This window comes from Meriones unguiculatus, chromosome 17, assembly GCF_030254825.1.
Source record: "Meriones unguiculatus strain TT.TT164.6M chromosome 17, Bangor_MerUng_6.1, whole genome shotgun sequence".
NCBI lineage: Eukaryota > Metazoa > Chordata > Mammalia > Rodentia > Muridae > Meriones > Meriones unguiculatus.
In genome coordinates, this window is record NC_083364.1 from 6,379,335 (window position 1) to 6,523,513 (window position 144,179).

Here is a 144,179-nt window from a genome sequence, read left to right on the forward strand (position 1 = left end):
CAAGGACCTTTGCTCAACCATGTTTGTAGCAACTTTATTCATAATAGCCAGAACCTGGAAACAACCCAGATGTCCCTGAGTGGAGGAATGGATACAGAAATTGTGGTACTTTTATACAGTGGAATACTACTCAGCAATTAAAAGCAAGGAAATCATGAAATTTGCAGGTAAATGTTAAGATCCTGAGTGAGGTATCCCCGAAGCACAGGGTATTAACTCACTCATAAGTGGATACTAGAGATATAATATAAGATAAACATACTAAAATCTGTACACCTAAAGAAGATAAACAAGAAAGAAGACCCTGGAGTAAGATAATCAATCTTCTCTTAGAAAGACAAATGAGATGGACATTGAAAGTAGGAGAAAACAAGAAACAGGACAGGAGCCTACCACAGAAGGCCTCTGAAAGACTCTACCTAGCAGTGTATCAAAGCAGATGCTGAGACTCATAACCAAACCTTGGGCAGAGTATAGGGAACCATATGAAAGAAGGGGGAGTTAGTATGACCTGGAGAGGACAGGAGCTCCACAAGGACCAAATATATCTGGGAACAGGGGCCTTTTCTGAGACTGTTTCTCCAACCAAGGACTATGCATTGATATAACCTAGAACCTCTGCTCGGATGGAGCCCATGGCAGCTCAGTATCCAAATGGGTTCCCTAGTAAAAGGAACAGGGACTGTTTCTGACATGAACTTATTGGCTGGCTCTTTGACCTCCACCTCCTTCCCCCAAGGGAGAAGCAGCCTTGTTAGGCCACAGAAGAAGGCATTGCAGCCAGTCCTGAAAAGATCTGATAAGCTAGGGTTAGATGGAAGGGGAGGAGGTCCTCCCCTATCAGGGGACTTAGAGAGGGGCAGGGAGGAGAGGACTGAGGGAAGGTGGGGTTGGGAGGGAGGGGACCACAGCTGGGATACAAATTAATTAAATTGTAACTAATATGAAAAAAAATTTAATTAAAAAAAAATGAAGTAAGGTAGTTAACTCACTGCCAAATACCAGTCCTTCTTATAACACCTTCAATAGACCATCTCTCCAGCTCCATCTTAAACACTAAAGGACTCATGTCTCCCCATAGCAGCCTATTTCATTGCCTTCAAATTTCTGGTGCATAGTCCAAACTGGGACATCTGCAAAGCTCTAGATAAAGACAAAATCTAGATACCCTCAAGAAAATAGATGTGAGATTAATTTCTAATGGATGGAATGACAGATGGGAGACTCAGAAATATTAGTCAGAACTCCTTTCAAGAAGTGTCTCATCTTCCTGATCACCATAGCTCTACTTCTAGCACCAGACCGCACATGCTTCAATGATATGACATTCTTCAAGTGAATCACAGCGAATCACATTAGAATGCCAAGTGCTGTTAAGAATGGCATCCAGGAAGAAGCCGGATGGGAAGGTGACCACAATATTTGGGTGAGCAGGAGTGAAACTGCGCTACAAAAGGTGTATTTTTATTCTTCATGCTTCATGTTACATACTTCTGAGTCAATAATAAGCACCTATATTGCAATGAGAATGGGGAGATATTAACCAAATACTGATGCGGTTCACCTCAGATGGCGAGCACAGCAGGGTTGCTCATGTTAATCTGCTTTTATTTTTACGCTTTCCAACAAAGTACATGCCTTAGCATCACAAAACAAGAATTTTATTTATAATGACAAAAAGTGCTAAAAGAATGCTTTCTCTTAGCTGTTTCTTTTAGGTAGGAAAGAGATAAGCAAAGTGTAATTACACTCATATGCGTGGAATACTTTTATCATCACAATCCTGCCATTGCTTATTCAGTGGCCGGTCAAATGGAGAAGTATTTGGCTCTGCAGATAACTGTGAGAGTCCTGATTTGAGGCTGGCACATCCATGCAGGTTTCATCTTAAGCCGCTGTGCCGGATAGGGAGAAAAGCCCTGTCCCCAGACACACAGAGGCCCTCTGTTCTGCCTCAGCTCCCTGGCGCTGTTCTCCCTCCCGAGGACTGCCCAGGGCTAGCACACACAATCCGTGCATCATGTTAGCTTCCAGTTGTGTGTTATGTGTCTTCGTTGGCTTCAGAACTCCAGGCCAGACGCTGTTGAGATGTTCTGCATCTCTGCATACCGGCCACTCCTCATTCCAACTCTCGTTATTTGCTATAGTTGTGCAATTGGACCCAACTGTAAATGTCAAACGCATTCATTATCTCTGGTAGCACAGTGAACCCAGCGCGCCAGCTGGAAGTTCTGCCCTGGCTGCCAGAGGGACTGCATGAAATAAGGTCAAACCTGCAAACCCCTGATGTGTTTGGCAAGCACATGCTCTTCCAGGAATAACTTACTGTCACTGATACCGGCCACAGCATTGACACCCCAAGTTTGGCTATGTTTGGGTGATATTTAAGCTTCAGCTAGATGGACATGAATGAAGACTATAGTCATCTTACTATATAACTTACTCAGTTCGCTGACAGTGCCCCTATCCCTCTCTGCACACTGGTATATCCAAAGGGATGTGTTTTCAATAGACTGTGTCGTCCAAGTCATTTACCAAACCAAAAGAAAGCAAAATGCCGAATATCCGAGATGAATACAAAATTGCTCTAAAGATAATCATAGACATCACAGGAGCACAATGTAGCTAAACCAAGATGCATGTATCATAAACATAGAAAGTAAATGTTTTAACACTCTCCTTTAATATATATATGACTTGAATCTTAACGAGTCTAAGAAAGGTATCTGTGCATATTGCATTTTTAAAAAATTTTTATAAAACCCAGACCTTGAGAACACTCAGCTGTTATGCCATCAAGAAGTCCACTGAACAAACAGACTTAAAGACCAAACAGACAAACAACAAACTGTTCAGCTGTTACCTACTAGACTAGATTTATTGGCACTTTGGTTTGCTGAGAAGTTTTTATACTAATTAATTTTGATCAGGGTTTAAATTTCCTTTTGCCCATTGACACAGGGACGATGTGAGATGACGAAGACTGTCAGACAGGAGGTACTGAGGAGGGTATGCAAGAACAGCATCTTTAAGGAAGAAGTGATACAGTTGTGTGCTCCTGAGGTCCAGGCGAAAAGGGCTCCATTAGAACACCTGTAGAGAATTCAGCCTCCAAAGCACACACAAGCAGGATTAACGCAATGACTTGCCCCCTTCAGGTGCAGATGGCTGCTGAGCCAGAAGCTGCTGACTTTTCCTCGTGGAAGAGGTAATTGTGATGTTATTAAAATTATTTTGGTGGTGTTTAGGAAGTACTGATACCATCTGAGCTGCACAATTTTTAGCTTTTTAAAATAATTAATTTTTAGAAGTGTCAGCTTTGAGAATGTACTGTCAAACGCAGAAGGCTGAAGACAGTTGAAGCTGGGCAGTGATGCTTTCTGCAGCCTCTAAACTTTTGGGTACATCATCCTTCAACTTAGGTGTCACCATGCCTCTCATGGGGTCTGTGTGGAAATCAGGCTAATCTGAGCTTCTCCTTCTACCTAGGCATTTTCTGCCATTCTTCATCTTCTTTCTTGACACTTCTATGCACGCACGCGCACACACACACACACACACTTAGTGAGCACATTCCAAATGAAAGAACATCTATGCCTTTGTCTCTGAAGGCTTTAAAAATCATTTTAAAGGCTATTTGTTGGACTATGTGAATTATAAAAGCAAAAATACTGATTTCAAATGTGGTTTCCCCTTCATTTCATGTGGGTCTTGAAATAGAATCCACAGACCATGGCTCTCAGAGTCACCCGTCAGTGTTGTCCACAGGCACTCATCAAGGACTCTTGCCACCATTTGGCAAACCTCCTCCTTTTTGAGGAATGGTACTAGAGGAATATTTTCTAACAAATCAAAAGTCAATATTTTCTTAATCCTAATTGCTTGAAATAGTACTGAAAATGAAAGCCTTTCAGGAATAATTTGAAGCTTTTATTTTACTTCTGTGAAATTCAAACACTCACATTCTCCCAAAATTACATTTTTTTTCTGAATCTTTTGCCCACATCTCATGAATGAACAGCCTTTAACCTTTGCCCCCGAACTTGCTCTTTATACGTCTCATTTCTCATATCAAAGCCATTTCTTAGGAGATACTGATTAAACATGGCATTTAAACTTCTGTCTACTGTCCTGTATGTTTCCTCCACCAGGTGCCAAGGGGCTTATGTTAAAATACAGCCTCAAGTGCAGGAATTAGTGCTGAAGGACATGGATTCTTTTTCTTTCTGAGGGAGAGTTGACTGAGATCTAAGACAACTATGAAGTTGTGCCTCCTTTCTCCGTCACTTTTGAACCTGCTTCATGTGAAGGGCTCTGAAAGGAGGTGGCTCAGAACCTCTTTTATAAAACAGAAGCCCTGGGTTGCACGGTCCTGAAAAACTGATGATCTTAATTCAGGCTGACGTTGTGCTTGCTTGGATGGACTGAGCATGCCGTACAGTGGGTTCGAGGTTATACCGCTTCCTAAAGACTGTACAGCGAGACAGAGATCGTTTAGTGTGACTGATCTGAGGGTAAGGAGACGGAAACTTAGAAAGGTTAGGGGGCAGGTGTAGGTCACGTGGACTTTTGGGTAAAGTAGAACGTCTATCCATGTCACTTCATGAGCTGTACTCAGAGTACCTGATATCCCCATCTTGAAATTTGATTATGGATTTGAACAAAAAAAGTAGCAGAGACTTAGACTGCTCAGATAAATTGTCCACAGAAGACTTCTCCATCAGCAGCTAGGAGATGCTCCCCTGCGGAAGACCCCTAGATTGGAAGCTTAATGTGAGGCTGCAGCTCCTGGCTCAGCGTGGAGTTCCCTCTGGCCGCTCACAGACACTGCTGGTCCCAGGTCTCCTTGCACTGCAGCCAAGATGAAGGTGGAGATGGATGAACAGCAACAATTGCAGTAGAGAGACAGGAGCATCAGTTATGGAAGCCACAGGGTCCTGGTAAGCGTATTTAGGTATGGGACAAGGAGAATTGCATCTCTGGGGTCTGGTTCTGAACCCTGCATTTTAGCATTAAGTAAGACTGTCCAAACTGAAAAGCCCAGAAGTAGTGGGGAACGGGGAACATGTGGTGGGCCCGAGCTTCAAAGCTGTCACCTTGGTTCGTCTGTCACCTTGGATGGTCACAGGCTGCCACTTTCTTACAAATTTGTTGGACATAATATTTTGGGGGTTTGTGCACCAAACTGCACAGGGATCTCTGCAGAACAGTAGCATGTGTTCATGTGGGCACGGAGCACTGAGGAATGTGGTAGCTGTTTCTGGTACCCGCCGAGCCATCACTGACCTTCAGCTATAACTTTACTTTATCTGTTTGCCATGCCTTTTAACTCTCAGCTCCTTCTATCCCATGAACCCTTAGGTTTGTTTACCTGCCGCGTCCCAGAGTTCTTGGATATTTGGTCATGTTTGTTTACCTTTTCCTGTAGTATCTCTGAACAGTGTTCCTCAGACTTTTCTTTGCTTGCTGGTATTTATTCTTCTGCTTGATCTAGTCTATTGAAGATGTGTGTGTGTGTGCTTCCTCAATCAGTATTCAGTTTCTGCTAGAGAGATGAGGCTGGATGCGAAGTACTCTGACAGGCCCTCGGTATTCTCAGCCCTGCTGTCAGAGACCTTCATGGCAGAAAGACCATCACAGGCAGATCTCAGACTTGAGGCTGCCACAGGACCTCAGGTGATAGCCTCGTACGCCTGGACCTGCTGGAGTGTGTCAGGACATTGTGTGTCTGAGAAGTCACAGTTTCAGCAGAATCCCCGGGGGGATTTGAGGCTAGCGAGAAGTGTGAGTTTGCTCTGCAGGTGGGTCTACTGGCCTCTTCTGACCAGGGTTGCGAGCTTGGCTCTGAAGTGACACTTCCGCTCCCGGGAGCTTTGTGCTGCATGCTCCTTGTCATACCTGTCTGTTCTCTTCAGTCCTCATCTGCCCTGCCATCATCTACTCCATGCCCTTCCGGTGCCCTCCTCTTCTTCATGGGGCTGCAGTCCACTGTTTTCCTAGTCTTCTGACTTTTTGAAGTCATCATACCACACGAAGGCAGCTTCTATGTCATCTGCCACTTCCTCTATTTCTTTTTTTTAAGTTATTATTATTATTTGATACTTTATTTAATTTATTTAATACTTATTTATTATGTATACAGGCCAGAAGAGGGCACCAGATCTCATTATAGATGGTTGTGAGCCACCATGTGGTTGCTGGGAATTGAACTCAGGACCTCTGGAAGAGCAACCAGTGCTCTTATCCTCTCAGCCATCTCTCTAGCCCTGTCTATTTCTTAAGATTATTGTTAAAGGTTCTTCCATGAGAATGAAGCCCAAAATGTAATTTACCTTTATCTTTCTGTTGTTGTTGTTAGTTTGATGAGACAAGGTCTAGCTGTATATACCAGACTGGCCTTGAACTCATTAGGTAGCACAGGATGAATTCTAACTCACTTCTGACTCAGTGTTTGCTGAGCGCTGGGATTGGCCATTTAATGCTGGTGGACGCTTATTGGACAAATTCCCTAAATGCCCGCACCTTTTCTATACATGATGAAGAACCCAGTGACGAGAGAGGGGAAGAGGGATAGGAACAGAGGAAGAGGAGGATAGAGTGAGAAAGGGAGAGGGAGAGAGAGATGCTGTTGTGGAAAAACCATCAAGAACTTGTGGCAGAAGATGGTCAGTTCTTTCCTGGGAAGGGAGGAGGGGGAGCCATAATCAGGAGGCTGTTTGCTAAGTATGGACCCAGCAAGGTAATAGGGAGATGTAGGATCTAGGGTAAGTAAACAATGACGACCTTCCTTCTCTTGAGACAAACACTAGTGTTTCCTTCTGAGCAATGCTAGGGAAGCTGTGAGAAATATGTTAACTAAGCTCCTGTCTAACAGAGCGCCAAACCAGATAGCGCCGGTACTGCCCCCTACTGGTCAGTCTCAGAGCTGCAGGCAGAAGAGCAGACATGGACCATCCACACGGCAATTGGGGGTGAAAAGAAGGGAAGTAGAAACGTGGAGTATGACGAACTCAGGAAAGCCGGAAGTTTACTATCTGCACAAGAGACCAAACTAACAAGTGCACGAAACCCAAGTCTTCCTGAACGCAAGGGTCCTGCACACAGTCTCATCCAGTTGCTGGAGGAGATGGGAAGCAACGGCCTTACGAGCTGGTTTTTACCAGTATCGTGCTATCATTAGCAGTTAAAGGAGCAATTATCACATTTAATAAAACCGCATTTAAACATATAACAGATAGGAAAGCACAGGGGGAGAAGTTTAATGGGCCGTGTTTCCCGCCAGGTCCTATGTTGGGTGCTACATTATTTATAGGACGATTCTAGGGAAGCGAACGTCTGAACTGGTAAGGAGCAAATCTGAGCATGTGCTTCTTTGAAACTCCGTGGTTCCACATGATTCTAGTCAATTCTCCCTGCTAGGAAACACGTTGTCCTGCCTGTCCGAGCATGAGTGCCTTCCTAAACAGCTCGCTGCGCAGCTCTGTTTTCCACCCCTTGCGTGGCGTGGGCGGTAAGCTCCCGTGCTGACGGCCTCTCCTTGCCTCTACTCTGCCGTCTGCGCATGGATGCGCACGAGCCTCGGTCCTGCCAGGAATCGGCTGCCGGCTCTGACTCACCTTTGCCCTCTTTTGCTTGTACCAATTCTGTTCTCCTGTGCCGAGGAATCCAAGCGGCTCTGTGATTCTTACTTGCGTTGTAAAGTTGAGGTTAAACCAGATGAAAGGCTCAGATTGGAAGTCCTGTTTGCTTACAAGGTGGGTGACATTTAACAGCCTCTCCGAGCTCCGGGCCCCCGACAGGAAACAAGCCTAACAGTATCTGCCGAGGCGTGAGGACTTACTCATCAGCCGCGGCAGATCGGAAGCCACGCCAGGGTCTGAGGAGGCTTGGCCGGCATCGGGAGGTGCGGAGGGGGAGTCCTCCTAGGTAGGAAGCCGGGGATGGGCACACTCCGCCCGACGCTCATTCCCTTGCCCCGCACCCTTCTAGAATTTTAGACGGTTACGGTTCGAGAATTTGGGACGTGCATATAATACAGCTAGATCAAATCCACCCGGATTCCGTCCTTCTCCCCCCCCCCCCTTCCCTCTCAACGTCCACTTAGTGCTGCTGGAGATGTCCGCTAATGTATGCGCACAGGCTCTGGCCTGGGTGGCCCCGCAGGGCCCTGCAGACCACTCAGCCAGGGCTGAGACTTTGCGGCCCCCTCCCCCACCCACTCTGACATGTATTGGTGGTTTGATCTTACATGTCTTGTGCACATAGCCACAGCCGCTGTGAGCTCATGTGTGCATGGCCCTGTCATGTCCAACAAACCTTCTCCAACGGTGGGGTTCCGCTGGAGAGCCCAGGCGAGCCTCTAGCTCAGCGCCACTGTTGTCAGCTTCCTCACCTTGGCTCAGCTCTTTCCACCACGCCCAGCCCGAGTCTCCGTTTCCGAGGTAAATACTCTCGGGGGCGACTGCCAGCTTGGGTTACAGCTGTGGTTTTCGTCTTTAAAGGACTTTCCAAACTCTTTCCCAGCGTCTGTAGTTTTCTATTCCGGTCACATTTGCATAACTCGTCAGCGACTACCGACACCGTTTTAACATTTAAGTGCAGAATAGAAAACTACTCCCTTCACATTCTTTCTCCTTCCCTGTTTATGTCGCGCACTCACAATCACACCTGTAATGGAGTGTTATAACATTTGCTTCAGGTGTCCGACAGGATTTGGAATCTAAATTTTAGATGAAGAGAAAAGTTTATATTCTTCCTTTACTTCCGCTTGCCGTCTTCTGTTGTATCACTTACCTTCTTGGCTGTATCAAATGCTTTTTGAATTATTTGTTTTCCTCCTTAGAGGGCACTCATTAGCTGCTCTTTGCAGGCCAGCTGGAAACAAACTCTTAAATTTCTTTCATCTGAGATGTCTTGATTTCTCCATTCCTGAATTTTCCTGAGAGAAAACCTATATATATATTTTTTTCTGGGAATAGGATTTGAGGTTGACCAAAAAAAGCTACTTCCTGCAGATCTCCATGGTTTTTGATGAGAAGCCTGCAGTCATTTGAATTGCTTCTCCCCACAGGAGATGTCATTTTCCCTGGCAGCTATATAAAATTTAGTTTTTGTTTTTTGTTTTTGTTTGTTTTGTCTTCTTTTCAATTCTTCCCAAATTGGGGAGGTGTCTTATGATTTCTTCACGTGGTATTCTCTTCTCCCACAAGACTCCAACGACAGAAACCATAGACCTTTCACTTCTCATCCACTGTGCCTGGTGCTCTGGGATTTCTGTTGATTGACTGATTTCCCTTTTAAGATTTCTGTTTATTCCCATCCATTACACTTTCTAATTTGTTATATTTTTCCTGTTTTAAGACTTTCATGTGGCTCCTCTTTACAAATTTCAGGTTCTTTTGAAACTGCTGTTAGAATTTCAAAACCAGTCCTGGTTATGAGTGTGGTCCCCTTAAATTCTTTTATTTTAAAACTCAGCATTCATCAGCAGGATGTTTCTCTGCTGTGGACATGCACTCAGCATGTTTACCAGTGATGCCAGACAACAAAGAAGAAGACAATTGGTGTTCAACAATTTCTATAAAGCTTTAAACTAGTAGCCATAACTAAGCCCTTACTGTATACTCAGTGCAATTCATGGAGCTTCTTGCATGGATGTGCATCTTTGGGTCTTTTAATTCTCTGGGAACCCACCATTCCTATCACCTTGGATTGTCAATGTTATTCGTATGCCTAGAATTTATGGGTGGATGGATGGATGGATGGACTAATGGATCAATGTCATTGGTAGAAGAATGTATTTGCTTACATTTGTCAAAAGCAGGAGGTGGACATATGACCATGCCAACTGGATTAGGGGAAGCAGAAATGGGAGTGAAGAAAAAGCCTCAGTGAGAGCGTTTGTCAGGGTTTGGACTAATACATAAGCCTTTGAAGGTGCATTCAAGACTCCAAAACATTAGGAGATACAGAAAATAATGACCATGATTAATACAAATGAAGACAGTGGAGCTTGTAGTGGCTAAGGGACAGACCTTTGGTGGCACAGGGCGGACATGATCTGGACATGAGCCAGTTCCAACTATTTGCGAAGCTCCTGAGAGATTTTGGCTATAGGTCTGTCCTCTGAGTGTGGCCCTGAAGCCACCATGATCTCAGACCCAGGGGCTGAATACAAAAACCATTCTTTTAAAGAGAAAGGGCAAAAATAAGAACAATACCCATTCAAACACGACACTGAGAAACAAAGCTAACAAAGTGGGCATCCTTTGTGTGGAGGGCAGGGGAATGAGGCTCAGGTCCTGCTTGCGACACAGTGACATGCTGGTCTGTGAACAGTAGAGGCTTATATCTGTCTTCACTTGAAGGACTTAGGGCAGAAATAAGAAGGTTCCTGAGAGAGTGTGATGCAGCAATGAGCTGCCCATGAAGATGCGCTTTTCCCAGCCCTCCACCACCTGGTCCTACTCCCTGCCTTCCCTTCTCATTGTTAGGGAGCCAGGGCAGACTGGCCAGGCCTCACATCTTCTGGGCCCACTCTTTTATGTTTTCCCACCTTAAACAGAGTCATTAGGGGTTTGCTTTGACTCCATCACCCTTCAGCACGACAAATAGCATGATTCATTTCACATCACAAACCATGTTTCACATAGCTAAGTATCAATGCGGTAAGAGATTGTGATCAGCTGTGGAGTGAGAGGCTGGTTTTGGAGCTGTCTAGACCTAGATTGCCCATGTGGCAATAGAAGTTTACTTATTTCTAAAATACTTAAAATTTCTTATCTTCAATGTGATGAGTATAGAAAAAAAAAAGCATTCAATATGCATGACCACAACAAATGGAGGACTCCTCTCTGTATCTGTTTGAAGTCTGGGTGGCTCGGGTCCACTAAGCCAAGCAGCAGAAGTAGGAGCTGCTGTGTAGCCTAAAGCAAAGGACATACTGCCCTCCTCTCTCTGGCTCGTAAAACCCCACTGTTTAGAAAGATTCAGGGCTGCAAGAGGGTTCAGTGGCTAATGGCGCTGGACCCACTGGACCTGCATGGTAGAAGGACAGATCTGACTTCTACAGGTTGTCCTCTGACTGCCACACATGCTCTGTGACATGCATATGCACACACGCAATGACTAAATAAATGTCATTCTGTTTCTTTAAAGATGCAGAACTATTATTTCTGCCTTCTAACTCCCAAAGACCATCTTTCACTGTCCTAGAATACTCTCAAGTCAGAATTTCAAAACCAACAGTTAGGAAGGGAGGCTATCATTGAGCACCTTTGTCTTTGGCCTTAAACCTTAAACCCACTGAGTCCAACATAGTTTCTTATTTTAATGAAGGGATACAAGAATACATTGGGATCAAAACACAAATCGCTCTCTCAACAAACTGTAATGCCCTGACTCTCAGAAATTCTAGGTTGTATATTCTACACAAAGAAGGTGCCCCAAACCTATTCTTTGTGAGACCTCCACCTAAAATTGCCATCTGCCAGCCTCCTGACGCCTCCTATAAAGAGCTTTGTAACTACTACAGACCAGCTGGTCACTTCTCTCATTATTCAATGCAAAGATGCTCTAGGAAGAGAGCACAACATGAAATAACATTTCAAAATATAATGCTGCATCAGAAAAAAAGAAGTCTAAATGTCGACAGAATGCGTTTTTTGGCCATGGGACTAAAAACAGCTTGTTGGAACTCATTCTGTTTGTTATAACTAAGCCATTCTGGAATGATTTCCTCTTTTCCAGTGTGTAATGGTTCATTTCATGCATGGAACAACTGTAATGAAAACAGCTCTTTGCTAAGACTTTGCCTTTTGGCTTTAAATTGCAATTAAAATAACATTACTCAGATCTCAGCTACCCCCATCTCACTACCTCTGGTGCTTAGGTTCTGGTATTTGTCTAAAATTCTTTACCTAATTCATAATCAATTTTAATGAAAGAATGGATGAGAGAGAAACAGATAGCAGTCCAAAAACTCAAGAGCTGCACAAAGCTTTTAAAGAACAGACACAAACAGCATGAAATGAATGGATGCGAATGAAAGGCTTGGGAGGTGGCCAGGACGTATAGTTGTAGGCAACTGAGCAAAAGGTGTTAATAAATTTTCATCCTATTATGGGGACAGTCAAGGTTATATGTCATGGCCAAACAGGAAGTGCTTAAAAATGAAACAGACAGCTTTCCTGCTGTTGAAAATGGGCTTTGGTGAGCAGTTCTGTTTTGTAGATTCTGGGACCACACAGAAGTATACAGGAGGCAGCAGCTAATCTACCATTCTTCAAATGAACCAACATCTGGGACTGTCTCCCTTCCCGAAGCCCAGCCATGGATGCCAAGGGTTTTTAGCAAGTCCAGAAACCAGGTCAGCAGCTTCAGAGGTCAGGCGAGACCTGTCCTCTGCTACCATTGTTAGGGAACCTGGTCCTCAGAGCAATACTTTCTTAATGTTTTCTTCCCTTTGCCACTGTCATCTCCACACTCTGTCCTGGAAACAGATCCAATCTCTCCTCTCCATGTCCTGCTGTCCAACATTCCAAAAGCATCTCCATCTAAAATGCAAACATGAGCATCACGGTACCTTTTATGTCTCCTGGTTGCTATGGAAGGAGATCCAGGCAACTCAGTGTGTACTTCCTGGTGTGGTTTGCTTTGTTTTCATTGCTGGTCTCGTTAAACGCGTCGGTCTCCATCTTTTGTTGGGAGATTTACTCATGTGTGCTCTCCCTTCAAGAGTCTTCCAAAACCTCTTTTTCTTTTTGTGTCACTCTAAGCCCTTTTCCATTTCCTGCTGGCAGGGAATTTGAGCTGCCGAGACAGGCCTTTTCACGGTATGTTTTTCTCTTCAGTTTCATTTCTCACCTCTGCCAGTTGTTTGTGTTTAGCCCTGTCTTGTCCCATGGAGATCCCTAATTAGCTCTTTTCTCCTCAGGTGCTCTTTGCTCCTTCTGTCTCGCAGTGCACCCTCCTCCAGGCTTTGGGGCTGTGTCCTCTCCCTCAGGAAGCTTGTGCTGTCATTGGACAGTAGGGCGCCTTCTCATCATGGTTTTACTTTTGTTTCATTGACATTCCAGTCACCTGCTGACCGCGTTTGAGTGGTCCTTCAGCTGTAAATTCCACCATGATGCAGGATCTTTTTCTTAAGATTGTTTCTCAAGGTGGAAGACAGGAGAACTGGTAATTATTTTTTAGTAAGAGGACTATCAAGTTAATTTGGCTGCAGGTGAGGGGCAACCAGACAGTCTTGAATATTTGTGCTGGGTTCTTCCACATTAAGCTGTCCACATGTCACCCTCATAATCTCTGGCTGCTGGAAATGAGCACCATGCTTGAGATTATTTTCGAATTTTAAAACCTGCATTCAATAAAAAAATTAGTTATTTTAAAAATCTATGCCACTCCTGTAAGCAAAGACAGTTGTCATGAATATCCGTACAGTGGTACAAATTAAAAGCAGCAGATATGAAGAACTGTGGCAGTAAACGAGTACTAGCATCGGACGATCTGCGGATACTTTGGGTAAGTACCTTCCTAAACACATGCCACATCGCGGGACCAAACTTTCACCCTTTTAGAATCACTTGCAGCCAAATGTTGAGCTCATCTTTTTCCTACATTCTTCACAGTGTTGTTGAGGTAAACAGGGCGCAAACATAAGCGCCCTGTTTATGGAAGAAGAACCGTGGGTTGCTGAATTGGTGTTTGTGTTGGGAAGGTTGAGGGTCATCAGGTGAAAGGGTAAGGCCAGGGGGAATCTAGGGGAGAGTCCTGCTCTGAGGAGCTGAGTTAACTCACAGGCTTTAAAGTTCAGGGCTAAAGCTATTTCAAGAAGTTGTTTTTCACATCATTTATTCATTATTAAAGTCTCATTGGACTGAAGAGCTGAGAATGTTTCTATATCAATGAAATCACAACTTCAGTCTCAGACTGTATATGAACTAGAGACACGTGCTGTTAGTACCTTAAACTCCACCATCCATAGGAAATGCGTATTTAAAAGCAGAACATGTTTGCTCATCAAAGAGAGGCTCAGAGAAGACCTCCGCATCCCTTAGCACGCCTCCACACTTTGGAAGCTTTCATTCCCACCTCATTTGAGTTTGGGACATGGGCATCAGTGTGGATATCTCGGGTTTTTCCTTTCATTAACATACAAAGTAACAGATTTTCTTACAGAATTTTCATACACATTTTGTTTGGTTGATGCCCCCACCTCTGGTTTAGCTTTAAGTCTCTCATTTTAATACTGTGATGAATGCTAAAAGTTGTATGTCCCAGACACAGGACTGGACGTCAGCAAAGACTCACCCCCATCTGCCTATGTGCTGCCAATAACCCCTTCCTTTACTCCTTTAGAGCCACTGGCCATCTTGAATTCCCTGAGTAGCTTTCCTTTGCTTTCTGTCATAGTATCATGGTGTGTTCACGTACAAGCAAACACAAGTGTGTCGTGCTGGTGGTAGTGTGTGGAGGGATGTGTGTGTGGTGTGTGTGTGTGTGTGTAGGGATATGTTGTGTGTGTGTGTGTGTGTGTGTGTGTGTGTGGAGGGATATGTTATGTGTGGTGTGTGTGTGTGTGTGTATGTGTGTGCATGTGTGGTGTGCGTGTGGTGTGTGTGTGTGTGTAGGGATATGGTGTGTGTGTGGTGTGTGTGTGGAGGGATATGTTGTGTGTGTGTGTGTGTGGAGGGATATGTTGTGTGCTGTGTGTGTGGAGGGATATGTTGTGTGTGTGGTGTGTGTGTGTGTGGAGGGATATGTTGTGTGTGTGGTGTGTGGGGGGGGGGATATGGTGTGTGTGTGCGCGTGTGTGTGGTATGAGCATGTAAATAAAGCAGTATATAGCTTTGTTTTGAAAACAATGTTTAAAAAGAGCATGGAGCTCTAAGCCCTCTTCTGTGTGCATTAGTAGTCGTCGCAGTGAATTATTGTCCTTCCTAGTGTGTGAGAATGCAGGGGTGCGTGCCTGCCTGTGTTAGTTAATGCAAATTCTCTGCTGTTCTGTGGTTGACAGTTTCTAATTTCTGACAATCCTGAAGGGAAAAAGGCAGCAGCCTCGGAATCTTTCTAACAGCAGCAAGCCCTCCATGCCTGTGTGTTTACCTTCCACTGGAGTCTCCACCTGTGAAGCAAGCAGAGGTCTCTTATGATGTGTGATGTCTACGGCAGGGGAGAAAGGAGGGTGCCGTGTAGGCTAGCCTCCCAAAGAAAACACAATGGATACGGCATTTTATTTGTACAATCTTCACCAGAAAATCTATTCAAACACAACCTCCACTCATTTGATTTTGAAAATAGTTTCCCTCCATACAAAGGCTGAAAAATTATTTAAGAGGGAAAAAAATCTCTTAAACTCTGTTACAGCTTAGCCACACTTGAGGTGGGGGTGAGATTTTGAAAGATTGATGTCCACAGCAGTCTTCAGGTCAGTGAAATCAGGCTGGTTCCCACTGTCCCTGAGTTTATAGGTCCTCAGAGATCGCATACATGGCCAAGCCAGCTCTCTAAGCCCCATGTTGTAACAAACTGTTAATCGCTTCTAATTCAAATGAGTCTATGCGGGCTGGATACTTTGAGCCTTGGAGATAAAAACAGTATCAAATAAATATTTAAAAAACAGCAGTAAATAAAGACTTAAAAATCTGCAGCCAATTAAAAAGGACCATAAGCCAAGTGGCTTATTTAAAACCAAATAAATCCCAAATCACCTTTGTTTTTTTGAGGGAAAAACAACTGATTGTTCTTGAAAACTATCTTCTCCAGCTCTCTCTGCTTTTGCCTTTCCCTCCCTGTCTTCTGTCTGTCTACACAACCTTATTTGGCCAACTCTAGAAAGCTCTAGAAAATGAGTGCCCTCTAGCATCTGGGTTTGCTGTTCAACATCTGAATTTGCCTCATCTTTCATCTCCTTGCCTTATTTTGTTGTTCCATTCTGCCATGTCCTGACTAGTCTGGGTCTTCTGCCTCTGACTAAAGCATGTGTTTGCTCTTCTGTCAACCAAGCTTAGTGCCCAAGAGCTGACTGCTCAGAGTTTATTCAGCCAGAGCCTGTGGAGCCAGCACCCCATGCTCTGTCTTCTGCACAAGAAAACTGAACAAAAATGAATAGAAAACTTCCCTGGTATTCAGAGGCTGAGGTTGTGACACAGTCTAGAAGACCGGATAGAAAAAGCAGAAAAGGACAACACCAAAGCATGTGGCATACCAAGCTGTGTGCACGATCACGGCACAGCCCGGACCCCAAATACAATCACTTCCTAAAGGACTGACTTCTTTCCTTTAGAAACAATGCTACATTTACATAATTTAAAAACCAAACGCCCAAAAGGAAGAAGTCTCCTACCCACTCTTGTCCATAGAAACTGTCCTTCATCTCTTGGTCCTTTCAGGAGCTGTCCCATAGCTACACATTTTTTATTGGCTTTCTTTTCACAGATGTTAGGTTATTTCACCATCATATACACACACACACACACACAGGTGTTAATGACTTTCACATCATGTCTTTGAGACTATCATGTCTTTGAGACTATCCTATAGCAGCAAATAAAAATAATAATTTTTATTTGAAACAGTTACATCTTTACTGTCCTGGTATTCTATCATTAATCTTCCCAACCTAGAGACATTTAAATTTCTGTCTTTTCTATGATGAACAGGGCTTTATGCATAGGCCATTGCATCAGCATTTGCATGTAAATCCAGGATGTATTCCCAGGGCTGGGATGAATAAACTTGATGAGCTTGAGCTGGACAGCTATTGACCAGCTGTGGCGCACTGAAGGCGGCCATTTCTGATGTCTGCCAGCACCTGAGGAGCCCATGTCCTCTCTTCACATAGTATGTACCTCAAAATTTCCATATTTTAGTGACTAGGTGGGTAGAAAATGATATGGCATTCATGTGCTTAACTCTCAGTACGAACGAAATTACATGCTAATTTATAATGCCAATGTTATGTAAGTGGGGTAAAGGCTGTGTTTGAACTGAATACAGCAGAAATGATAGAAAATACTACACCCTTGAAACAGAAACTCAAGGCAAACAAACCCAAGAGGCCTCAGTTGTTTGCACTAGACTTTCTGTCAAAATGCTGCATCAACCCAGCAGGGATCAAACTGTGAGCCCCGACTTGGTTTTGTCCTTTGCTGCTTTTTCTATTTGTCCTTTTAGAATGTGTCACAACCTCAGCTTTTAGATTGCCAGCAAGGGTTTCCGTAAGTTTGGTTTTTGCTCAGTTTCCCTGAGTTTGTGCCCATTACCTTTTAGTCATGTTGATGTTTTCATTATTGTCTCCTTTCCTTATTCTATTTTCTAAGGTTATAATATGCTTTATATATTTAAGTTTCATAATGGTCACTTTAAACAAAACCTACTTTCGGATACATTTCTAAATTTGCAAAGCGCCTGAAGGTTTAGAATCTCATTTGAAGCCCTCAAAAAATCTTATCAGTTACTCTTGAGACACTAGCTCTCTCTCACCACAGAAAACTTGAATGACACACTTCTAGTCTCACAGGTAAGCTTACCTAGCTAGGCTGGAAGCCGCTCAAGGATTCTAACTCCAAAACCAGTGCATTTGACAACTGGATTTGAAACTATCAGCTGTGATCAGGAGACCTTTGAGTGACAGACATTTCCCTGTACTTCAGACTCCTGTATCCTTAGAGATGTTTTTTAATCTGTTTATGTGTGAACCAAGATGCTAACTCACTCTCATCTTGATTCCTCTCCCTAGACCTCACTTGAGTGAGTTTTCACTGAGGTGTCAGTGCACACATTCCCGTTAGAGTACCTTGAGAGACAGCCTTCGTGGCTAAGTTGGTCAACAACAGGTTGGGAGAGTTTTGTGCAGCCTTTTCCTGGCATGATCTTTATCTCAGGTTTATCACCATGACCAGTAGTTTTGAATGGCTTACCTTGTCTGTTGGCATGGCTCTTCTTTGCTCTAAATTAAATTAATACAACACTGAAAGAAATCTTTTGTCCCTTCAGTATCCCTCACCTCCCCCTTTTAAGTGTTTATAAATTATTTTTGTTTTTATTAATTACAGTTTATTCACTTTGTATACCCCCGTACCTCCATCCCTCCTCGCCTCCCAATCCCACCCTCCCTCTTCCCCACCTGTGTTCCTCTCTAAGTCCACTGAAAAGGGAGGTCCTCCTCCCCTTCCCTCTGATCCTAGTCTATCAGGTCTCATCAGGACTGGCTGCATTGTCTTCTTCTGTGGCCTGCTAAGGCTGCTCCCCCCTCAGGGGGAGGTGAACAAAGAGCAGGATAATCAGTTCATGTCAAAGATAGTCCCTGTCCCCATTACTACGGAGGCCACTTGGATACTGAACTGCCATAGACTACCTCTGTGCAGGGGTTCCAGGCCATCTCCATGAGTGGTCCTTGGCTGGACTATCAGTTTCAGAAAAGACCCCTGTGCTCAGACTTTTAGGATCTGTCACTGTCCTTGTGGAGCTCCTGACCTCTCCAGGTCTTACTATCTCACACTTCTTTCATAAGAGTCCCTGAACTCTGCCCAAAGTTTGGCTATGAGTCTCAGCATCTGCCTCAATATCCTGCAGGGTAGAGCCTTTCAGAGGCACTCTGTGGTAGGTTCCTGTCCTGTTGCCTGTTTTCTCCCTCCTCTGATGTCCATCCTCTTTGCCTTTCTGAATGGGGATTGAACATCTTAGCCAGAACTGTCCTTCCTGATTAGCTTCCTTAGATGTACAGATTTTAGTATGTTTATCCTATATTGTATGTCTAGTACCCACTTATGAGTGAGTATATACCCTGTGTGTCTTTGTGCTTCTGGGATAGCTCACTCAGGATGATCTTTTCTAGATCCCACCGTTTACCTGCAAATTTCATGATTTCCTTGTTTTATCACTGAGTAATATTCCATTGTGTAGATGTACCACAATTTCTGTATCTGTTCCTCAACTGAGGGGGAATCTGGGCTGTTTCCAGCTTCTGGCTTTTACAAAGAAAGCTGCTACAAACATGGTTGAGCAGATGTCCTTGTTGTGTACTTGAGCATCTTTTGGATATATGCCTAGGAGTGGTGTGGCTGGATCTTGAGGAAGCACTCTTCCTAATTGTCTGAGAAAGCACCAGATTGATTTCCAAAGTGGTTATATAAGTTTACATTCCCACTAGCAGTGGAGGACGGTTCCCCTTTATCCACATCCTCTCCAGCATGTGTTGTCACTTGAGTTTTTCATCTTAGCCATTCTGATGGGTGTCAGGTGAAATCTCAGGGTCATTTTGATTTGCATTTCCCTGATGAGTAAGGACCTTGAACATTTCTTTAAGTGTTTCTCTGCCATTTGATATTCCTCTACAAAGAATTCTCTGTTTAGCTCTGTACCTGATTTTTTAATTGGATTACTTGATTTGTTGCTGTTTAGCTTCTTGAGTTCTTTATATATACTGGATACTAGCCTTCTGTCAGATATAGGGTTGGTGAAGATTCTTTCCCAATCTGTAGGCAGTCATTTTGTTTTGATGACAGTGTCCTTTGCTTTACAGAAGCTTTTCAGTTTCATAAGGTCCCATTTATTGATTGTTGCTCTTAGAGCCTGTGCTGTTGGTGTTCTGTTCAGGAAGTTGTCTCCTGTGCCAATAAGTTCAAGGCTCTTCCCCACTTTTTCTTCTAACAGATTTAATATGTCTGGTTTTCGATTTACTTGGACTTTAGTTTTGTGCAGGGTGATAAATATGGATCTATTAGCATTTTTCTACATGTAGACATCCAGTTAGACCAGCACCATTTGTTGAAGATGCTATCTTTTTTTCCATTGTATGGTTTTGGCATCTTTGTCAAAAATCAGGTGTCCATAAGTGTGTGGGTTTATTTCCGGGTCTTCTATTCTGTTCCATTGATCCACCATTCTATTTCTATGCCAGTACCATGCAGTTTTTATTACTGTTGCTCTATAGTACAACTTAAGATCAGGGCTGGAGATACCTCCAGTAGATCTTTTATTGTACAGGATTATTTTAGCAATTCTGGGTTTCTTGTTATTCCATATGAAGTTGAGAATTTTTCTTTCCAGTTCTGTAAAGAATTGTGTTGGTAAGTTGATGGGAATTGCATTAAATCTGTAGATTGCTTTTGGTAAGATGACCATTTTTACTATGTTAATCCTGACAAGCCATGGGCATTGGAGATCTTTCCATCCTCTCATATATATATTTTTTTAAATAAAGGAATAATTGAATCAAACCATTTCATGAAGCTGTCAGGCTGAGTCCTTAGAGTGCTGACCTAAACATCCCATACACAAGAACTGGACCTGACCATCTTCCTCTCCCCCAGTGTTAATGCTGTGTGCTTCCTGCTTTAAACAAGGCTTCCCCCTTTTATCTTGGCCTCAGCATCACATTAAGTGATAATTTCAAAGGATAGAAAAGAAGGGATGTGGACCACACTGCACAAGGCAGGAAGTAAGGGTCCCTCTCCTTTGTCTTCTTGGCTTGGGTACTTTTCCTGGCAGCAGTGTTTGGTGACTGGAAATGAACTCACCGGCACATTTTTCTGTGGATGTTTGAGAACCGAATCTGGCTGAGCAGCAAGGCCTGCCTCCAGATGACCCGGCAGCCCTCTAGAAAAGAAAACCAAGAAAGTGCCGACTTGCTCTGGCTTCAGACTTAGCAGGCAAAGGCAATAAAGATACATAATGACTTTGCAGAAACTTTACAGGGAGATGAAGTTGGACAAGTATAGTAAATTGAGGTCTTCCCTCTCATTTAGTAATAAACCCTGTTTTTTACTGTGTCGAGCGTAACTGTTTTACATTCTCTTTATCCCACAAGCGCATTTATTCACTGTCCCCTGCCACTGTTTCTCCTTCCACTAATTTTTATTCTTTTTATGCTTCCCATCTTTCTGTTTCTGCCATCTTGGTTTTTCTCTTGTAGCAGTTAAGATTATCCACACCTCTCACCTGGAAACAGAAAGAAGGAAGGCCTTTTGCAGTGCCCCACAGCCATCACCCCCCACACCTCAGTCCCTCTCAGCGCAGCCTCCTGAAGTGTCTGCTGTGTGTTCACTCCTTTTCTCACCTCTCTGTTTTCCTGCCCTGCCCTGCAAGGAGCCTAGGAGCTGGTTCCCAGGCTGGATGTCCTCTGTCAGTAGCCTTTTACACTTATCCTCCCAACATTCCTCCCTGGCCCTAACCCCGGGGGCTTTCCTGTGTGTCTCCACCCCTCTGGAAGCTTTGAGGCCCTTTTCTGTGGCTGTTTCCCTTTGTCCGGTCTCTTGGCATAGCTCCTCAGGGACTCTCCGCATTCTCACTCTGGTAGTCAGCGGGTCTTATTGTCCCCACCTCTTTGTTCTTCCTACCAGGCTTGTTAAAGATGGGAAACAGGGTAATACTGAACCTCTGCCTCCAGATCCCTTCCAGCCAGCACTTCAGGCACCAAGTGGTTGGTATTATGTTGTGCAGGCAATTCAATGGCCTGCCCTTAGGGACCTTTAGGGTCCTGGCAACGTCCTATGTCAGTACCTGCATCCTGTGACATCATCTGGGCCAGGTACTTAATGGCCAGTCTCTCTCTCTCTAGCTCTTGCTCTCTGTCTCTCTTACTCTCCTCTCTGCTCTTCCCCCTTCTGTCATGGTGCCCCCTCCCCCACCACCCCACTGTCTGTCTGTCTCTCCTAACCTCTCTCTCTCCATCTCCATCCAATAAATATGTTTCATACAAGATCTGTCATATGCATGGCATATTTTTAAATATATCCCAATAGTTAGCACTGATATCTCTTTCCCAGAACTCCACTATGATGGAAGGAATGGCGTGATTACCACTCTATTTTCCAGCTGAAACCAGAAAGATTGGCACCATCCCCATTTCTTTCATCCCCTCTCCTGTAAAAATCACAAAAATCCTTCAGTAAAACTTTTCAAGTTATTTCTTTAATTCTTGAGATTACGATTATGTCGTTGTTTTCTGTTACAAGTATGTGCAACAACACCTAAACATTTCAAACATTTTTTTCTTCCCGTCTTCAATGGCTCACCAGTCACCTTCCACCTTTGTTGCTAAGAATCTCCAGCTACCCAGTTCACTGTCACTCTTGTGCTCGCAGGTCTGAGGTCACTCTTGAAGGCTTTCGGCCCACATCCAAGGAGTGTGAGCGGAGTCCAGAGCATGCTGAGCACATCTTTCTCCACATGGAGCTCTTCCGTGCTTCCTCTCGGCTGCCACTGTTGTGCTCTCTGTGCTTCAGAAACGGTCTCATGTCCCAGCCTGAGACTACCCTTTTACACGCCGTTCTCACTTGCCAGGGTTCACACTTTGCCTTCTTCTGCAGCATACGACTCTCGATGTTTTAGTGTCTTCATCCTTTTGATCATGAATTCTCTAAAGCAAGGTTCTTGTTTTCCTTCCTCACTTCCTTATTTACCTTCCTTACTTCCTCCGGAGGTATGTGTTGACATGTACTAAGTATCCATTTGATATTTATGAGATGAAAAGATGAATATGTCCTAATTATTTGGCGTGGCTACACAATTATGACAATTTGGATGATGGAGAGGTGGGAGAGAGGGACCAGCAGTCAACACTTGCTGTTCTTGCTGAGGACTCTAGTTTGATCCTCAGCACACCACAACTATCCTAAACTCCACTTCCGAGGAGTCTGGTGCCACCACCTGGCGCCCAGAGCGCCAGTCATGAACCTGTTGCTCATATATACATGCAGGGAGACACAAATATTTTTCCAAAAAATACAGTAATGTGTGTGAATAAAGTCAAGTAAACAAACCTCTAATATGTGGTATTTCTTTTTCATTCCTCATTTGGTTCATAGATTTTTTTTTTTCTTTACTTGGAGAATGGAATGCATTATCTAGTCTTAGAGTGATTTCAACTTTTGTACTAAACCCCACTGTTATTTAAAGCCAAGAAAAACATGGAACTTGCAGCTGCGATTTTTTTGACAATAGTTCAGTGCCCGTGAAAGGACTGGAGTCAGACTCTGGAATAAATTGAAGTCTGCTGGGAATGAGCAGAATGTGCTAGTCACCGAGTCACTGGTCCACACAGTGACACTTGGATTGAGTCTTGACATTCCCAGTTGGAAATCCAGTCAGTTATCAGTTGATTTCACAAAAGAAAATAATGAGGATTCTTATTAGCAACGGTAAAAGTATCTCATGGGTGCTTTCATGGTTTTGCTAAACAGATGAGTGCATTTGGAAAATCATTTCAATCAGCATTTACTGGGAACCAGAGACCCCATGTCAGATGTCATGCCCATATAAACCATAGCTAAATGATATTCTAAATAGTATTTTTGTCCTGTTTTTCTACTTTAATGCCTTAAAATGTCAGTAAAAATGATGTATGTCTCATGAAAAAGTTGTTTAAATAAGCCTTTGTTGTTGTTGTTACCTTGTTTCAGAGAGACACAGAGAGGGAACAAATACTTTTGAGGATCCCAAGGCCACTCACGTATTTTTCTATCCAGTTCTCCTCTGAGGGACTGGCTAGACTACCTCCATGTCTTTCCTTTCCATGCCACCAGGCTGTACACAGCCTTCTAAGCAAGCATGTTGCCAACATAGCCACTGTTGAGTGAAAGAAATGAAGAGCACCAAACTATTTTGTGGGGAAAGAGTGGACATTTACACTTTGAGCAGCAAGACCAGCCTTGTTATGCTCCTTACCGGAAGGACGGTAATAAGGCTGTGGTGGCGCCTTCACTGCCATCCCTGGCAAGAAACAAGTGTTTCCGCCAAGACACTGAACATTCTCAAAGAAAAGCTCTGCTGAAGCTGGAGTCTAGCCAGTGAGCCCTCCCACCAGCTCCCTGATCAGCCTGGAGTGAAACCTAACATTCTGCTTTCCTGGGGAGAGTTTTCCAGTCAGCTTTACAGAGCAGAAATGAATGACACTGGTACAAAGGAAAGGCAACTGAAAACTCTCAGGAAGCTTTAAGCTGTGTGAATGGAATGTAACCAGATATTTTTTTAAACTTTTATTAATTACACTTTATTCATTTTGTATCCCCCCCATAAGCCCCTCCCTCCTCCCCTCTCGGTCCCTCCCCCTTTCTGCATGCATGCCTTTCCCCAAGTCCACTGATTGGGGAAGTCCTCCTCTCCTTCTTTCTGATCTTAGTCTATCAGTTCTCATCAGAAGTGGCTGCATTGTCAGGGTTCTAGGTTATCTCCATGTATAGTCCTTGGTTGGAGTATGAGTCTCTGGGAAGTTCCCTGTATTCAAATTTTCTTGTTCTGTTGCTCTCCTTGTGGAGTTCCTGTCCTCTCCAGCTCTTACTATTTCCCACTTCTTACATAAAATACCATTCACTCTGCCTGTCAGTTGGCCATCAGGCTCAGCATCTGCTTTCACAGTCTGCATGGCAGAGGCTTTCAGAGGCCCTCTGTGACAGGTTCCTAGGTTGTTTCCTGTTTTCTTCTTCTGGCTTTCAGAGGCCCTCTGTAGCAGTTTCCTAGGTTGTTTCCTATTTTCTTCTTCTGATGTTCATCCTCTTTGCCTTTCAGGATGGGGATTGAACATTTTAGTTAGGGTCCTCTATTTTGCTTAGTATGTTTAGATGTACAGATTTTAGTGGGTTTATGCTATGTTGTATGTTTATATGAGTGAGTATATACTGTGTGTGTCTTTTTGCTTCTGGGACAACTCACTCAGGATGATCCTTTCCAGGTCACACCATTTACCTGCAAATTTCATGATTTCCTTATTTTTCATTGCTGAGTAATATTCCATTGTATAGATGTACCACAGTTTCTGCATCCATTCTTCAGTTGCGGGGCATCTGGGCTGTTTCCAGCTTCTGGCTATTACAAATAAAGCTGCCACAAACATGGTTGAGCAAATGTCCTTTTTGTGTACTTGAGCCTCTTTTGGGTGTATGCCTAGGAATGGTATGGCTGTATCTTGAGGAAGCGCTATTCCTAGTTTTCTGAGAAAGCGCCAGATTGACTTCCAGAGTTGTAACCAGATTTTTAAAGTGCTAGAACCATACTAAGAAAGCTCAGTAAAGGTTTTAGAATAACTACACAACAAAGTGCAATTAGTTGTTGCCAATTTCCTGAACCTCCATGAAAAATTTATATTTTCTTTCCTTCCTTCCTTCCTTCCTTCCTTCCTTCCTTCCTTCCTTCCTTCCTTCCTTTCTTCCTTCCTTCTTTTTAAGTTTTTTCCTATGTGAGGGTTTTTGTTTTTTATTTTTTCTTCTTTCATACAATAAATCCTGACCACAGTTTCCCATCCCTCTATTTCTCTCAGCTGCCTCCCACATCTGCCCCCTTCTCCCCAAATCTACTGTTCCTCCATTTTCCCTCAGGAAAAAAACAAAAAACAAAACAAAAACAAACAGTAGTTCCCCTCCCCCACCCACCCAGAGATCTCAACTGAGAGAAACAAGTTAACTTTAACCGTCTCTTTATGAATTTTGTACCCCATGTTAAACTAAGTTCTCTCGGTACTTTTCCATAAAGCAGAAGGACGCAGACAAAAAAAACATCAGATGAATTGAGATAAGACCCACCCCATTGTAAAAAAACTAGGCCAGTAGTTGGGAGATATCGATGCCCATCAATTGCTCCCAAGGTCTCCTCCCTGTTGCAAAGGAACATCCAGGCCAGGAGTAAGATAGGGTTTCCTGGCAACCGGCCCAGAAGGTTACAACTCCCTCACCCAGATAGCCCTTTACTCCGCTTTTCAGAGAAGCCGCAGGATGTGATGGTTACTCCCCCTCCCCAACTAAGACTGAATCTGCACGTCATAGGACATTCTGGGTGTAACAGATGTCCAGCACAGGACTGACTGAACTTGGATGCCTGAAATGAACCAATCATTCTAAAGTCAACCACCCCCTAGCCCCTACACCCAATCCTCTACTAAAAAGCTTGCAACCCCATGCCTCCCATGCTTTTTCCTTTAAAAACCCAAGGCTTTTGTTCCCCATGGCTGTTCCTTGCTGACTTGCAGGGTGGCACCTTGTGCGATGACCTGAATAAGCCTCTTGCATTTACATCCATCTGACTCTGAGTTTCCTTTAATTGTCTTCCTGGCAACTGGGCTCTCCTGGGCCTAACACAAACTAACAGGGTACAAGGTACAATAAGACTAGGCACAGACCCTCATATCAGGGCTGGGCGAGGCAACTCAGTAAGAGGAAAAGGGCCCCAGCAGCAGGCAAAAGAGTCAGAGGCACCCGGTTCCCACCGTAAGAAGTTCCACCAGAACACAGGGCTACACAACCATAACGTACAGACACAGACCTGGTGCAGATCTGGGCAGGCTCCGTGGTTGTAAGTTCCATCTCTGTGAGCCCCTGTGGGCCCTGCTTAGTTGATTCTGTGGGCTAGGGTGTTATCCATCCCTCAGGCTTCCTCCCCCTCTTCTGTGGGGTTCCCTGAGCTCCAAGGGGAAGGACCAGATGGAGATTTCCAATTTGTTCTCTCTCCACCTAATGTTTGGCCATGGGTCGCTGAACATGCTATTCTTTTAAAAGAAAATGAACCGGTTGTATGTAAAGAGTTGGACTAAGAAGGCCTTTTAGATGGCTCAGTATGTGATGGTGTCTGTAGTAGGCCAAGCCAGACACTGAGGTCCTGAGACCCGGATGTGCAGGAGGAAAATCAACTCCCCACACTATCCTCTGACTTTCATATGTGCTCTCTGTGTCCCATAGGCCTGTGCCCTTTTCACTCAAATACATAAATATGAAAAAGAAACTTTTAAAGGCTTAGAATAAGAATGGATTTAAGGTATGGCTGTATAGATGCCTGTTATCTCAACACCCAGGAGGTAGAGGCAAAGGAAAGAAAGTTCAAGGTCTGCATACACCACGCAGCCTGACCCAGCAGGAGGGACCCACTCATGAGGAAATAATTTCCAAACTAGAAAACTGTATTCAGCTTAACTATCAGCCTGGTATGAAGAAAGAATAAAGATGTTTTCAGAAAAAAAAAATTACAGCTGTGACTAAAAGTAATCACAGAATGTAATCTAAGAATCTTTATTAAGGAAAATGTCAAACATGCAGAACATTAGAAAAATAACACATAATGGCCCAACCTCAGTCACTATCAACCTCCTGAAAGGTATTGTTCCTTGGAGTGGGGTGGGGAAACACATTTATATTATTCCAGTCCCCAAGTCCACAAAGTCTCTGTCTTTCTGTGTCTTTCTCTGTCTCTGTCTCTCTCACACTCTTCCCTTCCTCCCTCTTTCCTTCCCTTCTTCCCTTTCCCTTCCCCCTTCTTCTCCCTCTTCCACTCGCCCTTGTTCTTTCCACCTCTCTTCCTCCCCTTTCCATCTCCCTCCCTCTTTTTTTCCTCAGCAGCCTGAGAATCTACTGCCTTGGGTAGACTAGGCAAGCAAGCCCTACAGTCTCAGCCTTACCATAATTTCTTGACCCATTGTCACTCATTCAGTGCATATGTTTCTCCACCCTCTGAAGATTTTTTTTGCTTTTTCTATATTTAAAAGTGAGATTTTAAACAATAACTATTTAAATGCAGTCATTTACATATTTTTTTAATTCTGTAGGCTTACCCTCAGTTTCATTTGTGCTGTTTTTATTTATTTGAACATATTTTTATAGAAGACAGAATATATTTTTTCTGTCAAATTTCTGAGTTTAATTTTTTTTCCCTTGTACCCCATGGCATTATGGAATGTAGCTCAAACCACTAGATATATTTAACTCTGCGTTAATAATGATACCAAGGGTACTCTGTTGATTAAAGGGAAAACAACCTAACACATTAAATTGAAAGTTGTAAACATGGGAAATTAATTAGCAATTATAACAAGAAAGACAAGTTAAAGTCTTAGAATAATTATACAACAAAGTGCAATTAACTGTTGCTTAATTGTATAAATAAGAAATTATGAGTTTTGCATTTAAACTATGCTGTAGAAAAAGAGTAATTGGTGGGGATAAGTTTATTGATTCAAATATATCTGAGGTAAGAAATTGTGGAATTATATCATTACTCTGCAAAGTTTTGTGACTAGGTACACCATTGATCATCATTGTTTGGTAACATCAAATCTGAGGGACATTTGTCATCCACAGTCACTGTTTCAAATAAGATAAGCACAAATCTGACTGAGCCTTAAAAATCCATTCTGAATAGCAGGTTACTGTGCAAAGTGTCCATGAGAGAATAGAATCTTTAACTTAGTCAACAACTGCACTAAAATCACACCTGGAGGGAGGAGGAGGCACAGGAAATGACCAAAAGTTCTCAGATGCTCTGATTAAAAACAAGTGATATCAGACTAGCCATATACTAGTAAGAAACTAGTATATAACTACTATTTGTATGGAGAAAATACTACCCACTAAACAAGTTTAAAAGTATGGTCCCTGGTGACTAGATAAAACAAGAAAAGGTCGGAATGTCATGGAGTGTTTCTTTTAGCTTTGGTGTTTTACAATATTATTTGACTTTCAAGTACTTATTACTTTGAAAAACTAATTTAAAACAAGTAAAAGAACAGAAAGATAGGTGTGACTATTTGATACCGTATCAAAACAGAGCCAAGAGCTATTAGTTAGTGCCTATTACACATGGATTTTGCACACAGCATTAAAATCTAGTGGTGGTACTTTGTATGTCTGAGGGTTGTGTGCTCATTCTTAGCCTGTAAGGAAGTCAGTCTTTGCTCTCTTTGTCCATACACAGGCTGTGCACTAGGGTGTTCTAACTGGGTGATGGTGGCACACGCCTTTAACAGCAGCACTTGGGAAGCAGAGGCAGGCGGATCTCTGTGAGTTTGAGGCCAGCCTATCTACAGAATGAATTCCAGGACAGCCAGAGCTACTACATAAAGAAACCCTGTCTCAAAAACAAACAAACAAACAAACAAAGAAAAAACTGTTCTGTATTTTACAAAGAATTTTAGATCCACTCTAGAAACATTTTAAAACTTATTTTAAGATAAATTATACATATATCTGTATATACACATATATATGTGTGTTTGTACACACACACACACACACACACTGGAACCTGGCTCGACCCCTCCAGCTCCTGTCGTTTCAGAACATAACTGAGAAGGAGCTCTCAGCAGGAGTCACCTGTGCTTTCACCAGTCTCGCAAGCCAAGCTGATTGGTGGGAAGTGGAGGTTGGAAAGGTTCCTCCAGACAAAGTTGTGCTTCATACCTGACCTTTGTAGCGTAGCAGAAAAGCAAGGTAGCCGGGGGGGTCAATTATGTTTTCAGTTTTCCTTATTCCCTCCTGCTGAGGGTTTTCTCTCTAATTTGTAGAAATCTTAGGTTATCAAGTTACTATTTCACTCGAGTTCCTTCTTGCTTGACTTAGAAAATCTGTGATTACAATGGCCAGTCTGCCTCAGAAAGCCAAAATGACCACTCAGTGTCTCAGCCACTGCCAAATCCTGTCAATGTCCCACTTTCTTTTTGAGCTATTTAGGTAATGAACATGCCCTTTTACTTCTCAAAGAAATATAGTGCTACCACCCTATGAAACAAGATTATGTATGCAGATTTTCTGAAATTCTGCATGCTGTAAAAATAGCTACTCTTTTTTTTTAATTTCTTTTCAATCACAGTAGAAGAATAGGCAAAGTTTTAATGGTTTGTTGCTATTAATCTTGTATTACTTGTGTCAAATCTGTATAGATGCCATATTAAAAAAGCCAGTAGAAAATGACTATTGCCAAAATGGGAAAAGAGGTACGTGTCAGTCACAAGAGACATCATAATTAACGAGGTGGCCGGTAGAGCGCACCGCTCCATTGGCAGCACATGTGTCGGGTTATTTCCACGTCCGTGGCTCCTGATTACCAATCACAGAGCTGGGCCTTAATTATCCCTCAAACTAAATGTGAAGTTTATTCTTGTAAATTCTGCCTTGGCAGTCTGATTCCTTTTTAAGTTTAAAAAAATGCTCTTGTTTTAGTTGAAGGGCATTTGCAGAACTTCTCCATTGCTCTGAAAATGTAACCCCGTTCCTGTCACTTGGCTTAATGTTTCACACATGTTTCCTCGCTTAAACTTTGCCTCATTTGGCTGTGGTTTCTTTCTGTAGCCTTTGAAACCATTTCTAATGGAAAAATGCAGCTGTGAGCAATATTTCCTAAAATGTACATGGAATTAATTTTCCAGGCATTTGTGCAAGGGCCCCGTGTATTTGAGGGAGAGGCTTTGCCAAGAGGCATTTTCATATAACCAAACGAAAGCGAGAGATGGCGGGACGGTCGTTTAAGGGACTGAGCAAAGCTGTGATGCAGAGAAGAGAGGCCAGGAGGAAGAGACAGAAGGAGAAAAGACGCAAGTGTGGAAAATGAAACAGGAGCAAGAAGGGAAAAAGGGAATTTCCTGTGGGAAGGAAGGAGAGAAAGGACAGAAAGAGAAAAGTAAGAGTTCCTGGAAGGGTGGGAAGGGCAGACCTTAAAAGAGAAACTGCTCTCTGGAATTGTCATTGTCTTTTAAATTGTTTTTAAAATCTCCTACATGTACATGCTTTCTATCCTTCTTGTCCTTTCTCATCCATTTTTCTCCTTGATAAATCACCCTCCTGTTCTCATGTATGTTTCCTTGTTCTGTTTGTTTCTGATCCACTGCATTTAGTTAGAGGTGCTTTCATGAACACAGATGGAGTTCTTTACTGGCGCACCTCACAACAGTGATTACACCCAGGAAGAAAATTACTCTGCGTCCCTAGGAGCCATCCGCCCCATCCCCGCTGCCGATAGCCCTGCGTCCAAACCATCAGCCTCCACTCTGTGTCTTCAAAAGCTTTGTTTCCTATGAAATCAATGAAACATACAGTCTATGAGATCAAAATAAGTTAGTTTCATTTAAAAGGTCACTTAAAAAATAGCATCTAAAAATTGAGGGAGGGAGCTTCAATTGTGATATATAATGAATAAATTGTAAAAAAAAATTTTTTTTAAGATTGTTTTTATCAACAGCCTTCTCTGGCCACATACTGCTTTTATAGACACTGAAAGGCTGGAACACCACGCCGGAGCTTCCCAAGGCACATGCGCAGGAAGCTGAAAACCCAGGCATGAGTGGACAGCTTTACATGGTGAAGGATTCCCTGTGTCTGCTCGCTCTGCCTGTGTCTTCTCTCTCTTTCTACCTCTTACTTAGTAAATAATTCACTAAGTTGGTGACCAAAATCCAAAACAAAAAAGAAAAAAAATGTATTCTTTCTATGAATATGGAATTTTGGTGGAACTGTTTTCACTTACAATTGCTCTTTTGAAAAGCATAAACCTCAAATACATGAGTATTATAAGCTCAGTGTTATTAATATTTCACATGTTAACATATTTACTTTAATAGTAACATTAGATTAATAATTTGTGACAATGGGGGATGACAGGTTTTATTGCTACATGTCTGTGATAATTTTACACATACGGATAGAGAAATCTTAGGTTATCAAGAGATGGTTTTACAGTTGAGTAAATTGGCATACTTCTTTGGCCCAGCACCATTGAAAAATTTCCTTATGAGCATGCAGGCTATGCAAATATTTAAATATGATTACTTAAATATCGGAGGGTTCCTCAAACAAACAGAGAACAAAGTGAAGACCATCCTGTAAGTGGTTTAAGTGAAATAAACACAAGTGATTATGTTTGCAAAATAGTCCAATCTGTTTTTTAACAGTATCATCAAAACCTGAAGCAGAGAGAAACCTTTGCAATAGAGCTGAACTCCTTTGATGGACTACTGCCACGTATCGAAAGGTGGTTCTTATGACCACACCACAGGTCAGGGCACCCTCAATAATTCTAGGGCAATTATAGCACCATACACCATAATAACTCACAGCCGCTCCTGACTTGAAAATACATATAGGTTCTGAAATAGTTTAAAATGATTTCACGGAGAAGCAAAATTAGGCTGAAAAACATTATCCATAATTTCTGCCTGCCTGTTAACCATGTTCTCGAAATCTGACTCATTGTAGCCATTTTATCTTATACTTCTGTTTGGGGTTTTGCTTTCATTTTGCTAGTATTTTGGCTTATTTTATTGTTTGACACAAGTTTTTCTACAGGCAAGGAATTTATATAATTTGATCATACTGAGCGGTATTCACAGAAAGGACCGAGTCTCCTGCAGAATAATAGCTTATCCTGGAGGAAGAGTTTGTGCTGGAGCCATAGGAAACCCTGAGTGCCGAACTCCGTACATCACGAAGCCCTTTTAAAACTGGGCTATGGTGGTGGAGGGGGTGAAAGAGAGTGCAGACGTAGTACGGGGACAGCTGTTTAAGGGTCTTGTATTCACAGAGTGAATTTTTCTGATGTTCCATGGAGCTTAAGACGATGTAAAAGAAAGGAAAGGATCTGGGGCTTAAAGAGCAGCCCGGGAGCTTTTACCTTCTTCCTTCCTTTTCCTGGGGAGACGGAAACAACCATCTGTTCACTCAAACGTTGGTTCATATAATGGACCAGAGAAAGCACCACGCCCGGCTTAGTAAATCGGTGAATCTCTTGAGATTAAGTCCAGGAGCGCAGGTGACTCGGTCACGAGCCTGCGCCAGCATGGACAACGACCCCCTGAGGCTGCATCCTTGGAGCCCAAACCCAGTCAATCCTCTACAGCTGATGTCTGCTAGAAGCAGACCGTGTACCTCCTGGGCAGGATTGCTTGCAGCCAGGGAGAGGAGGGCAAGAGGAGGCACCTGGACTCTTAAGTTGATAAGCCTCCTCCTTCCTTTAACAGTGCTGGTCTCCTGAGGGTTTGTGCAGGTAATCCCGAGTACACCCGTTTCCAGAGGGCCACAGTCACCTCCCTCCCGGAGGACCTAGCTCCACATATTGGCTGCCTCTCTGGCCCAGGCGGGGGAGAGGCTTTCACAGAGTGTTTTTCTCCCTAGTAGGTGTCTTCCTGGGGTCTGTCACTATGTCGCCAGTAGGCTGTAGGAGAACCTACCCTGGTTCCCAAATTAATACTGCTGCGGCATTACTGCTCCCACTCCACCCAATCCCTCCACCTCCGTCACCCTCACAGCTTCTGCAGCTATACAGTTTGCCATTGTCATAGTTTAATTGCTCTCCCTTCCACTTCCAAACTCAACCAAAATCAGAATCTTTGCCCGCTTTGTTCTTGGATACAAGTGCTTGGGATAACATCTGGCCCATAGAAATCTCTCAAATATTTGTGGAATGATTGAATTTAGCAAATCGGTACTGTCTGCTATGTCCCAAGATTTGTGCTTAGCACTGGGAATAAAAACGACACCACAGCACAGTCTCCAACCCACAAAAGTTTACATGGCTCAGTTCCCAGGACACACACCACAGTTTCTGACTCAGTAGACTTTGGGTGGAGTCTGGAGATTTCCTAGTCTGCTCACACACCAGAGTTTTCTCTTGCTTCCCCACTGTCCTCTGTGCCGGCTGATAAACTGTTTTAGCATAGAAACTGACAGAACAAACCTGAAACACATCTGCCATTGGAAAACCCCTCCCTCAGTGGTGAGGGACCATGTTCATAAACAACAAATTTGTGCTCAGCCATCCCTCATGTCTTCCCGGAAGCCCTTCCACCATGATAGAAACAAAGGCCCCAGCACAGTTTAGCTAAGTAGGTGCATGTGAAAAGTAGAGATCATTCCTTGGGGACATTCTTGGAAGATCCCCATCTCAACAGCCATATATTTTCATTATTTTTTTATTTTTATTAATTAGTTTATTCACTTTGCATGCCCTCCATCCCTCCATCCCTCCTCCCTTCCCAATTCCACCCTCCCTCTTACCCACCTGGGACCCTCCCCCAGTCCACTGAAAAGGGTGGTCCTCCTCCTTTTTCCTCTGATCCTAGTCTATCAGGTCTCATCAGGAGTGGCTGGCTGCATTGTCTTCTTCTGTGGCCTGCTAAGGCTGCTCCCCCCTCAGGGGGAGGTGATCAAAGAGCAAGCCAATCAGTTCATGTTATAGACAGTCCAAGTCCCCATTACTATGGAGGCCACTTGGATACTGAACTGCCATAGGCTACCTCTGTGCAAGGGTTTCAGGCCATCTCTATGAGTGATCCTTGGCTGGACTATCAGTTTCAGAATAGACCCCTGTGCCCAGACTTTTAGGATCTGTCACTGTCCTTGTGGAGCTCCTGACCTCTCCAGGTCTTACTATCTCATACTTCTTTCATAAGATTCCCTGAACTCTGCCCAAAGTTTGGCTATGAGTCTCAGCATCTGCCTCAATATCCTGCAGGGTAGAGCCTTTCAAAGGCCCTCTGTGGTAGGTTTCTGTCCTGTTCGCTGTTTTCTCCCTCCTCTGATGTCCATCCTCTTTGCCTTTCTGAATGGAGATTGAGCATCTTAGCTAGAGCCGTCCTTCCTTAGGTGTACTGATTTTAGTATGTTTATCCTATATTGTATGTCTAGTATCCACTTATGAGTGAGTATATACCCTGTGTGTCTTTCTGCTTCTGGGATACCTCACTCAGTATTATGTTTTCTAGATTTCACCATTTACCTGCAAATTTCATGATTTCCTTTTTTTGTTTGTTTGTTTGTTTTAATCACTGAGTAATATTCCATTGTGTAGATGTACCACAATTTCTGTATCCATTCCTCAACTGAGGAGGAATCTGGGCTGTTTCCAGCTTCTGGCTTTTACAAAGAAAGCTGCTACAAACATGGTTGAGCAGATGTCCTTGTTGTATACTTGAGCCTCTTTTGGATATATGCCTAGGAGTGGTATGGCTGGACTTACATCTTTCTGCTTGCAGATGTCTACATGTCACCAATTCACATTCAACATTAAGTGTTTTTTTTTTTTTTTAGATTTCCATTTGATTCTTGGGCCAGAAATTGTGTTGATTGGTGCCAAAGGGACAAAGAATAGGAATGGAAAGTTTTCATGTGTGGTGATCAAGTAGCACTAGGGCACACTTGCCTTGGGATGGAATTTAAAACAAAGCCCATCTTTACCATTTGAAACAACACAGTAGCCTTATTATTTCACACAGATTCATGCAGAGCTGAGGCCCTCAACCTTCCTAATGCTGAGACCCTTTAATACAGTTCCTCATGTGTGGTGAACCACAACAATAACTTATTTCATTGCTACCTCATAACTGTAATTTTGCTACTGCTATGAATCATAAAGTAAAATATGATATGCAGTATAGCTGAAATGTGACCCCCAAAGGGGTCATGACCCACAGGTTGAGAACCACAAACGTAGAACATGGTTGAGGAGCCATGTTCCATGAGTGTGCTACCCTGAACCCGAGACTCCACAGGAATAAGGTTAAATCTGTATCTGTGGCATACAGCTATTCTTGGGTACAAAATTAAAACAAGTAAAGCTCATTTTCCATAATCTCAGGACCCATTTCATATTCACTTAAAGTTTCTTTTTATTCTTGATTCTTCTCTGATATATTACATCCTGACCATAGTTTCCCCTCCCTCCTCTTCTCCCAGTCTCCCCCATCTCCCTTCTCTCCCAGATCCAGATCCTTAAAAAACAAGCAAAAACATTTCTAATAGTTGCTTGAGAGTCTCGAATTATGTGCGTATTGTCAGATGACAGGCCCTCCACAACTCCACCCAGATCCACCCACCCTGCCCAACCTTACTTGGTGTCACAGTCTTAAAAAAATAAAAATAAAAAAGCTTTGGGACGAGTTATGCTGTCCCAAATATTCTTGGCTGTGTGGTCTTCCCCCAGAGCATGGCTGACTTATCAGAGGTTGCACACTTAGAGACTGTCCAGCAGCTAACAATGGCCAGCTGCCCCATGGCTAGGGGATAGACTTCGTCTTTGTCTCTCTTCTCCATGGTGGCTTGGGCTCGCACAAGGTTTTTCACACTGCTGTGCCTGCTGTGGGTTCTTGTGTGTAGTTGTCCTGCTATTTCCAGATGTTCAGTCCGTACTGCTGGCTCTTAAGCTGCCTCTTCGCCCTAGTGACCTCGAGCCTTGCAAGGAGACGTGGGGTATATGTGTTCCTCTCAGCGCTGAGCTCTCTGCAATCTGTTACTGTTCTGTACCTTGGCTATTCCATATCTGTTTTTCCCAGTCCATCATTTTCCTCCTTTGGATCTAGCACTTTAATTTTCCTCTTGCTTTCTTTAAACAGCCATATTTTCCAGAAATAGAGTTGTACCGATAAATTATGTGCTACCATGCATCTGTCAATTGTCTGTGTAATCCAAGCATAATCTATCCCACATATATTTATTTGACTGGTGGGATTTTTTCTGGTTGTGAACCAGAGTGTATTTACCAAGTGACATGATTTCCAAAAGCAGGTGATACAAACTATGCATGTTTTGAAAAACACACAGAAAGTGGTCACTAAACACTTGCTTTGTGACAGGCAAGACATTGGACATTCAGTATGCAGCTTCCAGTCCAGTCATCAGGAAGGTCCTCTGTAGTAGGTGATATTGTGGTGGATGATATCAACTTTCTAACGGTGAGAAAACCAAGGCTCAGTGAGGATAGTTTACTTCAGGGACTATCAAGCTCAGGACTTTCCCTCTCCCCATCAGCCACAGGGACACAAAGATGTTTCAGCTATTATGCATGGGGCCTGGTTAAGACCAAGAACTGAGGAGGGTGTGTCTGGAGAGATGGCTCAGAAGTTAAGAGTGTTTGTGCTTCCAGCAGACCTGGGTTCAGTTCCCAGCCCCCACATGAAGGCTAACAACATTTAACTCCAGTTCCAGAGGATCTGACACCCTCTTCTGGCCTGTCTGAGCCCTGGACATATGTGGTACATAGACATGCATGCAGACAAAACACCTACACATAAAATAAAAAGTAAATCTTAAAAAAAAAAAAGAATTGAAGAGGAGGAGTAAAATGAGAAACCCATTGACTGGATACACTGTTATCTAAAATCGTGAAGCCAAAGTCACCAGGTCATTTGGAAATCTTTCCTCTCTGTGGCATTGTCAACTGGTAGAACACGAACATTGACACATATCAAAGAGCTGAGCTTGTTAATTAATTTTTAAAAACTTTCTAATTCTAGTAACAAGAATTACATTATCATCTCTATTTTGCTCTTCAAATCACTGATTCTATCTTCATCCATACCCAATCTCCATCCACTTATTGAACCATCACATCTACGATAACCTGCAATGTCACTCTGCTCCTTTTTATAATGCTGGCTTTGTTCACATTGCTATATCTTCTTTTATGTCTTGAGTTATTTTGAGTCACCTTGTTCCAATACTTGGGCTGTAGTGGCATGCACCACTGAGCTACAGGATCATTTCAGGTAGTTTTATTCCCAATGTGTAGATTCCTTAGCTATGAGTGTGTACTGTTAGCTCTCCTCTGCTCTGGAAACCTCCTGGGGGCTGGGGAAAAAGGTCCACAGGCATAGGTTCTTGGGTAAAAGTCTCAGCTACTAAAGGTGAGGGACTACCTGGGAATGAGAAACAACTGTGATTATATGAATTGAAGCCAGGTGCAGAGAGCTCTTGAAGGGCGGGGTGAACTGTTCTGAGAAACAACCAGCTGTAAACAATAGAGCAAAAGTGATCTGATTTTCAGGTATAAAAACAATGTGCTTTGCATGTTCTGGGTCGTTTCCTGTCTTTGAAGGGTGACCCTATCATGAATAAACCTCTTGCTTTTACATCGAGTTGTGGTCTGTGAGAGTTCCTGGGAAGGGCGCTATCATGAGCTTCTGAGCAGTGAGATGCCAGGTCTTACATTTTTGGTGCGTTGGCTGGGAAACAGCGTGCCCCTTCCCCAACCCTCATCAGACTGGGCTCGGAGGTCGAGCTTGGAACAGGTTAGTCTGATTTCTGGTTGTATCTGTTTAGGTGCCTATCTGGACCTTTTTGGTCATCTGATCAGTCATTGCAATAGACAGACATATCAGAATATCGCTTGACTGGGAACTGGAGGATGCTCCAGATTTCATCTGGGGATGCTAGGTCTGTGATGGTCCTCCTCCCATTTGTAGGAGACAGTCGCTGTGAGGCAGCCTCTACATCTGGGGAGGCCAGGTCCGTGATGGTCCTCCTCCCATCTGTAGGAGATGGGCCGCCGTGAGGCAGCCTCTCAATCAGAATTCTGTGGACCCGTAAGGGCGTCCTTATCTGAATTGCCTGTCGTGTTCTCTTTGTCTCTGTCATTGTTGTTTCTTTGACTTTCTTGACGGACGACTTTATTATGGGACAGACTGTGACTTCTTTTTGACCTTCCACCTCTTTATCCACCAGCTTTTCTCCCACTAATCCCCCAGGAGGTCTGCAGCAGGGTGCCACCAGTCCCTTGGCACTGGCAGATTCTGAAAGCGAGAGTGCTGCTAGCAGTCCCTCCGCTCCACTGCAGTCGCCACCAGATTCCAAAAGTGAACCCCCCTTTTCTGAAAATCCCCGAGCTCTAGCTGATTTGTTTGAATCTGTCCTATTCTCACACCAGCCCACTTGGGATGATTGCCAGCAACTCTTGCAGGCCCTCCTGACTACCGAGGAATGGGGACGGGTCCTCCTTGAGGTGAGAAAGAATGTGCCGGGAACAGATGGGAGGCCTCCATCCTCCCTAATGAGATTGATGATGGCTTTCCCCTCACCCGCCCCAACTAGGATTACAACACACCTGGAGGTAGGGAGCGCCTGAAGGTCTACTGCAAGACTCTAATGGCGGGTCTCCGTGGGGCTGCTCAAAAGCCCACCAATTTGACAGAGGTAAGAGAGATGGTTCAGGGGCCAGATGAATCCCCCACAGCCTTTCTTGAATGGCTGATGGAGGCTTTCCTCTGGTTTACACCCTATGACCCTACCTCAGATGAGCATAGGGCAATGATGACTATAACCTTTATAGGCCAGTCAGCCAGAGATATTCATAGAAAACTCCAGAAAATAGAGTGTTTACAGGACAAGTCGTTGAAGGATTTAGTGCAGGTAGCAGAAAAGGTTTTCTACAGCTGAGAGATGGAAGAAGAGAAAGAGGAAAGAAAGCAGAAAGAGCAGGAAGCTTGAGAAAGAGAAAGGGATAAGAGGCAAGACAGAAAGTTGACTAAGACCCTGGCCACCGTAGTGCAGGAGAGTCGTAATGATAGGGAGAGAGTTCCTGGCAATTGGAGGGGCCCTCTGTCTAAGGATCAGTGTGCCTATTGCGAGGAGAAAGGACACTGGATGAAGGATTGTCCAAAAGGAAGAAACAGCCGGTCCACTTCTTGGTGGACACTGGCGCCCAGCATTCTGTTCTAAGACTTAGAAGCTAAAAAAGAGAAAAAATCGTGGGTCCAAGGAGCCACTGGATGTAAACAATATTCATGGACTACCTGAAGAACAGTGGACCTTGCAGTGGGCCAGGTATCCCACTCATTCTTAGTTGTCCCCGAGTGCCCGTACCCGTTGTTAGGGCAAGATATTCTAACTAAGATAGGGGCCCATATTCATTTTAGACCGGATGGCCCACAGGTGACAGATAAAGGGGATCCCATTTACGTGCTGATGATTCAACTGGAAGATGAATACCGCCTGTTTGAAAAGGTGGTAAGTCCAGAAAAAGACATTGACTGGTGGCTAGAGAGACATCTCAGGGCATGGGCTGAAACAGCTGGCCCAGGAAAAGCAGAGAGACAGCCCCCAGTTCAGATAGAGCTGAAGCCTCAGGCTACCCTGATCACGGTGTGACAATATCTGATATCTAAGGAAGCCTGTGACGGGATCCGCCTTCATATACAGCGGCTCCTTGACCTAGGGGTGTTCAGAAGGTGCCAATCCGCCTGGAATACCCCATTGCTGCCAGTTTGGAAGCCTGGGAGCAATGACTATCGACCCGTACAGGATCTGAGCAAAGTTAACAAACAGGTCATGGACTTACATCCTACCGTGCCCAACCCATCCAGGGCAGCAAAGGGGAATAACATGGCCGATCAGGAGGCTAAGGCAGCCACCAGAGGAAACTCTGTCCCAGTGGTACTGACCGCTGAGCTGCCCAGAGAAGAATGACTAAACTACTCAGAAAGTGACTTGAAGCTAATACGGCAAAAGCAGGGGATATTTGACACCGATGTGGGGGCATGGATTGACTCCAAAGGTAAGATCATTCTGCCACAGAAAGACGCTGAGAAATTAATAACTCAGATGCATAAGTGGACTCACTTGGGGGCAAAGAAATTGGCTGAAATTGCGCGCCAATCCCAGTATCAAATACTAAACCTCATTGCCCTGATTGAGAGAGTGACTTGGGAGTGTGAACCCTGTCAGAAGGATGGGTGGAAGCTTTTCCCACAAAGAAACCGCTTTGGTAGTAGCCAAAAAGATTCTGGAAGACATTTTTCCTTGGTTTGGTATTCTAAAGGTAATTGGGTCAGACAATGGGCCAGCCTTTGTTGCTCAGGTAAGTCAGGAGATGCCAGGTTTCTGGGGCTCGATTGGAAATTACACCGTGCTTATAGACCCCAAAGTTCAGGATACGTAGAAAGAATGAATAGAACTCTAAAAGAGACTCTCACCAAATTGACCACGGAGACTGGCGGTGACTGGGTGGTGCTCCTTCCCTTGGCCCTTTTTAGAGTCAGAAATACTCCCTCCTTACTGGGCCTGACTCCCTTCGTTCCTGCTTCCCTGACTCTTCATGGGGGCCCCCTTGACATAACTAGTGGTAATTCTGACTTGTCCAGGCTGAAAGGACTTCAGCTTATTCAGAAAGAAATTTGGAGCAAGGTTGGCAGTGCATATGCACCTGGGTCCTTAGAGGTGCCCCATCAGTTCCAGGTTGGTGATCTGGTATGTGTGACGACACCGCAGCCAGAATCTGGAACCTCGGTGGAAGGGTCCTTATTACGTCCTGCTCACCACTATACCAACTGCCATCAAAGTCGAGGGCATCGCACTTGGATCCATGGGTCACACATCAAGCCAGCTCTTCATCAACCTGCAGACACCTGGAAAGTCCAAGCCTCCAGCAACCCGCTAAAACTGAAACTCATCAGGGACAATAAACTCTCTGACCAGTATTCGCCTTCGTTAGGGAATGTGTAAATGCAGTTTAGGCCCTGATGCTCCAGAGACAGTATCAACCTCTCCCTGAGGTTGATCCACAATTTTAGGGTTAAAATTGAGGAAAAAGAAAAGGGGGGAATGAGGGACCATCTGGGAATGAGAAACAACTGTGATTATTTGAATTGAAGCCAGGTGCAGTTAGCTCTTGAAGGGTGGGGTGAACTGTTCTGAGAAACAACCAGCTGTAAACTATAGAGCAAAAGTGACCTGATTTTCAGGTATAAAAACCCTGTGCTTTGCATGATCAGGGTCGTCTCCTATCTTTGGAGGGGTGACCCTATTGCGATAGCAATAAAACCTCTTGCTTTTACATCGAGTTGTGGTCTGTGAGAGTTCCTGGGAAGGGCGAGATCCTGAGCCCCTGAGCAGTGCGACTCCAGGTCTTACACAGGTAATTCCTACTTACTGATAATATTTCTCAGGAAAAAAACATTTTAAATTAAACAAAATCTACTGCCACCTGGTCCCAGTGAAGATGAAGACAATCTGAAGTTTTAATAAATTCCTGAAGGGAACGCAAATATTGGGACCATGTTAGAATATGATTTGGCAGGTTTGTTTTCTATATCAAGTCAAAAATCTACTTAACATATGACCCTGTGATCTCAAACTTAGTAATTTACTCAAGGATGTTTCATGTTTTGATTAAAAAGATAGAACTGTGGGGTTAACCCGCCGCTCTGGGTCAGAAAGGAGATAGAATTGGGGGAGGGTTAACCCGCGGCTCCAGTTCGGGAAGGAGCAAACTATATAGAACAGGGAGAGGGGGTGCTGAGTTGCTGCAAATATCTGCATCCTGCCCTGGCAGTGGCTGTATTCCTTTGCTAAACACTGAACATAAATCCAAAGGAGTGGATTTCACTGTCAGTAAAACAAAGGTAAATGCAGATGGTTTTTCAAAAGCAGAATCCATCTCAGTTGGATAATTCTTTGCTGCTTTCATTTTCCTGAGACTACGTGCGTTATGAAAAATGTCTCGAAGTATTTCATGTCTTAAAAACAGTTCTCACCACATAGTCACAAAGTCACACCTGAGCTCATTTCACCGGATTTATTTGAAATGTTTAATAAGCACCAGCATCTGAAGAAAAACATTTCCAGCCTCATTATTTTTTATTTTGCGCCAAACCTTGTGACTGTGTGCATGTGTGTTTCAGGACCACCTTGTGTTCTTAACAAGTTCTCTTTAGAAGACAAAAATTTTACTTCCATTAACTGACTCCCTCCTCCCCTCAGCATATTAAACTTGATAGAGATGAATTAGTTTAAACCCAGGTGGCCACAGGAAAAAATGACGAAATCTCAAGGTCAGCTCCCACCCAGGGTTGTCTGGCTCTTTATCCATACAGAAAACTCTAAGGTGACTTCATGGCCATAAAAGCTGAGGTGTGTTCTTTAACACAGGTGTTTGAAATAATTCAGGTAACCGGAGGGCTGCTGAAGCCACATCTGTTCCCTTTAGTGTGCACATGGACAGGGGGACATAGCAAGACTCTCAGCTCTATTTGCAGTAACTTGCTGGAAATGATGGCTGAGTAGTCTGCACTGTATTTTGGTAAGTACACTAGGGTATCCACTCAAAACCAGAGTACCTAGCTCTTCCTGCTTCACCTCTCTTGTTCTGGTGCTTGCACATTCTTTGGTAGTTCCAGTAAATAACTGAAGGACAAATAAAATAGAGCTTTTTAGATATCTAAATATGAGCCTTTACCAAGATTCATCACTTTCTTGTGTGTCTTTTACAGTGTGGAAATGACATCTTATACTCCCATTGCATACCAGGACTTTGGAAATTAAAAAAAAGGTTTATTATTAACATAAAAGGATTCTGCAATAATATGGGGGCTTTTAAACTACAAGAACGTTGTATGATGTTGTGAGGGAGCCGATTGTGGATCAACTCATTTCCCCAGTCTTTCATTTTACTTAAGTGCATTTTCTCAGATGTTCAAAATGATATCTTTATTTTCAATCTTGACTCAACCAACAGGTGATTCCTACAGGTCCATGCTTTATTTCAAGAAAAATGAAATTAAGCTTCATCAGCTTTGTGGTTTCTTTCTTCACAATGCTCGAACTTTGCCTATTATTAAAATCTTTGCTTCAGCTTGGGTGGGAGAGAAAAAAGGAGTGAACAGCAAAAGAGACAGAAATGCTTAAGCCGCGGCAGGCATTACTTCCTGTGGTGACTACTTCTGAGCATCCTGACCCAACCTTTTTCCCTTTGAGAGAAACTTGGTTCCCTGAAATCTCTCTAGTGGTGTGGGCTCAAAATGAGGAATGAAAAGAGCAACCGCAGGGCACCTGTGGGATGACTGCACTCCAGAGCAGTGTGGCCACCATCACCACACACAGCCACAGACATCTTAGGCTTTGTAGGCTGGCCATCCTTCCTGGCGTGGGCTGGGCTTTCATGCGCATCTCCTTACTGTTCTCACCTCTGTCTTTCTCTCCTGTTTGCACAGTCATACCTGAAAAAAATTACATTTCTGGTGTCAATGAGGAACAATTAAGCTAGTAGTTAGAACACTTCCCTTCCGGGGGAGAGGGATGGAGGATGAAAGCAAATTATAATTAAATCTCTGTGCTTTCTAGAATACTTGTTATATGCCAGAACTTTGCTACCACAGTCTAGGCATTGTGTAATTTACCCTCCAGAGTTGTGGAAGTTGGGTATGAGAATGAAGCTCCCCACACTGCGATGTCGGTTTTACTGTTAAGCCACACCCACCGTTGCCACAGATGTTTCTCTCTCATGTCCCGTTCCATCTCCCCAACTAAGCTTCGTGCCAAGAGACCTATGAACTAGAAAGCACAAGGGGAGCAGGAGCTTTCCTTCTGGGAAGGTGCATGCTATGGTAACATGTCAGGTGGTCCCTAAGCAGTGAAACTATCCGGCACATATCTGAAAGCTCCTGAAAGGGCCCTGGACTCCAGCTCTGCCAGCTCCTCCTGCTCCCTCTTCAGGCAGTAACGAAGGGTTCAGACAAGACTGAAAGGTTTATCTCACAGCATGCAGCCCTTCTCCCTCCATTCTCTGCATGGAACATAGCCACTGTCTTAGGGTTTCTGTTGCTGCCAGGAAACGGCATGACCAAAAAGCAACTTGGGAGCAAAAGTTTTCTTTGGCTTACACTTCTTCATTGCTGCTCATCACTAAAGGAAGTTGGGACAGGAACTCAAACAGGGAAAGAAGCTGGAGGCAGGAGCTGATACAGAGGCCACAGAGGGATGCTGCTTACCAGCTTGCTCAGCACGACTTGCTCAGCCTGCTTTTTAAAATAAAACCCAGAATCACCAGCCCAGAGATGAGACCACTCACCAAAGTCCAGGCTCTCTCCCATGAATCACTAATTGAGAAAATGCTTTGCAGCCTGATAGTATGAAAGTATTTCCTTAACTGAAGTATCTTCCTCTCTGATGACTCTAGCTTGTGTCAAGTCAACACAGAAAATCAGTGAGGACATCAACACAGGTGCCTGTTACACGTGTCTTGTCAGATCTCTCTAGCCCCACAACAGGTTCTGTTCACAGTCCATTTTGTACTGTATCTCTTCCAAGAATACACAGAGAACTAAGGGAAAGGTCAGAACCTTAGGAAGGAAACGGAGCAGCCATTGCCATAGTCAGCTCAAACATTGTCTTGCACTGTTTTCCTTCTCATGCCCAACAGACCAAAGCCTCTCTGTGCACCCTCATCAAGAGAGTCAAGCTTGTCTGAGCCACTTGGTTGCCATTTTTAACGGTTATGGGTTTTGGTTTTTCTTAGTTACCAATTTACAATCATTGTTCTGGCATTTCGTGCCTCCCACTGAATCTAGAAGAAACAGAAGATGAAGATGCTTAGGACCTGCACAGACGTAGCTGCTCTTACTCTAGCTGTTCACTGCTTTATCGGGTGGTGCCCAGATAATTCAGGATTTTTTTTTTATTTTTTGCTTTAAGTTTTTATTTTCAGAAATAGTATGAGTACTTTTTTATTTTATGTTTTATTTTTATTAATTACACTTTATTCACTTTGTATCCCCCCATAAGCCCCTCCCTCTTCCCCTCCCAGTCCCACCCTCCTTCCCCCTTCTTCATGCATGCCCCTCCCCAAGTCCACTGATAGGGGAGGTCCTCCTCTCCTTCCTTCTGATCTTAGTCTATCAGATATCATCAGGAGTGGCTGCATTGTCATCTTCTGTGGCCTGGTAAGGCTGCTCCCCCCTTGGGGGGAGGTGATCAAAGAGCAGCCAATCAGATTATGTCAGATGCAGTCCCTCTTCACATTATTATGTAACCCACTTGGACACTAAACTGCCATGGGCTACATCTGTGCAGGGGTTCTAGGTTATCTCCATGCATGATACTTGGTTGGAGTATGAGTCTCTGGGAAGACCCCTGTGTTCAAATTTCTGGTTCTGTTGCTCTTCTTGTGGAGTTCCTGTCCTCTCCAGATCTTATTATTTCCCACTTCTTACATAAGATTACATGCACTCTGCCCAACAGTTGGCCATAAGTCTCAGCGTCTGCTTTTGATAGTCCGCAGGGCAGAGCCTTTCAGAGGCCCTCCGTGGTGGGTTTCTAGCTTGTTTCCTGTTTTCTTCTTCTTCTGATGTCCTTCCCCTTTGCCTTTTGGATGGGGATTGAGCATTTTAGTCAGGGTCCTCTCTCTTGATTAGTTTCTTTAGATGTACAGATTTTAGTAGGTTTATCCTATATTACATGTCTATATGAGTGAGTATATACCGTATGAATACTTTTTAAAACAGAGTTTGCTCACTGTTATGGTCTGGTAAACAAAAATAATTGAGCAGTGATCCCATTTTCAGCCTCAGTAAACAATCAAGGCAATAATCATTGGCCACAGCACATGACAGTTATTTGTGCCTATTAGCCATTTTTAAGCACTTCCAATCACCTTCAAAAAATTCAAACAGAGATTATTAACTGAACTTTTTGGTCTTTAGTTCTGAGGCCAGAATAATTTTTCAGATAAGAATATAACAACTTCTTTGAATGAAAAGACTTCCAAACCCCACTTTCCTTCCACTCCTGTCCCTGTCCCCATGCTTTCCAGTCACTGATAGGCAACCTCTGCAGAGATTTATCCTTTATCTATTCACCTGTCAGCACATGAAAGGAAATGTAGCACTTCCTCTTTGTGGTCTTACTATTTAGAAAGTGATGACTAAGTGCATTTATTGAATTTAAAAAGGGAGTGGATTTTTTTTTAAAGTGTGTGATTATGAAAAGCCAGCTGACATAGAACGCTGTTGACCTGACCAAGAATGTTGAACAAGATGGATAATATTTGATGAGGCCATAGTATGTGAGTTTGGTAAGCATCTTAGAAAGAGTGTTCAGGGCTGTAGGATTCTTTGTGAAGCATGTATGTTACATGCTTGGTAATGGGGAATCTAGTCCCCACCTGTCAGTGCGGACTAGACTAGGACTCTGTGGTTAGGCAGCCACTGGAATATACCGTTAGCCAAATGCTGCTGCTGTGTTTCTTCCAAATGAACACTTGAAAAACACTTAGCATTATTATCTTCATGTGTAGGTAAGTCTGAGTACATGCCACCTGTGTCTGCAGAGGCAGAAGATGGCTTTGGATCCCCTGGAGCTAGGGTTGCAGGCTGTTGGGAGCCTCCTGAGGTGGGTGCTGGGAGTTAAACCCAGGTCCTATGACTGAGAAATACATGCTCTTAACCAGTGAGCCCTCACGCCATCCCTCAAGTAAACACTATTTTGATGGCAAGAATATTACTGGCAATTCCTAAGTAAGTTGGCTATCTTATATCTCAGATATTCAGAAGTGTTAGAAAATAGCATAACTATACTTTTCAAAATTAAGAAGACTTCTGTTTTGGATAATTTTACCTAAGGAGAATTTTAAGGAATTTGGAATATGTGTCATGAACATATATACCTATATACATATATAGAGAGATATATATGTACTTAAATTGTCTTAAAAGTAAAGAGTAAGAGACTAGAACCATCCATAAGTGGAATAAGTGATGCTGCTTATATTCTATCTCTTCAAGCATATTTGCCTTTGTCACACTTACTTTTTAGCAGATAATTATTCACGTGGCCTATTAGTGCAATAATAATAATAATAATAACAATAAACCTCAGTAGGATGACACTTTGCTATACCCATAGATCATTTGTCTTGCCCAGATAACAACAGAGAAGCTTCTTTCTATGGCAGATGGGAACAAACACAGAGACCCACAGTCGGATAATATGTGAGAGTGAGAGACACTGGAACACTAAATCCTAAATGGATGTCTCCACCAAATCCCTCTCTCCAGGGTGCAGAGAACCCCACAGAAGAGAAGGTGGAAAGAGAGTAAGGGCCAGAGGTGATGAAGGACACCAGGAGATCAATATCATCAACATGAGCAAAGCTCCTATGAACTCACAGAGACTGAAAAGGATGCACAGAGCCTGCATGGGTCTGCATCTGGTCCTCTGTATGTATATTATGGCTTCCATCTCATGTTTATACAGGACTCCTGAGCATGTGTGTGAGTGGGGCTCTGTTCCCTCTCTTGGCTTTTCTTGTCCAATGCCAATGTGTTAGTTTCTGATTTATAATATGTATATATATTTTATATTTTATCCTTTAAAAAAATCTCAGTGCAAGTTTTGGGAGGAATAGAAAGAATTTTGAATAAACTTTTGTGGTTTTTGCTTTACAGAAAGTTGGCAAACTTTCTAGTGACTGACTGCAAGAAACCAGCAGAAATCTGAATTTTTAAAATATTTTTGTGGGAATTCTGAATTTTTAAAACATTTAGCCTCAGATCCTCTTATGACCAAAAAACATCAAGTTACTAAAGTTCACAAATAAAAGAAAAAACATATTTTAATACTTACCCCAGCTATTATATTCATTTGTTGATTTGAATCACTTTCTATTATTACATTTTTTCAGAAGAAAAAGAAATCTAAAACAGTTTTCAGTAAATAAGAGAAAATTTTAATGAGTTTTCTGATGAAGGTATTTCACGGAAATAGTTTGAACTGAGACACTTGAGAGCTATTAACAGGAACAGAACCAAAACAGCTGGTGTTTATAATGAAATGGGGTTTTAATGACTCTCAGCCATCATTGCCGTTTTTCTATCCATCGTCATCCACCATCTCCCTTCTCTGTTCATTGGTAGTGTTTCCGGGAATGGAAGAGAAGCCGAGTAGAAGCCTTTGTTTTATGGTGAACACCTCTGGTAGCAGGCACTCTTGGGTTTGCTGGTTTGCTGGCTGTATGATAAATGGAGTGCCACGGGAAGGAGAAGCTCCCCAAAGCTGGTCAGAGTGGCTCTTCAATAGGAACTGGAAAGCATCTGGGGTACAATGCAAACAGGCAGATCAATGGTCTCTGCCAACTGGACGTGCAGGTGACTATGTCAGCAACACTTCTGGAAGGCGGGCCAGCTCTATGCGGAGAATCCCTTCCAACAGACAAGCCCATCACCCAAGGAAATGGCTCGCTGGAGAATTCCACCTAAGCTCGGCACCCCATGATTTGAAGTAAACATGGAAATATTTCATGAGTAGTATTCTACAGCATACAGTGTCCTGGAGATTTTATCTCATTGTCCTGTCCACTGCAGGAAAGACAGGCTAAGAGGGGCAGGAGAGCTGGGCTTCTCTCTGATCCCAGTCCTTCGGGTTGCTCAGGAGCAGGGATGCCGGGCCAGACCCCTCATCTGTCAGAGGATGCTGTGGACAGCTCATGGCTCCCGCACTCACAAACTCACAGCAATGGTGGTCACTGCACAGTACGAACGCAGACAAAATTCCGGCTTAGTCGAGGGTGGTCCCGGCCAACTCCCAATGCTTACAGAGCAGCCGCTTCCATGCTCCAGAGGGCTCACCCCGGCTGCCACCCACGCACATAGGAGCAACGCTGATTGGATTTAGTGAGTCATCCACCCCCACTCCCAAAAAAGAGGACATGGGTTGGTAGGAGGCCATGTTGGGGAGTGGAAGGGGAAGGGAGCTGGAGGGGTGGAAATTTAGAGTGGATATGATCACATTTCATTGTGTACATGTATGTATTTCTCAAGAACAAAGAAAATTAATTTAAAAAACCTCTAACCCTCCGCAGTGGAACTTGACAGTCCAATCCCACATTGCTAGCTCAATTATCAAATAACTAAAACAGTTTTTAAAACATCACTATTATTTTTTTAATCACTGATGAAATTGTCCAAAAGATGGTTCTGAGAGACAAATATAAAATCAATCTTCAGATGGGATAGTAATTGACAGTAATTGCAGAAACTCTAAGAATTCCCTTTGTTTGCCCATGACATGTCCGCTCTGTGACCACAGAAGGAAGAGTTTTGTGCAGCCCCAAACATAAGCATGTTAAAAAAAAAAAGGCGGGTACGCAAAATGCAAAATGTGTGCTCATCTTCCTCTGGAGTTCCCATGGTCAACTTGATTGACAGTTCTTTGAGTTCATCACCCTTCCTGGTCCCTCTCATTTGCCTGAGTGGGAAAAATGTTCAGATGCTTCCTATTCTGGGACCTGAAGAGCTAATCTCCATATTCCTAAAGCTGTTCATAAGGTTAGCTTTCCAGATTTCTCTTCATTATTTGCAAACTGTCTGCAGCCCAAATGAAGCAAATATATAATATATATTATATTTATATATATACAAATTTTGAATGAATAAACTTCTCAACATTTTCTTTTTTTAAAAAAAAGTTGTTAATTTGGCATCAAGGTAGAAAGCTGTGAGGACCTGCCCTCTGTCTGCCTGCCTCCTCTTTTTTAATTCTTATTACACAAAAGTTCATCCTTAATATGAAGAGGTTCATTTCATTTCTTAACCAAATTAGTTCTCAAATCATCAGAATACAGTGCTAACCAAGCAGCCCTATCAGAATACCTTAAAATACTACCGATTTATTATGTGCATCGTTAGATTTTACTGCTCTGTCTCTGTCTCTCTCCCCCTCCCTCCCTCCCTAACTCCCTCCCTCACTGGGACTTTTACCAGCATTCTATGTTTTCAGACAACAACCCAAGCAGGCTTGATCCTGGAAACCGCATGTCTAGTGACAGCTTTTAACAGGCACTTGAGGCTATGGCATCACTTAACCAAGAGGCAGAGGCAGATCTGTTCAAGGGGAGAGATATGGGCTTGGATTCTCTTATGCAAGATCCCAAGCAAGCCTGACTCCAGACAGCACACCCCAAACAGCACAAAACTTTGTGTGTTACTTCTTATGGGTCAATGCTTTTATAACCAAAAAGCAGTGTAATGGACAGAGTTGTGTAGTGATTTCACCTGGGCCTTGCAGAATCTAGATTTGGGTCTAGATTTGTATGGGCACTCACTTCCTAAGGATGAAAGAGATAGAAACATCAACAGCTCTTTGGTTAGGGGAAGAAGCACACAGCCAAGGAAGAGGGACCAAGGAGGTACCCAATGTAACACAACCTAAAGATAATAACCAAGAGGCAAGAAGCCTGGATGGAGACAGTCTGTCCAGTACCCAACAGAGCTCTTCAGAAATGTTGATGCCAGGAAAGACATCTCAGCAGGGTTTCGGTTACTGTGGTGAAACATCATGACCAATAAGCAAGCTGGGAGGGAAAGGGTTTATTTGCCTTCTGTGTCTGTATCACTGTTCCTCAGTGAAGGTAGTTGGGACAGAAAACCAAACAGGGCAGGATCCTGGAGGCAGGAGCTGATGCAGAGTCCATGGAGGTGTGTTGCTTACTGGCTTGCTTCACCTGGCTTGCTCAGCCTACTTCTTATAGAACTCAGGACCACCAGCCCACGGAGGGCACCACCCACGATGGGCTGAGCCCACTCCCATCAACCACTAATTAAGAAAATATTCCACAGGTTTAGACACAGGCCAATCTTATGGAGACATCTTCCCAATTGGGGTTCCCTCTTCTCAGGTAACTCTAGCTTGTGTCAGGTCGATGTAAGACTAGCCAGGACAAGGACAGATACTGGGACTGTTCCAGACAAGGAAGGCTAAAACTATAGGCCATCTGCCTGAAATCCACACCCTGGAATTTCTCATATTTTGGGGGACCTGCTGGAGACATCAGAATAAAGCATTCAGGTTAGGTAATAATGGTGTCTCAATGTTCTGTTCATTTGATGACTTTGGTAATTACACAGAGATTGTGAAAGAGCGTCTACCAGGGACTTGTCAGGACTGCTCTGCTGTTGGAGGATGGGTCATCAGCCAGAAGCCTGTTCTGATGCCGAGATTTATGGCGCCATTCATGCAAGGCGCACAGGAGGAGGCTCACTGTTCCAGTGATTGAGATGTCCTGGGGAAGCAGGGCAGACCTAGCATGCAGGTTGGAGAGAGCAAGCATAGGGCCTGGCGTGTATCTCCACGTGGTGGCAGGGGAGGGACTAAATGGTGCTTTTGCCGGGGCAGGGGTATGTCTGCCTGGAATCTCCAGGTGGCACCCAAGAAGGAGCTGCAGGGTTTCTTCTCTGCTGTCATGAAGCATCAGGGAGGGGTTGCGTTAAAGGGCTAAAGGCCAGAGGTTGGAAAATGGAGTTGGGCTCATTTCAGGGCTGGAGGAATATTGTGCAGCCCAGTTTCAGGCAGACCAGAAAAAAATGTTAACAAATACCCGGAGAAGGAGAAAACAATATAAAATGTTAACATTTAGTGGAGCCTGACGAGGAAGCAATATGTAGATTTTTAAAGTATTTTCAAAACTGTTCTGTGTGGCTACAATTATGAGTAAATGTATTTTTTTGTTTGTTTTTAAATAACTGCCAGGCCACTTCAAAATTTCTCTTTGACAATGTGAGATTCCTAGTGGAGAAGAAACAGCCTTTCTCTAGTAAGCCTGCAGTTTCATTTTAACGAAAGTCATTTTTACAAATAGAAACACACTGGAGTGGCTGTTGTTCATGCTTTCGCAGATCCTTCTCGATATTTTTCTAAATTTCCATACATATGTCTAAGATGTAAAATTTTGAGGATCTTTTGACTAAAGAATACTCCATATAACAAGTTACTGAAAAATGTGTTATCAATAGATGAATAGACGAAGAAAATGTAGTGCATTTGCTAAACAAAATATTACTCAGCCCCACAAAGGATGTGATCTAGGAAGAATGAGCAACAGCATGGGGGACCTGGGGCTTAAACATTAAGTTAAATAAGGCAGGCACGCAACACATGAGCTAGCCCACATGAGGAACTGAAGACGAAGGCGCTGGAAGTTGAGAGTAGAATAGCAGTTCTCCACAGCTGAGAGGTGGGCTAATGGGAGTGACCAAGGGCAGTGTGGTCCAGCGTTCTTTTACAGTCGGGTGGGCATGGCTGAGGCTAGTGTCCTCATAAAGTGAGAAGAGGAAGCTGAGTGTGCCCAGCTAGAGAGCAACATGTGTGGTGACGCATGTCCTCACTTCCTCATCACACAGGGTATGTAAAGCAAAATGTCACCCTGGACACCACACAGGTTAAAGTGGCATGTCTAAAATCATGTCTTGTCATTTTACCATGTCATGGCTCACAGCAGCACGTGGAGCAGCACATACTGAGGTGATCCGGCGACTGTGAAAATACAGCAGGCTCTCCCGTCTGCCCGGAGCCTGAAGAAAGTAGAGACTGCAGTTATAGTACACCCTTGCACGTCCAGAATACAGTAGCAGCTATGAGGCTCTTCACATCCTTCACTGTGAAGGATGGCTACAGTTCCATGTTTGAAGGTATGCAGCGCCAACCCTCTATTTTTCTGTTAGCTGCACCACAAAGTTTGCGTGGAGGGACTGCTTTCCTTCACTGGACATAGCCCTAAAGAGCACCTACCCAGAGGACCCAGAGGCTTGCTCCCAAGCATACTCTCCTCCCCCTCCCCTAGGTTGCAGTACAATGACACCTTACAGAGCATACCCAACATTCTGTTTCTTCCTAGATCTTGTAGGAGTCTCAGCTTTGTGTTTTTTTTTTTTAATTTAGAGAAAAGATTAAGAAGCAATGGCTCATCATCTTTCCTATGCTCCTCATCATTTAATTAATCAATTACTAATTAATTAATTAGTTAATTTCTGTGCACTCTGTCAAGGTCGATTTCTGCGAGCTGAAGCCGGAAGAAAGTGAACTGATAGAGAAGTGAATGAAGTAAAGGATCCACGTAAGTGACCAGTAAACTGAATTTCCCAAAGTTGCCTCAGAAGCAAGATAAAATACTAGACATAGAAAACAAATGTATTGCAAAATACCCAAATCCAGATATTGCCATCACTTCCCAAGCTCTTCACTAGATGAAACACTTTCAGGACCCTTGGACTCCTATGGATTAGAATAAAATGTGTATCTTCTTTGGCATAAGCATTTTAACAACTTAAATAGTAATTAGTAATCCCAAAGGCTAACAGAGAATTGCTATTATTTGTATTTTAAGCTCCATATTCTTCTCAAAAATCAATGAATGCATTCAGGTGACAATTGGAAACTTAAATGTTTCAGCTACATGAAAAGTGAAATAATATTTACATAATAATGATATAATAATATGTAGACTGTCACTTTTACTTTATTCTATCCCTGTTTTGTCTCCTTGGAGCAGTGTGGAGACTCTCTTCTAAAGATGCTGCCCGCCCTGCGGTCAGTGGCTCCACGCATAACTGTAGCACACAGCCTGCAGAGTGGAGGATCAGAGAAACCAAACGATCACGTCCAGGGCCCTGCTCATCCCTGGGATGCCTGCTACACCAGGCGGGGCCTGTCTCCTCACCGCAGTGGTTTCAGAAGAGATGTCTCTCAAGGAGAGGCTCGCCACCTCCTGTAGGTTTGCATTAACGTCACAACGCTAAAGACCAGCAGAGATTTTACAGATGCGATATGTACGCCAAACACATTTGCGGCAAGCAAATTGCTAGTTGGGTGTGTGGGCAGAATTATGGTGTCTAAAATACAGCATATCCTCTCATTATCACACAATTCCTAGTTGAAAGTATACAGGAAAGGGGTCCAGACAGAGCTGAGGAGAGCTGCCTGGCATCCTGTGATGGAGTAACGGGGGGTTGAGGAGGCAATAGTTTGGTGCTCTGCCTCTGGGCATCCTTCAGGACTGGGTTAGGAAAGATGAGTAGTGACTACCATTGCAAGTACTCCTTCCTGTCCTCCCTCAGAAGGCTTCCTTTCCTCCAGCAGGCTGCATGGCAACAGATCCTGGAATAGCAGTCCTCAGAACTTAGTCTCCCATCCCTCTTTGCCCTGGATTTCACAAAGAGGGAACCATTCAGAGGATCAAAATACCTTTACATGATTCTAGTGTGTGGTTCAGAACACCTCTGCTCCCTCAAAACTCAGTCTGTAAAGAATGAGAGAAGGTATGTGATTTCTTCTTGTTTTGGGATGAGTGTGAACTTCCCTTTTCTAGTCCAGATTACCACAGGCTGGCACATTTCAAAGGCTGGCTAGCAGATAGAGTGTGAAAAAGAAATTGCTCTGGGTATCATGGAAAACTGATTTTCTGAATCTAAACTTGTGTTTGACACATATAATTCTATTTACAATTGCAGGTCCACCCACCGTGGTAAGTATCTCTCCACTTATCAAATGACTCTGTGTGTATGCATGACCCACAGCGAACATAAAACACACCAGGCTGCATAAACTAGGCATGGTGACACGCACCTGTGGGCTGTACACTGGGTTGCAGGTAGGGATGTCAGAATGTCGTGATTCTCCTTAGCTTCATATCAGATTTGAAGACAGCACAGGCTATGTGAGACCTGTCACAGAAAACAAAAGAAAGAAATACAGGAAGGGAGGGAGGGAGGAAGAAAGGAAGGGAGGGAGAGAGGGAGGAAAGGAGGGAGGGAACAGGGGGAAGAAGTGAGGGAGGGTGCTAAGGAGGGAGGATGTGATGGGGAAAGGGAAGGAGGGAGGGAGGAGTCAGCAAGCTTTTATAAAAACAGCTAGGGCTGATATTTCTTAACCTCCAGCTTTGAGTAACAGGCTATCTACTTTAACAAACATGCTGCCAGGCCATGAAGGCTGCTGACTACTTCTCCTGGCCATTTTTATTTGCTTGTAACACTGCACTCAAGTAGGATGAAGGAATTATGATTTTTGTTTAACTGACCTTTTGAAAACTCATCTGGCTGCTATTTCCATGGTCTTGCACATTTTTTCCTGCTCTTTTTCATATTTAAAGAGGTAAATAGAAAATTATGTGCCCCTCAAAACTTTAATTTTTTTAAAGATCTGAAAAATCTAGTATTTCTCCTACTTGTAAATTTATACATCTCTGTGTGTGTTATGTGTGTCTCCATGTGGCTGTGCATGTGTGTGTCTGTAAGTGCTTATGTTTGTGTGTGTGTATGTAAGCTAGAGGCTAGCATTGATTGTATTTCTTTGCTCAGTCTCTGCCTTCTTTACATTTGAGGCTCCTTCAGTTGGCTAAAATGGTTGGTCTGTGAGCCTTAGGGATCTGCCCCTCGTCTCTGGCCCAGCACTGGAGTTACAGGTAAACACTGCCATGCAGGACTTTTGATATGGGTTCTGTGGTGTGAACTTAGGCCCCGTTTTTGTTCAATAAGCACTCACAGAGCAGGGTCCATTGAAATGTCCACTTGTAAAAGGGCGATCTTTATGTATAGCATCTCCATTTCTATTTCGAATCACTCATCTGTGCATCCAGCATATTGACTGGATACTGCTGTGCTCCCAGAACTCCTCTGAATGCACTGATTGATCAGTGACAGGCAAACATACAGAAATTACATCATGCACCTCACTGGCTGCGTAGGCGAAGCAGGCTGGGAAAGTGAAGGTTGACTGGAAGGTGCTTAAAAATGCAGAGCTTCAAGTGGCAAACAAGTTATAAGGCCTACTAATGCAGAGTATCTCCAGGAGCCAGGGTCAAGCCTTACACACGCGTGCGCGCACACACACACACGAACATAATAAAAGACAATCTATCAATACTTTTCATATGTGCATATGTTGGGTTAAAGGCAATGGGTGGAAATCGGTTCAGGATTTGGGAAGGATGTGGTCGGATACAAGAGGAAGGCACTTCCTTTATATGCAAGGTCAGTTGAAACCCTATGCCTTTGTGTCTATGCTAGGACCTGGACTGCTTGGTTATGTCAGGTTGTATCTCATTTTAGACAGCCAGGAAGAAAACTGAAGGCATGAAGGACTAAGCTGCCACAGAAGGGGAATAACTGGAGAGAGGAGGAGAACTCACGCAATAGACTGAAGGAAGAACTTCTGCCCTTGCCATCAGCTGAGTGTGGCTGTTATGGTTTAAGTGTGAAATGTATTTCTCAGGCTTGTATGCTTGAACATGCCCTTCCCAACCTGAGCTGCTCACTGTAGAGGCTACGGGAACCTTAGGAAGTTAGGGCCTAAGGGAGGAGATGGCTTAGTAGGGATGGGTCTTAGGACCACAGCCCAGCTGGCTTTGGGTCCAGTCTTTGCTTTCTGGCTGCCAAAGCATGGGTAATAGCTGGCCTCATGCTCCAGCCACCAAAGAGTTGAGCCACATCTGTCCCAACATGATGCTCTGTATCCCCTCAAACCGTGAGCCCGGTTGTCTCCCGCTTGGGATGTTTCTTGCCAGGTATTGGTCACAGTGATAAGAATGACCACTAATGTGCTCTTACCGGGTGGAATCCTGGGGATTGGCAGTTGGGTGGGAGAGAGTCTAGAACACAGTAGGGCCGTCATAAAAATCTGTTGAATGCATAAATGGACAACAAATGAAATGTTCATATTTATTTACCAACTAGATACTTATGAACGCCTTCTTCATGCCAACCACTCTTCTAGAGGCTGAAGATAAGATATCAAGTGAAAAATCATCCCCACCCTTGTAAGGTTTACAGTCTGGTAGAAGAAAGGAGGTGACTTAGTGACTTTGTTCTGTTTTGGCCCTTTGGTTACACTTTGCAGGGACTCTCCCACCAATAGGTGGCGTATGGACGCTAGAAAAACACACCTTGGCTATCTTGACCCAGAAATACTCCCTCATTTTAGCAGAACTTGCCAAGATAGTATATAGTACATAGCTAGGGCATATTTCACATCAGTGTGGGAAGAATCCATTCCTCTTGTGAGAGGACTAAGACAGCACGATAAATGTCGTTATATCTCTGCTTATACAATATCAAACTTGCTCACGGTGATCTTCCCAACAGTTCGTTTTCCACGGGGAGGCCAACGAAGGACGATCTCATGTTTGAAATCAAAACTACACAGAAGCCAGTCAAGTGTGCTCTTGTGGGAAGCAGTGCTCTTGAAGAGAGCCTCTGCCACTAGCCCAAGAAGCCAGCACACGGTGGTGAGCAGCCTGGAGATGGTGTGCAAACAGCTCACAACTCTCCAGATGTACAACAAGAAAACCAGAGTTGTGAGGTTGTCTGGATCACCTTCGAGATTAAAGAAAAATAACGGCTTTACAGGAAGCTATAGCAGTGGCATTTAGATATGACAGAGACGACGAGGGAGAAGATAAACAGTGCTGAAAGTGCCACTTCATGTGTGTGTGAATTAGGTTAGTAAATCAGAGTGGCTCCTCCAGTGTCTGTTAAATGACGGACCCATAAAGATATAATTTTACTCACTGTAACATTTTACAGAGAACAACAAAATAGCGATACTTAGCCAATCGACCTGGTACTTAACAGAATTCCTTTCCTGCCTGGGGAAGGCTGTTGATTTATTGGGAAATCACTGAATAAATAGAGGGGTAGGTTTAAAACAACAACCTTCCAGACAGTGTCACTGTGAGCTCCTTTCACAACGTTGGCGTAAACCGGGTGTTTGGAGGTGCTGCTGGACTGGAACTCATTTCTGGCTGCTAACAGGAGATGTCTCAATTGGCTGCTTTCCAAGAAGGGATGCAGTTATCGGGAGCTCATTTTCATATTCCGCTAGTACATGGCTGAACGGAGGAATCCGTGTGCAGAGCATGCAGAGATGGGGATACAGTTCTCTGACAGAAAAGGCAACCAGGGTGTGTCTGGTTCGTGTACCCTAGGTACAGCTTTTCTATGCTAATGGCAACATCCTTGGTCTCATCTAATGAAGATTACTGTGTAACTTAGTCCAAAATAGAAATGGGTCTGCTCTCTGTCTACGTGTTAATACGTCTGGCTCTCTCCTCGAAGGAATAACTGTTTCAGCCCTGGGCTCCCACCTCCGTACGAAGGGCTCAGGTCTGTCTCCAGACACTGGGAAAGTTGCATTCATGTGAGGCCTCAGAAAAACAGCACTAGAGCTGGGTTCTTTTTGCGTGTACCTTGTCCCCGAGCCTGATTTAGCTCACACCTGGCCTAGCATTTCAACAGAGAACATTTAAGGCAGGCTGCTCTGACTGGGTCACGCAACGGTTTGCACTTCCCAAGTGATTTTATATCCCAATAATTAAGAGTCAATGTTCTAGCTAGGTGTAGTAGCATATGCCTGCCATCCAGAACTTGGGATACTAAGGATAATGAGTTCAAGGCCAGCCAGTGCCACAAACTAAGACTGTCTCAGAACAACAACAGCAAGCACACCAAGCAATGTCAACAAGAAAACACAGCAGAAGTATCAGTACTCAAGTATTTTGGGGAAAAGTCAGAAAAGAAAAAATATTTCTCTGTAATTGTAACTGCTGGGAAAAGACTGCGACCAGCACTGGTTCCTGCTTATAAGCAATCAATTGATACATGAGTGTGTGTGTGATATGTATGTGTGGTACGCATGTGTGTGAGTGTGTATATATAATGTATATGTGTGGTGTGTGTGTGTGCATGGTTTTGTGTGTATATGGTTGTGTGCTCATGTGTGTACTGTATTTATGTGTGTTTTTGTGTTAATAATATGTGTGTGCTATGTTTATATATATTGTGTGCATGGGGTATGAGCGCATATGTGTGTGATGCATGTATTTTTCTGTCTTTCCCATATCTCTTTATCAGCAATTAGAAAGCAGATCATGAGACTCAGAGAGAGAAATGCAGCCAGATCCATGGTGTGAGCTTGGCCCTCGGTGACATCAAATGCTGTCTTTTTTACCCTCTGTGAAAATCAATTTTTTTCTACTTGTCTTATTAGCTTAACATTTTATCAGTACATATTAATTAGATAATAATGGGCTGTCCGTCTGAGTTTTGGTCTGTTTTGTTCAGAGTCAAGGACACACTGTTTAAAATGCATGCCAATCATTTCCAGCTTTAAATCAAGTTTCCAATACAAATCCACAAGGCTGTCATGTTCTGTTGTTCAGGTTGTTCCCCATAAAGGAGCATCACACCAGATTATCTCACACAGGTGTCTTCATTACAGTGTGATGGCATCAATATTTTTACTGTAATTATTGGCTTCCGAGTTAGGCTATTTACAGCGGTACGTTCTGATCATTGTAGAATGCTCCCTTAGAAAGATGAACACATGATAGCAACTTTAAGATCACCGAGGAGAACCATGTACTGTGTCAGACACTTGCATACATGCTATGTGAGATGCTTGGTGTTGAATGTCAACTTGACGGGATTATAATCCCCAGAAGACCAGCGAACCACATCTAAAATACACGTTGCTTCTACATAAGATGCTGTTTCGGCAGATGACACACCCACGGAATAACTATCTAAAATTTGAATCTCTAGTTAAAATTAGCCCGTGCTTAAAGCTGGAATTTTGTATTTTGGCTTCTTTCATCTGCCATTCATTTACTCTACTTGAAAATATTGATGAGGTCTTGATTTGGGCACATTTCACTCCATCACTATGCAGGGGCTGGAGAGATGGCTCAATCATCATGAATGCTCACTGCTCTTGCAGAGGACTTGAATTTAGTTCTCAACATGCATGTTAGACAGCTTACAATCACCTGTAACTCCAGCTCCAGGAGTCAAATGCCTCCACGGGCTCTGCACACGTGTGACATTCACAAATGCAGACACACATGAATTTTATAAAACACTATGCAATAATCACTATCCACACGCAATCCTAATCTTTAAAGCTCTGAATGCATTGCTAGAGATAAACAAGTGGGAAAATTGATAAACTTAATGATAGCTACAAAAAAATTCGGTTTTCACACAAAATTAATTTCTCATACAATTTAGCAACTTAGCACCTGGACACATTTGAAGTTATGTAATATGATTAAAAAGTATTATTAGGTATAAAAAATAAGTGGTCACTATCAGAAAACAGGACGCATTATAAATAGAAAGAAAACAGCTAAACTATGGAAACCACTGCCTGCAGTTTTGGAGAGGATGAACAGACCTTTCTTGTTCCTATGACAAAATGGCCGATAGATGCAGCTTAGGAAGATCTATTTCAGCTCACGACCTCAGAACACCAGAGAGTGGACAGCGAGGTGGAGCTGATGGTGGGACAATGGACCAGAAACTCCTTACATGGTGGAGTTTCACAAGCAGAGAGAACAGGAGCAAAAGCATGGCGAGACGGTAACTCTCAGAGGTCGCTCCACAGTGTCATACCTCTGCCAGCCAGATGCTACAAACTCCCAGAACGGCACTGCGCTAGTAGGAAGGGACTAGATAGTGAATTGTAAGAGCCTATGGGGGCCATCGCAGTTTCAAGCTACAATATTCCTCCCTCAATCACCACAGGCTCATGGGCACCTCATAATGCCACGTGCACCAATCCAAGTTCAAGAGTCCTCATAGTCCCAACCATCCCACTGTGCAAAGGTCCTAGGTTTCTTCTAAGAATTAGAGTGAAATTTTAAATGTGAGCACCTGTAAAATCAGCAAGACAAGTCACAGAAAAGGCCCTGGGCACACATGCCTATTCCACAGGAGATAAACTGAGACATAACAAGTAAAGATTGAACCAGAGAAAGCCCTGAAGCCAGCTGGGTAAACACAGCCTGAAGTGCTGTGTCTGAAATTCAGGACATTAACTTGGCTTTGGCAGTCTTCCATGGCACTGTCATCTGCAGAGTGTATGGGTCCTCTCACGCAGATTTCTTGTTGTGCCTGTATGGCACGTGTCTCACATTCCGGCATCTTCATGTCTCTGCAACTCGAGAGACTTTCTTTCTTTCTTTCTTTCTTTCTTTCTTTCTTTCTTTCTTTCTTTCTTTCTTTCTTTCTTTCTTTCTTTCTTTCTTTCTTTCCTTCTTTCCTTCTTTCTTTCCTTCTTTCCTTCTTTTCTTTTTTCTTTCTTCTCTCTCTTTCTCCTTCCTTCCTTCCTTCCTTCCTTCCTTCCTTCCTTCCTTCCTTCCTTCCTTCCTTCTTTCTCTTTCTTTCTCTCTCATTTTGTTTTTCAAGACAAGATTTACTCTGAGTTTGAGGCCAACCTGGTCTACATAGTGAGTCCAGACCAGGTTGGCCTCAAACTCACAGAGATCTGCCTGCCTCTGTCCCTCAAGTGCTGGAATTACAGGTGTGTGCCAACATTCCCAGCTGAGATTCACTCTTTAAGCTGAACACACTGGGCCTCTCGGGGCATTCTGACAGGGTATCTGGCCTTGGTACACATTGCCGGCTCTCACAGGCTTTCCTTCCGAACCTTAGTGTGAATCTTCAGAAGAACACCATCCTTGTATTCTGCACGATGGCAAGCCGGTGCCAGGTGGGTGAAAACAAGCTTGAGATGTGTCCAATACACAGGACCCATACACCTGTGCAGCCTGTGCACCTGGACAGAGGGAACATCTCCGGGGACAGGGAGGCAGCCCTGCGACACTGTTCTCAGACCCAGTCCCTGAAAAGGACATCTCTCAAATTCATTTTCACTGGGCCTTTTCTGGGAGGGAGCTTGTCTTCATTGAAACTTCCTAGTTCCCAGTGCAAGGCATTCAGTTTTCTCTAGTGCTGCTAAAATCTGTAACAGTTACAGCTGTGCTCTCCAAACTTTAAATTTGTTCATGCCCCTTACCTTGCCAAACTGAGCAATTTTGTTTTATATTTTACTCTACCTTTTGACCTCATTTTCACTATAGTCCTGGCTGAAGGTATTCTGAATCCCTGTCTTGAAATCCCATTTGTCAAAATAATTATACTATTACATTTGAATTAAAAGTCACTCGAGTTTTCAGGCCATGAGCAGGGCAAAACATAGGGGTTTGTTTGTTTTGTTTTTTTGTTAGGATGGACCAAGAATTTACTGTCTGCATTTCAGTGTTCTGGTCTTCCAAAGAGCCACTAGACTGACTCACTAAGCTCGTTAACAACATTCTTGGGCTTCTCTAGTCTTCAGCTTCAAATTCTTCCACAATCTCTCCACAAATCAGCCTGAAGACCTAAGAACTACAGAGCCAGATGTATCACAATAACAGCCTGACTTCTCCATGTTCATTCAGTACTGGTCACACTCCTCATCACCCTAAGTACCTGGCACAATCAACTTGAGAAAGGAAAACCACCCTTGGGCTGTGCTTTGCCCCCATCACGGAGAGGACTGCATCGTTAAGAGGCTCTGTAGCACTGGGCTCTGAGGCTGTTGTTTCTTACTGGACCAGGAAAGAGACAACAGGCCCATGGAGAGCAGGACTACAACTCTCAACAACTTGCCCCTGTTGATTCAGCTTCGCCCACCAGGACCTATGGCCATCTAACTCAGAACCAAACGCTGTGGATCAGTGTTCAGACACATGAGCATATGGGAGGCACTGCACATTCAAACCACCATAAACACTTAAAAATAATGAGTAGCCCTGGTGTGTATGGAATGCAGTCAAAGTCAGACCAGGTGTGACACTTGGGCGAACCTACAGTCACCTTACATGAAAACCACCACAGCACGACTTCAAGAAAGCAAGGAACCTCCCCACTCTGTGATAGATTTGTCGTTCAAATATCCTGTAGGCTGAACCAGGACAAATGTTCATTGAGCCAAAGACTGTACTAATGAGGAGTTTGCAGAGTTACTGTACATAAAGCCTTGAAAGTGGTGAAGAACCATTGCATCCTGATCTGCTTACTGAGTTATCTCCCGTGATTCCTAGCACTCTAAACATCGATTACTTGGGAATCTAAAATTCAAGCCCAGACAGAATTTGAACACACTTTGGTAGGGCTTATAGTTTACCAGCAAACATGAGCAAAGCAAAATACTCATTAATATTATTTCTTATAAGTAAAAACAGTTTCACAGCTATAACAGTCAATGGTGCAAAGAGGATACTACACACTATGATAAAAAATATTGGTGTACTGTTTTCCAACGCAAGATATGTGGTACAGGTCAACTGTACCGAAAGCCATCCAGGAAACTTGCAAGACTGGTGACAGAAAGTATGCACAGTTAGCAGAGAGACAACGCCAGATTAGACAGCATAACGGAAGAACTTTTGTGCAAAATATAAACAGTTACAGAATGTAATATTGTAATATTGTGCCCCATTTGGGAGAGGCAAATAACAGAATAAATCTAAGCCAGAAGAATTATGACCCCACTATAATGATATATACAAAATGCTCTTGAGAAAATAGTTGTAAGGCATTCTAGACTGTTGTGTTTTGAACTTGGTAGTAAAATGTGAAGCGAACAGCAGCATCAACAACAAAACTCTCGTCACAGAGTTTCGAACATTACACAGGGACTTTATGATCACCTCCCTTTGGTGTCAGTGAAATAATGAAATGTGAAAACACATTTACAAAATGCAAATTGGAAATTACTGCAGAATCCACCGTGAGAAAGGTCATTGCCATTATGTCATTGGATCACAACGAGAAGCGATGTGTGCAGCTACAGAAACTTAAGTGATGGCAACGGAGATGCAAATTACAGAGGCCAAAGCAAATGCATTGCAAGACTGTTTTATCGGGAGATTTATGTTCTAAGGTCTAGTCTAGCACTGTGTCTTAAGTGAACTAATGAAATCCTAAATTCAGCATGATGTTCTAGGAAGCATCAACAGGATTTAGACTTAAAGCAATTAGAAGGGATACTGTTTGCCAAGTCTCCATCACGAATGCCAAAGCATCTCGAGTATCTTTGCGTGGCTGCCAATTACTCAACATCAGAAGCTACAGAAATAAAAAAGCAACTGACCTCTTCCTTTGACTTCAACGTTCATTATGGCTCCAGAGTTCAGATTAGATTTCAAAATTATCTTGCTTTCATTTTCATTATTATGTCTTCGATAAATAGGTGTGCAATCATAGTGTTTCATCCTTTTAGTATCCTTCCTGGCATTTAATTTGAAGGATTATGGTGAGGCTCCATGGAGGAAAAATGCAGGCTCTACCACAATAAATGCAGTGCTGTGATTTCTCCCGGAAGGACAGAGACAATCAGAGTTAACACAGAGGTGTCAGGTGTGCGGGAAGAGGGCTTCGGAGTAGCACCGAACAGCTCTGAAGCTGTTATTTAAGACGGAATATTTACTTGGGAAAAAGGAAAATGTAAAAACCAGAGTAGAAAGAAGAGGACTGAGGTCACTGGTTTATTTTGCGTGTGATCTACTTGACTATGTTGGAGATTCCCAAGGCCAAGGTCTGAAACCTGAATCTCTGTGATTTAAACAACAGTGCCAGACAGAAATTTTTAAATTAAGGGTTTCTGTACAAAATGGCACGAGTGAGCACTGAAGCTCTCACAAATATTGTGTTTCTTATGAATAAAGAAGAATATTCGGCACTGTCTTTATAATTATAGTGTTCTTATAATAAAAACTAAGTTTCTTGATTATTGTTTATTTATTTATTTATTATCATTCAGTTTATTTTAATTTTTTATTTAAAAAATTTTATACACTGTATTTTAATTCTACCTTCTCCTCCAATTCCTCCCAGTTCCTGCCTGATCCCTTTCTACCCCAGTTCATATTCCTTCTTTAAAAAACCAACAACAAAAAAGTGCATATAAACACACACACTCACACACCAAATTCAAAGAAAAATACCCGCTAGGAATTCATTTTGTGATGTCCAGCTATTCCTCAACATGAGGCCTGCCCTGAGGCGTAGTTGATACACCCGTGTCACTGTATTGAAGAAAACTGATTTTCCCCCTCCTAGCAACTATCAATAACAAAATAGTGATAATGAAATACAATAATAAAGTAGGCTGTATGTGCATTACAGAGGGAAAGCAGATCTCAGGAGGCTGTCAGGATTTCTGGCAACACATAGCCTTTCTTTGACCTCTCAGATTACACACAATGGCACCTTCCCTTGAACGTTATTTTCCACTTCACCTAGGTGAGTTATTTACATTCACTTATTAGTTCATATAATTTTCCCTGAGATCTTGAATATCTGCGCTATTATTTGCTTCTCTAGATCTCAACCTTGGGACTGAGCCTCATGCTTTTGTTTCATTTACTATAAACTATCTTATCTGATTCACAAAACACTAATAATGTAAATCACCAGACCTTACATTGTTGGCCCTGGATTTGTGTTAACCCTAACAACTTGGCGCAGGTCCCTTGAAGGCCATCATAAGGCTCAGTTGTCAGAGACCACTTACTTAAATGACAAAAAATGCTCAGTGTTTGTGTTTGTCAATGTGCTACCTATATGACACTCCTGAACACTTGAATCTAACTCATTCAACTTCAAGTCTAGTGAAATTTAAGTATCTAACGTGGCCACTGTCCTACATTATGAAGAGTGAAGCTCCAAAACCCTTTATGGCAATCTTGCTCAATAGCTCCAGAGAGAATTTTCAAATTCCTAGTTGGAGTCATTAATAGGTCATAAGAGAATGACATCACCAAGGTAGTGTCCCAGCCTTGACTAATATGAAACAAAATAGTTATATATATGTGTGTATATGTATATATAGATATATATATTATATACGATGTATTATATAATCATATAATGTAATTTTAAACATTTATTATATAATAGTTTTACATATGTGTACACATATGTAATATATGTCTGTTTATTACATAATAGTTTTGTGTATCTGTATATCTACACATATATGTCTTGACATGTATTTATCTTGACATTAGATATAGATATATGGCAAGAGCTTATCTTTATATGAGCTATGTAACATGAGTAAGTGATGTCAGTGCCGCGGAAGGGCATGGAAGAAGTCACACTATAAAGGACAAGAGGAACAATTTCCTTGCCTATATCACTCCTCCATAATATGGTACAGTGCAAGGAGTAAACCTCAGCCTGAGAGGTCTCCCAAGGAGGAAGCAGAGAGCAGAGGAAAAACAAAAGTCTCCAAACTTTTGTTCTAGTATCCATGAAGTCTGCACATGTTGTGTCTAACCCAGAACATGGAGAAAGTTGGCACTACTTGATTAGCCTGAAGGAGAGAAAGACAAGGAGGATGTACAGAAGCTCTAGATGGCCACCTACCCCTCCACTGGGGGCACCTTCTGCCATGTCAGGGCCCCTACCACCTACACCCACCCCATGGCACATCCTAATATTGAGCCTGCCACACTGCAGACACTTGCAGAGTGTTTGAGCACTCTGCTGAAGGCCTTTTCCCTTTCAAGCCTGCAGATTAGGGAAAGTATTGCCAAGACGGCATAAGGCTATGTAAAGAATTAGGGAAACATGGCACCATGGAAGAAACAAAGTTCACATCCAAAAAAAAAAAATCAGTCTAGGGCATGGCTGATAGTGCATCCCAAGCAATCAGTGAGCTACAAGGACACACAGAGAAAATCAATGGAGAAGTTGTAATGTACAAATGACACATTCAACAAAGAGAATAATACCTTTAAAAAAGTGCAGGGAATCTTATGAAAAAAAGGAGAGATAGAAAGACCTGGAAGGGTCTGTAGTTCTACAAGGAGAACAACAGAACCAAAAAATCTGGGCCCAGTGGTCTTTTCTGAGACTGATACTCCAACCAAGGACCATTCATAGAGATAACCTAGAACTTCTGCACAGATACAGCCTGTGGCAGCTCAGTCTCTAAGTGGGTTCTCTAGTAAGGGGAACAGAGTTATCTCTGACATGAACTCGGTGGCTGGCTCTTTGATCACCTCCCCCTGAGGGGAGGCAGCATTACCAGGCCACAGAGGAAGATTATGAAAGACAGTCCTGATGAGACCTGATAGGCTAGGTAGGGTCCAAAGGAAGGGGAGGAGGTCCTCTCCTATCAGTGGACTGGGGAAAGGGCATGGGAGGAGATGAGGGAGGCAGGGCAGGATTGGGAAGGGACAAGGGTGGGGGCTACAGCTGGGATACAAAGTGAATAAATTGTAATAAATAAAAAACTATCTTAAAAAGAAAAAGAAAAAATAGAAGATAAGACTGATAAAGTCATATTCAGAATAAAATGTTGAAAACTAAAAAAAAGAAAAAACACCAAGAAACAAAACAAACAAACAAAAAAACAGTCAAATAAAAACAACAAGGAATTCTGGAGCCAAAGAGTAGAGCAGTAAGCAGAAGACTGAGATGTCATCCCCTCACAGGGACAAAAGGAGAAAGCAATAACACAGAAAGCTTGTGGGACTTATGGGAGCCAGTGAGCCCATATATATGCTGCAGAATCTCAAGAAAGGAATAAAAGAAAAAGAACTACAATAGCTTGAAAAGGCTTAAAGAATTCCTACGCCTGAAAAGGAAAATAGACAGATTTATGATGCTCAAAGGATCATAGAGAGGGTGCATGAAAAAAGTCTACGCTGAAATACACTTTAGCCAAAGAGACAGAGAGAAAGCAAAGCTGCCTTTACAGCATGACTGTGTGAGGAGGGGCCTCAGCATGACAGCTGTAGAGATTCTAATGTGGATGGAGGAGGTGGGGCAGGAGACGGGTACCCTTCTCAGAGGACTACAGGCAACTAAAGAATAGTTTTCCACAGGGAAGAGAACACCAACTGGTCAATCAATACCAACAGTCGGCCCTGGAAATGTACATACAAATAAGATTATACAGACTGAGAAGGTTATATTTAGGAATATTTATGCAGGTAATACCAGTTAATGAAAAAAAGGGGCCATGAATTTGAAAGAGAGCAGGAGGGATGCCTGGGAGGGTTTGGAGGCAGGAAAGGGGAAATGGTGTAATTATATTATAATCTCATAAAAATAAAAGAAAGAATATTTTTAAAAAGTGAATGAGAGATAAAGATATTCCCAGACATAGAAACAAAAGAACTTTGTCACCAATTTGCCTGAAGTCCTAAGGGAGTTGAAGTTCAAGTGACAACAAAAAGGTACCAAAGAAGAACGCAGAGATATATAACCTGATTTATCCAACCAGTGAAAGTAACTACATAGACAAATACAGAAAAAGAGATGAAGTGATAACAGGTATGCAGAAGTCTTCTAGCATAAAGTCACTGAGTATCAAAGTTAAAAGACAAGAAGTTAAGAATAAATACAGTCACCAAGCATGGTGGCTCACACCTGCAATCCCGGCACATGGAGGGGCAGAGGCAGGCAGACCTCTGAGTTCAAGGCCAGCCTGGTCTACAAAGTGAGTCTAGAACAGCCAATGCTACAAAGAGAAACACTGTCTCAAGAAAAAGAAAAAAAGTAACCTCAGTCATAAAATTTTATTAATGGATACATACATTAAAAGAAGTAAGTTTTGTCATTGGCATTAAAGACACAGGGAGAGAAAAAGAGTTTAAATAGACTGCTGTTGCTGTTTTACACGAGGTAGTTAGTCACCACCAGGAAGGAAAATATACAGTCAGTGGAGAAGGCTAAAAGAAAAAGAACCATATTTTGGGATAGTCCGCTTCACTGTGCTCACATCACTCTGGTTTGTACTTTTCCTGGAGATGTAAGGCTGAGGCAGCCCTGCAGGAACCACGTTTCTCACCATCATTTCTCAAACAGCTAATGCTCACTGTGCCACTGTGTCAGGCTCTGACGACTCTCACAAGACCATAACCTGATTATCATACTTGTCTTCTAGGGTATTTGTTAATACTGTTGTCATTATTTAGGGGCCACCCATGCCCAACATGGGAGGCCAGACTCATCCAACAAGTGCTCTGTGCTCCACCTGCTCTAGCGACCGGCTGTTTTCACTGCCTCTCTTTCTTCAGCCCTCACCACACCCTGAGACCTGACAGTCTCGAAACCATTTCAGTTACTATCGCCACAGAGGCCTCTCAGCAGCCAGGTGAAAGAAAATTGCTGTACATCTTCACTTTAAATAAAATCTGGGAAAGATTAACACTCAAATAAACTTGACCCAAAGCAGGACAGCGACGTCATGCTTTGGATGACCCTTCACCAAGATGTGAAGGGTCACTGGGACAAGTCAGCGGCAACATCTCACAGATAATTGGTGAACACGGTCATGCTTCCCGCATGAAGCAGCCTTACAGGCAGATGAAGATGCCACTTGAGACTTTCTGAGCTGGTAGAGGCTGTCAGTTCTGTCCTTCACAGTTTTAAAGGACAGGGTTTTCATTAGCCATCACACAGCTATGACTTTAAACTCAGCACTTCTTTGCTATTTAAAAAAAATCCCCAAACCCTTAAGAATTCTGCTAAATGTAATCTGTTTGTGGTCTGTAAACGGAACCACTGTGCACATCTGCTTGCAACATGGTCTGCTGAATACTTTAAGCACGTTGCTGAGATTTCCCTCTCAAAAAGAGGTTCCTTTCCTTGTAGGTCTGTTTGTTGACATCCCAGAACTATGATGGAGGCACAGGAGACATCAGTATTGCCTTCATGTCTGTGAACAGAGCATCCGTTCCACAGCTCAGATCTCAAGGAGTCCTCTCAACTTACGCATTTGGCATGTAGAACTTATAAGCATTTCTCTGGTGGATCTGAGTCAAGCAAGCTATAATCATCCTGAAAAGAGTTCATCATCCTAATGCTTTAAAGAACATTTAAATGGCTCAGTTGGTAAAGAGCCTGCAATGCAAGTGTAAAGATCTGATTTTGATCTCTGGTATTCAAAAGTGGAGTGCAGCGAAGCCTCTTTGTGACCAAAGCACTGGGATTGCAGAGACAGGCAGTATACAGGCTCAGTAGCCTGACAATCTTCCTGTCCAAGAAGCCCCAGGTTCTAGTGAGAGAAGCTGTCTCACAAACAAGGAATAAGATGGATGGCTTTTGAGGAATGACACTGAAGTTGTCATCTTGCTTCTATCTTACACACACACACACACACACACACACACACACATTTGTTATTCATGGGAAGATGTAAAATTGTCAAGATTATCAAATTAGAAGCAGCTTATTCTAATTCTTATGGAAAACTTTGAAGGGTTTGAGATGGAAAGGGAAGTTCTGCAGATGTGGGAGAAATAGTAAAAGAACTACATTTACATGTTTGCTAGACCACAGGAGCATTGTGCTAAGTGAAATAAGCCACTCGTGTCAGAAAAAAATAGTCAAACTGATAGGAGCACAGTATGATTGTGGTTTCCATGGGGCCAGGGTATGACTCATGGGTGGTCACAGAGAGGGGAGACTTGGGGTTCTAGGACTTACTGTTTGCTTATCCTCATTTGAGTATTTCATCATGATCCCTCAAGACTTTCTTTAAATAATTTCCTGGGTTCTTTTTTTGGTTAAGAGAAAAACATATATAAACAACCTTTGTCAAGACTGCATGACTTTCTAATAGGGCGTTATCTGATAAACAACTCTCTTGTCAGGCACAGAGCAGGTTCTTGGTAAGTATTTTTTGCAGGAATTTAAGAATAACATTTTAATCATGAAGAGAATGAGCAGATTTTACTGTGAAAACTTTAAATTTTGAAGTTTTGACAAAACACTTCTGGTTTTAGACTTAACTTTGTCTTAACTTCTTAAACATTTGATAGTTGTTTTGTTTTACTGATAAAAACAAACAAACATGCATCTCAGTAGTAGAACAACTGCCTAGTAGTATAAGTATAACAACTGCCTAGGTTTGATGGCCATCAGTGCCAACGTAAAGACAAAACCAAAATCATGGCCTCCACTCAAGCACATGCCTCCACCCCTGCTCATGACAGCAACCCCAATTAAATGCCATGGGTTGCACACACAAAACCAATGTAAACGTAGGCAGGAGACCTTGGCAGATGAGGGAATAGGAAAGGATAATGAGGGACAGTGAGATGGTTCAGTGGCTAAAGGCCCTTGCCACCTCCAAAGCCTGACAACCTGAGTTCTAGTCCAGAACCGACATTGTAGGATGGACTCCCAAAAGTTGTCCTCTGACCTCCAACACATGTATCACTGGACTGTCTCAACCCTCCAGCTGCCAAAGCAATGGCCTGGAGACTTTATTTTCTATGAAAGCTTGGCCTTAGCTTAGGATTGTTTCCAACTAGCTCATGTAACTTAAATTGATTCATTTGTATTGATCTACGTTCTGCCATGTACCTCTCCTCAGTACTGGTACCTGTTTCTTCCTCCACATCTGGTTTAGGAATCTTCCCTGTCTGGCTGGCAAATCCTCACACCTGATCCTTTCCCAGAATCCTTTTCTCTGTCCAGAAGTCCTGTTTTTTGTTTGTTTGTTTGTTTGTTTAATTCAGCATTCTAAAACAAGTACCCAGGAAGGATAGCAGGCAATTGTGTAAATAAACCAGTAAAGAAGAAGGAAAGGTGGTTGTCGCAGAAAAAAAGCATCACTTTTAATTGCATTAAAAGGCAATTTTGGATGTAGGTGGCATGTTCATGCTCACCCATCACCTACTACAAAAGACTTGGAAAAATTAAGTCTCTTTGAATGAGCAATATAAAAAGAACACCAAAAGTGGGCTACAAAAATGTATAAACCTTTCTTATCAACAGAAGGCTTGTATTTTTTTTTATCCACATGCTCAAAATTAAAGGTTTATCAAAATTGCAGGAGTTTACATAGTTCCAAGTATTCTGCTTCTGAACTATGCCACGGAAAGGCCAGTAAAAGAATGAGCAAAGATTACACTTACACTTTGATGTTATCAGTGTTTGTTGAACCTGTGTAATGGAGAGGTCAATCTTCGTCTTACCTACATAGGGTGGAGGGGGGGAACAAGGAGAGGGAGACAGATAGACAGATAGACAGAGAATTTGAAAAAAGCAATCATGATGTCTTGAATCTCTGAGTCCCAGAACACACACACACACACACACACACACACACACACACACACACACACCAGAGCAAGTGAGAGAGCTAGAGAGAGGGAGATCTGTATTCACAACATATTCAAAGTATTTAAAGCACTAAATACAACAATGGAACAATGCTCTTTCCAAACATCTGGAGTTAACAGAGGATTAATTCTTACAGTTTCTGTGACTCTTCTGGAAAATGTGTCCAGTCAAGAGTTGTCTTTTATATTCATTCATCCATTGCATTTTTCTCATTCTCGATTCTACACAGAGCCTGAGGGAGGAAAATTATGCACAAATAGTTTCTTTGAAAGTTGTGATGGTCAGCTTTAATTGTCAAATTGATGCAACCAAGGGTCACCCTTGAAGTGTTTCAGGGAGGGATTGTTTACACAGGTTGGCCTACAGGCATGTCTGTGTGCCTGTGTGTGTCTGTGTGCAAGCGCACGGCACACACGCACATGTGCACACGCAGGGAGTGAAGGCCACCAAGGCAGGGGGACCTGAACTCTCTGAGAGCAGAGCAAGCAAGCAAAGTATCCACACGTTCTCTCTGCTCTTGTCTGAATGTGCAGGACTGACTGGGGCAAGGGCCTGCCCCTGTGATTCCCCCACAATAGTGGCCCGTAACCCACAAGCGGAAGCTGAACAAAGCCATAAAGTCTCACCAAAGTGACTGCCTAAACCTGAGCGGAACAAGGACAATAACGATAGACATGCCAAAGTCACGCCATGCCATCCCAGGAGGCCACAACCCTACACAAAGAATGACAAGCATGTAAGGAACGCTGACGATGTTAATTGTTGCTACATGCATAGATGTCTATGCACACGTATGTGAATGTATGCACAGATACACTCCTAGTATAACCTGCTCCGTCTATGCAATATGATTTGTATATGTTTTGGGGGCTGATCTTTTGGTGTTGGATAACCAAGTAATATGCTCTTCCTGGAGAAAGACTCCACATACAGCAGAAGCACGTCAGTTTATTCCTGTACAAGACTGGTCATCAAGGAAATAGTCACAGTAAGTGGCGTTAGCAGATGTGTGACACACTCATTTGGTGAGTGACACTGCAGAGAAATGATGAGGAAAACACAGGCAGTCCACTACACTAAGTGTGTGAGAGGAAGCCTCCTTCACCGAGAGCCTGTGCTCTCGGGCCTTTTAGCAAAATATCAGGTAATAGAGTTAGCTGAGAGAGGAGTACAGCTAGGGAGACGAGCGTCTGCACACAGCAGGCCGAGGTTCCACGAGGATGCTGGAATCAACTTACACAGAGAGGCATCGAGACCACTGCGTTAAACTGACCCTGAGTCCTGGTCAGTGTGGGGAGAGAGGACAAAGGGGGCTGATGTTGATGTGGAAAAGGAGAAATAAATAAATATTTTTAATTCTTCGGGCATGTGTGCATTTATTCCATCATGTGTGTGCATGTATATGCATGTATGCATGTATGTATATGCCTATGCCTTGTGTGTGCATGTGTGTGCACTTGTGTGCGAATGTGCCTGTGGAGGTGAGAAGAGGGTGTCGATTCCTTGAGGCCAGTGATATTGGCAGTTGTGAGCTGCCCACTGTGGGTACTGGGACCCAAACACTGAAAGTGTAGTATGCACTCTTACCTGTTGAGCTGACTCTTCAGATCTTATAAATAAAAATTACACTTGTTATTTTCAAGACCCCATAGTAGAGGTGTTGATATATATATAATTTTTTTGCTCAAATTTAGTTGCCCCATATTTGTTGTAATGTCATTTCTCCATTACGGACACACATGGAAGAGTATTAAGCTAACGGTATGGATAGTGGCAGTGCAGCACGTAAGTCACCCTTCTTGTGACCCTTCTGAGGATGTGTCCCTTAGCAGTCGACAGCCCCAGCAGATGCCACGCTAGGTCCAAATTTTCCTTTGGTGATGGTGGAGGCTTTATTTCTGCAGCCAAATCTGTCTCTCAGCTGTCAGCTCCATTCAGAGTGTATCTCAGCTCAAACAGACACCTCCCAGCCTTGCTTCTGTCTGCAGAGGGATCTATCCACCCATCCACCGATGTGAGAGAGAATTAATTCCAGTCACCTAGCTGGGGACAATGATAACATGTCCTCCTGCTTCAGTGTCTTCCAGGATGGACTAAATCTTCACAATAAGTTCTCCCACTGCCCAAGTTCCAGAAACGGGTATTCATAGTACTACAGATAAAACAGTAATCTTCTGCAAACATGTTTCCTGCCATTTTTTACTCTAATATGCAACAGTAAATGTCAGTTTTACAGCAAAAGGAAAGGAAACGTGCACGTGTTCTCACCTTTCTATGTTTTCATCTGTTTGGAATCAAGTCCTGATTGAGCAGTGCTCTCTCTCTCTCTCTCTCTCTCTCTCCCTTTTCTCTTTCTCACTCCCTCTTCCCCTCTCTCTTCTTCCTTTGCTTCCCACCTTCTGCTTGCTCCCCATTCTCGTTCTTGCCAGACTCGCTGCAGTGTCTCTTCCTCACACACTGCGCTTTGCTTTGAACCTGGATGTCTTTGTTCACTTGTTGAAATTCTATTAATTCTTCATTGCTCACCTTACACATTGCCTCCTTTGTCCTTTCTTTGCTCATCTTTTTGTTCTTTGATTTTTTTTTTTTTTTTGTCTCAGTGTGTATCATACTTTCCTCTATGCTACAGCACAGGATTTGTCTCTTGTTTTAGAGTTTATATTTGTGTGTGTACATATCTTGCCTATCAAATCCGATAGCCAACTCTCAAGCAGAAGTCAAGGCTAATTCTTCTTTCTGGCTTCTAGTACACAGCACTGAGTAGCAGCTATTCTGTAGTAAGCATTTACCAAGCACCAAGTACTAAACTAAGCACAGTACACGGTACTTCCTCATACCACACCACTCTGTTTCTATAAACACCTAGTGAAACAGACACCATCATTATTCCCTTGTCTTCTGTTTTAGAGAAACGAAACCTTAGGAAGGTTGGGGGTTTGCTTAGGATCCCAGGTGGAAGTAGAAGAGCTTCATCCCTCTTACTTTCAAGCCCTAGTTTTGAACCTCTCTCCTTCCTATCTGCTGCTCACACTGTGTCCAGGGCTTCGTGGGTCAGCGGTCCCAGGCTAACTCGCAGAGGTTGGGATTGCTTTGTCAGAGCTCCAAGGATAAGACGAAATACTCGTCCCCTGGGACGCATCACACTGTTGTTCCAGTGACTAGTCTAGCACCACACGAGAAACAGCTGTGAGCAATACTGCAGGCACCACGTGATTTCTCAGCATCTCTTCTTTGTAGAGAGGTTGGCAGCAAGTCGTTCATTTGTTCCCCAAATACGACTTGGCATTGCTTTGTGCATTTTAGTCATCACGAGGGGGAGCAAAGTATTAGTCATGGTCCTCAGGAGCTTTCATGTCACACGAAGGTACAGAGACAATGCGGGGTCTGCACTCCACAGAGCTAAGATTTTCTAGGATATACAACATGAAGGAATCCTGGGTAGGTTCAGAAATCACACGTGTAATTAAACTCATCAGCACTCCTCAACGCTTGCTGTTTCTATATCAAGCAGCACTTGAATGCAGCAATCTGAAAATAGTCTTCGGAATGCATCATGCTCAAATTAGCAGACATCTGCAGACTGCTTGAGATCATGAAATGTGTATTGCTTCAGCCCGTAAAACACGGTTTGTCTGCTTTAACTACTGTCAGGGCCACGGAAAACTAAGACTGCTCCCACCAGAGTGGGAGTTGGGGTTTAATTTTCTGTGTATTTTGGTTTAAAAATTTAAAATTTGTGTCAAAGCCAAATAAACTTGCATGGAATGTGGTACTCATGTCATCAACTGATGGATAATTTGATGTTACATTGAAACTATTATTGATGGTCTTAAAAGGAAGGAATTAGACAGCTCACACTACACGTGAGGTTTACACATCCTTCTTTTCATCTCCATTACCTGTATGTCTAGGTTCAGGTGGATACAGGTAGCACACTTAAAAAATATTTCACTCCTGTTAGCCACCTCTGCTATGAGTGAGGGGGGCAAATGAGAGTGACAAAGTATTCCTGACTTCTAGGGTGGACACTGTGAGAACGTCCTCTTGGCCAGGATGTTGTTATTGTCCACAGCGAGAGCTGGAAGACACTCTGACCCATGAGCCACTCTGTTTTCAGCCTCCGGGAAACAGTCTTCAACAACTATGTTAGCGAGAAGCACGCCAGGTTCATCTTCCTTTATCTGATCTCTTACGCTATAATTTTCATCACAGGTAAATGAAGTAAGATTTTTTAAAAGTGAATTTACTTCCCATAATCAAGACTTGTCATCTGACTCTCACATTTCATTTATCTTATCACAACGCTGCCGTACCTGAGAAAATTTACAATTTTGCCTTCCCGTTGTTGAGAGTTTCTTAAGGGAATGGTGCGACACAATGCAACACTGGATGGATCTTGATGGTTAATAAATGGTGCATTCATTCCCTCAGATCGCTGCCCCGTCCCTTGGTGTCGTCCAGGGGGTCTCCAGGAAAGCTGTAAACCCCGGTCTCTGGAGTCAGTCTCGGCAACTGTTCTCTTAACTCTTTGTTATTCTCTTCTTGGCTAAGTTGCTATTTGGCATCCATTTAAATCACTAGTTCAGAATTTACTGATTCAGAAAAAAAAATAGATTTCAAAACATTTTCTCTGTAGTTTTGTCTGGGATGAAACAGAAGTTTGGGTGTCTTTCCATATTAGAGAATGAGAATGATGATGCCTTTAAAATAATAGAACAAACTTTCTTCTAAGACAAATTTCATCCCTTTTAAAAGGAAAAAAAATATACATTTTTTCCCTTGTTTAATACTCATCCCCACCAGAATTGTGTTCAAAGACAGTATTTTGACTCTTATTTTTTGTATTTTTTCACATTTTTTTTCTTTATTAATTACATTTTATTCACTTTGTATCCCCCCATGGTTCTCTCCTTCCTCCCGTCCCAATCCCTCCCTTCCTCCACCCTCTGCATGCATGCCCCTCTCCAAGTCCACTGATAGGGGAGGTCTTCTTTTCCTTCCTTCTGATCCTAGTTAGTTAGGTCTCATCAGGAGTGGCTGCATTGTCTTCTTCTGTGGCCTGGTAAGGCTGCTTCCCCCTCAGGGGGAGGTAATTAAAGAGCAGGCCAATCAGTTCATGTCAGAGACAGTCCCTGTTCATATTACAATGGAACCCACTTGGATACTGAACTGCCATGGGCTAAATCTGTTCAGGGGTCTTAGGTTATCTCCATGCATAGTCCTTGGTTGGAGTATCAGTCTCAGGAAAGACCCCTGTGCTCAGATTTTTTGGTTCTGTTGCTCTCCTTGTGGAGTTCTTATCCTCTCCAGATCTTACTGTTTCCCACTTCTTTCATAAGATTCCCTGCACTCTGCCCAAAGGTTGCCCATAAGTCTCAGCATCTGCATTGATAGTCTGCAGGGCAGAGCTTTTCAGAATCCCTCTGTGTCAGGCTCCTAACTTGTTCCCTTTTTTCTCCTTCTGATGTCCAGCCTCTTTGCCTTTCTGGATAGGAATTGAGCATTTTAGCAAGAGTCCTCCCTCTTGATTAGTTTCTTTAGGTGTACAGATTTTAGTGGGTTTATCCTATATTATATGTCTATATGAGTGAGTATATACCGTGTGCATATTTCTGCTTCTGGGATAGCTCCCTCAACTGAAGAATGGATGCACAAATTGTGGTATATCTACACAATGGATTATCACTCAGCAACAAAAAATAAATAAAAATAAAACATAAAAAATAAATAAAAAAAACAAGGAAATCATGAAATTCGCAGGGAAATGGTGGGATCTGGAAAAGATCATCCTGAGCGAGCTGTCCCAGTATTTTGACTCTTTGACATGATCTTATTGTAGGAAACTGTCTCTCTTTAGCTGGGAGAGATTATTTGGACTGAGTGGAAGACTCACCTAAATTCAAGTCTATTGAGGGGCAGACTTGCAGGCATTCCAGAGTGCTGGTGGCAGTTTGTCCACCTGGTTAGTCCTCACTCAGACACTGAAGCTCTGGAGCCTTTCTGGTTTCCTAACTGAAGGCTTCATAGAAGGAGACTCCAACTGGCTTACCTTCAGTGAACTTGCATCTTTCCCCTTGATGTGGCAATGGGTGGCAACTGTCAGAAAATTCCCTCCTTCACCCCCCAAAACAGAGCTCTGGAATCATCACTGGACACAGGCTACAAAGCCACAGATAGCATGTCCTTGGCAGTCAGGGTCTATGACCATGTTAGTTCCTGGTAACAGGGAAAAGGACAACTTCTTGGTTTCTTAAAGATAAAGCTACTTTCGCTCAGAATTTGCTTTTTTAAATCCTGTGTACATAAATATAAAAATATGGTGCATGTTATCTGTGGCTGGCAGCTGATGGCAGAATCCCGAAGGACCACAGAACAACAAGGTGGAAGGACAAGGAGGCAAGATGGCCCTGTAGCAATGAGGATCCAGCAGTCTTAACATCTGCTGCTATGAAAAAGGACAAATAAGCTGCCTCTTGTACTCTGAGGGTTTTCTGCCCACAATTGACCCAAACATCTACACCCAAACCACAGGGGTCATGACGTCAGGTGAGTTGACTATTCTCAGTAAAAGGTAGTTGTTTCTTCACATTGCGAAACCAGGCATGGTTGTGAACACTGCTAAGCCACTGGGAGTAAAACCGAGGTGGTTTTGCTGATTTTGATTTTGAGGCCAGCTTGTGTGTTACATTGTCTCAGACAAAACCGTGCCTCCAAAACCAAGTTCATTTTGGGCACCCAAAGTCACAGGTGTCCTGGCATCCTCCATAGACTTCAGAAGACAACGAGCATAGCCTCCGGCAACTCAGAGCTGGGGCCGCTTGCTCTCCCTGTGCAGTATCACTCCGTATTCAAGTCCCTTTAAATACACCTTTCCACGGCAACACCCAACGACGTCGGTTTTAGGTATTCTTCTCAGGGTGTGTCTGTGGGGAGGTGATCTGATTTTGACAGAAAAGCTATGTGTATGCAATGTTTTCCCTTCAATTGCTGTTAAAAAAATGTTAGGAGTTTAACTGATAGAGCGGGCAAGGCCTGTGCCATTCCTCATGGCCTCCATAGCAGGTCTTGTTTCGGTTTTGCAATCTTGTATTCTTTTAAAAATTATTTTATTATTGTGTAGTAGTGTGTGTGTGTGTGTGTGTGTATGTGTTAAGTTAAGATGGAAAGGGTGCAGCCTGAACAAGAGCTACTGGAGTAATTAAAAATGCCTGAATGAGACAGATATGGGAGATGATTTTAAATTATCTGACACCATTGGTGGTAAGTAGACTACCAAACACCGGAGTACTGGAAAGGAAAAGGTTAAAGAAAAGAACTAAGCTTACATCGTTCCTTGAATGTGAAGGACACCGAATTTCCTGTTGAAGAGACAAAAGCCTCCTAGGTAACCAACTTTTGAAAGCATAACAGAATTAGAAGAAAGAATCGCCACCTTTGCCAACAGTGATGTAATTGGTACAGACCACTGTCCTTCGAGGGGGCAGATATCAGATCACAGATTGTGCAAAGCGTTGCCACAGGGAAGCAGACTGTCACCTCCTGATGGAGCTGGTCAGACCCTGTATACATCAAGGTGTAGGATACAGACATTTTAGGTCTCTCATGGGGTACATTTGAAGTGTGTAGCACCATCTAAAACACCATTCTTATCATAAACATTGAGCCTAAATTCAATTACAACTCCAGAAGTTACTTTCATATAAAAAAGAAATTACAGATAATGGAGAAGAAGGTTAAATGACACCAGGAGGAACCAAGCAGCTGATCCAGAATGTTGCAGCTTCTATAGAACCAGGGTTTTGCTCTTGCTACAAGCAAACTGTACGAAGGGATGGAAAAAAGAGATGAGTGGGAGATGGATTTATTTAGAGCAGGTTTGAAGGATGCATCAATTACATGTAAAGTATGGCTCTTCTTTTGATCCTGTTTAAAGTAAATCAGCTGAAGAGACAATTTTAACAGAACTGATAAATTATATTTGTGGATAATAGATGACATTGAAGAATTACTTGTTTCTTCTTAAAACATTTTGATTGGATTACAGTTATAAAAAATCACCCATATTTGTATTTTCAAAGTGGAAGCTGTAGGGGAAAATTAGACCATGTTTTTAAGTGCTTTAGTAAAGACAAAATGGGTCTTGATAAAGCAAATTGACAAATGTTGGGTTTGGTTGATAAGGTTATAATATTTCATGGGTGGTCTTTATAAGCTAAAAATGTGTACTTCATATGAATGTCATTAAATAGCACAAATGGAATATTTCAATGGTTATTGTTCTATACAAACAATGTATTTCACTATATATGAATGTAAATCTGAAATAAACGTTCCATGAAATGTGTTCATTGAGAAATAACCATTACTGTTGGATTTAGTATTTTCATGAAGGCCAGCCAGGTGGTCCAGCAGATAAAACACCAACTTCTAGACAAGCCTGAAAACTTGAGCTCAGTCCCCCATAAAAAGATGGATGTAGTGTTCATCTGCAATCCCAGCCCTCTCACCATCACAGTGGGAAGCAGAGACAAGAGCCCAGGGGTTCATGGGGTGAGCTAGCCTGAGTTACACAGTGTAGCTGGACAAGTGAAAGGAGAGAACTGATGCTACAAACGTTATCCTCTGATCTCCATATGCACATCATGGCATTTGTGTCCCCTTCCCCCTTATCATATGCACAATATATATAGTATAAAAAATACACAATAAAAATACTTTCCTAAACAGAATAAAGCTAACAATAAAGTTTATAGCTGCTAGCATCCACTCAATCAATGTCAATGCACATTATGGAATTATCCTTGAAAACTATTTAGAAGTTTATCTATAATTGTGAATTCCTTTACTGTGTGTGTTATACAATAATTTCTCCCTGTGATCTCTTTCTGGTTTGGACTTGAAGCATCACCATAGAGAATAGCTACAGACAGAGGCAGCCACTCTCTAGGAGAACCATGGTGGGAAAGTGAGATTACAGGGGTGACAGGTGAGATAGAACAGAGAAGTGAAACAAGAGTGCATGAAAGAGTTGGTATTTGTGCCTCTTGGGCTCTGGAGATAATAGGAATGCATTCAGAACACCATAAGGAAATCAGGGGGTAGCAAAGAGCTCAAGCTGGGGATACCTCATCTGGGAATACCAGGATGGGGTATTGTCTTAGAGCTGTGGACTGGTTATAAAGAAAGGCAGGCACACAGAAGAACTTACATCATTGCTCCAGTGTTGACTATTAGGTTTTGCTGTCATCAGGAGCTGTGGAGTGTGTTGGATTTTGAGTCATGAGATAGCAAAAGAGTGGCTCTATCATCGATGGCCAAAGTCACCCAAGAAGGCACATGTGGTGAGTTTCATGTTGAATCTTGTGGTTCAGCAGCTTCCTCTTAAAAACAAACCTTTATTCTTAGAGGAAAACTTATCAAGATGTAGGATGTTGTATGGAGAGACAAAACATTCTATCCTTAAGCTCAGGAAGTAAGAAACTGAAAGATGTCAGGAAGTCCCTGAAACTAAACAGATGCACAAGGTTTCTCCGTCCCTTCCCATAGAGAAGCCCTAATGACTGACACTCTAAGAGAAGAAAAGCCACTTGAAAGAGGCAGAGGCCAGCTAGGCTGCCTGAAACAGGCTCAGACCAACGGAGATGCCTGCTACCTGCAGGCTGTGTGGTGTGCTCCAAATGTCTGTCGTTCATGAGCGGTCACACACGCTGGAGCTGGCTAGGCTTTTGGTTGTGCAGTTGTCTCTGAGTCATTTCTGTTAGTAACTCATAACCCATATTTCTGTTAGTAACCAAGGCAAACTCATCAGTTCACCAAATGGGTCTTTGGTAGTATTCTTACATTTATCATTAGTTCCCGAGCTGAGGTGAATGGAAAATTTTCTACAGAGTAGTGTCACCCAACAGGTATAAAAGTATATGGTAAAGAAAAAAATCTCTATTTATAACCAGTAGCTCATATTTAATAGACTAGCCACTACCTGCAATGCTGCTTAAATGTGTTCAGCATACACGTGATTTGCAAAACTCATTCATTTCTCTTAGTCATTATTGCAACTTCTGATAGAAACATTTTGCAAATGACAATTTATAGCACACGTACTCTGCACCAGGTGTAGAATTGGGAGCATGCACTGATAAATTCTGAGAATAGAAGCCGTGAAAACGTGGATACGTAAGCTCAAATTCATAATAAAATATCATGTGCTCTAGAGGATGTTATCCAGCAGAGAAGAGGGAATGGCTGGATTGTCGATATAAATGGAAGGACAAATAGAGTTTCTTTGAGCTGGGATATTTGTGCTGAATTTTGAAAGGTAGCTTAAGTTTAGGGTGAAATAAGAGTGAAATGGTATACATGGTGAGAATTTGGAACTGTCAAAGTCAGGTGGCATGAAGGCAAGTTGTCTGTTTGGCCTTTGGTTCATCCAGGTGACAACTAGTGAAAAGTTGCTACAGGCCCCTTAGAGAGGCAAACCTAAAAGGTAGAAATAGCTGGCTCAATCGGAGCTTCACACAAGACAGTGTTGGCCAACCTAGCATTTTAGATTAGAATCAGGAGTTCAAGGTTACATTCTTGCCTTTTCAGAGCATTCTGACACACACACACACACACACACACACACACACACACACACACACACTTGTGCATGGGTGAGACTTCTTGTTTTGTGTGAGTTTTTAAACATCATAGAATATCTTCTATCATTATTCTTTGAAAAAAAGGACAAAATTATTTTGTTCCAAGTAGATGGTGAATTTAAACTATATGTTTAAGCTTTCTCCTTTCTTTGGATCCACAGAATTTTTTTTTAAATTGCACAGAGCATATATATGTGTGTGTGTGTGTGTGTATTATGTAGGTATGTAGAAACTGAAGTCATGAGAACAATGAAAGCAAGTCATCTGGCAGTGTATTACTTGTCTCAAGACAGATTTTAAAGATGTTTATTATGAAACCGAATAGATTCCACCTAAAGGAAGAATTTATTTCACAACCCAAAAACTATCAAAGATTTGTTTTCTATTTCCCTTATGTGCATATTTCCTTGTGAGAAGACAGGTCTCCTCTGTTGCTGACTGGGCAAAGCACTTCAAGACCTGGAGACATGCTGCGGATCTGGTCAGCTCTGGCTTTCTAGTCGCCCTTTCAAAAGTTTAGTCCAGACACTGTTGCAAAAACCCTCGTGAATGCAGGCTTCTTCTCTATGCGAATCTTTGGCATTGAGATTTGACGCACAAGGATTTCTGTTGTTGATGTTGTTGTGTGTGTATGTTTCTTTTGAACTTTATAGAATACCTTCTATCTCTTGGTGTTCTACATTTTTTGTTCCAAGTAGATGAAGATTTTAAACTGTATATTCAAGCTTTCTCCTTTCTTTGGACACACAGAAGTATTTTTTCCAAGGAAATTTCACAGTGCTTCATCTTAGGTGAGTTATAGATGTCTTATTTCCAAGAAAAGACCAATACTCTTCATGAATAAAAGCATGTAGCATGGGATAAACACATTACACACAGACACACATACATACACACGTGCACATATATACTCACACATGCACACACCGACTACACAGACATGTAAACACAGAGAGACATGCATACATGTGCACACACACATGCACACAGACACATATATACATTCACACACACACACACACACACACACACACACACACACACACACACACTCACATGCATACACCTCTAACAATGCTCTGCATATACCCAGGCCAGTTGTCACTACTCAATAGAGCAGACCGAGCCTAAAACAACCTCTAAGGACTGAAGCATGCAAATCCTACCTGTTGCTCAGACGCCTAGGTCCGTTTATCTTCTGACATTCACTCCCAAAACAGAAGCAATTGAAAGGACCATTCCTAAAACCAGATGATGACCAAGAGGCAAAATGCTTCTCTAGACATTTCACTGTGAATTTGTTTTCACAGAACAGCATATGTATTAATCATATTGGTAACCTCTACCATAGCAAAATAATCACCAAGATTAGAAACAGCAGAGAAGCTTAATTTGAAAGATGTGCTGAAGTTGGTGTCATAGTGCCAAAACAAAAGAAACCCATGCCCATTCTTGCTCATGCAGAGCAGGACTTACACTGTAATTACTTTTTATTCCTAATTAAAACTTCCCCATTTTTTTTCTGTGCCACCACAGTTTCTGAATTGGGAAGCCTTGGTCAAATGTTGTTTCTTGCAAAGTCATTAGTATTTAAACTTGTGGAAGGTATACGGCTCCGTCACAGTGATTTTCCAGTGACATATTGGCTTACGTGTAGTATTTAATAGTCTGTACTGCTGATAACATTTGTGTAAGGCCTCTGAGGAAATGTCTGTGTGATGGATCAGACCATCAGCATAGTCTGAGCCTCCTAAGATGCTAAGTGGTTGTCTTGTTACCAGAGGAAGACACTATATGATGGAGAAGCGATGTATGCCTTTCTGCAGCGCTTCACAGAAAGTATCACTGGCATTGAAGCTGATGCAGTGGGTGGACATTTCAGGGGAAAAAGAAAACAAGTCATGGGAGATTGTTTTCCCACACCAATACATTCAACTACCTCTGAGCAACATTTTTCTCTCTGTTCTCAACCACATGCTCTTAGCAGCACTGTACCAAGAGAGGAGCATTTAAAAGGACTCCTGAGACCTGGTCATTTATGTCAGCAAGGTGTTTTGTGAAATTAACACATTGTTCTTGTCATAGGGCCATTGTAACGGAAATCTATTCCTCTGCGGTTGCCTCCTGAGACTACAAATCATTTTCCTTGCCTGGAGCCATGTTTTCTAGAATAAAGCCAAGGGATGGCTTTAGGTTATTATGGAGGTGACATTGCTGGCGAGCTTAAGCTGACATGTACCGGGCACAAGCATGGTCGGGCTCACATGACTTTTTTAAAAAGAACTGACAGATGCAATTGTTTAAAAGACACTGTGATTTAAAAAAAATTAAAACCCCCAAATTCTCAAATTTTTCATATTTTTTCATATTCTTTGCCTCAGAACATTTTGAGGGCTGAGCTGTGGGACTTCGGATTTCTAAGTTGTCTTTTCTTGTGGGTATAGCAGTGGTATCACAGGAAGGCTCATTTCTCTGGACTCTGTTTCAAGCTGTGCAGCCCTGTAAATATCACTTAAACATCACAAACTGCTTCTCCATTTGTACAATGAGCAGGTTGGACCTTCCCATCAGCACACCATGCCTGTTGATGGGTACACTTGCAACATGGGATATTTAGATCAGTTCATGGAATACTCACACCTCACAACTCAGATCATTGTGAAGCAAAACACAGTGAGTGTGTTTCCTTGTATTTTAGGTGCTTTCCATACCTCACAAACAGCCTCCTGCCCACTTGACTCAGGCGTGTTATGCTGCCAGGCATACAGGTGCATGCCTGAATCTCAGCGTGCCAAACCCTGAGGCAGGAGGATTTCAAGTTCTAGGTTAACCTGGGCTACATGGCAAGGCATTTTCTTAAAAGAAGGAAAAACAGAAAAAGAAAGAAAGGAAGGTAGGAAGAAAGGAAGGAAAGAATGGCCGGAAGGGAGGGAGTGTGGGTTGAAGGGAGTGAAGGAGGCTGGGAAACGAGAGGAAGGAAGAGCCTAGATGGTTCCAAGAAACCTAATGGTTTCTACATTATATTTAGTTTGTTAAAGACCAGACAAAATAAGTAGCCTTTCATTTCAACAATCTCCTGGGAATTTGTTACCATTCCATCTGCATTTGAAAAAAGAAATGAAGTTTACAATAGTAGAATAAAGCATGAGCAAGATGAACAAGTATGAATGGTCACTACCTGCATTAGGGTTTGTATCTCTGATGGGAGTCAGCAGCCTCACACCACACTGCCCTCTCAAACCTGTCCACAGTCTTGCTTGCCATTGTTACCCATTTGACCTCACTCATAACTAATGTGGTAATAACTGATGCCTTAATTTATTTGTAATATAAATTAACTAGGAGAAATTATTATCAGTTAACAACAATATTTTTAGGCCTTGTGAGTTCTTTGGATTAGATTATTCTAAAAAATGAAATTACAGTTGGTTTGTATGGGCCTCACCTCCTTCATCCACACTCTTGCTCCCATCATTAAAGAGAGAAAGTAAATGAAAACTATTCATCTTGACTTATTTCTACTGAAAATTAACACCTTTCTTTTCCAGTTACTAATAACTTCTTGCAAAGCATTCGTGTATTGCATGCATCAGTAAAATACCTGTGATAGTCTGCTGTAACAGGTGAGGGTTGGGATGCGTTGAGACTTGGAGGTGCCTGTCTGTGCACATGTTACTCACAAGATACTGTGCTCAATGCCAATGTACAAACAAACTCTGAAACCAGGAGAGGATTTGTAACAGTGTGTGATTTTTCCAGATATGATAACTCTGCTGTACAGATGCATTTTTTGAACCATAACAGCAACCGTGAGAAAATCAAAACACCATATCTCAATAGCATCAGCTTTCCACTTTCTGATGATAAGCAAAATTTAACACATCCTTTCATGTCAATAAAATGGACTACAGTAAAGCAGAATACAATAGCCTGACAATGCTCTGGAACCAGACTTCATAATCATTGCAACTAGCAATCCATGAATTAAGCACTCTTGCTAATAAGGGTATACCAAACACAGGGCTTTTCTATGAGAGTTGGAATAATTTATGACAATTGTGTGGTCAGGTGTGAGGTGGTACATGCACATAGAAGCCAGAAAAAGATGTTGGGTCCCTCTGAGCTGGAATTAGTCTTTTGTGTGACTCCTGGCTTATCACATGGATGCTGGGATCCAAACTATGGGCCATTTTGCCATCACTGGCTTTTCCAGTTTTTAAATTAACACAATTTATGTAGGGAGTAAAAAGAGCCTTTGTTAATATGGAAAGCAAATGTCTCTCAAGCCAAGAATATTCTGCTTATCCATGAAACATTGAGCATTGTTACAAACTACACAAGAGTTTTTAAAATGGTAAGACTGTAGAATATGAGGCAAGGATGCCAGTGTTACATGCACCTGACCTAGCTTCTTTTATGTTCATTCAGTAACAACTTGAATACAACTATTTACTCAGCTCTGGTGATGGGCCAGAAAATAGGTGAGACCTCTGGGAGTTTAGTGATGAGTAAATGTAGCTGTTGTATGTTGGGAACTGCCAGTGCCACACAGATTCAAGTCAACATTGCCAAATAATTGCCATCTGCTTCTTGGGCAAGGGTTTGATCCCGAATAGGTAGGGAGGTTAATGTTGTGGTTTTATTAATCCATTTAGAATACACAACCCAGGTAACACAGACATTTCAATCAACCATTTTCAGGGCTGATTTATTTAGTTGAGAGGTATTAGTTGCTTGTTAATGAAGAAGCTAGGACAACTCATTAAAGAGTAAATATTTACTTTAAGAGAATACTTTAGCTTGATGGCTAAACAAAAAGAGACAAAGTTACAGAACTTCCCAATCCTTGCTCTAATATTCCTAGCACACACACTGAATGTGATGCTGTTTACATTCCGCAACACATTTTAACAGCCGAGATCATGTCCATTTAGACACAGTTCTATTCTCCCATTGTGGCTTTGCTCAAGGTCAAGGTGGCCATCAGGATGGAAGAGGGACAGGTAAAGCCTGCAGCAGACATAAGCAGAGAAGAGGTCTAATTACACATCTGGGGTAACAGAACCGTGATCTACCAATTGGGCGACCCTTTTTCTTGGGATTTTTGAGATTACTCAGCTCTGAAAATATTGATGTCCATATTGGGTGGAGCAGGGGCAGGAGATGCAGAAGCACCTAAATAATGCAGCAGCTCTCAGAGCAAGAGGAAGGAAGAGACACAACCTCCATTGCTCAGCCATCAAGAATTACAGCGCTGACGCTTGTACCTTCACTACAGAGGCGTGAGGGAGCTGAAGCACCCCTGAATGCTCAGGCCTTACATTTCAGTAGAGCACACTGAAAATTTAAACCAATCATACTGCAGGGTGAGATAAACACCACAGAGAAATATTAATCAGCAAAGGGAAAATGGGGCCCGGGGACTCAAAAAAAGATGTCATTGTTTTAAACAAGTAGGTTTGTTAAGGACTTTCCGAGAAGATTAATTCAAACAAAGTCTGAATTAGATGAGAGTAAGCATTGGAGATATTAGGGTGGAAATGGAAATGCTGATAGAGAAAGATGTTTCCCCCCATGCGCATGCACACTAATGCACATGAGTACACACACTTCAATAAATAGCTCTGAATGTTTTATTTAGTGTATCGAATAAAGCCTGTGTTCCTAGAAATGGGTTAAATGAGATCAGTTGGTCTCAACCTGGCCTGACGCCAGGACTCTTGAATATTTTGTGTGACGTATTACCCAAGATGAAGTGACTGACTGACCTACTACGGTGAGTTCAGAACCGTGCAGCGACCACACGCTAGGCACGTGAGTACTTGTCCCGGATAATACGGGAGACCTTTGTTCTGGCACATCTGGCTTACAGCTTCATAGATACTTAATTTGAAGGGCTATAGGTCAACACCAAAATGATACGGTTAAGAATTCACAGTTTAACAGCACTCCTTTGAGAGTTTAAAGCATGGCGGGTGGGATTTTTATTCTCACTGTATAAATACTGTAGCCCAGATTGTTGTGCATTCACTGTGGTGCTCCTGCCTCCACCTCCTGAGCACTGGGATTAGAGCGGTATACCGCCGTGCCTGCTTCCTTGTCTAAAAACTTACTGCTAGTTTTCAGAACACAAATTGCAAACGCCTGCCAGATGTGTTCACCAGCTCGCTATCCATCCCTGGGGGCAAACACGTGAGGAAATCAACTTCGGAAGAGGGAGACGACATTCCCCAGTGGGAGCTCTGGAGTTGATAGCTCAGGATAAAGACCCGGAGAAAAGTCAGAAGACATTGTGCTACAGTTCGAATCTAGAGTGTCCTCCACAGCTCAGGTGTTGAAGGGCTGCTCGGGAGCAACTGCAGAGGCCCTGGAGCCCTTAGAAGGCGGAGCCTGGTGGATGGGGATTACATCTCACAGGTGTGGCCCTTTGTTTTGGAGCATTTGCTCCCGCAAAGATGATTTCCCTCCCCACCAGCTGAAAAACGAGAAACCCATTGATCACAGACTGAAATCTCTGAACCTAGGAGCAGATAAATAAATAAATAATAAAACACACACACACACACACACACACACACACACACACACACAACTTAATCTTCAAATGATTTTCAGAATATTTTCTACCGAAGTGTTCACATAAACTTCATGTTGCTGTTAACAAATCAAGTAATAAAATGACCATAGTTACCTGTCTCTTTGGGTTTCTTCCCAAACTGTCTTGGTGAATGTGAGTAATAGAGCGTGTGTGAATTTTACTCTAAATCATTTGGTGAAATGTGCCTCATTTCCATCTTATTATTTAGGATAACGACTTGCTATTCCAGTACTCCAAAACACAATTTTATTGAAAGCCATTATTTGTAAGATTTTGTGTTTTCTCACTTAAGCTGGTAAATCTTATTTATGTCAACAACCTCAGTAGTTCCTCATATACATAGTATTTATAACACTACCTATAAATATTAATGGCCCAAATCGTGCTTTGTGGGATTTTCATTATTTTTTAATGCTTTTCTATTTTTTGAAAACTACACACATTAGTATATTGTGTTAACATAATTTCTACACCTCCCTTTTCCCTCTCCAACTCCTCCCGTGCGCTACCATCTTGAATTATCACCTTTTATAATTACAATTGCTATACACACAGAGAGAGTAAGGGTGAGAGCAAGAGACAGAGAGGGAGAGAGGGAGAGAAACAGAAAGAGAGCAAGAGAGTAAGAGTGAGAGAGAGATCCTATTTAGTGTTGCTCATATGTACATGTGTTTATGGTTGAGCACTGGAGATTGGACAGCTTATGGAGGCTTGAACCTGGAGAAACTGATCCTTGCTGTCTTCGCAGCCTTTAGTTGACCACATAGCTCACACAGCTGGGGGTGAGCTATTTTGAATTTTTCCCCACTCACCTTGGAATGTCTGCTGATACGATTATTGTGCAAAGTGGTTTAAACAACCGTATTGTTGAGATTTCACGGGTGAAGTGGCCTTGCCTTGTCTGGAAGACACTACCTCACAGTACACGCTCTGGTCTCCTGGGTCTTACAACCTTCCTCTTCTACAATGTTTCCTGAGTCTTCGATGTACTGTTGCACAAGCACCAAATGGAGCTTAGTACTGATCTGCACTTTGACCAAGTGCGGATCTCTGTAGTAGCCTCCGTCAACTGAAGAAAAAAAAAAGGTTTATTTGAAGAGGGGTAACACTTATTTGTTTATATAGGGTAAGTATTTAGAACATAGTTAGAAGCTGGATTGACAAAGCAGAGTGGTATCTATGTTCTGTTAGTCATGAGTAGTTGGCGAGGTTCACGCTCAGAGGCACCATTCCCTTCTGTGGTTGGCCTTAAAATCACCTAGAGAAATGTCGGTTACAATTAAGATACAAGTGCCACTAGAGCACCACGGGGAAAAACAACCCTTTAGAATAGCTGCTGAGAATCAGTTGCTAGACTTCTGAATAAGGCATCCAGCAAGCGTTGTCTTACCGCTACCGCGCACCTCTCCCCAGTGATGGAACAGACCCTGAGCTATGTGATCATTATTCCTTCACACAAATGGACACTTTCCACGCTGTGACTAGATGAACCGGGGTTTGCAGAGTCATTAATGATTCGACGGAAAACATGTGCGACTGAAAGCTCCCCGGGGTTTCCCTCACGGGCTCCTCTCTGACTGAGAAGCCACACTGAGGAGCTGCTCTTCACGCCAAGATGTTTGGACATCATTCTAAGCTCCATAGGGATTGACATTCTTCCATCTGGAGCTCAGGTAGAGTGGAGACTTCTTGTGGGCTTTATCACTGTAATTCTTTCTTCTGATTCTCTTAGAAAACATGCCTGCCACTTTCTTTGTGTTTACTGGAGAATTGAATTAAAATTGAAATAAATGTCCATTTAGCTCTCCAATATATTCATATTCGGGAATTTTCCAATTATAATATCTGGCAATTAAAATTTTCTAAATTTGCTATTGTGTTATTCATGCTTTTCCTTATGGTCATGGTATAACTTAAATACAGCTTAATTATTCTTTTGTTCTATGGGAATGAGCTTTGGTTTCACACTCTAAATCATAAGAACTTAGCTTTTGCACACTCAGTAATTAGAATCATAGAATACCCTTATTGGGGTCTCATTAAAATGGTGTATTTCTTATTTGTAAGAGAATTTCAAGTAATATTTTAATAAAACCAACCCCACATTTATTTATTTTATTTTTTACTTTGTTGTCTACCATTTGCTGAATGTAGCAGAAATTCTGTTCAACTCCTTTTCTTCTTGGCCAAATTCTTATTTCTTGTTTTTCTCTTCTTGAAAGACTCAAGCGTCAACCCTGTGCCTGGTAACTGTCTCCCGTAAGGCATGGCAACCTCATGTGACTAGTCACTTTTAACATTGTATCAGTGTGTCACCGTAACAGTGCTGAATTCTAGACTGAATGCTTAGAGCCCTGGCCCCGGGTTTATGTTTATAAATACGGCACCCTAAGTTGCAAGATTTGAAGATTTGCTCAATCATCTTTTTAGTTTACAACATATCACATAATCATGGTAACTATTTACTCCAGATCAACCACATAGACAGTTTTGTTTTTTTTAACACAGTCAGAAGTTTCAGTTGTTTATAGAATGCAAGTAGGGGTAGGCTAACCCTTGTGACAACCAAGCAAAGGCACAGTGACTTGTACGATGTATGTCAGGAAGGACGGATTGTGGGAGAAAAGCCATATCCTGCTGTACTGAGCTAGTCACAAGATGGATACTTTTCTCTTGCTTTCCCCGCCCAGGTTCCTGGAGCTCTGTCTATAGAGCTAGAACCAGAAAGGAAGCAGAAGCTTTACTCGGGGCAGCATCAAGTTCAGACTGCCAGTGCGTTTAAACACCTGTTTAAATACCTTATTGTCCAGAAGTTGGTCACATCCTCTTCCAAACTGCAAAGCACGTTAGGGAATGCTGTGTGTCTCAGAGGACAGGAGCAATTTTGGTAAATGGTTAGCGTGGTCTACTACAAACAGCTCGGCCATAGATGCTAAGTGTATTTATTCACTAATGTTAGCATGATGGTGGAAAAGGTGGTGGGGAGAGCGAGCAAATAGTTTTCTCAGGTGAGAACATGGAGGAAATGAGCAGCTGACGAGATGGCTCGGCTGTGGGGAATGCTTAACACTCTTCCAGAGGACCCACGCCAGCAGTCCAGCCCCATGAGATGCAGGTCTACTCTGGCTTCCTTGGGTACTGCACACAACTCACATGCACAGACGTACACACATAATTACAAATATTTTTAAAATGAAAATCCTACCAGTTCTTTAGCATCACTGAGAACCTAGTAGGCAAGCGGAATTCAGTTCTGTAGAGCATACTCTCACCGCCTTGGAAGCTGACTCCTTGCCTTGAGATTAACTGTGCTGAGCATCTCATTTCTTCTCAGTGTTTAGGATCTAGGTCTGTGCTTCTCCTTCGCTCCACACGATTCTCATCTGCTTTCCATGTCTGTAGAATACTGACCTCTACGTTTTCGAGCATCTTTCTGAAATCTGAGAAATAGATGTCCTATCCTTACTAAATATTTAATCATAGATCAGTGTGATGGAATCCGCATGAATGGAGGGGTAAGCTTAAACTCCAGCTTTCAGATATTCAATTTAAGGATTTTTTTTTCTTTTTCAATTAAATGTCTTCTTTTGCAGAAACTCATGAGAACCAGAGAAATTTTTTAAAAGTGAATATCGAGTCCATTTTGCTTCTTCTCTTCATATCTGACCAGAAAACATGAAAAAAATTTATTGAATCAAGATTAAAAACTTCTCTATAATATATTCATTCTGTGATCAGCCTCATTCTGACCATGCTGTAATAAGCATAAGCTGATGCTGTTCCCACTAAAATCTTACTCACACATATGCGCATATACAGCACACACACAGGCACACAGATATCCACACACATGAAGGCACACACACATGCACACAGACTTAAATACACATTCGGATATACACATACACACATGGTCACATGTGTGACATGCAGACATTCCTTCAAAAGGCATACACACATGTGCACATGTGTGACACAGCTTCTCAGAATTATCAAGAGACTACATAATTTTAGCAGTGTGTTCAGCCCAGCCTTAGGGACACCCTCCTTCCAAAAAGAAAAAAGAAGAACGTTGTGCTTAGAAATATGACCACACCTTATTCCTCCGAGGATCCCCTTAGTTATGGTTTGGAAGAGAACACACAGAGAGCATTCAAATTTAATACTGCATCAAATATTCTCCGAAAAGATTAAAGGAAGTCTATCCAGTAGGTCTGTCGCTGAAACATAAACATTTTTGTAGATAGAAAAGTGTCTTTTCAGGGTTTGTAGGCCCAATATTCATTTTTGTAATGACAGAAAGCAAACATTCTTACTGGAGTGGAAAGCAAGACGCTTCCCACTAGAGAAGGCTGGGATTAAGACAGTATGGGAAGAACACATCTCCAGGCCCACCCACCGTGAAGAGCTTTTCAGCTGGATCCAATAGCAGTCTAAAACCAACATGACAAGAAACAGAAAAAAAAAAGGTTGAGAACTTGGATTATGTTCCTGCCCACACACAGGCCTGGCTGTGGAAAGAATCCACGAGCTCCTTGGCATCTGATAGTTTGCACACGAAAGGATTCAGCAAGCGCTTTCTTGTTTGTGTTTGGTCTGAATACTGTTTCCCTTATTCTACATTTAAAAGTTATGAACACATTAGTTAAAAAAGCATATACTATTTTCATTTGTGGGAAGATGATAGAAGCTATGAACAAATAAAAGCAGTAAACAAGCACCAGTGAAAAGGTTAGTTTTCATCATTGTCATAAAATTTTGTATACTGCATTCAAAAATGAGAGCCATGATGCATAAAAGTTTTCTTAGTCATGAAGGACTGCCGTGTCAGTTTTAGGAACCACTTTAGATAGGAAAGGCACTGGATTTATTGACTTAGCTTTAGTAACAAATCTTGTATATTTCTACACTAATAATTTATGACTACAATGATTAATACTGCACTGGAAATTTTTATATTAAATTGTTAATATAGTCTTATTCTGCTTGGCATTTCTCTTCACATAGCCAACACCCAAAATATTTGTTTTAGTCAAAATAACATGAGAATAAGCATAATGGCCATGCTGAGATAAAAATTTCTTCTAATACAATGGTTTTAAGGTCAGTTTTGTTATTGGGGAGCATATACATATATAATTTATTTGCTTTACATTCCCAGTACACCCCTCCTTCCTCTCCTCCCAGTCCTACTCTCCCACCTTTTTCTCCCTCTCCCCCCTCCCCTTCTACTCCGAAAAGGGAGCCCCTCCCCTTTCCTAACCCATCTCAGTGTAGCCAGTCACATCTGGACTAAGCGTATCCCCTGAGGGGCAGGTGATCTAAATGCAGGCTACTGAGTCCATGTCACAGACAGACCCTGCTCTATCTGCTGGGGGAACCTCAGGAAGTTACATATTTGTCTGTGGCCTAGGTTCAGTCCTTGGCTGCTCTTTGGTTGGTGCTTCATAACTAATGTCAGGTATGGCAGATTTAAACAGGGACCCTGTGCCTGAGCCAATCCAAGTAGCACAAACCCGTCTCTTCATGACCCCTGTGGTTGGGAAATGCAGCGACCCTGCAGCAACATCAGTACCCCAGAATGATGAGACTGGATGGCTCATGTAAGATGTCTGCAGATTGCAGAGAGCTAGATGTGTTGGTGTTACTCTCGTTCATGTTACTGTGCCCCAGATTGCTCTCGATAGAGACTGATGGAATGATGAGATTCTTTCAGGGCTTAAGACTTCGCTAATATTCTTTTGCTAGCATCTCTTTCGTGGCTTGACACCAACTGGCACTTACTTCAGGTGGGTGACTGTGGGCTTGAGAAATCTTGCCCATCCTCAGGAAGAAGTTGTTATATAGGCTGACACTGACTGTCCCTCCAGTTTGTGGGAACATATGGAGGAGAGGAAAGGCAGGAACAAACTAGCGTGAACAAAGACACCTTGCGTGAGTGAAAAACGACACTCTTAGAATTTGTAAGATTTTTAGGTGAAAGTCCCACGACCATGTCATTGGCCAGAAAGGCCCTGAGGCACCATAAGTCACAGAAAATTGTGTACCAAACCTAGATAGTCAGACCCCATTTCTCAAGACCCCACACAGAGAAGTAACTACAACTGAACTAGAAGCTCTCTTCTTGTTGTCTTGCTCTCACAGTGCAAGCTACTGAGGGATAATTGTCATTACCTTGAGTGTAACAATACTATAGTATTACTTTTCCATTGTTGTGATAAAATACCATGACCAAGACAACTCATAAAAGAAACTTTTAGAGGGTTAAAGTCCATGGTTGTCATGACAAGGAACAGGCAGTTAGGAATGATTCCGGAGCCATGGCTGAGAGCTCACATCTTGAGATACAACTGCAAGGAAGAGAACGGCTTGGCCACATAATCTCTTGAAACCTGAAAACCCACCTGCAGTGACACAGCTTTTCCACAATGGGCACATCTCCTAATCCTTCCACAGTTCCATTAACTCAATTTGTATATACATATGAGTCCATGGAGGCCATTCTCTTCAAATCACCATAAATATCATGGCAGTAAAGATATGCCCACTAGTGCAATTAGTGGCATGGCTGTTATAGGTGCAGTCATTGGTTTCTGATTGGCTTTAAGATCTGCCATCAAAAGAAGTAACATACAAATGTGACTGGAAGCCAGTGTAACAGCTTATGGCTGGGAGGGTCACAGGGACCCAATGGGGGAACAGGTGTGTTTTGTTGAATGGCTGTTAAACTATCTCATAAATATTTATGGTTATGTCTGTGGATGTCTGTGGATTTTTGTTCATGTCAGCCACAATCAGCACCAAAAGGTCACTTTCTTTGTTTAATGGATGACACAGATTCAAACACACCAGTGAAACTTCTGGTTTCAGAGAAACAAATTACTATGGCATAATGTCCTGATGCTTAGCCATCAGTAGACATTTATATCACTTCCTCCAAATTCAAGGAGCATCATGGGAGAGGCCAAAAATATAAGCTCCAGAGGAAGGAATGGGTGTGGTGAAGCAACTTCCTCGGAAATGAGACATTCCTTGGTGAAGGGAAGTAGTAAGCCCTGGACACCCAGAAAGTATACAAAGTTCCTGAAACGTACAAGATTTACAAAGCTCCTCCAAAAGGTTATATTCACAGTAATAATTTTTGGGAAGAGGAGAGTGACTTGTTAAACTGCCTGAAAGCCATATAGAAACGTTCAAGGGATGTAGCTTTTGTGAGTTGTCATCTGGGTGGGGGTGGGCTTTTCAGAGACACAGATGCTTGTTTTTGTCCGTTCTTCCGTGCTCAATCTCAGCAAGCTCATCGCCTTGCCAACTGGGCTTCAGTGGATTCATACTTTTGTCTTGAGTGCCCTATCTGAAGTGAACTGACATTTTTTCACAGCTCAGGAATAGTCACACAGAATTTGCTAAATTATGAAGGGGTAAAAGAAGTTGTAATAAAATGAATTATTATTAGTGGTAAAAAAAAAAAGGAATGAGATTTTGAAATGAACTATGACATTCAGGAGAATAGCAGACATAATAAGTAAAATAACGCAGGCACAAAAGCCACACAGAACACTCTATGATTCTGTTTATATAAAGTGTTTATAATAAGCAATGAGTGAGTGATAGAGAAAACTAGTGGTCAGCATGGGTTGAGGCAGGAATTAATGATGAATGAATGTGCAATGGTAGCTGTATACATGAATTTTTTTATGAGTGTTAAAAAATATTCTAAACTTAGTGGTTAAAGTTGTATCATTTTATGAGTATATCAAAAAAGCAAGGAATTGTTCATTTTACAAGGGTGAATTATTTATGCATAAAATGTATTTCAATATATAGAAATCAATCTTGTTTTTCATCAAAGTTCATAATATTGCAAAATATATGAACTACATATAGTGAATATTTTATATAAAATTTACATAGCAGTTATTTCCTGGTTTTGAGTATTTTATCACAAAGCAAATTTAATGTAGTTACTGATGTCTTTATTCTATAATTGTCCACATAAATGGGTTATAAGAATATGATAGGCTATAATTAACGTACAAAATTGGCTGACAAAAATTATTCAATCACAGTAGCTGAGTAAATGATCAAATTTACACTGCAAACATATTTACAGATATTAGTGATATTTGGGAGTAGAATCTGGATCTTCGACTGTTTCTATATATGTATGTTAGAAGGTAGCAATGAAGAAGAGGTACATTCAAAGGATGCATCACTACAAGTGTCAGTATCTCCCCACTGTACTCACGGGTGACCTCCGACACGGATTTCCTGCTTACTAGCTTGGAGGTAGTAAGTACCCTCCTGTATCAACCCTGTGTTGATAACGGGGTCTTCCGATAGTGCTGCGGTTGAGAGTTATTAGATCACGAGGCCCTGCCTTCTTGAGTTGGTAAACCCATTGTTAGTTTTATAGTTTGATATTACTCGAAGACGATGGATGGCAGGATGTGGCACTTGGCTGTGGTGTGACTTTGAGAAGTATGTCTTGCCTCAGGACCCTCCCTCTCTCTCTCTTTCTCTGTCATCTATTTATCTACCATAATCTATCTATCATCATCTATCAATCGTCTCTGTAGCTATCATCTATTATCATCTGCCATCATCTATCTATCATCTATATATCTATCTATCGAGAGCTATCATTTATCACCCCTCTCTTTTCCTCCTGTTGCTCCTCCTCCTCCCTGGATGCCAAAATATAAACAGACCTACTCTACCATGTCCTGTCACCATGATGTTATCTCGGCCTCACAGAAAAAACATGGAGCCAGCTGGCCACTCTCTTAACCGTTTGGAATCATGAGCCAAAAGAAATTCTTTCTCCTTAAAGTTGTTTGTGTCAGGAATTTTTTTTTTCTGTAGTGACAAAGGACTGAAAAACTCACTTTATTACTTATTTTTCTACCATTATAAAAAAATTTTTAGAAAAATGTTTATTTGGGCTTGTGGTTCCAAAGGGATAAGAGTCCATTATGATGGGAAGAGAAAGTCAGCAGCAGGAATGGTGGCAGGACCAGGAAGCTGAAAAATCAGTCACACCCTTGGTGCTATCATGGAGCAGGAAGACCAAACTGGAAATATGTCAGGGCTACACACTCTCAGTGACGCATTTCCTCCAACTGCTTTGTGGAAGCCTATGCTACTTCCCTATACAGGACTACCAACTGGGAACCAACTGTAGATATACCCTCGGCTGTGGGAGACATCTCCTTCAAACCATCACACAAACCTGTGAAAATGTGTGCTGTGACAATTCCTTACAGTGCTCCGTGATTTAACAGTGTCCTGGATTCATGGAAATGAAGAGCAAGAATGACCATTATTTCCCAGTGAGTCATTTTGTCATGTGAGCAGAGATTACTTTTTCTTTTGTTTGAAAATTTTGTTTTAAATAATGGAGTACTTCTTTGGCAAGTAGTGTTCAATATTTTTTTCAGTGATTGATATTTCTGTGTATATATACATGTATGTTCTACTCACACAACAATTCATTTAAAAATCTCATAGCAAGTTAAGAAAATTTTCATTTTAATGATCACATTATAATTTCAGCACCAGGATTTAAATGAAGGCACATGGCTCGTTTCTTTAGTTAAGTCTAAAATGGAAAGTATCTGTTAATGTATGATTTCAGTGCTGTCACAGAATTTTTTAAAATATTTTATTGTTAATGATTTAAAAATATTTTTTCATATTATACCCAATTATATTTCATGCTGCATTCCCTGTTAAATAATTTCTACATGTTTCTTGTTAAATTCTTTCTTGTAAATACTTGACGTTTCCAATAGTAACTGCAGAGAAATAAATGTTTTTATTCTTATTTGTGATTCAACCACATGTTTTTTTCTGTTACTCTCTCTCTCTTAAAAAGCAAATTTTCCTTTCTAATTTGATGCTCTGAGACTTATGCATTTGTTCTTAATAGAGAATTTTCTAGATAAAATTATTGTTATACATTATTCTTTCCATAGAAGAAATGGATTCAGTGGCTTCTCTTCACTTTTACCTACTCTCCAAAGAAGGACTTCTGGAATTGCCAGTGTTTCTAGTTTTTATTATATTACACCACCTGGTGGATTCTACATCCTTTGAGACTAAATTAAAGGGAAATAAATGACCAATCCCGGGGGGGGGGTGAAAAACAGAATAATAGCTAAGTTAGCTGAGGCTGGGGAGGAGTGAGCATGGTTCAGTGTGTTTATAGACTCTTAGATGAAAAATGACAACTGCATAAGCTTGCCTAAAGATTCCTTTAGAAAAATGCATTTAGTAAATGCGATATGTGAATGTTAGTTTGCAGGAATCCAGTGAGCCTTTGGTAGCTCAATAAAATATATTTCTTTTTATACCTTCACCAGGTTGTGAAAGTGAAGGTGGGTCACTCTCACACCATGTCAGCTGTGTGAGGTGCTTTGGTCAAGGCCTAGGTCATGAGTTTGGGCTATTTATGTCCTTTGGTATTTGTGTAACAGCTTGACATTTTTTTTTCCAGAAGTAAAAGACAATTTATATTAAAAACAGGTTTCCATTGTTAGTAATTTCAAAGGAAAGAGGCATGCTTTTAATTGGATGGATACATGCAGTGTTGGCCTGTTTTTTTGGTCTTTACAAAACCATGAGGTTAGACGTTGGGAGGTCTTTGGTTTCTACTGTCCACTTGATAGCTTATTTTCTCTATGAAAAAGACAAGGTGTACATACTGTTACTATTGTTTTTGAGAGTCAAAGAAAATTCCCCTGAAATATGGCCACATAAATAATCATGTTAGGAGAGAAATTAGCTCATTCTTCTAATGAACAAATACTTATGAAAGTCTGTCGGCCTGTTAAAATTCACAATTATCCTGAGAAGAAAGAGATCCCAAAGTCACCTCGCAAAGCACCACATGGGGCACGGATGTAAGGCCAGCACGCTGCAGGAGCAAAGGGTAACAGAGCTGAGTGAGGCCAGAATCACGGAGGGCCTCGCAGAGAATGAGTGCTTTTCTAGGTAGAACCAACAGGAGATCAGAACCGGCCACGGATAAAGACCCGCTTACAGTGAAACCACGTGATGGGGCAGGGCGAAGTCATCAAGGACTCCACGCGAAGTATAAACGCCTTACAAGTAGTAATTCTGGCCTAGAAATTAGACTTTTAGCCTGAAAAATAGCGCCTCAGTAATCACAAATCATTTTCACCAAAACTTACTGACTAATACCTACGATCTGGAAACGAAGCAGAGAGGTTAGACAAACCTGCAAGGGCCGAGCTGTGCTCGGCAGGTGGACTAACAAGCAAACCTATTCCCTTTACCAGAGGAGAATTACAGGATGATGCCTCAGTTCTCAAACAGCATCAGCGCCAGCTCTGGCAAAGGTTGTTAACTGCCCCCGTGATCTTCGGCGGTGAAATCTCCGAGGTTTGTTATGGTTCCTGAACAGACTGGACTGTTCAGCCTTTTCTGTTTCTGGTTATAGTAAAAGGAGCACGTTCTGGCCTATGAAGAGTAGAAAGGTGTGGGCGGCGGTTTCTGGGATGTCCTCTTCAAGGTGAGGTACATCTATGAGGTAATTGCCCAATTAGGAGCGGCAAGGCTTGCGATAGTGTCGCGGAAAGCCAAGTACAGGTCACAGCCCAGAAGAGTGGACCAACCTTAACTGCCTACAGCGAACACATAAAATCAAATTCTAGTGTATGGGGCTGAAGAGATGCCGAATGGTTAAGAGCACCTGATGCTTTTCGAGGGTTCCTGGGTTTGGTTCCCAGTACCTGTGTTGGGTGGGTCACAACCGACAGATCTCCATTTCCTGCGAAAAAGACATGCTGCCTTATACACGGGGAAGGAGAGGGGACGTGGGGAGAGGAGAATTAGGATGTATGTTGTTATATGATTTAAGCAAATAAAAAGGTAAAACCAAATCATCAAACTAACTAACTCATCAACCCACTTCACTGCAGAGTTTCCAACTGATTACATAGTTCTATGATTCACTTACCCTCAAAGGGCTGACTTTTCTAATTGATAGTTTTATTCCTTTTTGTGATACCTACTTTATAAAAGTGAGTAAGAGAGCCTGTTTGGGTTCTCCACGAAAAGCAGGCCAGTGTTCTAACCATGGCTCTCCCTAAAATGGGCTGTGGCTTGCAAGGACACACACTGACTCTTACTGGCTCTAGTGAATCATTTCCCATGATTAATTTATTCAGTCCTTCCAACAGCCCTAGAAAGTAGGTACTATTTCCAGCCCTGTTATACATCCCAGGGGCCCGCGCTGTAACTGACTAATGTCTCCCAGCTGGAGAGGAACGGGCTCAGGCCTGAAGCTCAGGCCTCTGATGCACTACTTGGCTAATGGGCACTATGCTCACCACCCCACAGGCAAACACTTGTTCCTGAACCTGTGTGTCTTGGCTTTGTCCATGGCAGAAAAGAAACATGCATAATGGGGAAAGGACAAGAGAATAACATGGCCCGAGGCAGTCTTGTTGGTGTACCCCTCAGTTCTTACACTTTCTTTCTTGTTCTTGGGAAACTTAGAGAGTGGGCTTCTATTTTGCTCCCAATGACTGAGTCTTATGCTCTTGAATTCAGAACACATTTACTGTAATCCTGGTCTTCAAGGTCTGACTCATGGAGCCTGGCCACGTTTGGGTCTGTTTGCTGTCAATAATTATCATCCTCTTCATTCCACTTTTCTCGAACTTCTCACTTTAGTGATCTCTCTCTCTTCCCCCTTTGTGTCCTTCTCTCTCTGTGTCTGTCTCTGTCTCTCTCTTTTTCTCTCTCTCCTTTCACTCTCAATGCCTTTGAAGCCATGCTCCCATTCTATACCTAGATTACCTTTTGAACCTCCCGTTCACTGCATTTATTGCCTGTTTTACTCATCAGCCCACTAATAATCCCTGATTGTGTGCCAACTAAAGTGCTGTGCTATGACCAGTTTGGATTATCTCCTACCTTTGTGGGATATTTTAAATAGTGAACAAGCACTATATTAAAAAACATAGTTATGATGGTAAACAATGGTTCAAGCTAAAAAAAATAATACCTAACAAAATTGTGGTGAACACAAAGCAAAGAGGCAATCAACAACCTGAGTGGAGCTTGCACTGTGTTTCACAGGCTGCATAGCCTGCCAGCTCGACCCTGGGGAAGGCCGTTGCCATCCATACAGGGGCTTAGGAGTGCATGGAAGCATGACCCTGCACAGCTCCAAGCTTAGGCTAGGGCAAGGGGGATAGCTAGAGGTGAGACGGGAGGAGGGGTTGAGTGGCCCCAGGAAATGCCTTGTGTGCCATGTAGAGGAATTGGGGCTTTGGGGGGATTTCACCCAGCTAGTGAAATGCTGCAGTCTTCCACACCTCAAGCTGCCAGCAGCTCAGTGAACACACAGAAGTGATTAATGATCTCTGTGACCACCCAGAAAACATTCCTGGCAGCTGCAAGCCCCAAGATACAGCCAGGAATCTGCTTCTCTGGCAACATTTAGGGCAGAACTATGCCCCCTTTGGTAGAACTCAGCTGCTCCTTTAATCACACCTCTGTTCTGGCCTCCCTAGCACAGTATGTGGCAGCTGCCTCCTTCTCTGTGTTATGTTTAATATTAGATGCTAAGATCAGTGGATTAAAAGGACATTTCTATTTCTACCATTTTAAGCTAAGACTGAGTGCAAATGTAAAATAATGTGTTGACACACTCTGATTCCTCATAGTGCCAAATACGGAAACGTGCACTTCCCTTGTGAAATAACATCATATTAAAGCAGAAAATAACAATGCATTCTTGAGAATGGGTTTTTGATAGTCTCTGATGCCTTCCACATCATCCTTCCTTCTGAGTTGGCCTTCTCTTTCTATCCCCAGACATCCAAAGGCTGAAGAATCAAGGCAGACATGTCTGCCAGGCTCACTGGCTCTACCTCCATGAGTATTGAGCTTCATGTATGACATGAAGTTCATGTTCTGACAGTATTGAATGACATAGCATATTAATAAGTGAGATTTGTACAGCTAGTCTTTTCATCAGTAGAGGGGCTCTGGCATCTCATCTGGACACATAGGAAGCACCAAAGTCTAATATTTAGAAGATGGAGGAATTGTGTGGTCCTGAATACATTACATAACTATGTGGTATTCTGCTCATTTGGAGACTTTTCAAACCTGGCCTAGGGGATCTAGTTCATGTTTCTTTTTAACATGAGAACAACATTTCCCTCCCATTGTACAGTGATTAAAATTTCCAGTTCTTCAACTCAGGCCAAAGAAAAAGGATATAAGCAAAAAAATAATGTTCTGGAGACAGGAAAGACAGTTTTTCTGTGTGCAGCAATGCCAACAAACGCATGTGAAAACATGGACTGTCTCCTTGACTATTTCATTTTTCATGAATGCAGAGGTGGCTACAAGAAGAAACGCAGTGCTCGCTGGCAGAAGCAGCAGGAGAGGAGATTTCCTGCCTGATGGCATCTAGCTCTGAAACACTCTGGATGTCTTCTTGCAGACCAGTAATTGGAAATTAAATATTCCTCATCCAACGGAAGGCACCTGCTTGAAACTTTGTGTTCTATTATTCCTGCTTTCTCCCTTTGATGCCTGATTTTCACATGCTTTGAATAATTCATGAGAATTTCCTTAAAACTTCAGGGGGAAAAAACAGTATATGAGAGCTTGCTACCTAGGAGAAAATTAGCTTATTTCTGAGTTTATAAAGAAACTCAGGATTCTTCTTTTTCTACACCATAAAACAGATGTCATTAAACATGATTTTAGAGTCAGGAGGCTTTGGCAAAGACCTCACACCCACTGGTAATGAACTGTATGCCTTTGTAAAAATATATTTACTTTAGTAAGTTTAGGTCATACCACCTATGAAAAGGAAGAGAAAGGTGCTTGATATCACTCATGACCTTGTTATTTAAATATCCCATGATTGTTTATTTTAGGTTAAATATAAATGAACTATATATAAAACCCAGAAATGTAAGGCATTGGCATAAATGAGGGTGAGGGAGCTCAGATGTGACCGGCCGGAGGTACTCTGAGGTCACAGCCTGTGCTAGAAGAGCAACTGTGTGCTCAAATGTGAAATCTGAAGCAGAAACAGTTACAAAGGAGCCAGGAGGAGTCCACTAATAAAACCCATTTTGGATGAAAAGAGTGCAATGATATCTAATATTTTGCATGTTATTTAATGAAGTTAAATGAAAAATGTATAAACATGAATTTTTTTATATGAAAGTATAATAAGTATGACATGATTTACCAGATTAAAGAAGTTTATTCTATTCTTAAGTTGTTGAAAGTTTTGTTTTAAAGTAATGCAAAGGTTACAACTGACATCCACTTGCAAAGGAAAAGTTAGTTTTCTCCAGTGGAGTCTCACTGGGGAGATTAGCCACACCTACGGGCAGGCCATCTTGAGCAGTATAAGCCAATACAAAATGAGCTCAATGGTATTTTTTATAGCCTTTCTTCTTTGTCTACATATCACTTTGTCTTACTGGTCATTTGCTTGTATATTATGGTTTTTATTTTGTGTTTTTATAAGTTGTGTGTGTGTGTTGTTTGTACTTTTTCTGTGTTGTTGATGTTTTAAAATCTGGCCTGTTCCCTATTTTGTTTGTCTATTTGTTTTCCAAAGAGAGAGAGAAGGGAGGTATGACATTGGATGGGTAAGAGGTGGAGATGATCTGGGAGGACCTGATTACCTGTGATCAGATAATATTGTGCAAAAAAAAAAAAAAAAAACAATTCAAAAGAATAAAATAATTCAAAAGAAAATTAAAAGTTACAAGTTTAACTATATTTTTGCATCTATTAAAAATGTTCATAAGTTTTTGCCCTTCAAAAAATAAGAATGTCATGAGACAGACACATAGGACTAGACAACTGACTTCCCTACATTGGGTTAGTGAGATCCTGATAAGAACTTTCCTAGGTCGGATGAAAGGGGAGGAGGTCCTCCCCAATCAGTGGACTTGGAAAGGGGCAGGGAGGAGATGAGGGAGGAAGGGTGGAGTTGGGAGGGAATGAGGGAGCGGGATACAGCTGGGATACAGAGTTAATAAAATGTAACTAATAATAAAAATTAAAAATTAAAAAAATTTTTAAAAAGAAACTGAAAAAAGAAGAACTTCCCTAGGGCCCAAGTATACTGGTAACTCAAAGACTGAGGTTATAGATGGAGCCCTTTCAAACTTCCCAATAATGTGTATGCATGTATGTATGTGTATGTAACATATATATTTATTTTTATTTATGTTTTTTTTCAAGACAAGGTTTCTCTGTGTAGCCCTGGTTATCCTGAATTCACTTTGTAGACCAGGCTGGTCTCAAACTCATAGAGATCCACCTGCCTCCCTGAGTGCTGGGGTTACAGACATGTGCCACTATGCCCGGCTCTTCTCAGTAATATCTGATGAGAGAGACAGCCTGGAGTTTCTGCCTTGAAATATGAAGTCGTTTGGGGATGGGAAGTATTATGTATTTAAGATGACTGCTTGAAGAATGAAAAAAAATCCTCTAAAGTCTATAATATGGCTTCTATAGAGATCCAAGTGTTGTTTTAAATGAATTTAAGTAAATTCCTTTTTAATTGCATCAAAAACATTCCTACAGATACAGGAGTTGTCAGATTAAGATTGACTTGGTCAAGTACATAAGTATGGTGGCTTAGGGCAGCGTTCATACAATTGTGTGATATATACCTATCTGTGTTGGGATGTTCTGATGTCTAGAGTAACTTTTCTCTAATAAGTGTTAGAGAAAATGTGGCATTGCAGAACGACTACAAATATCTCTCTACAGGTTATTAATTTTAAGCATGATTTAAATCAGAAAAATCAAAGCAAAAACCAGTACAATGAGACTTAGAGATCCCCAGGGTTTACCTTGATTACCAAACACCACAGGCACAAACAGTGCAATTTTACTGCCAAAGGAAACAGGAAGCCAACTCAGCATGTCTCCAATAGAAGAGAGCTTCATCTGGAAATGCTGGAGAATCACATTTCTGTCATTGCAACTTTTAGACCCTTAACCAACTTAAAAAAACCCTGAAATGCTCTGTGCTATCTGCAGACCGCATCCCCACCTTTTTCTAGACTGCCTCTACAGATTGAAGCATCCGATGTTCACATGTCTTCTATAAGGTGAGTACATTTGTAGTAACCATTCCAAATTTCCTAGACCCAGATTTCTCAGACCCAGCCTAAGGCAGTTATGCGTTCTGTGAGTTAACTGATAGCCATCACAGTTTAAAGACCACACTGGAAAAACATATTTTACAGTCATGGGATTAATGTAAGTGCTTTAGCAGGTATCTGTATAACTTTTTATTGAATAGAAATGCACTCCCCACCCCTAGCCTCCTCATACATATGAACAATTATTATCTAATATACACAATTCCAAAACTACCTCACTTGACTTTCTTCTATTTCTCCAGATAAAATTAAGAACAGTAGCAATGGGAACCCAAGAGCATTTTTTCCCCTGGGATGTGATAATGACCTGATACACAATACTTCATGGCCATGTTTTTAGGTGCCAAACTGTATTTCCTGTCCACGTCTCTGTCACTGATCTGGTGTAGATCCACATTGTAGCACGCAGCACAGGCAGTGAGCAGTGGTGAAGAAGAAAAGCAACAGCGCTGCAGTAAAAGTGATATTTTGGTTGAAAGAATGGGGAAAAAAGTTGCAGTGTAAATTAGTCACTGATTCATGGCACAGTCAGTGGCTTATCTATTGTTCAGCTTTGTTTGTGACGCTTCCATTGGAAAGTGAAGTGGTCCCTCAGCTGACCCATCATTGATTGAAAGTTTCCTATTGCTAGTGCCTGTCAGCAACTATATGAAGGTGGCAGATTTCTCTGTATATCTTGGTTGTTCGTTTCTTGCTAGTACTTATTCATTGGCCTGAACTTTCTGCCCCTTCTGGAACTTTAATTTCTATAAAAAAATTGGTCAGCTGTCAGTTTATATTCAAAAGTTATATTTGTAATTAGCCAATAAAGGAGTATTGTTGAGTTGTACTCTTTGAGCCCCTGCACTGGAGGTTCAGAGATTACAACTTTATAGCCTCCGATTTTTGTATTCCTTCCATCTCGTTCTTTCTCAACTGTACTTCTTTTTTCCCTCCACAGATGGAAAACAGACAGTTGGGGAAAGTTGCTCATTGTATAAGAAATCCCTGGCCACTTGGCTAGATCCCAGCGCTGGCTAGATGTGATCCAGAAAGGAAGGGGCCTTACTCATATCCATGCTTGCAAAAGCACTGTCCCAGTGCTTTGGAGAGGAGCCCTGAGTGACCTGAGAGTTTGGACACTCTTGTTTTAATTTTGGAGGAGTCCAACGTACTCATTTCAAGTGTAGAATAAAATGTAACTGGGGATATGGGTGCTGTAATACAAAAAAGGAAAGGACTGATTGGCCCAAACTAACTAAAAGCAGAAGCTGTAATTGATGCCACTGGTGAGTTGCTTTCAATTGAGCCCACCTTGAACTGAAGATTGTTCTATCAGTAAAAAATTCTTGATGAAGCCTGAATGGGGAAAGACACAGTAAAATATTTAGATGTTTTATTACAATCTTTCCCCTGAAATCACAGAGATTAGATAATAGAAGACGGATGAGTGTTCTGGCTTCATTTCTCCTGTGATGAGATACCCTGAGTATAAGCTGCACAAGGGAGAAAGAAGCTTATTTGTCTCACAAGCCCAGGCTACCATCCATCACTGTAGGGAGTCACAGCCACAGGAGCTTGAGACATCTGGTCGCCCCATATCCACAGCCAGGAGGAGACAGAAGAGTGGAAGAGAACGGTCAGCAATGAGGAGCACTGGCTGCCTCTGCCAGCACCAGCACCGCAGCTAACAACTGTAACTACACTGCCAGAGGACCAGATGCCCTCTTCTGGCCTCCTCAGACACCAGGTTTACACATGGCACACAAACATACATACAGGCAAAACACTCACATGTGTACATTTAAAAAAAAAAAAAAAGAATAGAGAGAAACAAATGCACACAAACTGCCTGCTTATTCAACTAAATTTTTGTTTTAACTTTTATTCAGATCAAGGCCTACTCTAGGACATGGCGCCACCCACTGTGGGCTGAGCCAACTAACAATTTAGACAATCTACCATATAGATGCCCACAGACAAACCTGACCCAGATAATGACCCAGATAATTGAGACTTTTTTTCCAGACGGTTTTAGGTTGTCAAAAATTTGGATTTAAAACAAACTATTATAATTACCAAGTGTTCTCCTCCCAGTCATGAAACATCCCTTCCATGAAATTACTGTTCCAACTAGTGTGTAAGTTCTGAATGCACCATATGTGCAACATTTGTGGACATGTGAGTATGTTAATATAAAGAATTAAAAGGAAGGACGTAAACAAAGCCTAGAATCATTAATAAAATATGGATTAAAAAAAACATTTTGTAACCCTAAGGGTGCAATGGTGGCACACATACTTTGCTTGGAACCAAGAACTCTCTAATGGGACCGAAAACCCACCCAACAAGAGGGAAACCATGCCCAGTGCTAGTATAGTCAACTACCCATGGCTAGTGAAGTCACAGATGCTAAACCACCTGGAAAACAGTCAACGACCTAGGGTTAATAAGGTCATGGGCTGTAGAGAAGAATCCACAGCTGTTTACACATCACTAGACCAGCATAAACCTAACTATAGTCTAGGTATGTCTCCTCACACCCACAGGTAAGTATAGTCCTCACACTTTATCAAGGAAAGTCCCTTTTCAACAGACAGAGACCATTTCAGAAAACTACAACTGATGAAAATTCAGAGTTTTGGAGTCCAGTCTTAACTACACATATAACTATTGTACCTAAGCCTCAGGGATCATCATGGAAGAGGGGCAGAAAGATTGCAAGAGCCAGAGAAACAAGAATTTTGCTGTGAGATCATATCTCCTAGGAATGTCAGAAACTGTACCTGTAAAGTCTCACCAACATAACTGCTTAAACATGAGCTGAGCAAGGACAACACCAAACAACATTCTAATGGGAAAGAAATTGAGCTGACAAGGCCTCAGCCCTCCACAAGGAACTACAGGAAGCTAAGGAAATAGTGTTCTCCAGGGCCGACCTCCTGAAGAGACACCGTGTCCAAGGCAGTGCTCATCAAGGAAAACACGTAATTGGGGGGATTTACAGTGTCAGAGGGTTGTTTCATGATCATGGTGGGGAGGAGCATGGCAACACACAGATAGGCATGGTACTTGAGCAGTAGCTAAGAGTTTACACTCTGACCCGCAGGCAGAGAGCGAGAGAGCAAGAGACAGAGAGACTGAGCCTCACATGGGCCCATCCCCAGGGACACGCATCCTCCATTAAGACCACACTTTCCAGTCCTCCTCAAACAGTTTATCAGCTGCGGACTATACATGCAAATATATGAGCCTATGGGGGCCGGCCTCACTTAAACCATCACAGTTATATAGACTGAGCAGGTTGTATTTACGTATTTAGGAACACACAGACATATTTAGGAATTATAAATGTATGGAGGTATTATATGTATGACCTATGTATGCATGTATGCATGCAACAAAAATAATATAAAAAAGATATCATGAATTTGGAAGAGATCAAGAAGGGTTGTATGGAAGGATTAGGAGGGAGGAGAGGAAAAGGGGACATGATGTGATTATACTATAATCTCAAAAGATAAAAAACTAATAACAGTTTTTAAAAAAATTGTTGTAGATGGGTATGGTGGGGCATGTCTTTAATTCCAGGATGTGGGAGCAGGTGGTCAGAAGTTCAAGGCCATCCTCAGCTATAGAGGCCAACCTGGGCTACATGGGACCCTGTCTCTGAACAAAATAAAATTGACAAAAATGGAGAGTATGCTCAATGGAAAATGCAAGACATAAAACCAGACACTACATGGAATAACTTTTTATAGTGCTAATGATATCAGAAAAATCCAGTCTAAAGCAATAGAGGTTAGAAACCACTGTGTGGACGTGTGTGATCTGTGTGTCTGAGCGTCTGATGTGTGTGAAGGAGTGCTCAGAAAGGGACAGTGTCGACCATCCAGGAGTAAGGCGTCATTTGCAAACATTTGGGCAAAGTACAGATGTTTTACTGTGGGTATCTATAACATAAATGTTCGTCTCTGTGAATAATTACCGGAGTGAGTGTTTAAGACCTGTGTGTTTTGTTAGAAGTAACCTGCACCTAGATGAACTATGTATTTCACTGGAAGGGACAGACTTCTCACTTCAGTCAGCTCCCTCAGGTAAGGAACTGAGGAGAGTGATTCACGAGCACCCCAGGAAACGTGGAGAGAAGCGCTGGTGCTGAGGAACGGGCCAGAAACACAGTTTGACCATCTCTTGGAACCTCATCCACTGTGAATGCTTTTCTCCCCAAACCTGCATTTCCTTCCTTCCGTCTGTGCCCCTCCCTCCATTCCTGCTCCAGCCGCTGAAATCAAAGACGGGAAGAACATTCCCGAGTGTTGCATGCTATGGTGCTGGGTGGTCAATCAGCCCCTCACTCAGCAAGTGTGCTCGGAAACAGCCACTGAGTGCCACGTGCTGCAGGTTCCTACAGGTTCCTACAGGTCTTGGGGATTTAACAGTGAACTAGGCTGACAAATAAATTAGAGAGTAATTCTAATCGAGGAGCAGAGGCATAAGAGCTATAATTTCAGGTAATAGAGATGTAAGGAAAGCAGCAGACAACTCAAGGAGACTTAGGGGAGGCAGGGGCTTGAGGGAACTTGAGGGTGTATGTGTCGGTTTTCAGGACGAGGAAAGGAAACTTCCGGACAGGAATGACCTCAACAGTGAGGTTGAATTAGGGTCACAGAGATGAGAAAGATGTAAAGAGGTGGTGGCCCCTGTCTTGGAGAATGTGTGGGTGTGAAGGGCTGATTTTTGTCTTGTGGACAATGGAAGCTATCCTATGATTTTATTCAGGGATACATAGGATCTGACTTGTCGGGGGCCTCAGGTTTTTATTAGTTCCCTTACTGAGGCAGATTCTGACTCTGTTGCTGAGGCTGGCCTGGAACTCACCACCCTCTCACTGCAGGCTCCTGAGGTCTGGGACTTCAGGAGGAGATCTGGGATCTGGGATCTGGGATCTGGGATCTGGGATCTGGGATCTGGGAGGCTACTGCATCCTGCTTCAGACTGCTAAGTCTTCAGTGAGAGACTCACAGCAAGATGTTCTGGCACCACCTTTTAAAGTTTGTCCTTTTCGAAAACAAGGTAAAAGGCTAAAATTCTGCAGAGAAAATATTGACTTGTCCACAATGGGTCATGTGGTCACTTCTCGACGGGCTGTGGCTACTGTATACCCACGGCACGGTTGCCCCCACTCTAGAAATGCGTTTGGACAAAGGAATAAATTCCAGAAAAGGGACAAGACTAGACAGATGTCTCGGTGGTTAAGAACACTGGCTGTTCCAGCATAAGACGAAGCTACAATCCCCGTCACCCACATGGAAGCTCACAACTGACTGTAAGTCCAGTCCCAGCCTTGTCTTGTCCCCTCAGGCACTGCATGCACACAGTGCCAGGCTCATATGTGGGCAAAACATGCAGGCAAATAAAATGAAATGAAACCAAAAGGGGGGGAGGGTGAAGCTAGAGAGTCGCAGAAACACTCACTCTACATTTAAAACTGATTTAAAATTTCAGGGACTTCTTCCCACTGCCAAACGAAAGAGGCGATGCTGACTGGAATCAGGGCGTCAGGAATCCATGCTCTGGAAATTGGAACCGTGGTCTGCGGCACAGTTTGTGGTTTCTGCCTCTGTCTACATCATCTGCTTCAAAATGCTGATATTTCACTTAATAGTTGAACCAGGTCTGACATTTTCCTTCAGCATAAAGTAGTTGGAATTACTGGTGTCTGCAAGTGCAGATAATCCTGCTTTCTTCTTTCACACTTACTGGGGGTGGGGAGTACTGCCTGGGTCTCCATTGTTCTCAGCTGCAGCTGCCTCTGGTCACCAGGCTTCTAAAGTATGTGTTGAATCTGCAAAGCACAATGCTTTTATAACAAGCTTTTTTTTTTTTTTTTTTCAATGCAGTTTATTCAGGAACATTGAACAATCCTCGGACCCCGGGGAAAGCCAGCCCACAGCTTAAATAGCCTCTGGGTAGCCAACCCAGGCGTGCCACGGGGGCAATGCAGATAGGTCCACCTACATGGAAGCAAGCCAGATCCTCGGCCTTAGCCAAATGTGGAGTTGTTCGTGACAGAGAGCACTCACCATCGGGAAGGTGGAAGGCGGAAACCAGCTCCATCTTTAAGGCATAGCATTCCGCAGCTCTCTACAGTTCCCCCTTTTTGTTTTAGACGCATCAGGCAATATAACAAGCTTTTTATTGTCTGTCTGTTCTGCAAACATTAATACTTTAGGAAGATTGGTGTCTTTAGATCAATAAAAAGAAAAAGACAGTGACCTGTGACGGGAAGAAAATTTGGGAACATCATGATTAGGTAAAACACTCAAAATTTTTGGTAACATGTCTGGAAGTTTTGAAAGTATTTGATGGGCTGGAGAGATGATGGCTTGGCCATTACCATCACTTGCTGCTCCTTGCAGAGAACCTCAGTTCTGTTTCCAGCACCTACATAACCTGTAACTCCGGTTTCAGGGGAGTTGGTGTCCTCTTCTGGCTTCTGATGATAGCAGGGAACCACACTGTACACATGCTTACATGCAGCAAAACACCACACATAAAAATGTGAAAATTCTGATTCTAATATAGATAAATGCTTATGGCTTTCCAGGAAAGAAATCTTAAAGGCCTCAGTTCAACCTGAAAGGGGGCTTTGTCATCCTCTGAGGTGAGTGAGAACCAGCTGGACTGAGAAGGACTCACCAGAGACTGAGTTCTCTGGTGAGCCAGTAGCCTTGCTGATTAGGTAAGCCTGTCTCAGCACTCTACAGAATCTATGGGAAGTTGGCAACATCTTTGGGAAGGACTGATGCAGAAAATGGATATAGAACACCAACACACACACTTATGTACACTGTGGGTACCATAGCAACAAGCCCAGCCCTCGCGAAACTCCATGTCAAGGCTGAGACCCTCAAATTAGAAAGGCGGGGAGCAGAATGTCTCAAATATATATATATATATATTTAAATATATGTGTCTACACAATAAGCCATCTTGGGGGCTGAACACCAGTCAAATCTTTATAAAACTCAGGGATTCGTTTTCATGGTGTAAAAATTTTCCATCTGTGGTGTCACTTCAGTATAAAAAAGTAATTTAGAGCATTTCTGGAGTTTAGATTTTCAGGCTGGGCATGTACAATTTCTCTCGGCCTTACACACACATGGAAGGCTGCCCTGAGCCCTCCAAGAATCTCAGCAAGACTTAGACGGCGCCAGAATGTTAAGAACCACTGTCCTTCCACATTTAATTACAGATAAAATTCCGCAGAGGCTAGCTAGGGTACAGCCTCTGTGAATATTCCTGCCCTAGGCGAGAGCGTTGGGTCAGTTCCCTGTTCCTGAACAGGCGAGTCAGTCTATATGCAGCTCTTCCCTTCTCCCTTTCCCGTTCCAGGTCACCACGCACCAGGCCTGATGGCCATGGGGTCACGGACCAGACCACCTGAGCAAGCCACGGGGCATGCTGAGCCCCCTACAGCTTGAGTCAGTCTTCAAGGTAGCCAAGCCATAGCTAGCTAGATAACCCGCCATGCTGTCCACACGGACATTGCCCCCAAAGCTCATTTGTTAACTTCCCCGGTACCAACTTTCTGTGCTTTGTTTTAGAGCTACAAGGAGCAAAGATCTGTATCTTCTGTTTGCCTACGGGTCATGGTGTTGTGTTCACCAGCGTGGGAATCTTCATAACTTGCAGAGCAACCTCACGGGTGTCCTCTGAACTGAGCTTCATGGTCTTTGCTTTATATGCAAGCCAACATCCTCATGCCGTATCTGTCCTCCACACTGATGCTGCTTCAGATCCTGAGCTCAGCATTCCAGTGTCTGTTTAACTAATCTCAGTATGTTACAGGTATCTCGGTAATTTCCCTCGATTCATTAAGTTTTCAAATCTCTAAATAGGGAGAAGGTGGGGAGAAGAGGGGGAGGAAGGGAAGAGGGGGACGATGTAGGATGGAGTAACGGGAGAGGAGGGAAGAGAGGAGAAGCCTTGGTACTAGTCTTTAATATTGGGGTAAGGTGAAGTGACCTAAGATATATTTAAAATATCAGTCTCACTACAAAACTGATAACAAGTCTTTACCAACAATTTTAAGAAGGCTACATATGTTATTTTGACACTTCTCATTAGACATGGCTTTACTTCTATATGAAGCAAAGCCAGACATAAAAGCTGCATGAAAGGTTTCACTACAAGAATGAGCATGTCAGCCGTGCCGGAGTGTACTGCAAGCACAGCTTACAAACTTGCAGGCTGTTACATACCAAGAAGCTTGGAACTGGTCCTGATGGAAGGAGGGCCCAAACCATAGAGACAAGCAAACACGGATCATCGCGTCTCCACCATGTCAACCAGTGTGCAACTGTACACCGCTCCCCTGTGTGTACATGGACAGAGAGCAGTACACGGCATCTGAGAATTGATAAACAAGCCAAATAATGATTGAGGTTAAGACCGCAGCGTAGACAAATAATAAGGAATAATATAGAAGACATATTGCCATCTTTAATTGCACTTGGCAAGGGAGTTCAATGTAATGCCTTTGTCTAAAAAGCACACACAAATAGGGAAACATAGAAAGATATACATGCAAATCTGAAAACTGGTCATTTAAGATGAACGATGAAGAGTTTTGTTGTCTCTGTAGATTTTTAAATGTTATGTGTTTGACATGAGTTACTTTTGGAAAGCTTTTAAAATTATGTTTATTTAGAAATTCCTCCTACAATCAGGGAGAGTGTGTGCTTGGTCCCTGTGCCCCACATCTGAGGATGGGGCCCCTGGCTTGGAGCTAGCTACAAGGAGCTGGCGTACAGCTGAGCTGGGAGCAACAGCACAGCCATGGTTGGTTGGGTTTCCACGGTCAGGTCTCACCTGCCTGTGGAGTCAGAGGGCTGCCCTGGCCCTGGCTGTCCCTGCAGGATCACTGTGAAAACTGTGACCTCATGGTTCTGGGAAAAGAGGCATCACACAGAAGAGCTGAAGCATAGAGGAGGTCCGGGATCTCCTGTGACGCTAGATCACTTCTTCTCAAGTCTCTGTTTCCTGCAGTCTGAAAAGCTGCACCTGGTGTTCTTTAATCTGAACAATTTTAAATACTGACCACGCAACTTGGCTTTTTTTCCTCTTTTCCTTTTTTCTTTTGCATTTCTTTTTTTCCCCCCTTTGGCTTTTGATTTTTCATGTCTTATGAAATAGAGAAATTCCTATAATTTTGATTTGTCAGAAAGTTCTAGTAAAAGTTTTCCAATCACTTTTAAACACCATTATCTACCCAGTGATATGTATGAGCACTAGGTGGAATGGATAAGCTCAAGGACTGACACAAAGCAGCACAGAATGGGGGAACTCCCATTCCTTTGCGCTTCAGTCCCCCTTCTAATGTCTGCTTTATACACAGGGAAACAGTAGTAGGAAAGGTCAGTCTCCAGGAGGGCAGCCCGGACAGGCTATCCCTGCCCCAGGGCAGCCCAGACAGGCTATCCCTGCCCCAGCGGATGGTGCATAGTGTCAGCATTCAGTGGACTTGCTGAGTTTACAAAGAGGACATGAATTTAGGAGAGAGCATGGCGGGACAGGGGAGGGGAGGGAAGTGAGGGAATAGAGAGCAGGTTTGACCAAAATCCATTACATGAATGTACAGATTATTTAAAATAGATTTACTTATTTATTCACCTTACATCCCAAATGATGCCCTCTCCTCCCAGTCCTACACTCCCACCCTCCCCTCCTTCCTCCACCTTCTTCTCAGAGGAGGGGATTTCTTTTTTTAATTAACTTTTTATTTTTTTATTAATTACAGTTTATTCACTTTGTATCCCAGCTGTAGCCCCTCCCTCATTCCCTCCCAATTGCACCCTCAATACCTCATCTCCTCCCTGCCCCTCTCCAAGTCCACTGATAGGGGAGGTCCTCCTCCGCTTCCATCTGACACCAGCTTATCAGGTCTCATCAGGACTGACTGCATTGTCCTCCTCTGTGGCCTGGCAAGGCTGCTCCCCCATTGGTGGGTAGGTGGGCTTGTCAAAGAGCCAGCAACTGAGTTCATGTCAGAGACCATCCTTGTTCCCCTTACTAGGGAACCCATTTGGACACTGAGTTGTCATGGGCTACATCTGAACATGGGTTCTAGGTTATATCAGTAAATGGTCTTTGGTTGAGTATCAGTCTCAGAAAAGATCCCTGGGCCCAGATATTTTAGTTCTGTTGCTCTCCTTGTGGAACACCTGTTCCCTCCAGGTGTTTCTATCTCTGCTTTCTTTCATAAGATTCCCTGTACTCTCTCCAATGTTTGGCTATGAGTCTGAGCATCTGCTTTAATACCCTGCTAGGTAGAGTCTTTCAGAGGCCCTCTGTGGTAGACTTCTGTCCTATTCCTTGTTTTCTCCCTTTTCCAATGTCCATCCTGTTTGCCATTCTGAATGAGCATTGAGCATCTTAGGATCCTCCTTCTTGCTTAGCTTCTTTAGGTATGCAGATTTTAGTATGTTTATCCTATATTATATGTCTAGTATTCACTTATAAGTGAGTGCATACCATGTGTGTCTTTCTGCTTTTGGGATACCTCACTCAGGATTATCTTTTCTAGATCCCAGCATTTGCCCTCAAATTTCATGATTTCCTTGTTTTTAATTGCTGAGCAGTATTCCATTCTATAAATATACCACAATTTCTGTGTCCATCCCTACATTGAGGGACATCTGGATTGTTACCAGATTCTGGATATCAGTAATAAAGTTGCTATGAACATGGTTGAGCAAATGTCCTTGTTGTATACTTGAGCATAGTTTGGAAATATGCCTAGGAGTGGTATAGCTAGATCTTGAGGAAGCACTATTCCTAATTGTCTGAGAAAGTGTCAGATTGATTTCCAAAGTGGATGTACAAGCTTACATTCCCACCAGCAGTTGAGGAGGGTTCTCCTTTTCTCCACATCCTCTCCAGCATGTGTTGTCACTTGAGTTTTTTTTTTTATCTTGGCTATTCTGATGTGTGTGAGGTGAAATTTCAGGGTTGTTTTGATTTGCATTTTCCTGATGACTCTAGACACTGAGCATTTCTTTACGTGTTTCTCTGCCATTCTATATTGCTCTACAGAAAATTCTTTTTTTAGCCCTGTACCCTATTTTTAATTGAATTGCATGATTTGTTGCTTTTTAACTTGAGTTCTTTATATATTCTGGATATTAGCTCTCTGTCAGATATAGGTTTGGTGAAGATCCTTTCCCAGTCTGTAGGCTGTCATTTTGTTCTGATGACAGTGTCCTTCACTTTATAGAAGCTTTTCAGTTTCATGAGGTCCCAAGCTGTACTACAGGGCAATAGTAATAAAAACTTCATGGTACTGGTATAGAAACAGAATGGTGGATCAGTGGAATCAAATAGAAGACCCAGAAAATAAACCCACACACCTATGGTACTTGATTTTTGACAAAGAAGCCAAAACCATACAATGGAAAAAAGATAGCATCTTCAACAAATGGTGCTGGTCTAATTGGATGTCTACATGTAGAAAAATGCAAATAGATCCATATTATCACCTTGCACAAAACTAAAGTCCAAGTGGATCAATGAGCTGAACAGAAGACCAGACACACACTAAATGTGTTAGAAGAAAAAGTGGGGAAGAGCCTTGAACTCATTGGCACAGGAGACAACTTCCTGAACAGAAAATGAACAGCTCAGGCTCTAAGATCAACAATCAATAAGTGGGACCTCATGAAACTGAAAAGCTTCTGTATCTGCATTGTTGCTCCCCAAATAATTTCAATCAGAACAATTAATCAACTTATAAGACAGGGTTGCCAGTACAACCCTGAATGCTCTGGTGTACTTCCTTGGGGTTTACATTGCCAGATTGTCTCTATTTTCTCTTCCAGGGATCAAATCAAGCAGCCAGTCAAGAATGTGCCTTTCAGAGAGTGCTAGGGAGAACTATAGACCTGGTAGGGAAAATGAGAAGCTCTTAAAAACAAAAAACAAACAAACAAAAAACTCCAGTGTTGCCATCCAGCCAGTTCTACAGACAAAAGCAATGAATTGAACCTTAACTGTAGGATGGGGAACTTGTGGCATGGCATAAATTAGAGCCACGGTGAAGTTGCCTTCAGAAGTTAAGGCACAACCCCCACACGCGCTCCCGTGAGCATGAACTACACAGGGCTTCTGAAACAGTGAAATCAGCTCTCTCTGTGGGAGTCCTGGCTTGATGGCATGGAGAGTTACATCACAAAGAATGGAGAATACTGAACCAGCCAGCAGAGGCCATGAGGCAGCAGGGTGTGGAGGAAGAGGATTTGAACAATTAGGAGTGAGGAAAGGAGCTTACAGATCTAAACCACCCTGTCTCGTTTCTCTAAAGCACTTTAAAGTTTATCAGCAAAAACTATCTCTCTGCCTGCTTTTTCACACAGCAATTATAGCAATTTCTTAATCTCAGGAGGATACTGGCATTTTTGAAGGCAATAAAACCTGTTCTAGAATTATGTTATAGGCTTGCAGAACACTTCTGCTAAGCCTTCCTAAAAATGCCATCTCATGAATTTCCTATTTGGAGATGTTATCATATCCCACATATGTGACATAATTAAAGAGGGCAGGGATTTCAAATAAGTTCATTTCTGTTGAAGACAAAATAGAAGTTATGTTACATACAGATCGCAAGGTAGGCACAGAAGTAGGCTTGTTCCAGTTCTTTCTGTTGGGATCAGAGCCATAATGTTCTGAGAGGCGGGAAAAGAAATATGATCTGGCATCTGAGTGGGGACAAATAAATCTGGTGGCTTCTCTAAGCAAGGGGTGAGGAGACGGCTCAGAAACCTGTTTCGTGTGAGTGTGGTGAGATAGATCAGGGCAATTTAATTGGTACCAAGATTGGAATGGTTGCACAAAATTATCCCCCTGGGGTTGTTTCACTGCTGAGATATTGTAGATTTATACGTGGCTCAGTAAAGCTTCCTGGAAAGACCCATTTCTACCCTGAGCACAAAGTCTAAAAGGAGCCTACAATGAGGCAACTTTTTACATACTTGCCATTTGAATTAAACACACACACACACAGACACACAACTACAGACTTTGCTAATTGGATGCAAATTCTGCAAACCATTCATGCTAGGATCTCATTTCAGTCAGCTACTAAAATGCATCATTATCTAAAAATAAAACAGAGAGGAGGCTGTAAAGGCATTGCACTCTCTCAGGAAGACTGATGGATCTCTGAAGGTGAGCTGGCTCTGTCTGCCGAGCCGTCTGCCATGCAGATCAGCAGAAACTGTGGAGTGATGTGGAAACTAAATGAAACCTAAATTACCATGACAGGCTTTGCCGGTCACAGTTCTGTTCCTTGTCAGGACATCATCCATGGTGGATGCTGACAGTAAGCAGCAAGATGATTAAAAAGGGGCACCAATGCTCTTACCTACAAGAAATGGGGAGGAAGTCAGAGAAGTGGATCAGCTTATGCAGGCCATCATGGGAAGGGGACACAGTGAGGACCAAGTCCCCCCAAGACCTGTGAAAGATGGTCTAAGCAGCACTTTTCAAATATCTATATACCTATGGTAAAGGACATTCTTTAAAGTTAAAATTTATACTTTTGTAATGATGCATTTAAAAAAGAATTACCAAAAAAGAAATGAAATAGCAGTAATATATACCATAGAGACTCAGAATGCGATAGGATCAGACGTGAAAGACAAAGTTACCCCTTATATTTGCCATAAATGTAGATGCTTGTGTGGATGGGGAGAAAGTAGTGTGTTAGAATGTCTGCCTTGCAAGCATGAGCCCTGAGTTTGAATCCCCAGTGCCCATGTACAAGTCGGAAATGGCTGCAAGCGTGTACAATCCCAGCACTAGGGAGTCACCTCAGGAGTTCACTGGTCAACCAGACAACAGGAAGCTGCGAGTTCATGGACAGACAGACCTCTTTTTAAAAAAATCCTAAGAGAGGATCATGGTGAGACTAAGCAGAGTGTATCATCTTTATGCATGAAAGTGTTAAGGAACTAACTTAAATAAAATATATACACATTTGCTATCTGCATATCTCCATCATCTCTGAATTCTAGTTTTAGCTTGCTCTTATTGTTGAGATTTAACCATCCCTTATCTTCTGTCTTTAGCAAGTGTTTTCTTTAATTTTACAGCTTCTCTTTTCATTCTCTTGAAAACTGCACATTTTTATTTTAAGAAATTACTTATTTTCTGTTATTGAAAATTTCTTCTTACATTACATCTTAGGATTTTTGTATGTAAGTCTATAATGTATTGAGTTAATGTTTATGAAAGGAGTAGGTGTGTGCCTGTATTTTTATTATTTTTTGCACATAGATGTCCACTTCTCCTGCCATAATTTGTTGGAAAGGTGACAGTTCCTCCATTGTATTTTATTGTCACGTTTTTATTGTAATTAGAATATGGTTACATCATTCCCTCCTTCCCACCTCTCAAATTTATGGTCTCTTTTTCTTTTATTGTTATTATTTTATAATATTTATTATTTAAATTTGTATCATGCATTTATATAGATTTAATAATATTTATTATAATTTAATATATATATGTTAATATTAATACCACCTGCTGACTCTGCTTAGTGTTTCTTCTGTGTGTATATTTCAGGGCTGACTACTTGGTAATAGATAACCAATTAGGAGCGCCCCCCGGGAAAGACTAACTCTTCTTCGCTCAGCCACCATTAGTGGCCTGCAGTCCTGTGATCCAGGGGTGGGGCGCCATGAGACTTTCCCAACCATGTTGGCGCGTCCATTGGCGGTTTCCCTGTTCAGATCTTGTGTGGGTAGCCACAGTGTTGAGTCTCATAGGCGGAGCTGCCCTGGCATCTCTAGGAGACAGCATCTCACAGCCGACTTCCTGGTCCTCTGGCTTCTACATCTTTCTGTGCAAGATGTTCCCTGAGCCTTCGGTACAGGTGTGTGTCACGGACCTACTGTGCATCTGAGAACTCCGCGCTCCATGCTCCATGCATTTTGACTTCCTGTGTGGGTAAGGATACGTTTTTAGAATGAAGTCAGGGATGATGCTGGTTTAGTCCAGCATGGCAGGATATAGGTTTTCCTCCAGATCCATGACAGGTCTGCCTCACTAGCCATGGGTAGTTATAAATGGATCCTCCAATACTTGTCTAGAAGACATGCTTATCCATTATGATCATGAAGACTGGTAAAGGGAATCAGAATCCTCTTGAATATGTCTCCATGGAGGCTTCTTTTCAGCTTCTTACTGCACTTTGTCCTCCAATATTCTTGGGCCTGTCATGCCTCACTGTGCACCCTCTGCACATGCTGGCCTGGCAGGAAGGTTCCTCCTCATTTATAGCTGCTTTCACTGCATATTTGAGATAAACGGTACTTGTGCTGCTTGGCTTCAACAAAAAAAAAATACTGTTTTAAAACAGTACTTTACAGAAACTTTGCAACATTTTTATCCGTGGAAGAATCCCCATTCTCTATTTATAATATTAATATTGTATAATGTGCATTTTCACTCAGTATCAAGGAAGATGAGAGAAGGGAGGCAAATTTACATATGTCCAATCACATTTGTGAACCCAAAACTACTTCCTGTCTGCTGCTCTTCTCTCTCTGTTGATTCATTTATTATTAGCATGCACAGGCGCAGGTGCTCCCTAGCACGTGTGAAGATCCGAGGACAACTTTCTGGAGTTTGCTTTCTCCTCCCACCATGATTTCTAGGTACTGAACTCTGATGATTAGACTTGCAGGGCAACATGCCTTCATTGGCTGAGTCATCATAGCAGCCTGATATTTTCTTATCTTTATATGGCACTTGTGGGAGTTTGAATGAGAATGGTCCTCATAGGCTCATATACATGCTCAAGTATACAACAAGGACATTTACTTAACCATGTTTGTAAGCAGCTTTATTTGTAATAGCCAAAAGCTGGCAACAACCCAGATGTCCCTCAGTTGAGGAATGGATACAGAAATTATGGTACTTTTACACAATGGAATATTACTCAGCAATTAAAAACAAGGAAACCATGAAATTTGCAGGCAAATGGTGGGAACTGGAAAAGATCATCCTGAGTGAGGTATCCCAGAAGCAGAAAGACACACAGGGTATGTACTCACTTATAAGTGAATATTAGACATACAATATAGGATAAACATACTAAAATATGTATACTGAAAGAAACGAATCAAGAAGAAGGACTCCTTTTTAATTAAGAAGAATTAAGAATTAAGGATTAAGAATCTCAATCCTCATTCAGAAAGGCAAAGAGGATGGACATCAGAAGAGGAAGAAAACAGGGAACAGGACAGGAGCCTACCAGAGAGGGCCTCTGAAAGACTCTACCTAGCAGGGTATCAAAGCAGATGCTGAGACTCATAGTCAAATATTGGAGAGAGTACAGGAAATCTTATGAAAGAAGTGGGAAATAGTAACACCTGGAGAGGACAGGAGCTCCACAAGGACAGCAACAGAACCCAAAATTCTGGGCACAGGGGTCTTTTCTGAGACCGGTAGTCAAGCCAAGGACCATTCATGGAGATAACCTAGAACCTCTGCACAGATGTAGCCCATGGCAGTTCATTATCCAAGTGGATTCCATAGTAATGAGAACAGGGACTGTCTCTGATATGAACTGATTGGCCTGCGCTTTGATTATCTCCCTCTGTCGGGGGAACAGCCTAACCAGACCACAGAGGAAGACAATGCAGCCACTCCTGATGAGATCTGTGATAGACTAGGATCAGAAAGAAGGGGAGGAAGACCTCCCCTATCAGTGGACTGGGGGAGGGGCATGGGTGCAGAAGAGGGAGGGAGGGTAGGATTGGAAAGGGAGGAGGGATGGAGCTCCAGGTAGAATACAAAGTGAATAAACTGTAATTAATAAAAATATAAAGAAAAAAGAAAAAAAGACTTTCTCTTTTATAAGATAACAAATGCTCCTTATTGAAACCATCAGTTTGAGTTTGTCTTGTGAGTAGATGAATGTCTCCTAACTGAAGCAGCACCCTGCCTTTATTGGTAAGTCCTGAGAAAGGCCTAGAACTTACCTCCACATCCCCCTCTGTCCAGAGAACTACTCCACTCCTGCTTATGTGCTACTGTTTAGGGAAGGCAGCCCGAAAACTGTGCATCAAGTCATGTCTGTTGCAATCTCCATCTGTCTTCATCTTCTAGCTGTATGTGTATCAGTGGGGACAGAGGAAGTTTGTCTAGATTCCTAAAATATCTCCTAAGTTGCTTTCTACAAGGATTTAAAAAGAGAGGTTTGACTTTGAATAAAAACATCAAATATATCAGATTTTATAGTTCCTATAAGCTTTTAATACAGTTACAGATTTCAATTTATAACACACACACATGTTTTAAATATTTTATACCTCTCTGCAGGTGATGACATTAAATTGTGGTGGTTTCTAGAAGCATAAAGTGATTATTTCATTTTGTCTTACTAATAAATACTTACTGAGTGAAGTATTTTATGTGCTATCCCAAAGTAGTGACTTAAATTGAATTTAGTAAATCCAGTAACTTAAACTCCTTTGATTTACCACCTAATCTACATAAATCAAGGTTCCTCTGAGAACTAATTGAGAAACTATTTTTTCATTTGAAGCTGAAACAAGTATTTTTGCAATGCAACCCCATTTTATAATAAAATTCTTGCTGGCAAATTCTTTCCTAGTATGTAATTGTGATAGTCCTGAAGGTACTTTTAATTTTGTTAGGGGAAAATTGTCCATGCTACTGGAAGCAAAAATCATAAAATAAAGTGGAATTCCCAATGCACACAGAAAACTTGGATCTTATTGTTTATGCCACTATATTTTGTCTGTTTAATCTTTTATGAAGTTTCTTTTTGCTTCTTAGAAAAAAATCCTAAAGTGACACACTTTTAAGAGATTTTTGAAGCAGGTGGTAAATGCATGATAATGAGCGATTTTTAGAAATGTGTTATATTGTTTCACGAAAATGTTCTTTTTAAAAATCATTTCACTCGAATACTCCTAATTTTGTCTATTACCCAGTCTGACTTTAGCAGTAGAAGAATAGAAGTTACAATATCATATTCTTACTCTCCCCCTGAGATTAAACACACAGATTCTATACAACAATAACCCCAATGTATTGTGTTATTATTACATTATCTTGCAGAAATTTTTTAAAAGGCTTTTGGAGAAAGATGTCTGAAGCAACCCCGTTCATAATAGCAGCCCTGAAAAGTCTCATCTGTGTGACCAGACAGCCACCTTCCAATAGCCACATGACAATGGAGCTCCAAGAAAACAGTCACAGGCAAAAATTTAGGGAATTGATCATTGTCAACAACAATTTGTAGAAATGTCTATAAAATTCTGGAAAAGTGAGTCTCAAGAAAGAATTTATAACCAATCTTCCAACTAATCCTCCTGTCTAATTAAAAACATTAAATATAGTATCTTGGCCTGGAGAGATGGCTCAGTGCTTAAGAACACGTGCTGTTTTGTTCTGTATACAGCGTCCTTTGCTTTACAGAAGTTTTTCAGTTTCATGAGGTCCCATTTATTGATTGTTGATCTTGGAGCCTGTGCTGTTGGTGTTTTGTTGAGGAAGTTGTCTCCTGTGCCAATGAGTTCAAGGCTCTTCCCCAGTTTTTCTTCCAACAGATTTAGTGTGTCTGGTCTTTGATCCCAACAGAGCGAAAATAAATCTGGGCTCAGGGGGTCCTGCAAAGATTGATGAATCAACCAAGGACCATGCATGGAGAGGACCTAGACCCCATTCTGAGGTGGCCTCACTAGGCCACAGAGATCCAAACAGTTCTGATGAGACCTGATGAGGTCAGACAGTAGGGAAGGAGGACCTCACTTATCAGTGGGCTGGGAGTGGGGGGAATATAGGGGAAGAAGAGGGAAGGAGGGTGGAACTGGGAGGAGATGAGGGAGGGTGTTATAGCCAGGATACAAAATAAATAAATTGTAATTTTTTTAAAAAAAAAAAAGAATGTGTGTTGTTCTGGCATAGGAGTTAAGAGGGTTTCGAAGCACCCAGCACACAAATGCTTTTACCTCCAGCCTCAGGGTATTAGATGCCCTCTTCTGGCCTCCATGCACATACACACACACACACAGAATTTTTTTTTTTTTAGAAGAGATAGGATCTCTTTATCTGAGCATGTAGATTAAATTCTCCTGCTAAGTCCAGGCTCCAGTCGAGCTGTAACTCTAGAAGTGTGTTACTGTATGACAGGATGGGGATGTGCTCAGAACGGAACAGACAGAATACAACATCTCTGGCTTTCTCTCTTAGCATCCTTGCATCTGTAAGTGCTGAGAACAACTTCTCTTGGCTCTTTCAATCCCTAATACCTTTGACGCTTCAGCTCTTGTTTACTGCTGTCTAAACAGCCTTTCCAGCATCAGCTCCTCTCTGCCTCAGCCTCTGTGTGATTTTAAAAAACATTCTGTGCTGTGTGTATGGCGAATATGTGCATGTGTACACACGCTCGTGTGTCTGCGGGTGCACATGGGTGGGGGTGCCCACATGTACATAGAGGCCTGCGGTGGAAGTCAGCTCTCTCTAGACTGCTCCCCTCTTCACTTACTGAGTCAGGCCTCTCTCAGAGTGCGCCGCTGGTGTTCTGGTTAGTCTGTGCAGCCAGGGCACAGTTCTCAGGCTTATGCAGCAAATTTACCCTCTGAGCCATCTGGCCAAGCCCTCCCAACTCACACTCTTCATATACTTCTGCCTTGTTTACCCTTCCTGCGGTATCTAAAGTGACTGCCATACCATACCAACCTGATTGTGTCACAATCCAGGATTGTCTGAGTTTTCTCCGTGACTTTTATGGCCATGACCCAAGCGCCCCCACAAGAGCAACAAAGCCTGAATCATTTGACTTGTGTCTTTGTTCACTCTGTCTTGCAGCCACTTCTGTTTTCTCTGGGTTCTTCAGGAATATTGACATTTTCTCAAATTTCCAAAGCTCCTGAAGCTAACTTCTGTGTGTACACTTCTATACCTTTGTAAACTTCTGCTTCTCCTCCAACTTTCTGTAGGTTTCTCCACCACAGGCCAATGGGCAGATTAAGACTGACTTCCATTCCATCTTTCAGGTGTGTGTGTGTGTGTGTGTGTGTGTGTGTGTGTGTGTGTGAAGGGTCGAATATAGCTCAGGTTAACCTTTAGTTCCTGATCTTCTTACCTCTATCTTCCAAGTGCTGGGATTGCAGGTCTGTGCCAGCATGCCTGTCTTCAGGTAGATCCTTGATTACTCAACCTAATTTCTCAAGCAACTGAAGATGACCCCATTCTTTATCTTACAGTGCAAATGTATATCCAGTTTAAAAGCAGATGTTATTTATTTTATTTACTCTGGAAAAAGAAATATTGGCATTGATAAGCACACACAACTTTGTCAAATAAAAAGTGCTTCTGATGAGTAAGTTTTAGGAAAATGTTTTAGTTCTTTAAACATCTTTTCTTGGAGTGTTGTGTATGTACAAAAATATGTAAATCTCAAGTTCTGAGTTCAATAAAGTTTCACAATATGAATGCCTGTATAATCAACATCTTCTGTCCCATTCAATAATACCATAAGTGACTATTTAAAATTTAAACTAATTAAAATTCAATACAATGAAATATCCAGTTCACTTTAATTTCCAGACAAGTTGGAGTAACAGGGACCAGATTTATTCTTTCAACTAGAATAATTGAAAAGCTAGAAAAATATTTAAAATAAATGTTTTTAAAAACATTAATGTTTAGGCAAAAAAGAAAAATGAATACTGAGGGGTGAAAAGTAATGACATGAGCATGGTCATTGCCTCACAGGGCTGCTTGAAGGCTTCAGGAATTCGCAAGGCCCCGAGAAACCAAGGCAGGCTGAACTGGCCCCTGGCTTGAAGATTTCCACAGTCCAGAGAGAAGTGTCATTCACAGGACAGATTGAGAAGAGAGAAGCACAGAGAAAGGGTCCCAAAAATCCAGAGACCTTCCCTATTGGAGTATCTAGCTAAATACTTATCCATGTATGTATTTGTGAAAATTACTTAAGACCAAAGAAAGAGCAGCGTAAGAGAACTAGAAAGAAACCATCATTCTGTTTTGCTCTGCTATAACAAAATACCTGAGACCAGCTAATGCATAGGGAACATGGATGAGTTTCTTATAGTTCTTAGGGGCTGGAAGTCCAAAATCAAGTAGCTACTGTCTAGTAAGGGTCTGTGCAGTAGAAGGCCAAAAGGCAGCAGAGGGCAGGACAGAAATGGTGAAAATCAGCCTCACCTTTATAAAAAATATGTTCTTCTGACCAAGAACTGGCATACATTTCAGTGTTAATCTGTTGATACCAAGCTCTGCCTCATAACCTGTCCTAACCACCTCCTAAAATTCCTGCCTTTCAAAAATCCTTCATTAGGGATCAAATCACCTATGTGAGAACTTCAAGAGGCAAGGCAAATGCAGACCATCATAAGGATCTACCGCTGTTTAACAGTCAGGTTAGCAAACCCACAATTTACAAAGAAAAGGCCAGAATGCTAAGGACACTACGTAATAGCAAGAAAAAACCCAAACATAAAATGAACTCTCACCCAGAGACCAAGTACCAAAGCAAATCCTTCAGGAAGAAAAAAGAACAAAACAAACAAACAAACAAACAAACAAAAAAAAAAAACACAAGACAAACCAATTTTAAAAAAAACAACAACAGGCTAGCACATGGAAATCCAGGCCTACTTGGAGAATTAATAAAATCTTTTCTCATTATCATCTGAATTCCTACGTAAGTATTTAAGGCAAAAATACCAATAGAGTATTATGGCATCATAAACACTGGTAAAATGAAAAAATACCGAGATGGCTGGGAAAGGTAAAAAATGAAAGTTTACTATTGCACAGTGTACAGGAACTGTTGCACCATTCCTTGAAGGGAGGGCACACTGACTCAGAAATGAGAACTGTGAACTCTAGAAGTATCTGCTGCAATAACATGACAGAGCGGTGGCCAATCATCCAGCTGCAGAGACACAGTAGAACTGGGAAAAGTAACAAAGAGGTGACATAGACATGTGGCAAGCAGAAAATAAACCGAATATTTAAACTTGATTATTTACCCATTAAATACTAACGGCCTGAATACTGAGAAGTAGAATTCATGGGATTGAATGATAAATTATATGCCACTTATATTAAAATTCTTTCGAGTATAAAGATAAAAATAGGGTAAAAATTAAACGGTATTTAAAAAGAGATAGTGGGTGATATTTAAGAAGAAAATAAAGAAAAACCAATAAACTTCAAATCCAAAAACTCATTTGAAGATTGTAATAATCTTTCCTAACTCTTGGTAGAATAATGAATCAAAGGAACATACCAAAAGAAAGGGCACAGATCTGAATACTATCAATAACCGCTTCTGGTTAGATAAAGACACTTTACTCCACACACATCATTTTTAGGCAATTCCCACAATAACTGCCAAGTGAGATCATATTCAGACTGAGAAAACAAGTCCTAAGTTGTACAAATGTCAAGCTATACACATCTATTCTCTGTCCAGAATGACCTAAAAGAAAAAAAAAAGGAGTAATAAAAATATCCAAAGATTCTTAGAAAGTATCTTGGATGCAATAAACAAAATCACATGGAAATTGTAAATATTCAAAACTGAGTGAAATAAAGACAGGCATATGCAAGTGAATGGGGAGCAGCTGAAGTGCTTCCTGCCGGGAGAATAACAGCACAAAACAAAGACATCAGAACAGAAGGAATCACTGGGCTCAGCTAGAAACTCAAACTAAATTTCAAGTAATAAAAAAGAAAGAGAAAGAAAGAAGGAAGGAAGGAGAAAACAGGCAAGAAACGTAAACTGAAAAATGTAAAGCAGACTGGAGGGGCTAGAGAGGTTAAAGGTACTTGCTGCTCTTACAGAGGACCTGAGATCAGTTCCCAGAATCCCCACACGGGGCTCGTTGTCACCTGTAACTCCAGTTCCACTGGACCTGACTCCTCTTCTAACCTCAGGGCCACCATGGACACACGTGATGCACATATGATATTCATGCAGAAAAACATTCTATACAATAGGTAAATAAATACATCTAAGAACAGGTTTGTAATCAGACATGGAATAATAGAGAAAAGTAAGGAAACTGGAAGCTGTTTTCTAAGTGCTAAATAAACTGAAAGATAAACAGCCAGAATTCGCATAAAATAAATGAAGAGGAAAATTTCCAATACTCAAATTAAGAAACTAATATCACCAAAGAGTCTAAATATGCCTTAAAATAAAAGGAAATCTTATCAATTTTATTACAGTAAGTTCAACATCTTAAATAAAACTGATAAATTTACTGACAGAAGCTAATGGTTCCTTCTTAAGAAGAAGCAGGCAATTGAAATAGCTATACAGCTAATTAAATCTTTACTGCTGGGACTCCCCCCAACATGTAGAAGGAAAAACCTCGGGCTTAGATGACATCATTGGTTAAGTATATCAAACTTTAAGTATCAGTTGCACACAAACCCGTCCAGAAACATGAAGAGTTCCTAACCCAATGAGTCCAGCATCAGCACCACTCTAACTTCAAACTAGACAAGGTCATTGCAGGGAGGACTGCAGATCAATAGCCCTAAAGCTTATGGATGTACAGGTTGTAAGAGAAGACTTAGTATTTGAATCCAACAATACAGTCAAGTGATGTACAAAATGAATAAATGGGTATTATTTTCAGGATATCAAGGTTTATTGAACATTTGAAAATCAGTAAATACAATTTATCATACTAACAGATTCAAAGCAAAACAAAAGCAACCCATACAACCATCTTAATAGAGGCAGTGATATAAAGAGGTCTGCTTTCTCTTCTTCTGTTTTACTGAAGGGTCTAGTCAGTGTAACAGGCAAAGAAATATATATTTATATACATCACCTAATAAACACATATCAAGTGCATACACACATATGTGTCACATATTCTAAAACCTGCAAGATACATGGCTGAGAGGATATAACACAGGCCCACAGATTGTGTATCAGGACCAGTGAGATAGCTCAGAGAGTAAAATTGTTTGCTGCATGAGCCTGATGACCTAAATTCAAGCCCCAGAACCCACAGTAGAAGGAAAGGACAAACTCCTGAAAGTTGTCTGTCTAAATTGCCACATATGGGCCATGGCATGTGTGCACCTGACACATGAACACACACACACATACACCATGTGCAATAACAATAAATTCAATAAAATTTCAAAACAGCAAAACCAGGGACATACCTACGTGTTGGAAGACAGAGTTGCTAAGGCTGCAAGTATTTAGCTAACCTCAAGTTGATCTGTTGATTCACAGCAAAACTGATCAAAGTCCCTTCCATCTACTGAATGGGTGTGTGTGTGTGTGTGCGTGTGTATTTAACCTTTTCACATACTATTTATAAAACTTACAAGGAAATTTTTTTAAAAAGTGGGCCAAACAACTTTAAAAGAGAAAGAATTATTGGCTGTTTGTGACTGTTCTCACAAGTCACAGCAACTCGGGGGTCATGAACAACATCCCCCCCTCCCACTGGTATCGCTTCCTCCTCCATGTTTCTCTTTAAGGATGCTCATGAGGCTCACTCAGATCATACAGGGTAATTTCCTTCTCTCGAATCCTTTAATCTAGGGATGGGGAGATGAGGAGATGAGGATCTGAGTTCAGACACTAACAACTTAGATAAAAAGCTAAGCAGAGGCAATATCTGTAATCCATGGGCTGGTGAGGTAGAGATGTCAGAGCTCATTGGCCAGCTCAGGTAAACCAGTGAGCTGCAGGCTTAGTGAGAGACCCTGTCTCAAAAAATACTGTGGAGATTGACTGAGACAGACTCCCAGTACTGACTTACACACACACACACACACACACACACACACACACACACACACACAAATATCAACCACGGTGGCACACGTCTTTAATCCCAGCACTTGGGAGGTAGAGTCAGGCAGATCTCTGTGACTGTGAAGACACCCTGCTCTACATATGAGTTCCAGGACAGCTGCTGCCTCAAAAACAAACAAACAAACAAACAAACAAACAAACGACACTTTAATAGCATACCACTGTCTACTATTGGGGAAGATAAAGGATAGACAGCTCTCTTTTCACTGCTCTGGGCCATTATCAGAATGGTTTGGAAGCTTTTCTTAAAATTAGACATAGGAGCTGGAGAGATGGCACAGTGTTTGAAACTGTTTGCTGCTCTTGCTTGCTAGGATGTGGGTTTAGTTCCAAACCTCCATATGATGCCTCACAAGCATCTGTAATTCCATTTCCAAGACATCCTATGTTCTCCTCTGGCCTACACAGGTACACAGGTACACGTGGCATACACACTCATGCAAACACACAGACCCATACATAAAACTAAATTAAGACATTTTATTTTAAATTTTAATTTTAAAATACATATCTACATCATTTGACTCAACCATTCATTTCATAGTACTTATACAAGAATTTTGTAAATAAAAAATTCACCTTTTATTTTTTAAGCTGTTTTATTCATGTAAGGCAATAAAAATGAATTTTTATTTATGGGCTACCAAAGCAAGTAAGAGTGCAAGTGAGTCCCAAGTAAAAGAATCAAGAATATAGTTACAAAGGAGTGTATAGTCTGTGATGTAATTTATTTATTTCTTTTATTTATTTATTTATTTATTTATTTATTTATTTATTTATTTGAAACAGGGTCTCATGTTGCCCAGCCTGGCCTCAAACTCACTATGCAGCTGAGGGTGTCCTGAACTCCTGATCCTCCTGCCTCTGCTTCCCAAGTATGTAAATTACAGGCATGCATCACCATGTCCAGCAATAAATATTAGAACAAACAAAATCATAGTAAGAGGGAAGAAAACACTGGTTTCTGGCTCAGAGGAGGCAACTGTGGACAAATTACAAAGGCACATGGTAGAAATTTTGCAGGTGGTTTAAAACGTTCTTTGACAATGCTGCTCAACATTGCATACATGTGCAACAATGCATTAAGTCATAAGCTGAAACTGGTGAAGAATGCCTCACTAAAACTTCCAAGGGTAAACAAGAAGACAAACAGTCGGTAAACAAGAGCCGACCAGACGTTCCACGTTAGGAACGTCAGATTCCACGTTAGGAATGAGCACTTTACAGTCCTCTATTTTCTGTCCCTTGACCAGTTGTCCGTGTTAATTGCCATGTACTGCAAAAGGAGGCTTCTCTCATGGTGGCTGAGATGCCCTCATCCATGTGCAAAACAGTCAGTGACTAGGTGTCTGCTTTTATGCTATGTTCATTTAACAGAATATTAATAGGTTCCCCCCCTAAGTCTACAGGTTCTTGGCAAAGATATCAGTTCAAGCAATGACTTTTCATGTTTCAGAGCACACCTAAATCTGCTCAGAGCGTGACGGACTCCCTTGACACTTGTGCCACCATTATCCAGGTACACATGTCTTGCCAGCCCTGTCAGATCTCTGTGAGTTCTCCCATGAATAAGATTAAAACATTTTGTGTTGCGTTCTAATTTATGAAAAATAAAAATTGAAGCACTTAACATGAGCTAGTTATACAAATTTAAATTATTTTGGGGGGTGTTTTTAGCACCTCTGAACATGGATCTTTGCTTCGTAAATCCTACGTCCCAGCAGCTTGTAATGTGTACTTGTGGTGCTGAAAACATTAGTGAGCTTTTAAGTTATGCTATAGGGAGCAGATGATTCCTCTAGCATTCTAGATGAGTGTGACCCTCACTGTGTATATCACACACATTAGGGTAAATAACACAAAATATATTTCAAAAACTATCCATACATGTGTTACCACAGGTTATGTGACAGAGTTTAGTATTACAGTATACGGCCAAGTCTGCTTCAAAATAAATATTCTTGTCGCTAAAGGGGCAGGAGTTGAGGCTAGATGCCAGGCTTTAACCATGGGGCCATTTTCAATGTTCAAAAGATCACACAATGACCACATAAAAGTCAGTGTCTTGATGATTGACAGTGACCTTTTAAGGGGAGGTTTTTTTTTTTTTAAATATGGGTCACATAAAACATAAATCTTAAAAGCTTTCATTCCTTCCCCTTAAAATTACAGAAGTAAAAAAAAAAATTACAGAAGTAAATTTTATACAGAGAAGCCAGAATTTACCAACTATACTTAAAGGAATTATTCTTTTGTAATTCAGTTTTCTCAGTGATTAAAAAGATAAGCCTTGGTTGGGGCTTTCATACATTTTTTTCTATCTGTAAAGACATGGATGCTCTTTAAAAGCATGATTTAAAATACAGCCACTACCGTGTACACAGCCACAAAAGCCAACAATCAAATACTGCAGATGCCAGCTGTCCTATGCTGCAAGGGGCAAGCGAGTGCTAGACGTAGTCTTATTAAGAGCTGGTGTACTGATACAGGCACCAACTGATGCAGGAGGAAACATCAATGACTGTGTTTAGAACAATAGATGTCACTCTTCCTCCTGGATGTGTTCTCTGTTTGCTTTAAAAGGAGTTAAAGAGTTCGGTTGTATGATTGCTGTGTGGAGATGTCTTCCTAAGTCTTCTCACATTAGCATAAGCAGCAAATAGTGTCTCCCTTGTTGCTTATAGACAATAATCACCCACTTTACAAATTGCCAAAAGTGAAGATCACAGCCATTAACATTTGCTGAGCAGCCCCTGGGTACAGCAGGCAGTATCAAGAAGAAAAGGAAGGAGAAATGAATGACAAAAAGAAGGGCAGGTTCTAACATCCAAAATTAGTTTTTCTTGTTGTGGGTTTGCATAGTTCTTGAAACAGCACCTTTCAAAGATTGTTCAACCAGAAAGAACTGTCAAAGGAGGGTGATGTTGCAGGCTCTATAGCTAAAACTTTAGGGACATTTCCTTTTGGACTACTGCTGTCCTTTTGGAATGGCTACCTCTAGGACTGGAGTGTGAGGGATCCTTAAATTGCTCACTGACACAGGGTGCTGCAGAAATCTGAGCCAACCCTTGAGGCCAGCCTGCATGTGCAGAGAGAGCTAGTGTCTTCTTTATTAAAAAAGATAAAGAATGAAAGTAAAGAAAACATTCATCTTCTTTAGATCTATCAGAAGTGATAACTTTATAGGTTGGACAAATATTCTCTGCTTTACAAAGGAAAGGGAACCAATGAAATCACTTATCTAGAATTACACATGTCTGTCTGTCTGTCTGTCTGTCTGTATGTATGTATGTGTGTGTGTGAGAGAGAGACAGACACACACACAAAACCCATGTTGCAAAAAGTGGCACTTTGAAAAATGTGTTAACATTAAGGATGGTTATTCTTTTAACATAAAAATTTAGACATGACAGAGAAGCATTTCATAACCGAAGAAATGGACAGATTAATAAATGCTTTCAAAACAATGGTAAATCATCTAAAAATGCTAAGTGTCTTCCACAGTCAAATTCAGGATAGTCTATTATTTAAATTAAAAACAAATTAACCACTGGAAGAACTCTCATGAGTTCAGATTCCTTGAACTCTGGAGGTTCACCTGTGTTGCCAGAGACAGGAGTTTGAAAGCAAGCTGGCCCCAGGGCGAGTTTATAAGGTGGTGTATTGTTTCCAGCTCCAGAGGTGGTAAAACTCGGAGAGGCCAGCTGATGAATGCAATAGCCAGCTGCATTCAGAGTATCAAACAATTTAAATCCTGAGGGCTAAGGGAGGTTACCTGAGTGAAGTTCTCACGAGTTCAAGCTGTATACTTTCACAGGAACAAGCCGAGTGTGGCAAAATATATTTTTTCATAGAGGCATGTAAACAAATAACAATACCCAGTTATATTAAATAATCTGACATAAACTTACTTCTATCTGCTACATGTGGGTGGAACACAAAAATGCATTCCAAGAACACTTCTGTGGCTTGAAGAAACTGAAGTCACGAGTCTTGTTGTCTTGGAGTGTTCCCACAAGCAGACAGAATTCTCACAGGACTCCATTCCTGGGCCATGTTCCAACACTGAATGAATGACAAAGATATCCAATATTAGCCTCAGGCCTCCTCATATACATACACAGATGCACACACACACACACACACACATACACACACCCCTATACACATGACTACAAATGCATACATGCATATCACACACACATACACAGACAAAAAAAAAATAAAGACAATGACAATAGGAGGCTTAAGCCATTAATCTTCAAATTAACACGCCTGGAAACGGATCAGCACTTAGGCACACTGTCTGCTCTTCCAAAAACCTGGTGATCGATTCCCAGCACCTACAAGGTGGCTCACGATTATCTGTAACTACGCTTCCAGGGGATCCAAGGACGCCAGGCACACACATGGTGCTCATACACACAGGCAGGCAAAGTATCTATACACAGAAAAAAATCTTAAACAGACAAACAAAAACCAGACTCAACCAGAAGCTTACTTTTTAACCTAGAGCAAATTTTTAGTTTGACATTTTAGATCATGAAAAGTATTTAGATTGTGTTTCCTTTACCTTGGCTGTCATATAATGACCCTGATAGGAATTACCTCACTGTATCTACTTCCTAGGGTTATTTTGTAGATCAAATGATGTCATTCGTTTTCGGTGCACTGAAGGGTGGCATAAACACGGAAGCCTCTTATGTAAATTGAAATAACAGTGAATTCTTTCATGTTTCAAGTTATCAAAAATAGATAGACAATCCTTCTAATGAGACTTGAGAAGTTGATCTATCATATACATATGGACAGCTCTAACTGGACTTAGCGGGATACATTTTTATTTTTAAAGATAGGCTTCGGCTGTTCAGAGCACTGGCTGCTCTTGCAGAGGACCCAGGTTCAATCTTAGTACCCACAGAAAGGCCTGCCGCTGAGCTGACTGTAACTCCAAGTTAGGGGACACGAAGCCCCCTTCTCACCCCCCCAGTGCCAGGCATGCCTATAATCATACTGAAATTTTTTTTATCCTTCCCACAGATAAAATCAATATGCACTTGAACATACCTACATATAAAACTATAGAGAAGTAAAAGCAAGTTAGATGGAGTAATGGCACTTTGTTTTAAAAGGTCATGTGGGACATTCAGATTTTGGATTTTTATCTAAGCATGGCAGCAATGCTCTGCTTGGCTGTGTGCTCTCCATGGTCTTTGAGGACGCCTCTAAGATCTCATGCCCTCTCCAGCATCGAATGAGAAGGTCTGCTGTGTTCTCAGAGTTATGCTAAAAGCTAAAGAGAACACAGAATGTTCCCACTTGTAGAGAGATTAAGCAAATGCATGAACACTACAACCCACCCTCCACTCTCCACAGAAAGAAGGCTTTCTCAGACAGACGGGGGTCTGAGAGAAAAACTTGGTTCCCGAGTGCTTCCAACCATCTGCCGTTAATAGTGGAAAATATAAGTCACGGATTGCACGCATGCTGGGGTCCACACGAGGGGAGGGCTGCTGCTTCTCTTTTAATTACTCCCAAGGAACTGAGCGCACGTCTAGCCACCGTCTTTTCTTTTACAGTTTTCCAAATAATGAGTCCTCTAATTGCTTCTGCTGGAACCCTGGCCACCAGTATTTTTTCTTTCTTTTTCCCTCCTTTCCGCCCACACACCCACACTCCTGAACATACTCCCCTCCTTTTTTTTTTTTTTTTTTTTGTCTGACTTTGATGAAGGTCTGGCTTTTTTACTCCTTCGAAGTTTAAGTGGTTGAATTAAACCACAGCTTGCTTTGGTCAATCATCCAGGGAGCAGTTTAGGAACTGGGGAAACATTTTATCTGCAACTCAGCTATCCACCTGTGCCGACGTGGCATGGAATTTACAGTTACACTAAAAGTGTTATAACCTGGACCTCAGACATTCCATGTTCTCCTGAGCTGCATTATTATGGAACATTTGTCAGGCAGCCAATTATGTCAGCCCCTAATTGATTTATATTAGCAGCTGTAGAACACGGTGGGGGAAGGGAGGGGAGCTGAGGCCCAGGTCTGACCTCTTGAGTTTCCCAGAGATACTGCAGGTTTTCATATACATAGTCTCTCTCTCTCTCTCTCTCTCTCTCTCTCTCTCTCTCCTCTTTCTTTTTTCTCTAATTCTCTTTTCTCTCGTTCATTCTTTCTTGTTTTCTGTCTTTCTCTTCTCCCTTCCTTCTCCTCTCTCTTTCTGTTTTATCTTTATGTGACATGTCTAAAATTACATACATGCTAACACAGACCCATAAACTTTTATTTTCTTAAAAGTGAACTCACCCCTCCTTGCCATTATTGCTAAATTCTAAAAAGCACCTGGCTCTAAAATCTGGGCTTCATTTTCCCCTGGGATGGGGGCACTGCGTAATGAAGCCAAAGACTCTCCTTCAACGTTTCTCTTCTATGGCTTTCATTAAGCTTTTATTAAGCTTGTTTTTATGCATGGATCCCACTCCTTCTGGATTAGAAGCATAAATCTATATTACTTTTCGGGAACACCTGGTCTGAGGTGAGCTCCATGTTGAGGGAGCCAGGGAATTCAGCAAACGGGGAGTACACAAGACCCTTTCACTACAGTTTGGAGGTTTGGCACAATGTTTTATGTAAGAATTCCTGAACTAGTGCTGGAGCGTCCAGAGTGTATTGGCAATGTGGCTGTACCTGTTGGCATCTCAAGTTGTGGATCTGGCCTCTGTTGACACATGTGTGTGCAATGATTTCCACACAACCGTCCTGCAGCTTCTGTGGGAGGTGCTGGGCCTGAGTGATGGTAGACATTTATGGGGCTAGAGTGGGTATTGGCAAACTGAAGGAAGGAAGGAAACACATGGGTTTACCTACACCTCTGGCTAGAGGCAACCTCCACCAGGGCCAAGTGTAGGCAGCTGGCCACAGAGTATCCTCTATGCTTTAACTGATTGTCACCATGTAGCTGGCTTCTGTGGGTCACTGTATGCTCTGATCATGGTTCATATGGATTGGCTACAGTGTAACTTCTGTTTGAAAAACAGTGTAAACGGAAACAATCTCTTGGAGTTTGGGGGTTCTTATGGAAGTCAGAGATAGAATTTCCGAAGTGAATAAGAGAGACCTGTGCTTGAAGTCATCCTAATGTGCACATGCTAGGCATTAGGTCTTACACATCCCCTAGGACGTTCCCAGCGTGAGGCACAACCTCTTGGTGGTGTATCTTAAAGAGGCAGAGAGCTTAAAGGTTAGAAGTTACATCATTGGGGTATGCCCTCAGAAAGTTGGGGATTCAGTTCTTTTCACCCTCTTTGTTCCTGGCCATTGTGAAGTGGTCAGACTTTTTTGTCCACCAAGTGCTGACTATCATGAGGTACAAAGACCACAAACAAAGTCAATCCTGAAAACTTTGTGATGGTTTTAACTTAATTTCTTCATTTTAATTTGAGTTTTGTTTTGTTTGTTCATTTTACTTGTTTCAGGTATTTTATCATTGCAGGGGAAGTCTGATGAACACAGACAGCACTAAGGTTTCTATTGCTACAATGAAACATCATGGCCAAAAAAAAAAAAAAAGGTTTACTGGGCTTCTACACTGCTGTTCATCATCAAAGGAATTCAGGACAGGAATTCAGACAGGACAGGAACCTGGAGGCAGGCGCTGATGCAGAGACCATTGACGGATGCTACTTACTGGCTTGCTCATCATGGCTTGCTCAGCCTGCTTTCTTATAGAACCCAGCCCAGAGATGGCGCCACCCACAATGGGCTGGACCCTCCCCCGTCCATCACTAACTGAGAAAATGCCCTACAGCTGGATCTTATGGAGGCATTTTCCCAACTGAGGGTCCTTCCTCTCTAATGACTCTAGGTTGTGTCAACTTGGCACACAAAACCAGCCAGTAAAATAGCATAGCAAAATAGCATGTGCCCCAGAATGTTAAAAGTGAACATTTCGAAATCTGTATACAAAGAAGATAACCCAGGAACGCACACGTCAGCTTGCTGGCTGGTAGTTTTTCCCAGAGTGCACCCTTCTACCTTATCCTTTAGTGTTTCATTTAAAGGTTTTGTAATTGTTTTAAGAATGTTAAATCCCTTTATTATTCAAAACCCACATCTATATAAACCTTGAACACTTTTTTTTTAAACCAATGAGTCAGGGTCCTACTTATCCCTAGATGCCCTCAAACTTACTCTTATAGATAAGAATGAGTTTTGACCTCTGACTTTTTACTTCTCAATTCCTGGGTTTATAGGCATGTTCCACTGCACCTGAGTTTCTGTGATGCTGAGATCCTCCAAAATTCACAAGTTCTAGACAAGCACTGTACTACCGGAGCCACATCCTGGCTCTTTATTGGAACAGTTCGTCAGGTAGTTTGCTGCCAGAATCACTTTCTTCTGCCTTTTAGACACTACCATTCACAGAGACTACAGTGCCATAGTGCTGGCGTGGGCAGGAATCTACTTCTTAGCTATTTATCTTTTTCTCATTAACATTAAGATATGCTAGGCTTTTATCTATCATCTTACAGAGCAAAGACAAACTCCTCATGCGGCTATTTGTCTTATGGTAGCTTCCTTGTTCCTATTGTCATGTAACAGGATGTCTTCAGATGGTTGGTTTTGAGTTTCAGGGTCTAACTTCTATCCTCTCATTCTTTCTGGAACCCATTCTCTTCTCTTCAAGCTTTGACTCCAGCCCAGCTATTCTCAGAGCCGTTTGTGATTTCCACAAGACTGACTTACACTTACAGATTCTCAGGCGCCAGGTTTAGTTGACCCCTGAGAAGATTGTACATGGTCAGTAGTCATTCCATGACACCCACTGATGCTTGTTTTTTGTTGATGTCTAGAAACCACCCAGGCTTCCATCCTGCCTAGCTGCCAGCTTCTCTATCAGCTTAGAGGCACTCTCCATCAGCCAGATGCCCCACTTTCTCTCTCTGCTTACTCCTTTAGTGAATAAGATGATTCAAAGTCATTCAATAGTAGATCTGTGTTAGTGGTTCCTGGGCTCATAAATTCATCCTCGACTCATATACTTGACTGCCAACATTTCCATTTGAATGTCACTCAGAATTCCCGAATCTGTCCCAAGTTGAGCTGACATTCTCTACAATAAATTTCATTGTCCTACATTGTCCCTCATTCCATCTTTCTAAACAACCCATTACTTCCAACATTGCCCACTCTAGTCTGCTGTTGAGACAGATGCAGAGCTAACGTTGGTTAAATATAAGTGTAATATGCACAAGGCCAGCTCATTTCCCAGCATCAAGTAACTGCCCATTGCTGCATGCCTTCCATTTGATCAAAACGCTTCGGGTGTATGTGTGACCCATAGAGAAGAGACCAGATGCTTGCCCTTGGTGCCCTGCCATCTGATTCCTGTGTCTCTCCAACTCCTTTCTGCTTGGCCACCGTCTGCCAGCGCATATCCTATGAAATCTGCACACTTGCAGTTTGTCTTTAGTGTTAAGTGCTGTCCCTAGCAGAAGCACCCTTCTTAAGACATAGATGAACGAGTGGATTTCTTTTCCAGTCATCCTATGTGAAATTTTATCCTCTGCCTCTCATATTGTTAAACCCTCTTCCATGCCTTATTTTTATTTTTAACACCTGTCGCTTTGTAGCATGCTATACAGATTCCTTCAGCTTAATTTCTTTACCTCACAGTATGCTGAATGATGGAGGTGAGTTTCATTTATTTGGTTGTTATATTTCTGCTGCACATGGTACAATACACACAAAAAAGTATTCAGTGCACTTCAAATAGGCAACCTAATGCATTTTAAAGATAAGTTTCTTTCACCCTGCTGAAGTGTTTTAGGACCATCCCTCCTTATCTGCATGTCTCCTGCCCCTGGTCCTCTTATCTGTATCTCAGTAAATGCATAACCTCTCCAGCCTCAGACACAATTTTCTTCTAGCTCAGTGGTTCTCAACCTTCCTAACACTGAGACCTTTCAAAACAGTTCCTTGTGTTGTGTTGACCCCCATCCATAAAATTATTTCTTTGCTGCTTCATAACTGTAATTTTGCTACAGTTATGACCCTTAATGTAAATATATGAAGTGCAGAATATCTGATATATGGCCCCTCTAAAAGAGTCATTTGACACCCCAAAGGGGTTAAGGCACTCAGGTTGGAACTGCTGATCTAGTGCTTTCTTCCTCTTCATGAAGACCATTCTGTTCTTCTGGAGTTTATGTTCTTTTTCTAACAGCCTATTGAAATTTCCACTTATTGTTCTAATAAATCCCTCAAGCCATACAAAATAAAGTCCATTTTCCCACCTCAAACCTATCACCTTTTGCACCATGGGTAACGTACTATTGCCCACCTAATTGCAAAAGCTACAGCTTTGGCGTCTTTAGCCTGCACTCACTCTCTACTTCCAAGTCGGAGGCCCTGCTTGGTCAGTGTGGGACTATGATGTCTCACTTTAAATAGAAACCCCAAACACAAATCCCACACAAAAAAAAATGAGATAGACAGTGGTTGGTGAGATGGCTCAGCAGGAAAAGGCACCTACTGTCAAATCTGAAGACATGAGATTAATCCGGAGGCCTCATAGGGTGGAAGAAGGGAAGGGTCTCCCACAAGCTCTCCTCTCACCCATGCACTGCACACACACACACAAATAAATTAAATGCAATTAAATGTTTTTGAGCTTTGATTTTATTTACTGATTGCAGGAGGTGAGTGATGAGCATGAAAGTGACTGATGTCCCTGGCATGAGTCCTTCATGGAGCAGTGTTCCCGTCACTGGCCGTCTGGCTCACGATGTCTCCCCCCTGCCAATTTTCAGCTTTGCAGGGCCCCTCCTTCTGATGCATCTATTTTATTCTTGGCTCATTCTCAACAATTAAAAAATTCATAAAAGACCATTTGTAAGAAAGTGTCAAAGTGAGTAAGAAGAGTTTCAGTTCTTCTTGTCTAAAAGTAAAAAGGGGAGTCAGGGAGGAAGAGGTAAAGAGAAAGAAGTCATGAAATGAGATGGATATATCTATGGCCCAGTCTGTGGCAATCAATAACAACACACATGGAAAGACACTGAGAAAAATGGGGTAGGTGGAGAGAGAGAGAGAGAGAGGGACAGAGAGAGAGAGAGAGAGAGAGAGAGAGAGAGAGAGAGAGAGAGAGAGAATAGAGGTCAAATTTTGGTTTCTATAAAGCTTTAAGTAGTAAAACTGGCATAGAGATTAAGAGGACCAAAATTTCCCCCAGACGTTACAGAGAGCAATGAAACTGCATGAAACTGAGCATGGGGCAGCTGTGGAAAAGTCAGTGACCACTGGCCAGGTCTAAGGCATGTGCCAACCCATACACATTTCATGCTAGAACAAGGAAGCTAGGTCTATGGCTAAATGTGGCATGAGCTCAGACGACGTTCAGTTGCTAATGTGAGGCTGATTCTAAGTTATTTCTGTTTATGTGTAAAGGAGCTTAGCCTTCATGGATGTGCCCTTGAAGGTCAGAAGGAAAAATTAGATATTTTGGAACTGGTAGTTGTAAGTTGCTATGTGGGTGCTGACACTTGAGCATGGGTCTCAGAGCTGACTCAAATCCCAAGGTGTAGTGGATTCACAAAATGATCATTAAATCACTGAAAAAGAAAAAAAAAGATAAATTACATAAAGAGAGAAAAAGGAAAACTTGTGAACATAAATCCCAAATGCACATTCACAAAATGAATGCTAGGATAACTTCTCAACCAGGCCAGCAAGCTAGCGTGCACACAGCTCTGCTGGGTTCCACAGAGTCCCTCACCCTTAACTACATCAGGTATTCTATCACAGAGACAAGGAGAGTCACTAATATAGTCTTACATTGAGAAAGATATATTAATGAAGGAGACAAAAAGAAATCTCCCTGTTGGAGATGGTAGCATATATGCAAGACCCGGAAGGCTGCAGCAGGGGAATTAAAAGTTGAGGCTGGGGTTCCCACCAAGACCCTCTCCTCAAATCTGGAAAAGAAAGCTGGGCAAAGCAGGAGTCTAGCTAGAAGGACAGATCAACAAAGAACTGTGCAGTTGTATCCACATCTAGAAAAGGAGGATTATAAACAGTTTCCAGTTCGAGAGTGGAGGAGGGGTGATTCCGGTGAAGCAACTTCAACTAGATTTAAGTGTGCTCTCTTTTTAAAAAATCTATTTATTTTTATATTAATTACAGCTTATCCACTTTGTATCCCAGCTGTAGCACCCTTCACCATCCCCTCCCAACCTCACCCTCCCTCCCTCTTCTCCTATGCCCCTCTTCCAATCCACTGATAGGGAAAGTCCTCCTCCCCTTCCATCTGACCCTAGTCTATCAGGTCTCATCAGGACTGGCTACATTGTCCTCTTCTGTGGCCTGGTAAGGCTGCTTCCCTCTCAGGAGGAGGTGATCAAAGAGCCAGCCACTGAGTTCATGTCACAGACAGGCCCTGTTCCCATTACTAGGGAACCTACTGGGAGACAGAGCTGCCAAGGCTACATCTGTGCAGGGGTTCTAGGATATCTCCATGCATGGTCCTTGTTTAGAGTATCAGTCTCAGAAAAGACCCCTGGGCCCAGATTTTTTGGTTCTGTTGCTCTCCTTGTGGAGTTCCAGACCCTTCCAGGTCTTTTTTATGTTGCCCTTCTTTCATAAGATTCCCAGCACTCTGCCCAAAGTTTGGCTATGAGTCCCAGCATCTGCTTCGATCTCTGCTGGGTAGAGTCTTTCAGAGGCTCTCTGTGGTTAGGCTCCTGTCCTGTTCCCTGTTTTCCCCCTCTTCTGATATCCATCCTGTTTGCCTTTCTGAATGAAGATTGAGCATCTTACCCAGGGTCCTCCTTCTTGATTAGCATCTTTGGGTGTACAGATTTAGAGGAAGCTCATGACCTAAA